The sequence below is a fragment of the Abramis brama genome, assembly GCF_963993115.1.
Source record: "Abramis brama genome assembly, chromosome: 8".
Classification (NCBI taxonomy): Eukaryota; Metazoa; Chordata; class Actinopteri; order Cypriniformes; family Leuciscidae; genus Abramis; species Abramis brama.
This window is the reverse complement of record NC_139970.1, coordinates 14,389,971-14,532,570: the sequence shown is the minus strand read 5'-3', so window position 1 is coordinate 14,532,570 and position 142,600 is coordinate 14,389,971. Positions and strand designations below refer to the sequence as shown.

General features: G+C 40.2%; 2 protein-coding genes across 2 annotated transcripts; one reads left to right on the top strand and one right to left on the bottom strand.

Moving 5' to 3' along the window:
• Nucleotides 1–25,488: 25,488 nt before the first annotated feature.
• On the top strand, nucleotides 25,489–33,374 carry cytip (cytohesin 1 interacting protein). Its single transcript, XM_084122773.1, has 8 exons — nucleotides 25,489–25,738; nucleotides 26,040–26,089; nucleotides 26,172–26,226; nucleotides 26,422–26,524; nucleotides 28,488–28,581; nucleotides 30,645–30,711; nucleotides 30,968–31,034; nucleotides 31,591–33,374. Exons 1-8 carry the CDS (start codon nucleotides 25,562–25,564, stop codon nucleotides 32,007–32,009), a joined length of 1,032 nt encoding a protein of 343 aa, XP_083978899.1. The 5' UTR covers nucleotides 25,489–25,561; the 3' UTR covers nucleotides 32,010–33,374.
• A 21,391-nt stretch (nucleotides 33,375–54,765) lies between these two features.
• Nucleotides 54,766–84,004, bottom strand: galnt5 (polypeptide N-acetylgalactosaminyltransferase 5). The gene is made up of 10 exons (XM_084122939.1): nucleotides 82,151–84,004; nucleotides 81,864–82,030; nucleotides 81,189–81,308; nucleotides 80,833–80,968; nucleotides 80,228–80,347; nucleotides 71,118–71,235; nucleotides 70,455–70,784; nucleotides 70,218–70,298; nucleotides 69,962–70,105; nucleotides 54,766–55,288 (listed from the first exon to the last, which is right to left on the bottom strand). Exons 1-10 carry the CDS (start codon nucleotides 83,227–83,229, stop codon nucleotides 55,151–55,153), a joined length of 2,433 nt encoding a protein of 810 aa, XP_083979065.1. The 5' UTR covers nucleotides 83,230–84,004; the 3' UTR covers nucleotides 54,766–55,150.
• Between the last annotated feature and the right edge of the window lie 58,596 nt (nucleotides 84,005–142,600).

Below are 142,600 nucleotides of genomic sequence, written 5' to 3'. Positions count from 1 at the left end.
CGTTTTCGACCGCTTTCATCTCTAGACAGTTTATGTGTAGACGCTTTTCTGCATCTGTCCACAGGCCCATGGAAGGTCTCCCTTCGTACAGGGCGCCCCAACCCGTGTTGGAGACGTCTGTCGAGACTACTTTGATTTGTGAGGCGGTGCCTATGTTCACACCGGTCTGGTATCATCCACGGTTTCAGAGCTGCAACGCATTTCTGATTCGCCGTGAGACGAAGCGAACCTGTCTTCCACGTTTTTGCTGGTATGCGCCGTTTCAACCATAGCTGAAAAGGGCGCATGTGTAACAGACCCAGCCGCAGCACCATTGAGGCTGAGGCCATGAAGACCCATCATCCTCTGAAACATTCTGAGGGGAAGATTCTTCCCTACAGTGAATGTTGTTGCGAAGCGTTGGATTTCCGCCGTGCGTTCTCGCGCCCTCATAAGCCTGGAGTCCAGCTCTATCCCCAGAAAGTATATTCTCTGGCTGGGAGATAGAATGCTCTTGGCCCAGTTGACTCTGAGATCCAGATGGGCCAGCAGTAATGTCCTGTGTAATACCAGTTCTTCCTCCGACTGGGCTAAAATTAGTCATTCGTCCAGATAATTCAGGACTCTCACGCCCCGTCGTCTGAGGGGCGCGAGCGCCGCGTCCATGCACTTCGTAAATGTACGAGGTGCTAAAGACAGGCCGAAGGGAAGGACGGTGTACTGATAAGCCCGGCCCTCGAAGGCGAATCTCAAGAATGGCCTGTGGCGGGCTGCTATTTGGATCTGAAAATAAGCGTCCTTCAGATCCACTGATATAAACCAGTCCCCCGGTCGAATTCGAGCGAGGATTTGTCTGGTTGTGATCATTTTGAACGAGTGTATCATCAGCACTTTGTTCAAACGTCTGAGATCTAATATAGGACGCCGTCTTTCTTTGGTACTAAGAAGTAATGGTTGTAAAACCCAGACTCGCTCTCGGCTAAGGGGACGTGTCATCATGTTCATTTTGAATGGGGTTGACAGTACTTTGTGCGGTAGCTCTGTGGCTAGCACCCCGGTCATAAGAACGGGAAGATGCTGCTTTACAGACACAACTGTGTGGGCTCGCGGCGCGGGGCGCAGAGAGTTTTTCACAAAGTGTGTGTGCTGAGGGGCATACACGTGATCTGCACTTGAAACACTGCCAGCTCGTGAACCCGTGCTGGGTTCATACGCTGAGGCGATATGTGTGTGCGTAGCGCAGATACAGTCGTTTTCACGGGCAAGGGGTGAGCGCTGTACAGCGGACACATTTCCTACGCTTAAAACATGAACGGCGTGAGCCGGTTTGACTGTGCAGGACTCTGAGATGGAGTTTTTCACCCTACCCTACCTTTTTGAACCGGAACACGCTTGACCTTTCAACGTGATTGCGTAATGCATGGCGCATCGCAGTGCTAGTGCAAGACAAGCATTTGTGGTTAAAAAGTATATATATAAAATTATTATTATAATTTTTTTTTTAAATGGCCAATCGTTACGGTAGATAAGACCCTTATGCCTCAGCTGGGATCGTGTAGAGCCCTTTTAAGCTACACTGAAACTGAAATTTGGACCTTCAAAACCGCTGGACTCCACTGAAGTCCACTATATGGAGAAAAATCCTGGATTTTTTCCCTTAAAAACCTTAATTTCTTTTCGACTGAAAACAGAAAGACATGAACATTTTGGATGACATGGGGGTGAGTAAATTATCAGGAATCACAATAGGATGCGGATTTGGTGTTACACTGTTAAGTCTTGTGTAATCAATGGTTAATCTCCATGAGTTATCCGATTTCTTGACAGACCAGACAGGACTATTGGTGGTAGATGAAGTTTGTCTGATGATCCCTTCAGCTTTCAAGTCTGCCACTATCTCTTCTAAGGCTTGTCTTACTTCAGGTCGGATGGGGTATTGTTTATGAGGGGCATGTATCGGTCCCCCAATAACAACAGGGTCAATGTTGGCTTTGCCACAATCCAATTTGTGTTTAGCCCAAACATCTGGATATAAACTGCACAGAAGACCCCACACACCGACTTTTCCCCAGTCTCTGATGATTGATTTTGCTGCACCAACAGAACTTATATTACATGTGCGATCTTCGTATGGTAAAGATTAATGTGGAGTCTGGTGTTTCGATTAGTTACGTTTAGTTCCTAATTAGAAACACAATCTAAATGTAATCATCATTCGAAATTTGAATCAGAATAAGCGCGGAATAAAGTAAAAGTGAAACTAAAATCTAAAAAGTAAGTGAACTTCGCCGGAGCGCTGAAAAGATATACACGCATTATACCTTCGCCCACGCCGTTGGAATCCGTTGTTGGACCAGCAGGTGGTCCTTACAAAATCATCAAAAATTATGCATTTTTATCAAACTAAGTGTTGTAGGATAACCATCAGGAGAGCAGTGATGTGTGAACTGAATTTTGTGGCAGTACAGTGAAGTTATTGAATATTTTTCATAATATAAAATGTCCCTTCAGACTTGTCTCTCAGCCGCCTGCTCATAGAGACCAATTTATATTATAAAGCTCTTTTTGAAGAAAATTGGGTTGTCGCTGTCTATGTTACTATGATTGGAAATAGGTTTCATAAAACATTTTAACAATGTTTAGCTCACAAGTCATTGATCCAAGATTTTCGAATCTGTGAATATATTGCCAACTTTACTGAACTCCTTGAACTAAGCACTGAAAGCATTTTTTTTAAATATTCCAAGTCCAAGTTCAAACTCTATGAACCGTTCCATTGTTAACATACGGAGCTGTCTGAAACACTGCCAGCGGGACATTAAACATGAAGTGTTTGTCCGAGCTCACAACAAGTTTTGCGAGAGAATGCAAATATCTTTGAAAGAGAATGCAAAAGTCTTGCGAGGGAATGCAAATATCTTTTCTAGAGAACGCAAAGTTTCATGGGGGAATGCAAAAGATTTGATTTCTTTTTCTCCCATCTCAAATTTCTTCCACCACCATGTGTCCTCCTTATTATAAAGTGTTACCTTGTAAAGTTTTACTGGTATTTACAAGTGTACAGAGATAAATTATTTATAAATCACTTGCAAACTATATAGTTCTTCATTGTTCATAGTTAATATATTAATATATTATATACAAACAGTGAGTTCTTCATTTATATCACTGTAATTAACAAACTATTGTTTAATTAGCCCATATATAAAGAGTTAGATAATGCTTTGTTAACAACTTATTAACCGTAACTTGTTCTCACTTTAGATTAGGTCATGGAAAATCGGAAAATGTCATTAATTAAGTGCTTTAAATCAACCTTTATTGGACATTAATTACATTAGTATTAAGAGTTCCTTAAAATGTTTACAAATGCATTAAGCCTATCTCCAAAGCTAAACATAACCACTTAAAAAATAACATAATGCTGTCAATATGAAATACATACAATTACTCATTTTGTTAAAAATACATCAGTTATGATTTAGGGGTAGGTTTAAGGGATAGAATTAACAGTTTTTACAGTATAAAAATCATTATTTCTATGGAAAGTCCCTATAAAACATGATAACCAAGTGTGTGTGTCTGTGTGTGTGCTTGTGTATGTGCTGTGTATGTATAAACATTTTAATACTAATGTAATTAATGTCCAATAAAGACCGTATTAAAGCACATAATTTATTATGTTTTTCCGATTTCACGTGACCTAATCTAAAGTGAGAACTATTTATGGTAAATAAGTTGTTAACAAAGCGTTATCTAGGCCTCTTACAGATTAGCTAATTAAACAATATCACATGTTAATTACAGAGACAATGAATGAAGAATGAAGAACTCACTATTTGTAAATAGTCAATTATTGTATTAACTATAGCTTATAAACTATTAATTAACTATAAACTAATAGTTTGCAGTTATATTTATAAGTGCTATGTTACTGTATAGGGTACTTATTATTGTCATGGAACGGAAGAGTACAGACAAGGTAAAATCCAAATAAAGTTTATTAAAGTATTGGAAGGGAAGCAAACAGGTAACTAACTGGAGAGAAGATATTTGATGTGAAACTGGCTGTGAAATGACAGTTCTTATTTCTTGCAGGCAGATTGAAGAAGTGTCTGCCACCCCTCTAGATACGCCCCTGCTGTAATGCGTTCAAGACGTGCCTGTATCTACTTTACCTGTGCGTTTTCTGAAAAGTAATTTAACCTTTGAACAGGGTTTTTAACTTGCGCCAGGACATGTGCCCCCCCCCCCCCCCACACCTTGTTTTGAGGTAAAAGGCAAAAGGACATCAATAGACTCTATGCACGGTCGCTTCCAAATTTATGGTGCATTTCCACAGCATGGTACGGCTCACTTTTGGGGGGGTTTTCCACTGTGTACAGTACTTAGTACCTGGCGCTTTTTTTTAGTACCACCCTGTCAATCAAATTTTGGGGTTGGCAAAACATTTTCTGATAAGGATCAGGTGACAGGAGAGATCAGTGTGAGGGCGAGTCAGAGAAGCCACATGAGAATAGGCAGGCAAAACTAGAAAACTGAGGGATGAATACATACATATTTTAAAATTAAGCTTCTATTATATATATATATATATATATATATATATTTATAGAAATGCAGGCATGACGAGTCTATTCAGTAGAAAAGTTCATTCATTTATTATTTTGTCATTGTTTAATTATGTTTAGAGATTGTGTTAAAGGACTCCAACCCTGTCATTCTGTCCCAGTGTAGCTGTTCCTTTGTTGCTGGCACAGCACTGTGTAACCTCATTTTTTTGGAGGTGAAAAAACAAAACAAAAAAACTTTCTTTTGATAGTACTTTTCATTTTGAGGAGTACCCTGTATAAAGGTGTTATCAACAAGCTGCCTGACCTTTCAGTCCTACAAGTGGCAGAGGTGTATAAGGATTTTGCCAGTGCTACATCCACTTTAGTCACCACGATGGGGCTCCAGTGGGGGATTCATTGGTGGATTCTGCCTTAGTTCCTTCATACTAACAACCAGCATTCTAGTCATTCTTAATAGTTCACAAGGAGGTAAGCAACAGTGTATATCTGGCTAAAGTGATGGCTGTAGACATTTGTATTAGGAGTGATGTTAAGAGCCTCAATTGGGGGCTATTTTTATCCTTTAAATATGGATATTTTTCTTACTCGAATGCATCGCTTCACTTCAGAACGCCTTTATTACCCCCCGGTGAAGCACTTTAATCATGAATAGATGCACTTTGATGGACTTCCAAAGACATACAGCCATTCACTGGCATTATAACGCTTGGAAGAGCCAGGACATTTTTTAATTTAACTCCGATTGTATTCGTCTGAAAGAAGAATGTCCTATACACATAGGATGACTTCAGGGTGAGTAAATCATGGGCTAATTTTCATTTTTGGGTGAACTATCCCTTTAAAGTCGACGTCGACTAGTCGCTGATGATGTCATTAATGAACAAATAAATTACCCTGAACCTCGAGCTGAGACTCAAACGCGGGTCAGCTTGTGCACAGCTATGGCATATGACACAGCACTGCCCACAAGGCTATTTGCTCCTACATAACAGCTTATTTTTTTTGTCTTTGGTATCCAGATGGTATAATCAAACCGTTGGTATAATATCTTGTGGAGCGCACTTGTTTGCATTTATTTGTCATTTTAACTGTTGGAAGTGGAGTTTCAGCGGCCAATGATACTGATAAAATTTATATTTAAAAACTTTTGTAGCTGACTACGCCACCAAGAGTTGTACCGAAAACAGGTTCTTTATCAAGGGAAGGAACAGTGGAAAAACACCCAGTAATCACTGTATAAAGTCCAAATAGAGTCCAAAATCCAAAAACCCGAGCTCAGGGGGCAGTCCAAGTTCAACTCAGCCTCTACTAGGCATCTGAATTGCTGCTGACGTCCATTTACTTTCAGTCCCAAATAGAGGCCACTATCAGCACGATACTGGAACACAGAGCACACCTGTCAACCCTCCCGTTTTTCCCGGGATTCTCCCGTATTTTACCTTGCTATCCCGCTATCATCCTGTTTAAATATTTTCCTGTATTTATCCCGTATTTTTAATCTTTCTATAAAAAATTAGAAATAAGTAAATAAATCCCACTGTGTGCAAACCAGTTAAGTGAAAATCCCACCCTGCAGCTATTTTCATTGGTATCAATTTTATTTAAATTTCAATCAGTACTGTGATTCACATGACCAGTAAAATCTTTAGAATCAGCTAAAGATTCTTAGCCCAATCTCCTTTAAAAATGTCAGCCGATTTAAAGTCACATTTGAATAAAATGCAAAGCAGGCTCGTTTTCTTCTGTTACAGGGCAATGAACTGGATTTAATAGGCACACCGCTAGATGAAAGTCAAACATACTCACAGCGTGACCGGATGGCAGAAGAACCATGTCAGTTTTCACTCGTTTCCTCAGCACTCACAGTAGTCTCTCACAGCCGGTCATCAACCTGTCTCACACGCCGCCACTCCAACAGTGCTTTGCGAATCATCGACTCTGTGTTTACTCGTCTACAGTGCGCTGCACTCACTCATAGCCAAGCCGTCTCACCACAAGTGAAACACTCACTTCCCGATCATAGACAGTATAAGAAATGGACACAGCGACCCCATAGACTTCAACAGAGTAAAGTGAAGTCAATTAGAAGCACTCTCTTCCCGATGGCTGAGCGTACTGCGCAGCCTCAAACTGAGCTTGACGACGTAGATGTGACGTGAGCAACCTGTCTGACAGTTGTAAGTCTTCTAGTAGCTGTGCCAAGAGAAATCTGAATCATTCCCTTCCGAATCGTGCAGAGACGGTAGGAGTTGTCCATGAGCTAGGAGCAGGAGCAACTTTATCAAGTTTGTATTTATTTATATAGCACATTTAAAAACAGCAAACAGGGCCGACCAAAGTACTGAACAATACACAGGATACAGAACAAGGACATAACCACACATTCATGACAAAAACTCACAATGAATTAAAAGCTTAAAAAAAAGTAGGTTTTAAAAACAGTTCGAGATTGAGCCGCTCTGATGTAAACCGGAAGGCTGTTCCACAGCCTAGGGCCAGCAATCGCAAAGGCTCTGTCTCCTCTATTCTTCAACCGTGATCTGGGGACAGACAAAAGTTTCTGATCACCAGACCTCAGGTTTCGTGTGGGATTGTGTGGACAGAGAAGCTCGGGCAAATAGCTTGGTGCCAGATTATTTGCGGATTTAAAAACAAAGAGAAGAATTTTAAACTCAATTCTAAAATGCACAGGTAGCCATTGCAGTGATTTTAAGATAGGTGAAACATGATCAAATTTATATTTTCTTTTGAGGAACTTTGCAGCAGCATTCTGTACTAATTGAAGACGAGCAATAGAGTGTTTGGGTATGCCATAGTAAAGAGAGTTGCAATAATCCAACCGCGATGTAAAGAGCGCATGGACAGCAATCTCTAATCTCTTTATGACTCTCTATGGGCTTCTCCCTTGACTTTATCGGACTTTATGCCTCCACATCCCCCCACTTGCCTGCGAGCTTCTCCTCCTGTCTATACATATATATATATATATATATATATATATATATATATACATATATATATATATATATGTGCAACACATAATTTGCCCCTTACAACAGGAGCATAAGTGGACTTCAAAGATTTCTTATCATGTTGCGCCCTTTAGGCCATGATCAGTGACTAGTCAATGTCAAGCTTAAAGCGTCATGGCAGAGCATTAAAGTCAACTAGTCGTTTGTTATTTAGGGTGTTTTCACACTGGCAGATTAGTTCGAAACAGGACATAGTTCGCATGAAAAATTGGTAATGAGAAAGCTGTCGTGCGGACCAGGGACTGCACCAAAGCCGAGACTACCTGTAGGAGATGGTCTGAATTTGGTTGCAGTGGAATTGAGGCTCAGTTTGCGTGAATGTGAAAGCAACTCGAACTCGTATGCTCACTTGTTCAGGAAGTAAAGTAACCTGCACATGCATTTTACAGATGATTCCGTCATTAGTTCAACAAAACACATGTAAGGGATGAAAGTAGTGATGATTTACCTTAGATACAATCGCCATAGTGAGTGCAATCAGAATGGCTCGCAATCAGCTGTCTCTAAAGAAAGTGTCCATTTGTCGTTCTTGTTCTTATTATTTTTTTCAACCCCACAAGAAGAAAACCCCTGCCTTAGAATGTTCATATTTTAATCAGAATCAAGCATTCAACAGCCCCATAATATTATGCGGCTGTTGTACAGTATAGTGCACCTGTTGTAAAGTGCTGCCCCCCCAAAAAATTATATACATTTGGAATGGCATGAGGATGAAATTAACTCAACGCCCAACCCCCCACACACACATACACATTTGTTGAAATATAACAAACAAGGAATGTTGTGATAAGACCAGAGAGCCACAGTGTTACACTTTGTAGGAAACTTTTCCTTCGTCAAAGCAGAGACCAGGAGACGTTGGGATTGCGTTCAAACAGAAGTTATTCTTTTATTGAGAACTCTCTGTGCGTAGCTGCAGGTCGTCCAACAGTCTAATCTAAGGAACGTTGCCTTGCAATTTTATATACATTTAGGGGGAGGGATTTACATTGAGGTTGAACAAAGCATGTAAATGAGGTATACAGGTTGAGGAACCTGCTCTAGACTCCAGAGTGTTACCAGTCCCAATCCAATCAGCACAACTATTCAAACGCATATATGCTAATCCAATCAGCCTAACTATTCAACGACTGGGGCTGGGGCTCGGGCTCCAAGAGCCATTAAAGACAAAAGGTGAGAGTCTGAATCATTTAACTTAGAATAGAAAAAACAGGCCTGGCAGGAATCTCTTGCTGGAAACTCAATGATCATCATTTATACCTCAAATGCTAAAATCAGTCTCAATTTACTATTGTAGTGGAACCTAAATTAAACATTTAATAAATTTGTAATACAACAACTTTTTATAAAAAAAAAAAACCCATGAGTGAGTTTTATTTTACTCTTTATATAAAGCTGTGTTAAGAGGAAATATTTTAACATAAAAAAATAAAAAAATACACATCACTTTTATCTGTGAATTTCCCTCTCATTTTGAATGTGTGCTCTGACCGAATGTTACCTTTTGCCGTTAACCCTAAAACATCCTGACTGATGACTAAACTATGTAGTTCTGCCTCAATAAACTGCAGATATGACAGTTTCAGTCTAACTGTTAAACAGTTGTGTGTGTATTTTTGTATGAATGTGTTGTTTGTCTGTGTTTAGACCCTTGGCTTCGTTTAGTGTGCATTGGAAAATACGTTATATATTTGTGGTTTGGTCTAACATTTCCCTGAATCAACAAGCCTTTTCAGATAATGCATGAATGGTGTCACATATCTGAAGATCAGATGAAGGTTCTTGAGATGAGAGTGCAAGATGAAATTTCCACATTACTGAAATCAGTTTAGAGTGACTACCCAACTCAATTCTTCAAAAAATGAGAGATTTAGATTACAATTCTGTGTAACTATCGCAGGAATCAAAGATATGCATGACAGTGGTTCATTTGGTAATCAATTGACAGCTTCCAGTTAATCTAATGCTTATACTGGATTGCCACAATGCTAGTGGTTTGTGGGTGTTTGCTAGGGTGTTTTTGGATGAATGCTATGCTATAGCAGATTAAGACTTTTGAAAAATATTGATTCCTATTATTTTCCCCCAGTTGGTACAAGCTTTAGTTACAGCATTGTTAAGTGGCTATGGCATTGCTAGGTGGTTGCTAGGGATTTCTGTATAGTTACTAGTTGCTTACTGGGCAAAATCAAAAGGGCCTACATCCAAGTAGTATGTCCGCACTGTATGATATTTTAGTCCCTACATATTTGGTCCCAAATCATCAACAGCAGACTGTTTGTACATTCCACAGAGCTTTCGGACCTCAGGAGTCGAGCCTTGGCTCATGTGATGACGCCCAGATCAGTCTGATTTGTAACATTTTTTACTCCTCATATCTCATATGATGTTTGGAGATGCGAGAGGCTCTCTTTATCTGCTCCATTGTGTATTGAATTACCTTGACAACTGGATGTTTCTAGCACAGTCTGAGGATATGGTGTGTCAACATCGAGATGTTGTCTGCTAAAGTGAAGGCTTGAGAATCAATTTTATTTTGTTCTTTTATTTATAAAACACATTTAAAAACAGTCTGAGGAATGACCAAAATGCTGTACAAGTCAGATAAACACAACAGAAAACTAAGTAACACATTATAAATAAGACCATCAACATCATTTAAAAGCTAAAGAAAACAAATGGGTTTTCAAGAGAGATTTAAAAAGTGATAGGGAGGGAGCAGCCCTAAGTTGTGCTGGCAGGCTGTTCCACAACCTAGGTCCCACCACCGAAAAGGCTCTATCTCCTCTACGTTTCAGCCTTGTACAAGGAACCATGAGTACATTTTGGTTACCCAATCGTAAGACTCTGGAAGGGCTATAAGTATGCAGCAGTTCAGATAGGTAGCTTGGTGCAAGGTTGTGTAGGCATTTGTACACAAATAGGAGAGTTTTAAAATCAATCCTAATATGAACCGGAAGCCAATGAAGAGTTCATAAAATAGAAGTGGCAAGATCATACTTACGACCATTCTTAAGAAATTTGGCTGCAGCATTTTGAACCAATTGTAGCCGAGTAACCTGGGACTTTGAGATGCCACAGTACAAAGAATTGCAATAGTAAGAATTGCAATTCAAGACTGAACCTTTTAACCCTACAGATTCTAATCTAGACAGGAGTGACAGACAGTATCAAAAGCAGCAGTCAGATCCAAGAGCACTAAAATCACAGGGTCGCCTGCGTCGGTAGCAACTAAGATATCATTTAACACACTCAGCAGACTCAGTGCTATGACAATATTTAAAACCTGACTGAAAAGTTTCAGAAATATGGTTTGTATTTAGAAAAGACTGCAGTTGACACAACACAACTTTTTCTAATACCTTAGAAATAAAAGGAACAACAGAGATATGTCGGTAGTTATTTAAAACAGACATGTCTAGGGAAGGCTTCCTGAGCAAAGGAGTAACAGAGGCCAATTTCAGGGATACTGGAACACAGCCAGTTAATAGAGATTTGTTCAGTAGAGGTAGCAGAGGAGGGCCTACAGACTCAATTACCAATTTGAAATTCTGAGGATGTATTACATCATAAAAACAGAAAGAAGGTTTGAGAGAGACAATCATTTCAGTTAAAGATAATAAAGAAATAGGATCTAAGGCCTCCCAAGAGGCTGACGAATAGATATCAGCAGAAGGGTCATTATAAGTGGTTATCACTTGGGGCCTAAGATTAGAGATTTTATCAATACAAAAGCTCAAGAAGCTTTCACATAGTGCAATTGAAGGATTTGGTATACTGTTAACAGATGGATTTAAGACAGCATTAATAACTGAAAACGAGGCCTTAGGCTTATGTTGGTTACTTAAAATTAGTACTTAGTAAAATTAGCCTTTGCGGACTTTGCAGCAGTCTGGTAAGCCTGAAGACAAGACTTAAGCAGCTAAAGTGAAGTTTGAAGTCAGTCCTTTTTCTATTTTCGCTCTGCTTTCCTGCAAGCTTGTCTTAGTGAGAGGATATCTGCAGTTAGCCACCGGTCAGTTCTAGGTTTTGGTTTAAAAACTTTCAAAGGAGCAATCACATTTAGGATATTCAACCAAGCATTATTTAGAAGCTCAAAATGTTGGTCGACATTCAGTTCAGAAAGCGACGAGTCCAGTGACAGCTGTGAGCTCAGTTCATTAAAAAGCAAATAAAGATCCAATTGGAACTGAGAAGAATAAGCCCGAGAAAGCCTATCAGCATCGACAGAAAAAGAAAGTATATTTGGAAGTGACAATGAGAATAAAACTGACTTATGGTCAGAGATAATTGTATCAGACATTTCAAGATCAGAACTTAAAAACCCATGTGTAAGCACTAGGTCCAGATGTGACCATGTATATGAGTAGACTCATTTATCCATTGCACTAAGTTAAAAGACTCAATGAGACTTAGAAACTCCTTCGAAAGGGAGTTAGATGGACAGCAGACATGGATATTAAAATCCCCAACTAATCATAATTTGTAGTGATGTACCCCATTAGTTCAGTAAATTCAGTAATAAAATCTTTAACCATGTGTGGAGGGCGATACAACACAGCTAACAAAATGGGGCCATTCCACTCAAGTTTTAGTTACTGGACTTCAAAGCTAGTGAAAGCCATTCCAGAAACCATCTGACAGCGAGTGAATAAAGTCTGTTTTAAGACTGTCACCAGACTGCCTCTTCAACCATTTTGCCGGGGAGAATTAAAGAACGAGCAGTCAAAATGTATTGTGCTGTTGTCAAGACAACAGATGGTGTTTCTCTGGATTGAACTGAATTCAATCACAATGCAGGTTCTACTGACACTACAGTAATTCCCTCCCCTCCATTTTCAATCACAGGAGGATGAGAGTCTGCACAGGCTCTGTTATTTGAGACTGTTGAAGATTTACAGCCATGGCCAAAAGTATTGGCAGTGGCATATATATATTTTTTTTTTTGCAAAGTTTGCAGCTTCAGTTGTAATGGTGTTAATTCACATTGTTTCTAGATTATTGTGCAGAGTGATTAGTAATTGAAAATAATAGAAAAAAAGCTGCAATGGCCATTTTTTTGGCCCTGGCACAAAATAACGAGCTAACAGTGTCGACAAATTCACAGTTCCCTTTCGTCCTGGGAACTCCAACGTGTCGTCGGGGGAGTTCCCTGACGAATTGGGATCATGCTAGGGAGACCAATTGCCTACGAGTGAATTAAAACGAGCCAATGAAATTGGCATGCAGGATTTGCATTCCGCAGCCCGCCTACCAGCGCGGGTATAAAAAGCAACGCATGCATAGTGCTTTTTGCTTCGGAGCCGACCGATTGTGTCCTCTCTGAGTGAATGAGCTTTAAGATTGTATCTATCTTACGAGTCTGCTGTTTCGGGAAGGGATCTCTCTGTGTTGGCGTGACGGCGTTTCAGCGACCGCGCGATTTCCTGTCTGCCGGCTGCATCTACACACTGTTAATTCAAAAGCTGTTTTCACAGCTGGTAAACGGTTGAGTGCGCACAGCGGGCTTGCAGTTTCCCCGCTGTGTTGCCGCGTTGGGTCCCTGTGTGCTTCAGCACAATGAAGAGAGTACTTTCTTCCTGAAAGAGCAACACGAGTGAAGATCGCGTCCTTTTCAGGATGACGTTTCACTCGTGTGTTTCTGGATGCGATCGTTTCCTGTCCTCATTTGACGGCCACGTTCATTGTTTCACATGCCTAATCAGTGTGTGAGACTACGTTCGTGGGTGGTTCATGTTCTCTCAGGAGTGCATGACCACGTCGGCACGTTGTTCGTCTCCCCTTTTTAAAGGCTCGAGCCGCTCAGCGTGCGTCATTCGGCACTCAAGATGCGCGGTCAAGATCAAGACTCGCATGCCTCTATGAGGTGAGTCCCTTTGCTTATTTCCCGATATAGTTTCTCTTCTGGTGCACCAGAGGAGGGCTACTTTGGCGAATAACATTGGTGATCTGAGGGTTACAGTGAGCACGAACCACTCACTCCTCTAGCGCATCACAAACATGCTGAGACTGTGTTCGTGGGTGGTTTGTGCTCTCTACATGACCACATCGGCACGTTGTTCGTCTTGCCTGAGGGCTTGAACGCTCAGCGTGCCGTGTGTCATCGAGGCGATGGCCACGTTCACTGTCTTGCATGCCTGGTTGACGGCCATGATCGCTGTTTCACATGCCTAATCAGTGTGTTGAGACTGCGTTCGTGGGTGGTTCATGTTCCTCATGAGAGAACATGAACCACCCACGAACGCAGTCTCAACATGACCACGTCGGCACGTTGTTCGTCTCCCCTTTCTCGTAAAGGCTTGAGCCGCTCAGCGTGCCGTGTGCCGTCGAGGCTTTGAATGGGATTTTGGTCCTTCTCATGAGGGACCAAGCATTTCATTCGGGGCCCCAGGGGAGGACAGATGTCGATCGCTACATCGGAGAGAGGGTTGTTATACTCTGAAAATGATGCTGAGTTCCTACTGTAATGGTGTGTTCTCATGCTGAAGATTCAGACTTGACAGCCACACTTCCTGGGTCTAAAGTGCCTGGATGCGTGTGAAAAATTTTGGCAGTGTGGAAGCATTTTGGTGCCAATATGGCAAGCCAAACATGCCTAAATCTGCAGAAGTTTTTCCTCTCTCACTACCCCTGCACATTCAGTGCATGTGGGTAGTTCTGATTCGGGGTGGAGCTGTGCTTAGTGACTGACCGTGATTAGTCACAGTGCTGGCCCTCGGTCAGACGATGTCCACACTGGTGGTCCAGAAGCGCCTCAAAACCAGCCCGCTCGGAGTTCGTTTCCCCCCCGCAAAGGGTAAGGGAAACGACCCTGAGAGGAGCGACCCGGAGTATGTGATGTCTGCTCTTCGGGAGTGTGTGTCATCACCACTCCTTCCCCCGGGGGAGGGCCGGGTGGAGAATTTCATTTCTGTTCCGCCGCTGGTCATCCAGTCAGCGGTACCCAAAATTTGAGCAGTCCACTTCCTCCGAGTCACTCACGGGCCCCAGTGCTCAGATGACAGTGAGGGCTTCAGCCTTGTCACTCTCATCTCTCGCTGGGTGAGGAGGTGGAAACCAGGACTCGATGCCCCCCCCGGGCCTCGCTCCTCGTTTCCCCTCACAGTCTGGCAGACCAGTAAGACCAGTCTCCTCCGTCCGAGAGGGTCAGAATGGCAGTGCGCGCCGCCCACGAACAGCGCCACTCCCGTTCCCCTCTCTCCAGCTCGCGGATAGCAGTGACGCAGCCTCGGCTGCGTCGCTCCTGTCTGCAGCTGGGCCCGGAGGCGCAGAGACCAGGTCACGAGGAGTCAGGGCCTCGTTCCTCATCTCTCCCCCTCCCCTCGCCACCGGGCAGCCCGCAGCAGAATGCCCACGGGCCTTCTCTGCCGTCTGCCCAAAGGTGGAAGCAGGTTGGTGTCAAGTTAAAACGCCCAGACCCCGCTCTCGGTCGCTACAATGCCACCAGAGCCGGGTCCCTGTCTTCCACCTCGCTGCCCCTCCGCGGGTACGCCGGTGGTTCGGGTGGGTTTGTTGAGACGGTATCTGGAAGCCTGGCTAGCGCTTCCGGGTCCGTCCCGATGGCTCATCCGCACCATTTGGTTCGGCTATGCAATTCAGTTTGCACGCCGGCCTCCCAAGTTCAGGGGCGTCCACTTCACCCGTGTGCGGTCAGTGGGTGCCCCTGTCTTGCGGAAAGAGATCGATGTCCTGCTGGCGAAGGACGCGATCGAGCCGGTCCCTCCTGCCGAGATGAGGTCCGGGTTTTACAGCTCATACTTCATTGTACCCAAGAAAGGCGATGGGTTACGGCCAATCCTGGACCTGCGAGTTTTGAATCGGGCCCTGCACAAACTCCCGTTCAAAATGCTCACGCAGAAGCGCATTTTCGAATGCATCCGTCCCCAGGATTGGGTTGCAGCGATCGACCTGAAGGACGCGTACTTTCATGTCTCGATTCTTCCTCGACACAGACCGTTTCTACGGTTTGCGTTCGAGGGTCGAGCGTATCAGTACAAAGTCCTACTTCGGGCTGGCCCTGTCGCCCCGTGTCTTCACGAAAGTCGCGGAGGCGGCCTTTGTTCCCATGAGAGAACAAGGCGTTCACATTCTCAACTATCTCGACGACTGGCTCATTCTAGCTCACTCGCGAGATGTGTTGTGCGATCACAGGGACATGGTGCTTCGGCACCGCAGCCGGTTGGGGCTTCAGGTCAACTGGGATAAGAGCAAACTCTGCCCCGTGCAGAGGATCTCTTATCTCGGTTTTGAACTGGACTCGGTCGCCTGGACTGCGCGCCTCACGGAGGAACGCGTCCAGTCAGTGCTCACCTGCCTCAGGTTCCTTTGAGGCAGGACAGCGGTTCCACTGAAACAATTTCAGAGGCTCCTGGGGCATATGGCAGCCGCAGCCGCAGTAACGCTGCTCGGCCTGTTACATATGAGACCGCTTCAGCGCTGGCTTCACGATCGAGTCCCGAGGTGGGTGTGGCAGAGCGGTACGCTCCGGGTCAAGGTTACCCCGCGCTGTCGCCAAACCTTCTTCCCATGGTCGGACCCTGTGTTTCTACGGGCCGGAGTGCCCTTAGTCCAGGTTTCCAGGCATGCTGTGGTTTTCACGGATGCCTCTGCCATGGGTTGGGGGGCCACGTACAACGGGCATGCAGTCTCGGGTCTGTGGACGGGGCACCAGCTGCATTGGCACATCAACTGCCTAGAGTTGCAAGCAGTACGTCTAGCTTTGTGTCGCCTCAAGGGGTTTCTCAGACACAAGCATGTACTGGTCCGTACGGACAGCACTGCGACCGTTGCGTACATCAACCATCAAGGTGGTCTACGCTCCCGTCGTATGTCGCGACTCGCCTCCCACCTCCTCCTATGGAGTCAGAAGCATCTGAGGTCGCTTCGTGCCGTTCATGTTCCAGGGGAGCTCAACCGTGTGACAGACGAGCTCTCACGGTTGCCTCCCCTGCCAGGAGAATGGCGACTCCATCCCCAGTCGGTCCAGCTGATTGGAGTGTCTTCGGAGTCGCACAGGTAGACCTGTTTGCTTCTCCGGACACGACCCATTGCCAGTGGTTTTACTCCCTGACCGAGGGGACCCTCGGCACGGATGCCCTGGCTCACAGCTGGCCCCGGGACCTGCGCAAGTATGCGTTTCCCCCAGTGAGCTTTCTTGCACAGACTCTGTGCAAGGTCAGGGAGGACGAGGAGCAGGTCCTGTTAGTGGCACCCTATTGGCCCACCAGGACTTCACGGAAGTCCTCATGCTCCTCGCGACAGCCCCTCCTTGGCCGATTCCTCTGAGGAAGGACCTCCTTTCTCAGAGACGGGGCACTCTGGCACCCGCGTCCAGACCTCTGGAAACTCCATGTCTGGTCCCTGGACGGGACGCGGAGGTTCTAGATGGCCTGCCACAGGCAGTGGTAGACACCATCACTTCCGCTAGAGCCCCCTCTACGAGGCGCCTCTATGCGTTGAAGTGGAACCTGTTCGTCGAATGGTGTTCCTCCCGTCAGGAGGACCCCCGAACTTGCCCGATCAGAGTCGTGCTTCCTTCCTGCAAGATGGGTTGAAGCGAAGGCTGTCTCCCTCCTCCCTCAAAGTGTATGTCGCTGCAATAGCAGCGCATCACGATGCAGTAGAAGGTAAGTCTTGGGGAAGCACGACCTGATCATCAGATTCCTTAAGGGTGCTAGGAGGTTAAATCCACCTCGTGTTTTGCACTCTGTACCCTCTTGGGACCTAGCTCTGGTTCTTAGAGCTCTTTTAAGTCCTCCCTTTGAGCCCTTGTCAACAGTTGAGTTGAATATCCTGTCCATTAAGACAGCGCTCCTGTTGGCATTGGCTTCTTTCAAGAGGGTCGGGGATCTGCAGGCTTTTTCGGTCGACGAATCGTGCCTAGAGTTCGGGCCGGCCTTTCTCATGTTGTATTGAGACCCCGGCTCGGATATGTGCCCAAGGTTCCTACCACTCCCTTCGTGGACCAGGTAGTGAACCTGCAAGCGCTGCCCCAGGAGGAGGCAGACCCAGCCCTAGCTTTTCTCTGTCCCGTCCGCGCCTTGCGGGTTTATATTGACAGAACGCAAAGCTTCAGGACCTCAGATCAGCTCTTTGTCTGTTACGGAGGCCAGCAGAAGGGGAAGGCTGTCTCCAAGCAGAGGTTAGCTCACTGGTTAGTGGATGCTATCACCCGAGCGTATGAGTCTCTGGGTGAGCCTTGTCCTCCCAGGTTGCGTGCTCACTCTACTAGAGGTGTTGCCGCTTCCTGGGCTTTGGCTCAAGGCGCCTCGCTGACAGACATCTGTAGAGCTGCGGGCTGGGCGACACCAAACACGTTCGCTAGATTCTATAGCCTACGTGTGGAACCTGTTTCCTCCCGAGTACTCGCTACGGCCAGTGGTGCGAGGGAATAGGTTGTGTCGGCTTGCTACGCCACTCCGCGCCTCGGCCGGATATGTGCGTCTTTTGCTCCGTATGGCGCCCTACGTCGGTGAGCCTCGTGAGTTCCTCCATCACCCCTCCGGTGCCAGGCGTGGCGGACCGCCTGGCGCCAGGTCTGCTACCTCTAGTAGGAGTTGCTAGTAGACTGGGTGTTTTTTCCAGTGGTCTCTTCGGTGACCCATGATGCCACGTGCAGTTCAGCCGTGTCTGACAGACTCGTTCTGTCGTCCCTGTTGAGTACGCTCCCACTTCCCTCGGATTGGGACTACCTCAGGGACTGCCATATGTTTCACTACCCCAAATGGTTAGTACATATGTGTATTCCAGGCCTTCCTCTGGAGGCTGGGCTTCCGCAGTGTCCCAATTTCATTGGCTCGTTTTAATTCACTCGTAGGCAATTGGTCTCCCTAGCGTGATCCCAATTCGTCAGGGAACTCCCCCGACGACACGTCTCCGTTCCCTGTACTCAGGGAACGAGGGTTACATACGTAACCGTGACGTTTTCCTGCAAAATTGACTACTTTTAGGTTGTTGCTGTGGTTTTTTTTTTTTTTTTGGGGGGTTGATTTCCACCCCCATACGTACGATTTCGGTGCTCCAACACCCTCAAAACACCCCCAGAGGAACAGATTCAGTAGAGAATTCGGCCGCATGACGGAGAAAATCACATTGGGCTATTTTTGACTGGCCATTGGGCTACTTTTGACTGGCCATTGGGCTTTTGTTGCACAGCTTTTGGCCACCCTGCAAGCTAACATAATTTCACTAATCATACAATAAGCACATGGGAAAGTGTGAATAAGCATTAGTCCAGAGAAATCACTCTATCATTCTGGTTGGATTAAAAGGGCAGACTGATTGCTATAACAGGAGGAAGAATTACTTCCAATCATTGTGTTTGGCTACCTCCAAAGAAAGATGTGCAGCCATCATCGCTTTGCATCAAAATGGCCTCACATGCAAGGAAATTTCATCAAAGAATATTGCACCTGAAAAAAAAAAAAAAAAAACACATTTACTGGATCATAAAGTACTTCAAGAAGAGAGGTTCAGCTGCAGTGGAGGAGACTTCAGGACATCCCAGAGAGACCAGCAAGTGCCAGGACAGTCTCTTTCTGAGGAGTAAGCTATGGAATTGTGTCACCACTAGTGCAGTTCTGGCCTAGGGCTGGACGATATGGCCAAACTTTATATCACAATTTATTTCTTCGGTCGAAAAGATATAATTCCGATATCGATATGAACAATATAAAAGCCTCAGAAAAACTACCAAGAACGCCCACAACGGATGTCTGTACCAATAAACTTCTGAAAAATTAATTTGCCAAGTCTATGAAACCTCCTCCTATGAAACTATATAATATTTAATAAAATAAAAAAGGTACAAATAAATGAATGTTTACCTTTTATTTGTATTTAGCCTTCATTCAAAGAAGAAATGTGAAATCACTGTCAAATAAACAAGACTCTCAACTTCTTAATATTAATATCTTTAACTTTAAACTATAACATAGGCTGATTATATTATTCTCATAGATTGAAACAAAAGTGCTTCTACCAGGATAAAGAATATGAAAAGTGCTCAGCATTGCTGCAGAAAACAGAAAAAAATAGTGATCATTGATCAGGAAAAAAAACACGTTGCTGGGGCAAAGACATTGTTGAGTGTGTCACCGGGTGACGAATAGAAACTTCAGAGTTCCCCTGGGGAAACATTTCCGGTGTGACATCAGGCCGGTTCCGGCGGCCTGTCAGGGCCTCCCATATTGATGAGTAACAGCTGCAGGGGATAATCAAGCAGCTATTTGAGCGTGTGTTGGGAACGAGTAAAGAGGAAAAGCGGCAGTTTGAAAAGACGGGTGTGCAGGCAAGCAGGGCGGTTCTGATCAAAGTCGAGGTTACGAGAAGACGAGAGGCAGAGGCGGCGGGACAACAGCAGAAGTAAAGACGGTTGGTGTGGCGAGGAAGACGAGTGTGTTCTGAATTACAGATGGTTGGTTGAACTTGGTGTCCCCCTTTAAAAGTATCATCATAGTGGATCTACCGGCCCCCGACGAGCTGAAGTGAAGGTACACTTTTCACTGTTAAGCGGTGTGTCATTGCAGTATCTGACGATTGAAGTGAGCACGTGTGAAGATTTAAAGTGGTTTGATACATGCACGAGTGTTTGAAAGTTTGATGTTACCAGCACTTGGAAAGCTTAGTCGGAGATCGTCTAGTCCGGTGGGGTACCAAGAATTAATGTGAACATAGAGAACCTGTTATCTGCCGCTGCATTCTGCCATCGCTGTCCTGTGGTAAGAAGACTCAGTTGTTAACTGCTGGATTCTGTACTCACCATTGTTGTTCTGTGAACATAGAGAACTTGTTATCTGCCGCTGCATTCTGCCATCGCTGCCTGTGGTAAGAAGACTCAGTTGTTAACAGAGGGATCCTGTTACCCATTGCGGCACTCCGACTGCCGCTGGCCTGTGAAAGGAAGGTGACACTCAGTTATCTGATGCTGTCCTGTGAAAAGAGAAAGCCCACTGTCTGCTGCTACCCACCTATAGTTCCTCGTGCCCTGTCCACCACCTACTGTTGCCTACTGTAATTCATCTGACGGTCATTGCCTTCTGCCACTGCATACTGTTCACTGCTCACCATCTGAAGGTCCTGGTCCTCGGTCCAATCCCCGCTGTCCTGCGAAAGGAAGGTGACACTCAGTTATTTGATGCTGTCCTGTGAAAAGAGAAAGCCCACTGTCTGCTGCTATCCACCTGTGGTCCCTTGTGCCCTGCCCACTACCTACTGCTGGCTACTGCAATTTATCTGACGGTCATTGCCTTCTGCCTACTACATATTGTTCATTACTCACCACAAGAAGGTCCTGGTCCTTCGTCCAGTCCCCATTGTCCTGTGAAAGAGAGGTGGCACTCAGTTATCTGATGCTGTCCTGTGAGAAGAGAAACCCCACCGTCTGCCGATCCTTACCTGTAGCCTCTTGTGTCCTGCTTACTACTTACGTTGGTTTGCTGTCTGCCATCTGAAGGTCCTGGCCCTTGGACCAATCCGTCCAAAAACAGTCATCTGTGGATGAGAATACGAAACAAGGACTGGTGGGATGTTGTCCTGCTCCACTTCACTGACGCTGAGTGAAAGGAGAATTTTAGAATGAAGGGACACTTCATTTATACCACACTTTATTCAACAGGAAGAACAGCTTGTTCTACGCGTCATGCGTCATTACGCTATCTACATCATTGCACATGAGCAGTCCTTTCAGTTTCGGTTTTCAATCCGATCAAGTGTTTACATGTTCTCTCGATCGGATTAGAAAAGGAATAAACCACCCCTTTCAATCCGATCGAAATTTCATTTGGAATGAGCTCAATCGGAGCGATTAAGGTCTTGTCACGGATTCAACAACACCATCACTCCAGCCATCAGCACCAGATTACCACACTCTGCCCACTTGTTCTCAATCGCCCGAGTTCTGATCATCTGATCCTGCACGCCCTCATCAACACACCATATATAAACCGTCATTCCCTTCACCTCATTGTCTGGTCTCGTCTACGACAAGCTCTACAGACCCTACTTGTCATGGGACGCTAGAAAATAGTCAAGGATTCAGATGCGAGTGAATAGGTATTTATTACAGTCAAAAAGAGAAGACAAGAGGCTCAAATTGACAGGCAGAATTCACAGGAATCACTCAGTGTAGAAATAGCAGATAATTCTCATGTGAGCTCAGTGTAGAAATAGCAGATGATCCTCAGGCAAACTCAGACTGGAGTGGCAGATAATCCTCGGGCAAACTCGGGCAGACTTGGTAACGCAGGGACTCAGTAGGCGGAATGCAGATCCACGTGGAAGAGATGATCCTCGGTGAAGCCTCGTAGAACCAACACGGAAACAGGACTGGAACAGGAGAACAAAAACACAGATCCAGGAGAACCTCCACAACCATCTGACAAAGACAAGACGAGTGATCAAACAATAAATAGGACATCCTCATTCAGAACAGCTGGCGCTGATCGGCTCATCAGTGGAAAACGAGCCATCTGATGAGCCACGCCCATTCACTCAACACGCACACACATAGCGACGGAGAGTCAATGAATCCATGAACCGTGACACTACTTGTATACTCACCTGAGAGACTTACCTGAACTACCCAATCCGCCTTCAGTCTTCTGTCTGTCATCATCTGTTCCGTGTATCCTGTTGTGTTCTCCTGTTCGTCCACTCTTCCATCACCATCACAAGCCTTCACCTGCACAAAGAAACACCGTATCAGCAGACAGCTAAGTTTACGTCAGATCACAATTGGCTGTTGACTCACCTGTGTCGCCTGACTCGCCTCCCCGCTTTACCTCTTCATCACTCCTGCAATAAAGCTTTATATTTAACACTTACCTCATCTGTCCTCCTCTGTTTATGACATAAGACCAGACCAACAACATGCAGGAAGCCGCAGGCACGAGCGGGGATCTGTTTGCCGAACTAGTCCAGGCAGTTCAACAGTCACTTCTTCCGTCAACACCCACTCCTTTGGCTGCTGCCTCTGCCGGTCAAACCAGGCCCATGGCCAAACCAGCGACATACACAGATGAGGCGGGGGATTGCAGTGGGTTCATCTTATGCTGCGTTCACACCAAACGCGAATATGCGTCTGGCGCGAGTGATTTCAATGTTAAGTCAATGGTAAGACGCGTTTACGCGCGTCTGGAGGTCTTGCGGCGCGAATGAGGCGTTTAGCGCGGCGCGGTAGACGCGAATTCGCCTCATTCGCGCGAACTAGAGGCGAATTGAGCGTCTGGCGCGTTTCGCGCGTTAAGCGCGAATTGTGCTTTTTGTGCATCACGCGTTTGACGTGAATTCGCGTCTGCCGCCCGAGTTGAAAAATCTGAACTTCTGCGTCAATTCGCGCCGCGTTAACCAATCAGGAGCCTGCCTGCTTGCTGCTGTCACGTGGTGAACTGACAGTTTAATGTTATTTTATGTTTGGCCTCAATAAATTATTTTGTAATATGACTAAAATGCACAACAAAGCAAATCTTTCACATAAAAACTCGATTTCAATATGAGAGATAGCCTACTCATTTGTATTGAATGCTATTTATTCCATATCTATTCTAGATTAGCCTATATGAAACTTTATTAATCTAATGTAAAGACACCAAACACAATTAAGTGTATAAAAACTTTTCAAAAAAAATAACAGGACAGGTTTCACTTTTGGAGGCTGCCTCCATTTATTATCAAAACAAAAATAAATGACAGATTAGGTGCGGGAGAGGGTGAACCTCGCGCCGGGCTTTACAGCGCGGGCTCGTCAGGCAGCGACCACTCGAGGCCGAGGCCTTATACGGCCTACGCTGTCCTCGTCAGCGTCCTCACCGTTAGGTCCACCAAACCTACCTCCTGGAGCAAATTGTGAAACTCCTGAAACCCTCCGGAGGTTTTGGTGGACCCGAGTACAGCGACGATGTCCCCTACGCAGCTGTTTCTGCTCTTCAGATCATATAAGAGCGGTGACTCTCTCGATTAATGCTATTGCTAATGCTCGATAAACATCTAAAAAAGATGGCCGCCAACAGCTTAGAAACTTTCGCCCCCTGACTTCGCCTTTGACGCGCGTAAATTTCGCTTCAAACTTTTGATTTTACGCGCGTCAATTTCACTCTTGACGCGCGAATGCACACAAAGTGGTCACGCGTATAACTAGACGCGGCAGGCGCGAATTTTGACGCAGATTCGCGTTTGGTGTGAACGCAGCATTACAGTGCTCGCTCTACTTCGAGATGCAGCCGCATCTATTCACCTGTAGCAAATTAGCTCAAAATGAATATTAATAATTAATCATAACTTGTAATAATTAATTATGAATATGTTGATCAATCAATATAATTAATTTAATGTAGTAAGATTAATACTACAATCAATCGCCCCGTTCGTCCCGTGAACACTCAGTGTTAATTGTTTATTAATTCTAAGAAATGTTAATTTCCGGGGGAGGGAAATGTCTTTCTTACTGTACAGTACTACTAAGAGCCTGTAGACAAAATCTAAATTGTGAAATAAACTTTGTTGCAAGCAGCGAATCAGAACCAAATATGTATCATGCACAAGTTTTATTAACTAAATCACAAATATAACTAATCTATACACACAAAAATGGTAAAATGGTAAGTGACAGTATGAAACCAGAAGCAGGAAATGGAACTATGGAAAAGATCCATCTAACTATGAAAAGAACCATCAGCTTGTTATTTTCAGAGCACCTCATTAAATGTATACTTACATGGGCTTTGCAGTGAAAGCATTACGTGAAGTTCCTGAAGAAGGATTTTGATGGTTCCATGAGTCTCAATCGATTTCTTCTGTGTTGAATGAAGAAATGGTGATGAACTTGCATGGTTTGTTTGACTCTGTTCCCATGGCTGGAGTGCAGATTGTGGCCTGCCAGCCCTGGGCCAGAGAGGCCAGTGTTTGGTGTTTTTAGCCCCCAACGGCACCTTCCAGGCAGCGAGGGGATGGGTAGGTTTAAGGTTGAGGTTAGGGTTAGCTGCCTGGAAGGAGCCATTGGGGGCTAAAAACACCATCGAGCAGAGAGGCCATGAGAGTAACCAGGAGAAGGGAGGAAGTCGGAAGAGTTGATGGTTGCATTAAATGAAGAAATTGTGCCAAACTCCTAATGTTGTCCTTGATTATGTTGTGGTTGAGAAAGTCCTCTCTCTCCTGAATGAGCACATGGCTGGTTGTGGGTCAAGGCCTGCTGCCCTGTGGCTATAGGGAGCGGGACAGCAACACAAACGTACCAAGAAGGCCAAGAGAGGTGAGGGCTTGTGTAGAGGCCATTTAAAGCCAGAGAAAGGTCCCACCTCTCAGGGTTGGCTCGACCAATAAGAAAGGTGGAATTTCTAAGAGGGAAATCCCTCTGTTGGGAGGATTTATGACGCTGTCTCAAGTGTGGTTAGACATAGGCCTTGCCATTTGTGTCCATTTATACTCAGATAGATATAACAAACACACACACACTGCATTCTATAAGAAGGCAATGTACACTAAAGTGTGAGTCATTAAATGAGGATTAATTAGATAGGAGACACGATATAGGTGGGCTTACATTAACTAGTAGTTCTCTCATAAAGCATGCATAAAATAAATATAAATGCAAGAGACAGCATACAAGACATAAAATTATCATACACAATGTCCTGGGATGTATGTTCACATAACAGATTTTTCTGTTTCTGATTTGTCAAGACTGTGGCTGTTCATGCATGTTTCTTCTCAGACGACTACAAAATACTCTAGCTAAAAAAAGGAAACAGGGAAGATGCACCATTTCTGTCCACAGCACACTAGATAAAGATGAAAAAAGTGAAAGAATAGATGAGAGAAAAAAAAGGAACTGTAAAAGATGGTCAACACACCCCCACACACAGATTCTCGATGCCTTTAGTTCCTGATACTCACGTGACATGGTTATATCCGCTGCCTATACTACAGATAGGTCACACTGAAGCCTGCAGTTGTGTGCTGTGGTTCTATGAATAAAGAAGCATGATGACATCCAATAAGAACTTTAAAGCACCTTTAAAACAGCTGAGCAGTCTGGACAGCTACATAATCGACAGCTCTCAAAAGAAGAAAAGCACACTTTGGCGACGACGCTCTTTCAACAGTGCCAAAAGTTTGAACACTGAAGAAATCAAAGGCGGGACATTATCGCGCAGTCAGGTGGGACAATCAAAATGCAGTGATGGGATCTTGATATCTGTTGTATGGCAACATGAATGCAGAGAGTTGATAATTATATAACTTAACTGGTCTAACATAATAAACTAACCCATTTTGTCAAAATATCCTGAATGAATATTATTTATTTATTTATCAGTTATCAGCTGTAATGGATCAACTATTCAAGATCAAATTAGATTTATTTAACATGCATTCCTGCAAAATAACAATTTCTACAAGATTCTTGCAGTTTTACATAATTTAATCACATTAAATGAATCTGAGAATTATTATTTTGCAGCTGCGCAGAACACACTCAAGATCTCTGGTGGATTATACTGATCCTCAGAGGTAAGACTGATTTACTGATTCATTATGAATGTCTGAGTCTCTCATGCAAATATTTGGTTCACATGTCTCCTGTTTTGCACAGAACAGTGATTATATTGGAGAAACAAGACAATGAAGCCTTTGGATTTGAAGTCCAGGTATGTTTTATACTCATAAGCAATGTGTATAAAATTTGTATTTTTAGTATTTTTATGACTCCAAAGTTGTAAACGCTACTTCCTTTGATATTTTTAGTGTGACCTAATTTATCAGATACACTTTTTAGAACAGGCATAAATGTTTTAATGATATTTTCAGTAACGGTCCTTTGGGATGTGTGTCTCTTTGTGCAGACATATGGTCTAAAGGTGAAGAACAGCAGTATGGTGGAGATGTGCACATTTGTGTGCAGTGTGCAGGATGGCAGTGCAGCCGAAACTGCAGGTTTGACTGCTGGTGAGCAGGTTTTCCGTTTCCTCTTGTCAAAGTGTTACTCACTCCACCCATTTGACCTGACCTTGTTTACATGTTATTTTCTCACCAGCCTAAACCACATCTACATTTAACACAGCTGATGCGTTGCTCTTTTCTGTCTTCATGGACTGTTATTTAATGCTTTCTCAAGCATGAAGCTTCTTTTTCTTTTTTTTCTTTTTTTTGATGGAAAGCACTAAAATCAGCCTGTCAATTTCAATTCAATGGATTACACTTTTTAATGTTACCCGAAGTCCACTTATAATGTTAATAAGATATTTACATAAAAAACTATCAGCATTTAGAAATTTCCTACATTGTTTTTGACCCTCTGATTTAAACAGTCCATTTAAGACTTAAGTGTGAATGGTCATTGTTGTGATTGGGTGAAGTCTTTCCATATGAAATAAATATTACACATATAGAAACGTTTTGTTTTTGATGATTACAGATGATTAACTAATCATGAAAAGGGTTGATAACAGCATTAAATGTACTACTCCCATTGCACAAAAGGCTGCAGCGCTGGGCAATGTTGCAATTTGAGTGCATTATATTTGGAAAACTAGGCATCTCAATTTATTTAGTCCATTAGGTTTTAGTGTTTAAGTAGCTCCATATCACAAGTGGGAAAATCAAAGAAGCAGACGTTGACCTGTGTCTGCATTTTGTACAAAATAATTAAACCAAAGTAGGCTAAAGTAACAGTAGTGCAAATGGATATACTTGGATAACAAGTATTATACCATGGTCTGTCTGAATACTCGATTCTGATTGGCTGCAAGGTGTGCAATAACCGTGTAATGCACAAGTCATTCCAAGTCAGTCTAAACACATAAAATGCGCTGTTTTCATTGAAGCACACACACGCATACGTCACTCACACACAGAGCGGAGATTGCGCTGCACACACACAGAAACATTCAGGAGCACAGAAACCTCTTATCAACGCTGCCTGCGACTTTTAATAATAAAATAGCTTCGCTACTCAATCACTACATTATATTTCTCAGCAACGAGGGGGTTCCATCGCTATTTTGAAGTAATTAAACTAACAACTTCGTTGTTAATAGAGAGAGAGTGAGAGAAATACTGAACAGACACAGGTACACATTTCTCATCTCTCTCTCTCTCTCTCTCTCTCTCTCTCGACGATGATGATGATGATGATGACGACGATGATTATTTCAAATAAATGCTATAATTCATTCAAATAAATGTAATATTACGCACTACTTTATCTCTTTGTCTGATTCAAATCGGGCAGAATGCTGGATGGAAGAATAAGTACACTGACGAAAATAACCGTAAATTTTACCCTTCCGGTCAAATATTGCGCTGTAAACATCATAAAAAACAGCTTTAAGTTGTCAATGCTGACAAATGACCATGGTATAAGCCGGATAATTCATGGCTAACTGTGCATTAAACGATTTTAATGCACATTGCAGAGGCAACCACTTTCATTTAATGCACAGCTAGCCGTAGATTATCCCTTACATATATAACAAATACATCTCAATAGTGCTGAAACAAAACCAAACAAACTAAAAATAACAGTGCAGAGTAAAATTAAAAAAGTAAATTTAACTAAAATAATATATAGAGAAGTAACATTAGTTAAAGGTGAAATTAACTAATATTGAATTCTAACCGTGTCACTAGTAGCCTACCTGCAAAAAAAAAAAAAAAAAAAAAAAAAAAACTCGTTCTGTCTGACAAACAAACAAACAAACAAAAAACAAAACAAACACAGAAAACAAACAAACGTCAATTTACCGAAAGACATGACAGAAGCTGGTCAGGCTAAAACAACAACACTAAAACACCACTCATTTCACCTCTAAATATGCAATTAAGAAGGTTAAATTAAACATGAAAAATTGCCAGCTCTGTGTAATGAGTGTTAGTCTCATTTTCTTTTAAATCTCTCTCTCTTTGATAGGTGACATCATATTGTCAGTAAATGGAGTCAGTATTGAGGGTTCTACCCACCAGCATATTATTGAGCTGATTAGAGACTCCACTAACATGCTGAAGTAAGTATACGTATTAAACTATATTTTTGTGCTATATGGTCATGAATGATAACCTATCCATAAATAATGCAGTTGAGAAGTGTTGAGAAAATGTGTGCTACTGAGTGATAAGACTCATGGATGATAAAATGTATGGACAATTTTAGTTTTCATTTAGTTAACATTAAATTACAATTTATGCACTATACTATATACATTTTTATACTAAAATTTTAAGAGAGATAACATTATGTGAATAAAGATTTGTTAGCGGTTCTGCAGCATGAACCTGATCTAAACAGCATATTGCTCTGTGTGCATGCCAAATAAAATCAATCATAATTATGGTCAAGTCAAGTCACATTTATTCATTTACTGCTTTTTACAATACAGATTGTTTCAAAGCAGCTTTACAGGAAAATAATGCAACAAAGTTTGTTTCTGCTGTACAGCAGATCTAGAAGAAAATAACGTCATAGTCCAGCTTTAGTAAGTTCAGTGATGGATCATTTTTATTGTAGAAAAGTTATCAATTTAGGGCTAAAGTGGAGAGAACAAATATGCGGGTCTTTAGGAAGTTTTATTTGTCCACAGGCATTTTCCCATTCTTTTCTCCTCTAATCGCTAGGAAAGCAGTGAAGACTTACATCGCTTCTCTTGTTGCCCTTCGCCTGAAAATTACAACCAAAAGCCACACAATGTGGCATCGTATCAGTATTTCAGGTAGCACCAGTAGCTCACCGAGTACAACCATTTGACGTCATTGACGCAGAATGCACTGTGCACTTAAAACAATGGCACCCCCCATTGTCCTAAATATGTATAAAACGATGTTTTTTTTTTTTAAATAACCAAAATCTTTCATGGATTTTCTACTACATTTTTCAGTAAGAGACATAATTTACGTTATATTAAGCCATACAAGTCTTAATACCCGGGGTTCACTTTAAGAACTTACAAACAGCTGGTGGATCCATATCCTGATCCATAGACCAGGGGCCAGCTGCATAAACTTAGCCATTATGTTAAGACAGTGACTTAAGATCTAGTATGACCCACTAGCAGTTAGTCAAGGGATGGTTAGTCTTACTTTTCGGTATCAAATTAGGCCAATGTAAGAACAGTTTTAAAGAAAAAATTAAATGACTAACTTGTAAGACTAGTCTAAGCGGTTTATGGTTGCACCAGCTGTGTAAGTTACAACGTAGCCTAGTTTTGACATAAATGGGTACCTAGTTACAACTTACGCACTACTACATATTTTTGCGTAACACCATTAAACTTAGTTGAAGCGTAACTACATATAAATTAAATATTTACCTCTGATCAGGAGTAATGGTTGGAAAAAAATAGCAGAATGACTGAACTGCATCAATAAGCTTTTGTTTTACCCAACAGACTTCAATTCTTTAGACAAATATGATAATGCTGACATTTATACTCGCTTATATTTTAAGAGTAGCCTGGAAATCCAGACTCAAATCTGGCATCGAGTTATGAAAATCGCCCAACTCGAGGGGTGGCATCAAGCATGCATTTGAAAATCTCACTGCACGCAACTGGATAACACTACGACCAATCACTGTCGTGATTGCGCTGTCACTAGTGCTGTCGTCATCTGTTTAGCTCGCCTCTGAGGCGATCATTGAGGGTAAACGGCGATTATGCCTCTACGCATTACTTTAAGGAGATGACTTACTACGTTCTGCCTTACAAACAAATGGTGCAACCGAATAAAGTACAGAGTTAGTTACAAACTAGCTAGTAGTTACTAAGCCTCTAGTGTGGACTTAACGTTCCAATGTAAGTAAGAACTTACGAATGACTGGTACAACCCTATCCAGAAAATCACTGAGACTTGACAAGGACTCTTTTAACTTGGGCTAATGTCTAACCACCTAGCAACCACCCAGAACTTTATATGAATAAGGACTTGTTAGCGGAACACCCTAGCAACCAACAATCGAAACAAAATGTGTATATTACATAATCATCAACAAAAAAAAAAAGATGCTCTAATTTAATGATTAATGATGATTAATTTGAATTTCTCCTCTTCTGTATGTGTGTGTGTGTGTGTGAAGGTTGGAGACAGTCAGCGGGAGTGTTGTGAAGAGAATTGAATTAGAGAAAAAGATGCGCTACCTTAAGGTGTGTATTTATGCATGTTAGTGTGTGTGTTTTTGTGTGTTTACAACATGTACACTGAAACCTTACTCAGAAAGATACACTGCATAACTGAGAAATATCAGGCAGCCTGAATTGTATATAACGTAATGTATTTGTTACCATGAATGCTGAGGCATCTAAATGAATGCTGATCGACATACTGTACATACACATTTACCACAATGACTCATAGACGTTGATCTCGTTTCTGTGTTTTACATGTTTTCCCTCGGCACAGCAAACTCTTCGTGAGAAATGGGTGGAACTGCAATCTCTCACACTTCAGGAAAAGCGTCTTACTCGAGGTGAGAAAAAAAAAAAAAAAAAAAACTAAACTACTCAGTTTAGTTTCATCTCTAACTGTTCCAGGGGCATATATCTTACTGAGAGAGTTCCGATTTGAAGAATTCCAAATCTATTTGAAGAGTTCAGCTTTAAATGAATTTATAGGAAGTTCTAAAAAACATTTTCATTCAAGATCATTTTGTTCCTCTGGACAAAAACAAAGATGCTGCTTCCATCCTTAAGTTTGCACCCCAGCATAATAAATATTTACATATATCCGAAAAGACAAAATAATCACTGAATTTATAAATATTGCAGAAATAAAGGTTTAAAATTGTATGTCCCCTTTGTTCTTATTATGGTGTCATTTCCTCGATGATAATTGATGTGTGCTTTGTTATAGTTGTGCATAAGTCCCTGCTTCATCTGAAGTTGTGAAGCTGTTAGCAAAAGCTGTTTTAAAGTTTTTAGGAAACCCTTATTGTGTCCCTTGTCTGATACTCTGTTACTCAACAGGCAAATGTTTTTTCAGATTAAAGGCCATTAGGATTAATGTTATCTCTTTCTGTGTTCCAGGTAATCTGAATGAAAGTGCTCAGCATCTGTCTTTTGACTCTATGATGTCTCTTTCATCTCCAATGGGCCACTCTGGGCAGCGTTTTTCCAGTGACAGCAGTTGCCGCAGCATAATGACAGATGATAGTGAGGATGGTGCCTTCATGTCACCAGTATTTGATGATCCGAGTCCATTAAGCCCCACTGAGCCAAATGGCGGCTTCTTCCAGCTGGAGGGAGGGGTGTTGCGACCCCTGACAAGAACACGCAGCATTAGCCTGACCAGCAGTAACAGTTCACTCTCCCCAAGCTGGGAAAATTCATCTTCATCCATGTTTGGGACCCTGCCAAGGAGAGGCAGAAGAGGTAGCGTCCGCAAGCACCTTCTGAAGTTCATCCCTGGTCTGAATCACTCCGTAGAGGAAGAGGAGGGCAGCTGAAACCTCATTCATACCTCAATTGACTGTTGATCTGATGAATTCTTTGTATGGACCTTGGGTAGTGGAAGGTTCATTCCATTTTGAACTCTTCTGTTCTCAAGATGTTCTAGAATTCATGTCTCATGTTTTTTATGACTTTCCTGCTTTAAGTGTCGATAAAAACAGGAGTCGAGTCTCACATGAGCATTACGGACTGCATAATGGCAATCTCTGTGTCATTTTCTGTCAATTATGACAATGCTTTATCAAGCACTATGACTTCCCAAAGATTCAGCATTGAAATAAACAACTGGCATTAACTAAACCTTAGGAAATTGTATGATGAAAAGCAACTGCATTGAGCACAATCTTTAGAATTATGCATATTGTTTCCACTGCTCTAATTCAGTGATTTACACTTCATTCCTGCTAGCTTATGAATGTGTCCTATTTCCCACTTTATCAAGATCTCAAAGTCTGCTGTAGCATGCAATTGATGTGTGGTTGCTCAGTGGTTAGAGCAAGTAAGTTCTTAATGTTAAGTTAAGCTTGCTGCGCTCCACTTGCTGTGTAATGCAAGTTACACTTTTAGTATTTCTGCAAGGGCTGCAATAGTGGGTATAGCACCTTCTTTTAAAGTCAGCTTTCTCATTCAGATTTTGGTGAAGCAATAAGCTGAAAAGAACATAAACTACTTGAATAATAACACATCTGGTTTACAGGTGACTATATGCTGAGAGTCATAAAATGCTCTGAACCCATTGATTTAAACGTGTGGAATCAACGTGTACCAGATGTGGGCCGGATCTGGGCCGACACTATGTTGCTGTCTGGGGTAGGGTGTGTGGCAACTGCAGACATTTAAAGGAATTGTTACCACCAGTGAAAAATAAATAAGCGAATGCTACGTGTGTTCAGGGCGTGTGTGAGAATATGTTTGTGCCTGCTAAATGACAAATAACCATTACAAATCATTATGCCGGCAAGCTTACTGTGATCTTTCCTAGTAGGAAAACTTGTTGGCCCTGGAACAACAATCCAATCAATCCATTCAATCTCATTTCTCTCTGTATTTATGGTTAGTTAAACTTTAAGGTTAAAATTGTTCTACAGTGTGTTTGTTTCAGGAACAACAAAATATGTTTTGCTTGTCAAAATCTGTCACCAAACATAGAGCCAGTCATATTACACAGAGATGAACTGAATAATGGACAACTAAAATTATTTTGCTCAATCTCAAACACTTTACTGTATAAAACATCTATGAAAATGTATAGAATATATAGCTCTTCATTTCTACTCTTTAAAAAGTAATTTAATCCTGATTGTAGATTAGTTGATGAGCAGATGAGAACTTTGAATCATTAAAGCATGAAAAGGACTGTAGTGAGTGTGTGAAATGAAAGTTAAGTGCTGACTTGGAAAGACTGAGATGATATGAGTGAAAGAGCTCAAAACCACAGAGGTATAGCAAAATTCATAACAGGATGTGGTCTGTTAGAGGTGCTACTTTACCACATTTTTTTCTTGCTTTTTTGAGTGATCTCTGTAACGGACAGTTTTACTTAAACTAAATATACATTCAACAGCTCATAAATGTGAAAAAAAGTGTTTGCCGTTCCATTCTTTTCTTCTTCCTTTTTTTAAAATGAGCATAGTGAGTATATTCTCAAAAAAAAAAAAAAAAAAGGTCTTGCAGTTGCTGCTAGTCACCTGCATACAATACAGGAAGTAGGCTATATGTGCTTGACACAAAAAGACTCTGCTCTAAACATGATTTTCTCTTCTCTTTTTTGTTTCCTTTTTCCATTTTGTATGGATTTGAACAGTTTGTTATCTCAATATAGTTTATTTGGCAGTAAACAAGTGCAATTAACACATTTGCATGTTTACGGTTATCTCATGTTAATGAAAAAGAGAAAATTCCAAGGCAATTCCATGTCTTTGACAATTTGGGCTTAAATCTTATTATTATTATTATCATTATTATTATTATTTCAATATTTAGACTTTTTATCTTTAACCACTTGAGTGCCTTTTTTCTGTTTTTCATTTATGAGTTAGCTCTCATGTTTCTAGTGAATACCAGTGACCATACATAAGTAATACTTAAATAGTCATGTTTTAAAGTATTTATTTACAGCAACACACATACATGTACATTTCTACAATCTGAGGATAGGCTTTAATATTTTGTAAAAAAAAAAAAAAAAAAAAAAAGTACATTCACACTGGTTTTTAGAAACCCAATTGAATAATAATAATAATATGTTCAACTATAAAAATTAAGACAACTTTATTACTGTAATTTACAAATTACAACTGCACTGTAAAAAAAACCAAAAAAAAAACATATTTGATCATATTAATAATACATTTATCAAATTAATTTAACCGATCAAGAGTTGCTTGGGTGTGCACCGAACACTTTACAACATGCTCCTGGAGGGCCACTGCATTCCAAGGCAGAACTGGCACGTCCAAATCCAATATTAGCTTCATTATCTATCTCTTTAGATACCTTCATCTTTTGATGTTTCATCTTTCTCAATTTTTTAAGGCAGCATATACACTCACCTAAAGGATTATTAGGAACACCTGTTCAATTTCTCATTAATGCAATTATCTAATCAACCAATCACATGGCAGTTGCTTCAATGCATTTAGGGGTGTGGTCCTGGTCAAGACAATCTCCTGAACTCCAAACTGAATGTCAGAATGGGAAAGAAAGGTGATTTAAGCAATTTTGAGCGTGGCATGGTTGTTGGTGCCAGACGGGCCGGTCTGAGTATTTCACAATCTGCTCAGTTACTGGGATTTTCACGCACAACCATTTCTAGGGTTTACAAAGAATGGTGTGAAAAGGGAAAAACATCCAGAATGCGGCAGTCCTGTGGGCAAAAATGCCTTGTTGATGCTAGAGGTCAGAGGAGAATGGGCTGACTGATTCAAGCTGATAGAAGAGCAACTTTGACTGAAATAACCACTCGTTACAACCTAGGTATGCAGCAAAGCATTTGTGAAGCCACAACACTTACAACCTTGAGGCGGATGGGCTACAACAGCAGAAGACCCCACCGGGTACCACTCATCTCCACTACAAATAGGAAAAAGAGGCTACAATTTGCACGAGCTCACCAAAACTGGACAGTTGAAGACTGGAAAAATGTTGCCTGGTCTGATGAGTCTCGATTTCTGTTGAGACATTCAGATGGTAGAGTCAGAATTTGGCGTAAACAGAATGAGAACATGGATCCATCATGCCTTGTTACCACTGTGCAGGCTGGTGGTGGTGGTGTAATGGTGTGGGGGATGTTTTCTTGGCACACTTTAGGCCCCTTAGTGCCAATTGGGCATCGTTTAAATGCCACGGCCTACCTGAGCATTGTTTCTGACCATGTCATCCCTTTATGACCACCATGTACCCATCCTCTGATGGCTACTTCCAGCAGGATAATGCACCATGTCACAAAGCTCGAATCATTTCAAATTGGTTTCTTGAACATGACAATGAGTTCACTGTACTAAAATGGCCCCCACAGTCACCAGATCTCAACCCAATAGAGCATCTTTGGGATGTGGTGGAACGGGAGCTTCGTGCCCTGGATGTGCATCCCACGAATCTCCATCAACTGCAAGATGCTATCCTATCAATATGGGCCAACATTTCTAAAGAATGCTTTCAGCACCTTGTTGAATCAATGCCACGCAGAATTAAGGCAGTTCTGAAGGCGAAAGGGGGTCAAACACAGTATTAGTATGGTGTTCCTAATAATCCTTTAGGTGAGTGTATGTATCCTTCGCTGTCTTTGATATCCCACAATCCTGTGCTTTCCATTCTGTGACAGTTGAGCTAAAAAAATATAATGGTGTCGGAAAGTTGCTTGTTGGTGGTCAGTTTGTTTGTAAATGTTTTTGTCCAACATTTTCCACTTTTGATGTAATTTCTAGAGAGAAATTACTATTTTGGTGATTAAATATTCATCTAGTTATCACCAAAGCTCACGTTTCCTTGTTTTAGATCATTAACCCTCTTGGGTCTGATGTGTTTTCTGGGCCCTGGAGGTGTTCTGACATGCTCAGACATTTAAAGTTTTGCTTATTTTCTGTTACTTGTAACATTTTCATGGCTAAAGTCTAATTACACTGTATTCAGCAAAAAACTCTGTTACAATAATATGTGAGCAGCTTGTGTTTAAAAGTTTGTAGTTTTGAGAAAATTACGTTTATGCGTGGTTTGTGAAAAGGCAAAAAATGTAAGTCTGAAATAAGGCCCTAAAACCCATACTGACTATATGTTCACAAGAAAATTTTTACTTTATAGAAATGCAGGTGGCCTATAATGATAAATCAATAAAAAGAAACACTTCAGTATACTACACTAGAGAAACATATATGGATTATCATATGTTACTTCAAATGTTATCATTCGTTATGACATTGTGATACAAGATTGGAGTAAAAACATGTAGCCTAATGTTTGGCTTTCAAATGCATAGCGCTGCGCGAGTGACCCAAACTTACAATGCTTTACATTATTGTTACGTAAGGAATAATTGACGACAGGCCATTGAATTATTAGAAAAATAATGCACACCCGAGGTGGTAATGCGGTCACGACGCGAAGCGGAGGTTTGAGCCACTGATAGCAGACTAATGCAGTTATTAGTGCAGTTATTAGATAGACAGATAGAGAGACAGAGAGAGGTTGCAATAATGAGACAGAAAACCATGTGCGTCAATATTATTTAATTTATTTATTAATTCATTCGTTTTAATTCATTCGTTAATTTTATTTTTCTATTATTGACAGTAGGCTGTAACGAAAACCTGTGCAGCAGGACTATCTATTTTCTATTGATTATAGATAGGACTATATACTTTATTTATTCAAATTAAACTGCACATTTCCATTGATTGTGAAGTTAGACATCAAAAATGGCAGATCAATCGCATGGGGCTGCATGTTAGCAGAGGTTTTTTTTCCTGGTGATCCTTGGCTTGATTTTCGTTTGTACTTTTGTTTCCTGAGAGGATCAAGCGCCATTTCTTTCTTTCTGTAGCTGAAGGTGCCCAGTAGCTTCTCAGGCTTGTTTCACAGTTGTGCCCTGTGACAGACATGATCTGCCTGCTCTCCAGCTCTGCCTCTGACAGCATTTGAACTGAAGTGCTTCTTAATGAATGGTTGGTGTATCTTTTGGATAACCCGACTGCCCAGCTGATGCGCGGAAGCATGTAGTTCCCACCCATCGGTTCGTGGGAATACCAGCAATCTCTCCTGTCAAGCTTCACCTGTGATGAAAATAGAAGGATGTGGATGAAAATAGAAGGATGTGGCATCAGGTGGGCATTTGGCGATGTACTTTCTGAAACTTTTATCCGGGCAAAGGGGGTCCCCTGGATTGGTAAACATGAATCCTTGGTAGCAGTTCGGTGGGATTTTTGTGTTTTTTTTGTTTCTGACAAGCAAAGACAAGCAAATATATTCATCATCATTTTCATCTTTTTTAATGACGAATGAATGCTTTCTTAATTCTCGATTTCCTTCACGCCCCCTCCTTGCCAGGTTCAGCTGAATGTCAAACCAGAACTTGCGAACCAGCCCGGCGAATGCGCTCTATTTCAGTGGTCAAAATGGGAGGATGATGAGAACTGGAGTCTTTCCCAGCCTTGCGAAACTTTTTGAGGACAGCCTTGAATACATCGTTGGATGATTTGAATTCTGACTGCCCAATGATGTTGTATTTGGATATATAGCAGTTCAGTCCAGCTCGTAGGGAGAGAAAACTTGACACTGAATACTCTGCGCCTGATGCGTTTCGGACAGTGGCATAGAAAGCCCGCAGCTGGGTATTTAAAGCGTCTGCCCCATCTCTCTCTACTTTGTCCACAGACATATTTTTGGCCTTAAGCCAGTCGTTAAACACACTGACAGCCCAAGCTGTTGTTTTTTTGGTGTTTTCTTCATGTTTTTCGCCCTCAAGTCTGTCTAGCTGTTCTTCGCTGATTGATTTATGTCTTTTGTTGTTGCCTGCTGCTTTTGATGTCCTCTTCCATTTATTTGTTTTTTTCATCTGGGTTATCCAATACTGCCGTCGCCCAGTTGTTAAAAATTTCATGTTCACCATAAATACAAAAATTTACTTCCGGAAAATCAAAATGGTCTGTCATTTTTTTTCTTTTTATGAATTGTATCCTATTTTCCGTTATTACAGTTAACTACGCAAAGTGATATGGAACTGTAATGCGGTCAAGACCTGCCTGGAACTACTTTAACTGTGCATTTCCCTGAAAATAATTGCACACCTTAGAACGTTCGTCAACCAATCAGATACAAGCATTCAACGGCCCTGTAGTATAATATATTATAAACATCTACGTCTGAACAGATATTTACATTTACATTTATGCAATTGGCAGATGCTTTTATCCAAAGCGACTTACATTGCATTTTAAGTACACATTTACATTCTTATCAGTTCTTGCTTTCCCTGGGAAGTGAACCCATGACCTTGGCATTGCAAGTGCCAACACTCTACTGTTTGAGCTACAGGAAAGCTTTAGGCAACAAGATATCCATGAACACAGAATTTAACAGTAAACACGGGTCTAGACATTACAATATTCATCATGTTAGTGTAAACACTCATACTAGCCTACTTTTATATCGTGCTGTGTTTTATATTATCAAGTTTAAAACATCCTTGTGTCCTACATGTATATTTATTTTGCATTGAAAGGTTGCCTACCTGTCTATAGTTCATATTTCAACATGTTTCCGTCAATTTCATACATTTTAGTCTGACACCAGTTCAACTAGTACATTGTGAAGTTCATGCAACAATAACACACTAACAATTATAAATGATAATGCATGTCTTACCTTAAAAATCTTATCTTGAAATCGCATTCTTCTTCTGAGGTAAATCCAGTGTAAATTCACAGCATTGTCTTCCAAACTCGATGAAAAGCAGAGGAATGATGAAGTTTGATTCTTTGTTTTCAGGTAATGAGGGCGTTTACAGGTTTGCATTCCTTCATGTGGACTATTTGCATGTAAATCTCTTGTGACAAGTGTGTGTGGTCACATTAGAGCTAACGAGGACGCACTTGAGAAACTGTACATCTCGTTGCTTTCATACGGATTACTTAGAGAATATTTGTTTTTGATATGATTTACATAATTAAAAAATAGACACTTTAAGCTTTCTAAAACCATTGGTTGTCAAGTATTTGCTGAGTTACAGTTCATGTTCTGTTGTGTTTCAGAATGAACTTAACACTGAGAGAGACGGCAGAACGCGCATCATGTTTATTTTCTTTATTTTACGAAAAGCAGAACATTTTGTTTTTATTTTGAGAGTGCACAAATAAAAGTAGACATTTATCAGTTTTGAATGATGTATAAAACTTGCCTATATGATGAAAATAGACAGAGTTATTTGAGTGTCTTTTGCATGAGTGTTATGCTACTTCAGAAGCCTGTGCGAAATCAGTTCTGATTTCGGGATCCCGTCTGAGAGCCCAATCACCTTCATGTGGTAACAGAACGAGCCAATGCACGTTGGCTAGTGAGATTTGCATCACAAACCACTCCCCCGCTTCCGGGTATATAAGCGGCTTGTGGCTTAATATTCACATTAAGCTTTCGCTTCTTTGTTTTGAGGTAATGTAGGGCTAAAAGTAAAAGTGTGCACACCTTTTTATAATTGGGTATTTAACTGTGTTCAGAATTAACTAATCATCAAGTACATGTGAAGTACACATCTGTCTACAGTCTACACCTGAGGTGACTCTCATTAACTCCAAATAATTATCAGCAGGGGCCAGTTCTTTGTACATGGATTACTCAGTTATCTGGATTTTACCATTACGATTTCACATGATCCAGGATTTTTAGGTTCTTCAAAGCTCATCCAGGAGTTGCTGTCATAGCAACAGGTCAGCAAGCTGAAACCTACTCGGGAGCAAGCTTATTTCAGGATTCAATTCTTTTTAAGCAGAGGCACTGCTTAAAGCAGAGTTTAAGCAAAGTGCCACAAACCAGGCGCTGTTTTGTGTGGATGGGTGGCCGGAGTGCGTTAAGGGTTCTCCTGTTAGAACGGTGTTGTGTTAGCACACTAAGTTAATAACTAATGATCTTCGTAACGGAAGTGAATCAATCAATCAATCAATCAATCAAAACTAACTTTAGCTGGACAATAACTTTATTCTAGAGCTGTTGTAAAGCCTAAACAATCTGTTACGGTAATTTCCTATTATCACTGTAAAGCTGCTTTGAAACAATCCATATTATTAAAAGTGCTATATAAATGAAGGTGACTTGACTTGACAGAGGAGATACTTGAAGTCTGTCCCAGCCAATGCACCTTCTTACAAGAGTACTCTATTGAACCAGGGACAATAATAATTTTAAATAATATTAGTAATAATTAAAAACTAATTTGAAAACAGTATTATAATGTTGTATCATAATATAGGCACAGCCAGTTTTACTCATTGAGAGATTTATTTGTGAGGGAATAATTACCCAATAAATTTATTGGAGTCTTATACACATAATACATATATATTGCCATATATTGACTCAATCGTGTGTTTGTTGTCTTCATCAGTTTCATCAGATGTTTCATCAGTCATAATGTCTGTGCATGTTATTTCAGCTATCTGGATGACTTTGTCCATATAAGGGATTTCATTGAAGGTTGAAAGATTTCCTTTAAATGCGATTGGTAAAATGGTCTCAGAATTTACAGTGATAACAATGATCTAAAAAGTAAGTGAACTTCACCGGAGAGCTGCAAAGACATGCATGCATTATACCTTCGCCCACACCATTAGATTCCTCTGTTGGGCTGACGGATGGTCCTTTGTAAGTGTGACAGAGCGGTACAGGTTTAAAACACAAGGCCAAGTCCTTTTACTTGTAGGAAATTCTACGCCACCTTAGGAATTTCACTCAGGGAAATATTAATAACACTTAAAGGGGCGGTTGATTATGATTTAACTTTTTAAAACTTTAGTTAGTGTGTAATGTTGCTGTTTGAGCATAAACAACATCTGCAAAGTTATGACTCTCAAAGTTCAAAGCAAAGGGAGATATTTTCTTATAAAGAAATCGCTTTTTAAGGACTACAACAAACAGCTGGTAAGAACTACACGGCATTCCTCGCAGGTTAGTGACATCACTAACCCAGTGGGGATTTCTTTAAGACTGCAAGGGAAGCTCGGCTTCCCCTATAATGTCCAAAAAATTATTGTGTTAACATTTTATTAACTAAAAATGCGTAAGAACACGTTCATCTCAAAGACGAGTTCGTTCAGAATCATCTGCATATAGCAGGTCGGCTGACTCGATTCCCATACATTCCCGTATAGCGTCACAGTGCATTTCCCTGTTGAAGCCCAGCGTCCATTGACTTCAATGGGGCTGCTTCGAACAGTTTTTTTCAGTGCTTCGAAACTAGACGGTCATTGGATAAATGCTGCGATTATGTCCCGCCCACGGACGCTTAGCGTCTCTGGGGGTGAATGAGAAGTGGGCTGGCCTGGACGCTGGGCTTCTGCGTGATGATTGGAGGGTCTGTCGAAAGGCGTCTCCTTTTGATTGACAGCGATTTCATACAATAAAAAGTCGCTGATGTTGAAGCTGTTCGAGCTCAGTCCCATCGCGGATTTTTCAAAGACAAACTGCTGCAACCTATTTCTTGGTATTTGCTTGTCGAAATTGCTAGCCAATTTTCATAATACATTTCACACAATTATACATTTATATCTTTATTATATTATAACTTATTATATTTTTTATATTATTATTAGTAATAATTAAAAAAAATAATTATTAAAATAATTAAAAAAATATTAGTAGTAGGCCTAGTAGTATTATTATACTTTATTATATTATTATTTATACCTTTATTATATTATTACATTTATACAATTATATTTAACTCTGCTGGCCATTGAGAGGACACTGGTCAAGTTAATGGAAAAGATGCCTAGTTAGGCACTAAAGTCATACATCGGCGCTTTAAAGTGCATTTCCCAATCAGACAATACAAAAATACATTACTTAAGATCCTTATAAACACATATATAAACTTACGACATTGCCTTGTCAGAGCTTTAGAGAGAATGGCGACAGATCGCTGACCGTGTAATGCTGGATTCCGCCTGCTTTGTTTACCATGAAACCGAAACCGGAAGTTAGCGCGGCAGAAGCGGAAATGAAATTGTCCGCTAATATTTTTAAATAAAACTTACAAATAAACATGAAATACTATAAGAAACTTTTAGAAATGCTTTTTTAAACATTTTAACCCATTTAACTTATTTATTAAATTATAGACTGCCATAAGGCAGCACATTCCCCGCCTGACCTCAGGGAGGTCACTATCAACAACAAAAACTTAGAGGGAATCAGTCCTTTGGCAAAAGAAGAATGACTTCAGTAACTGGTCGCAAAAAAGTCTTTCTAGTGCCTTGGTCATTTACTGTGACCTCAACCTTCCTTACTCGATTGTCCTTCCCAGGGAAAGTTGCCGTGACTCTACTCATGAGCCAGCTGTTCCGTGGAACCTGCTTGTCCTTGAGCAAAACAAGGTCACCAACTTGCAGGTTTCGACAAGGTACAGTCCATTTCTGTCTCTGCTGCAATAAAGGCAGATACTCTCGCCTCCAGCGTGTCCAGAACTGGTTAGCAAGAACCTGAACTTGTCTCCATTGTTTGGTGTAAAGGTCCTTGTCCAAGAAATCTCCAGCAGGAGGTATAAGGCACGATTTCTGGGTTAGCAGCATAGAGGGAGAGAGAATGAAAGGATTGTCTGGATCGGACGAAACTGGAAGGAGTGGCCTGGCGTTTATGATGGCAGACACTTCAGCCATAAGTGTGCACAATACATCGTGAGTGAGTTGCACCTTACTTTGAAGCAGTATTGAATCCAGTATTCTCCGTGCAATGCCGATCATGCGCTCCCAGGCGCCTCCCATGTGGGACGCATGAGGCGGGTTGAATTCCCAACTGCAACCCTGATCATTCAGGTACAGTTGCAGAGCCTTGTCCATTCCTAACTCCTTGGAAGCCCCAATGAAATTAGTGCCACGATCCGATATAAGTTTTTTGGCAGGGCCTCTCAGGGCAAATAAACGTCTCAGGGCATTTACACAACTGCTGGTGTCTAAGGACTCAATCACCTCAATGTGCACGGCTCTAGAGCTCATGCAGGTAAACAGGATAGCCCAACGCTTACTTTGTGCATGTCCACCTCTGGTACGTCTGGTGGTTACTGACCAAGGCCCGAAAACATCAAGGCCGACGTAGCTAAAGGAAGGACATGTTTTCAACCGTTCCGGGGGAAGATCTGCCATGAGTTGCTCTTCCTGCTTTCCCCGCAGTTTGCGACAGATAACACACTTGTGGATAACTGAATTAACTAGTCTCTTTCCACCGATTATCCACAGACCTCCAGCCCTTATCGCACCTTCTGTAAGGTGACGACCCTGGTGCTTGACCTGTTCATGGTAGTGGCAAGTGAGCAGGATAGAGACATGACTGTCTTTTGGGAGAATTATCGGGTATTTTTCAGAGTTCTCGAGCTCTGAGTGTTTGAGTCGACCTCCAACTGAAATGATGCCGTTGTCCAGGACTGGGCTGAGCTTTTCCAAAGGGCTTTGCTTGGCGATGGATTTGCCAACGTTGAGGGCAGACAGCTCCTTTGCGAAGGTGGCCTGTTGCACTTGTTGGAGGATGACACGTTTTGCTTGATCCATTTCATCTGGTGTACGAGGAAGCTGACATATGTGCCACCCTTTACATCCATGGTTTGAATTGGAGCCGTTGAAAGATTTTGCCATGTGAATGAGGAAGGCGACTGCACGGACCAAAGACTTGAAGGTGGAGAAGCGCTCAAAGCGCTTACAGGAGACTACTTGAAGGTGAGTAGCACAAGTGCTCACTTGTGGCCTGATTTCACAGTCTTTGTCAGTCTCAACTAACTCAAACTGGTCGTTTTCATTTTTTGCCTCTGGGGGTGAACGACGGATGAAGGAGGGTCCCGTGAACCAAGTTGTTTTTGCTAGTTGAGATGCTGTGAGTGAGCGTGATGCGTGATCCGCTGGGTTCTCCTCGGTGCGCACATAGTGCCACTGCTCCGGCTTTGAAGACTGGCGAATACGCTTCACTCTGTTGTGAACATATGTGTAGAATCTTTTAGATTCGTTGCAGATGTAGCCCAAGACCACCTTGCTGTCTGTGTGAAAGTGAACTGCGTCAAACTCTATGTCCAGCTCATTCTTGACAAGATCAGCTATCTCTACAGCCAAGACAGCGGCGCACAGTTCCAGTCTTGGTATTGTGGGCTCTGACTGAGGAGTTAGTTTTGATTTACCCATGACAAACCCTACTTCAACTTTGTCATTTGTATACAGAGCTCTCAAGTAGACTACTGCACCTATTGCTTTTGTCGATGCGTCTGAAAAGACATAGAGTTCTTTGCGCTTTGCCTGACTGAGAGAGGTAGATGTGTACGTTCTCGGGACATGGAGTTCCCTTAAGTCCTGCAGCGAATCCCTCCAAGCTTCCCATTTGCTCTGCTTATCTTCTGGAAGTGGTGTGTCCCAATCAGAGTTTTCTGAGGTGAGTTCTCTGAGTAAAGCTCTTCCTTGAATGGTGACTGGTGCTAATAAGCCTAGTGGATCGAAAACACTATTAACAGATGACAAGACACCTCGACGAGTAAATGGCTTGTTTGTTGTGGCCACTAAAAACGTGAATGTGTCTGTCATGGTTTCCCAAATTAGGCCTAGACTGCGCTGTGATAGTGTTTCCTCACCACTCAGATCCAGATCTTTCAAAACTGCTGCGCAATCTTCAGGAGAGAAGGCTTGCATGACTGATGGTGAGTTAGAAGCAAACTTATGCAAGCGCAGATTGGACTCAGCAAGTGAAGCTTGCGTTCTTTGGAGCAAGTCGATCGCTTCGGCTGCAGAAGGCACAGAAATCAGTCCATCATCGACGTAGAAGTGTCTCTCCACAAACTTGACTGTGTCAGCTCCATAGTCTTTCGCTCCAGCTTCAATGGCCTTGCGCAATCCGTAAACAGCCACAGCGGGAGATGGAGAGTTCCCAAACACATGGACCTTCATCCTATAGTCAATGACCTCCTTTTTAACATCATTGTCCATGTGCCACAGAAAGCGAAGATAGTTCCGGTGATCCTCACGCACCATGAAACAGTAAAACATTTGCTGTATGTCGGCCATGACAGCAATGCTTTCTTTACGGAAGCGGAGGAGTACTCCTATGAGACTATTGTTTAAGTCGGGGCCAGTGAGGAGTACACTATTGAGTGAGACACCGTCCTCTTGGGCACTGGAATCAAAAACTACCCTGATCTTGTTGGGTTTTTGAGGGTGGTAGACCCCAAACGTGGGGAGATACCAGCATTCTTCTCCTTGCTTAAGAGCGGGCGCTATCTCAGCGTGACCGTTGGAGAAAATCCCTCCCATAAACTCCACGTATTGCTGCTGCATGTGGGGTTTCTTTTGCATGCTCCGTTTGAGAGACAAAAAACATCTGACTGCTAGCTCTCTATTGTTAGGCATTTTCCGGCGAGGCTCTTTGAAAGGAAGTGGGGCGACCCAGCTATTGTCATCGTCTCTGTACATGCTTTCGCCCATGATCTCTAAAAAGAGTGTGTCATCTATGGAGGGAGCTGGCTCATTGTCGTTTTTGCTGCGGTTGAAAACTGACTCCCAGACTTTGCTCTGGAGCCTTAGAGTGCCTGTTAATGCATGGCGTTTCCCTAAGCTGACGGAAGTTATCACACTGTCCAAAAACTGTGGGGCGGCCATTTTCAAGAATAATTGTCTTGAATGAGTTGACTGTGGGCTTGTGGACCTTACCTACACACACCTCCCCGACTACGACCCACCCTAAATCTAGGCGCTGGGCGAAGGGCGCATGATGAGGGCCATTAACTTGTTCCCTTACTTTGTGTGCACGTAGAACATCTCACCCAAGCAGTAGAAGTATTTCTGCCTTATGGTCTAGCTCTGGAATGTACTTTGCTATGGACCGAAGGTGTGGCTGGTGCCGTGCAGCGTTTGGTGTAGGGATCTCGCTTCTTTCATTAGGAATGTCCTGACATTCAATGAGAGGAGGGAGTGGGATTACCACAGACCCATCTAAAGATTCAATGTGAAAGCCTTCAGCCCTTTTCCCCCATGTTTCAACGAGGCCTGAACATGTTCTTAGATCATAACTGACTAGCTTATCTTTGATCTTGAACAGATCAAAGAACTCTGGCCTGGCTAAGGAACGATTCCTTTGATCATCAAGTATGACGTAAGCCTTAACCGCACTGTCCTTGTGACCCTCTGGATACACCTTTGTGAGACATATTTTTGAACAAGAACGACCCCACTGACCTGGACCGCACACTTTGGTGCATGTTGTGGTTACTGCGATGCTATCTGAGATATCTTTTCCCTCCCCGCCATCCTCTTGTGCGGGAGCAGGAGCCTTGAAGGTTTGAGGTGGAGGGCCAGGATGCATTACTGTTTCGTGGCTCGTACTTTCACATTCGGAGCACTTTACTGTGGATTTGCAGTCCTTAGCGAGATGAGTGTCCGAGGCACAGCACTTGAAACAGATTCCTTTCTCTTTGAGGAAGGCCTTTCTTTCATCAAGCAGTTTGTACCTGAATGTCCTGCATTTATTGAGTGGGTGGGGCTTATTGTGCAGCGGGCAGTTGCTTTTAAAGTCCTTGTTGGGGGGTGTAATATTAGTTTTATTTACGGAGATGGGTTTGGCGGAGCTAAAGTTTCTCAGGTTGGGTCTTTCTAATTTTAATTGTGTTTGGCTGTTCTGTTGGTTAAAACTTGGATCGTTGCATCTCTTAGCTTCTTTGCATATGAACTTGCAAAAGTAACTGAAAGGTGGAAAGCAGTCATGATGATCCTCCTTATATTGTGAACCTAGTGACATCCACTTCTCCTGAATTCCATATGGGAGTTTATCCACAATTGGCCTGATTCCGCGTGACGTGTCAAGATAGAGAAGACCGGGCAGATACCCATCCTCTTTTGCTCCTTGAATCTCCTGTAACAGATCCCCAAGTTCCCTCAGTTTCACATTATCCTTTGCTGTCATTTTAGGAAAACTGTCCAATCTCTGGAAGAGCGATTTTTCGATGATTTCAGGAGCCGCATAACACTCTTGGAGTCTGTCCCATGCTTTCTGTAAAGCTACTGCAGGGTTATTGACATACACAGAGCGAATGCGTTTAATTTGACTGCTTGACTCCTTTCCTAACCATTTTGTCATCAAATCGAGCTCTTGTGTTGGCGTGAGGTGAACGTCTGCTGTAGCCCCGGTAAATGAGGAGAGCCACGCTCTAAAGTTCTCTGGTTTGTCATCATATTGGTATAGACCTGAAGTGATGAGGTCACGGCGTGCCATATATTGTGCAAGTGGCTCTGCTTGGTGTGACGTGCTACCAGGTGAGTTGTAAAGAGGCACGAAAGGGCTGGAGAATGGGTTGAGTGCGTTCTTTGTTTGATTACTTTTTGGTTTATTCTGACCTTTAGGAGAGGAAGATGTGGTTTGGATAGTCACAGATGTGTGTTGGTTGTGGCGCCTGGGCCTAGTGTTAACAGGTGAAGGCTCTGCGTCTGAAACGTCATTTTCAGAAGGATTCCATGTGATGAATGTGCCCTCTATTTCAACACTTCGGTTGCAGGTGACTGGAGCGGGGTCATTATGTTTATTCACATTCATTTGAGATTTCACATATTCACATGTTCTTTCTTTTTTAACTCTATCTGATTCTGATCTTCGGCTCTCATGCCCATCTCGTATTGCCTCTGCTTCTTCTAGCACCTCTGCCTCAGCTACTGCGGCATCTGCTTCTCTTTGTAATTCTAGCACCTGTAGCTCTGTGTCGATTTTCACTTTTTCCACTTTTAACTGTGCTTCCTTGCTTGCATATGAGGCTCTTACCCTAGCGGCTTCTGCTTTGGCTCGAGCACGAGCGGCACTGCTTGCAGATGAGGATGAAAGACTTGAAGCATTTGTAGCAGATCTGTTGCTAGCTGCCATTTTGACCACGATGAAGCTCTTAATGCTGCCTTTTCACTGTTATGTTGCCAAATGAACACGTAGATAAACCACTGAAGAAGACCAGGACCACAAGGGACGTTTTTACATTTTAATTTCTTCTCCAGATGGTGAAAACTGAAAGCATACACAACATGCTCTTAGAAAAACTGAGCTCTATACAGACGAAACTAAAGTCATACATCGGCGCTTTAAAGTGCATTTCCCAATCAGACAATACAAAAATACATTACTTAAGATCCTTATAAACACATATATAAACTTACGGCATTGCCTTGTCAGAGCTTTAGAGAGAATGGCGACAGATCGCTGACCGTGTAATGCTGGATTCCGCCTGCTTTGTTTACCATGTAACCGAAACCGGAAGTTAGCGCGGCAGAAGCGGAAATGAAATTGTCCGCTAATATTTTTAAATAAAACTTACAAATAAACATGAAATACTATAAGAAACTTTTAGAAATGCTTTTTTAAACATTTTAACCCATTTAACTTATTTATTAAATTATAGACTGCCATAAGGCAGCACACTTCCCCTCTTTGAAAGACCAGCAGCCACCACTGCACTAACCCCAATATTTACATAAACCCCCGCCCCCGGAACACGATTTATAGATTATCATGACAGAATATGCTAATCAATGACTAGAAGATAACTACACATAAGCTACATAAATTCATTAACTAACCATTAAAAAAATGTTGTCTACATGTCTAAATTCTACACCGCTCTACAGTAATTTGAAAGTGATTGCAGTACCAGTTTTGGCCACAATCTTACATACGGTTCCTTTAACTCACAGGCTACATGAAATCAGGTGGAAATATGACACAATCACAGTATAATGACATTATCTCTTGGGCCACATTAAATGAGGTGGTGGGCCAGTTCTGGCCCGCGGGCCTTGTGTTTGACAGAGGATCCTGCTTAAAGGAGTAGTTCACTTTAAAATGAAAATCACCCCCATGATTTACTCACCCCCAAGACATCCTAGGTGTCAAGTCAAGTCATCTTGCCTTGTTTTGGCTTTATAGCAGCTCTAGGATAAAGTTACTGTCCAGCTAAAGTTAGTTTTGATTGATTCACTTCCGTCGCAACGATCATTAGTTATTAACTTAACACGGCACCGTTTTAATGGAAAACTCTTAAGTTCTCTCTGCTCAAACACGAACCTGTGAGAATGCTGATGGCGTGCACATGCGTATTACGAGTTCAGTCTATAGGTATGCGTGTTTGAATATATGTGCGCAGGCGTGTAGTGTGCAGGCGTGTAGTCCTTCCCTACAAACCAACCCTCAACAAACTAGAAGTTTTATGGCTTCCGCGTAGCCACGGGAACCTGAATTATCCCGACAACGCTTTATCTGTAGAGAGGTAAAGGGAAGGGAAGGAGGCCTTCAGAGGGGAGAGACTAGTTGACACTTCAGGACTGCGTTGTCATCGCGTCCAGGCGCAGGTCCTTCATCAGATCTGGATACGGCCTGGATCCGGTGGACTGTGGTAAACCTCGGGATAAACAGAGAGACTAATATTAGCGTAGACTAGAGTTCTCAACGGGCCTGAAAATTACAACCCGACCCGACCCGGCCCGTGGCTTTTAAAGCCTGGACCCGATGTAACCCGACACATCAACATGAATTGTCTGCCCGAACCCGGCACACGGCCTGACGCCACGTCGGATTTTTTTTTTCTCATACACGTATTATCATGACCAGCAGACAGGAATTCAAATCAACCTTTAATGTTCACGCCTTTTAACAATACAAACAACTGAAACAATAAACTTTAAATATATAAATAGGCTGTAGTAATGACGGCGGCAAGTTTACTTTTCACCAACTCCATCTTCTTCTCTCCAGGCTAAAGGCGTGCACGCAGCGGAGTCAGGTCTGCCCCCGCCCCTCTCCATGATGCACGTTGCACGCAGCAGCCAGACTTTCTTTACGGTGAACAGCAGCGATGATTAATAAATGTTTTTTTTTTTTTTTTTTTTCACAGAGCGGAAAAGATTAAGCCCGAGGTCCGACCCGACCCGAGTCATTTGATTATATTTTCGGCCCGAACCCGCGGGTCCCGTCGGGTTTGTCGGGCCGACCCGACCCGTTGAGAACTCTAGCGTAGACGCCATTCTTCTTATGATGTAACGAGTACATCAGGATTTATGGGAAGTGTTCCCGGTTCCGGCTGACCTAATCTATGTAGCCTAACATTGAATTATAGAAGTCTATAATGTGTTATGTGTATGCTAGGTCAAAGAGATGTGTTATTAGTCTTGCTATGAACTGACAGAGTGTGTCTGCTTCCCGGACAATGTTAGGAAAACTGTTCCAAAGTTTTGGTGCTAAATAGGAAAAGGATCAACCGCCAGCAGTCGATTTCGATATTCTAGATATCATCAACTGGCCGGAATTTTGAGATTGCAATAGACTTGAAGGACTATAATGTGTTAAAAGCTCGCTCAAGTACTGCGGAGCTAAACCATTTAGTGCTTTGTAAGTAATTAGCAATATTTTTAAATTTTAATAGGGAGCCAATGCAGTGTTTACAGAATTTGGCTAATATGGTCATACTTCCTGGTTCTGGTAAGATGGAAAAATGCGGTTTTACAGATACTAGACATGTGACTTTCAAATGAAAGATTGGTATTAAAGAGCACACCCAGGTTCCTAACCGACAATGAAGACTTGACAGAGCAGCCATCAAGTGTTAGACAGCATTGTAGGTTATTACGTGAGGAAGTTTTTTGTCCAATAATTAGAACCTCTGTTTTTTTCAGAAGTAAGTAGTAGGAAATTACTAGTCATCCAATATTTTATATATTAACATGCCTAAGACTTTTGCACAGTACTGTACATGTTGTCGATTTAGATGATTTAACGAGTTTCGAAAATTCTTCCTCTCCTATAGCAATGAATGAATCAAATTTTTCCTTAGGGAGACTACAGTGCACTCCCTGATACTGTAGTAGACGGTTGCATAGTTATAATTTTCTCCCTGATATTATCAATCTTATAAGTGAAGAAGTTCATAAAGTCATTACTGCTGTGCTTGGAAACTTCTGGGCTTGAAGCTTTATTTTTCGTTAGTTTAGCCACTGTTTCAAATAAATACCTAGGGTTTTGTTTATTTTCTTCTAATAGGGAAGACGATTTCTGCCTCTCGAAATACCCCTAGTTTTGTTTTCTTCCAGTTGCGCTCCATTTTTCTGGCTGCTCTCTTAAGGGCCTGAGTGTGCTCGTTGTACCACGGCGTTGGACTATTATCTTTAATCTTCTTTAAGCACAAAGGAGCAACTGTGTCTAAAGTGCTGGAAAAGAGAGTTAAAAGTTTCTGTCACAATATCAAGTTCTTCTAAGCTATCTGGGATGCTGAGATGATGAAACTGATCAGGAAGATTATTAATAAAGCAGTCTTTAGTGGCAGAAGTGATAGGTCTAACATATTTGTAACACGGAGTCGGCTTTGCAGCCTTGGCTAAATTAAGTTTACATGAGACTAGATAATGATCTGAGATGTCATCGCTCTGCTGCAGAATTTCAACGGCATCAACATTGATTACGTGTGATAATATTAGATCTAGAGTATGATTACGACAATGAGTAGGTCCTGACACATGTTGTTTAAGTCCAATAGAGTTAAGAATGTCTTTAAATGCCAATCCCAACGCATCTTTTTCGTTATCTACATGTATATTAAAATCACCAACAATTAAGACTTTATCTGCAGCCAGTACTAACTCTGATAAAAATTCTTTGATAAAGTCTGTATGGTGTCCTGGTGGCCTGTATACAGTAGCCAGCACAAATCTCAAACGTGATTTATCATTTACACTATATATTGTTACATTAAGCACCAACACTTCAAAAGAATTATATTTCAAACTAGACTTCTTAGTAATTTTGAAAATATTACTATAAATCACAGCAACACCTCCCCCTTTGCCTTTCAGACGAGGTTCATGTTTATAACCGTAATCTTGCGGGTGGACTTATTTAAAGTAATGTAATCGTTTGGTTTTAGCCAGGTTTCTGTCAAACACAGCACATCTAGGTTATAGTCTGTAATCATATCAATAACAATAAGTGCTTTTGGAGTAAGGGATCGAATATTCAGCAACCCAAGTTTTATTATTTGCTCATTTGTATTATATCTGTTTTTTATTTGTTGAACATCAATACAATTTTTACCTTGTGATGGGTTTGGAAGTTTTTTGTATTTCCTAATTCGGGGGAACAGACACAGACTCTATATGATGATATCTAGGCGAAAGAGGCTCTATGTGATGGGATTTATCTGACCTTGGTGACGTGAGACAGCTGGCAGACGGTCGGTTTAGCCAGTCTGTCTGCTTCCTGACCTGAGCCCCAATTCATGTTTGAGCTCTAAGACTATGTGCCATATTACTAGAGAGAAAAGCAGCACCATCCCAGGAGGGATGAATACCATCTCTTTTCAACAGGTCAGGTCTGCCCCAAAAACTTTTCTAATTGTCTATGAATTCTATATTATTTTGCGGACACCACTTAGACAGCCAGCCATTGAGTGAGGACAATCTACTAAGTATCTCATCACTCCTGCGAACAGGAAGGGGGCCAGAGCAAATTACAGTGCCTGACATCGTACTTGCGAGTTCACACACCTCTTTAACGTTAATTTTGGTGATCTCCGACTGGCGGAGTCGAACATCATTAGTGTCGACGTGAATAATAATCTTAGAGAATTTACGATTAGCATTATGCCAGCACTTTTAAATTTGCTTTGATGTCAGGCGCTCTGGCTCCCGGCAAACATGTGACTATGGTGGCTGGTGTCTCCATTTTCACGTTTCGTGTAATAGAATCGCCAATAACTAGGGCATATTCAACAGGATTCACAGTGGGTGTTTAACTGAGTGGGGAGAATCTATTTGTTATGGTAATCGGAATGGAAGAGCGGTGTTTTGTCCCGCGACTACAGCGCCTCACCGTCACCCAATTGCCCTGCTGCACTGGCTCTACATCAGCCGGAACCAAACCATGTACAGAGTTCACTAAGCTAGTTGCATCCAAAGCAGTATCTAAAGCCCTTGCACTCTTACAATTAACCTCGATTAAAGTTTGGATGCGTGTCTCTAGTTCTGAAATCTTCTCCGCCAGCCATACTATCTCCCTGTATTTATCACATGTAAATCCTGTGCTGGCAGAAAAGGCTATGCTATACATGTTACATGAAGTGCAAGTGACAATAAGAGGAGAAGATGACATGACTCACCGTATTTGTTGACTGATCCTACTCACCTAAGGTTTGATGAACTCGTAAAAGACGCGAGCGCGCAAGAGAAAAATAAATAAAGAGCGCACGGATGGCCTTCTGAAGCTAAGTGATGTGTGTGTGTGTAAGAAAAATATTCATATTTATAACTTTATAAAGTAAAATAACTAGCTTCCGGCCAAACGAACATACGAATTTGACCTAAGTCTAAAGCGCAACTTATGCGAGTTCCGTTACTTCCTACGTCATAAGTTGCACTTTAGGTGTAAGTAGACTGCGTATAGCCGTTTGTATGAAATATGAATATTTTTCTTACACAAACTCATCGCTTTGCTTCAGAAGGCCTTTATTAACCCCCCGGAGCCGTGTGGAGTTTGTTTATGATGGATGGATGCACTTTTTTGAGCTTCAAACTGATGGTTGCAATCCACTGCCATTATAAAGCCTGGAAGCGTCAGGGTGTTTATTAATATAACTCCGATTGTATTTGTCTGAAAGAAGAAAGTCATATACACCTAGGATGGCTTGAGGGTGAGCAAATCATGGGCTAATTTTCATTTTAAAGTGAACTACTTATTTAATGCAAAAATTGTTGGTTCATGTCTCCATTTGTAGAATGTTTTGTGTTGGTCTGGGCACTTAAGTAAAAGGTTGCAAAAGGCTCATGGTGATGCTGTAGCCAGATGACCAGTATGGAGTGCATTCCATACAGTCAGTAATATGTAGCTTTCTGATGTCAGGTATCTTCTACACTTAACTTTAGGTTTGAGCATTTAATGTTTTGTATCGAGTATCTTTGAATCAATTATGCAACTGGCATGATACACGTTTACCTGACTAATAAGAAAGTGTTACATTTTATTCTTATCTACTCTGAAATAATTAGACTAATTAATATTGGTCTATCTTTGCAAATGGCTAAAGGGACTAAAAAGTACTTTTAGCAATAAAGCAAACATGGATGGCCATCTAAATAATAATGTCAGTAATATTGTACTTCTAACTAATGACCAAGACTGGCAAGTTATCTACGATTGGATACTCAAAAATGTAAAGATAAATTATTATATAAATGACCAATTATCAATCGGCATTCCAACCTAAATTCAAGGTCATGATAAAATGGAGTCAAACAGTGATTTAATTGGAACTAAATAACTTTAACTGCAATAACTTATGCACAGTAGTGCAAAGAAAATACAGAATGCGCAGAAAACCTTCAGCCACACCATTGGATTAAGTCGTTGGGCCAGTGGCCCTTAGAGGTATGCAACACTCACTTTTCACAATCCAATCTACATTTTTGTTCTTGTTCAAAAAGCAGTTTCACTTGGAAATACACAATACGATAATAAAGTCAGTCATTTCATACCCACTTCAACAAGATGCGAAAAATTAAATTTTTGATAGTGTTCAGAGACAATTTGAACTTTATTGTAAAAAATCCTCACACGGGTTTTAAAAAATGTGTTTTGTTGTGCAAAAACCCTGTGTGTAATTTGCTATCAATATCCAAACGTATTTCTCACAAAAACCCTAAAATATGAATAATCTGAATTGGCAAAAAGAGACACCTGGATAAATCCCCAAACAATTATGAGTAAAAATGTAAAAAAAAAAATCAAACAACAAATGCACATCTGCATTACACATATGGACCTTACACAAAACCTTTTCCTTAAACCACACATATTTAAAGACAAAAAATAAAATAAAATAATAATAAAAATAAAGAAATATCAATAGACAGAGGAGAAAGTTGTGATGGAGAATATGTGAGTGATATTCTGGAGCATCTCACTGAGCGTAGTAGTGTGTGAACTGCCATTTTTGAAAAGTATTGATGGGATCACAGTTCTTAAGGTAGATGCCAGCTTTAACTCCAGCTTCCAGACAGATGGGTTGGGAATGACTCTCTATCATCACATGCTCCGTCTAAACAGATATAGAAGGTAGACTTTGGTCAAAACATTATTACACACTTGAACTAATCACACTTAAATCTTGAGCTAGGTACCCAAGAGTACATACAACTAGGGATGCACTGATCTGATACTCAGTATCTGTATCGGTCCGATACAGACCTTTTTTGCCAGATCGGGAAACAGACAAGACTGATCCAGTCAAGCTCAAACAAAAGGACAAAAAAGCACCACAAAAGGTTTAGTGTATTATATTCCAGGTGTTCTGAAGCCATTAAATTGCTTTATTTGAGGAACAGATAAATTGAAGTTCACAGAAACGGTCTCATTCGCAGCAGCTGTCAAATGTCATTCTCCATTCAGCATCTTCAAACAGTGTCACATACATTTACTACAGTCAGCACAGTAAATCTCTCTCCAATGTTCTCATTATTATGCATAATCTGAACATAAAGGTCAGGGCTTTTGTTTAAAATGAGTTTATTGGTGATTCTGAATGGTGTGGTGCTCACTATCAGATGAAAGGACTGAATAAAACTCGTCATTCACACAGTAATTGGAATATAAAAACAGTAAACAGTTGGACAGATACTCTCAGTGTTGCACACACACAATATTACATATACCTGGGACTCCATGTGCTTTAAGCATATCATCATATTCATAAGTGCTTTAGTGCCAATCTGTATTGGAGCCTTTCATAATATGATAGTTTTGCTCAATAAAAGATATATATATATATATGATATGATAAAATGATTGTTGAATTTAAGAATTTATTAATGCTGCATCTCAATTTGACTACTTATATTACACCCTAAAATTCTGTACTGATTTTGTGAAGAAAAAGTACATACTTTTGAGTTTGTAGCAGATTAGTAGGCAAGCTTTGGGACATACTACTTCATCATAATTGCATCTTTAGCGGACCACTCTGTCGCTCAGTTACATAGATCCCGTCACCGTTTAAACTACCCTGTCAATCAGCGTCTCACAGTTAAAATCCTTCACATTCAATTTAATGTCCTACTGTATCGGACAGAAATGTATTAGCATGTTGATCTTTAATGCGGAGAGAACTCTCCTTATGTGTTTTTGCATAATGATGCATTTAAAAGTTAATTACCAAACTTATCTTTATAAAAGTTCACAATTAATTTTTATGTAACTTATTTCCTGTACTAACAAGAGCACTGCTTTTGCACTTTTGGCTGAACTGTTTACTTGTTTATTTCCTATTGTAAAAACTTCCTAAACTTTTATAATGGCTATTGTTCATTTAAATATTATTTGTTCAACAAATAATATTTTATTTTATATAAATTATATGCCGTATTTGATATTGAGAAATGGTCTGTTAGTGATTTTGTTACAAAGTTACAATATTATGCCATTAGATGGCGGCAAAGACAGTCTTAATGATTGAGTCAGTCAAACTGTATTAATGATACAGTTTTTTAAGAGTTTGAGCACTACTGGGGCACAGGCCCCCCCAAAATTCTCCAAAAGTACTAAATTTACTAGAGGGGTCTGAGGGTCATGTTTTTAACAAACATTAATGTAAGTATGTGCTGCAGATAATTTAGTTTGATTTTACAGTTTAGGGCTTTGCTTAAATCGCCTGTAAACATTATTTTAGGTATCAGAAGTGGATATACGGTTTGGTTGATGACAGTTAAAATTACCTTTGGAACTCTGTTTTACCATGGTAATTTTTAACCCCTTATCTGTAACCCCCTTTTTGAGAATACGTGAAACGTGAAAATGCACTTTCCAAACTTAAATGGTTGTTATTCAACAATGCTTTGGAATATAGACCTAAGTTTGGTCTTGTAAGTTAGTTAGTTAAGTTAGAAGACCATCAGCAGACTATTGAGAACTTGCAAAAATGAAAGAATGAAAAAGTTTTGGAAGTTTAAATTTCCTGTAAATCAAATGTACTGTGCAAAATATTTTTTTATTTTATATAAAATATATATTTTTACAAAATAATTTTTACTCTAAATTTACTATAAAATCAAAGCCATATGTCTATATCATCAAACTTGAAGTTGATTTAAAAAAAAAAAAAAGTTCCTATGAGATTTTTAGGCGCTGTACCAAAATTATCCACCGGGTGTCACCCGCATTCCATTGACATTTTTTTGATGGGTTCTTCTGTAACAAATTGATCAATTTCTATCCACATTTCACAAACAGACACCAAACACGGAAACTTGAGACTCAGACCTTTCCAGCAATATGTTTTGTCAAGATTAGAAAAGGTTTGGATTATAAAGTAGCTCCAATTATTTTTGTAATAGTGGGTATGCATCAGCTGGACTGAGTGGCAGAAGAGCTGCTGCATGACTGGATTTAACAGGGGAAACTGCGAATACGCCAGTAAAACAAACGATTATCAGTTTAAACTAAAGGTTGGATTCGATACAGTGTTCCTTAACAACTTAACAAAGATCCAGTGACCCATGGATATTGACATGCAACCAGGAATCATGTTTCCTGACATTTATATGTGCCTGATTTTGACGTCGGGGAAATACATAAAGGAAATTTTCCTGTGAACGCTTTATATAAATAAAATATTGGTAGGTCTAAATCCCGGTGATCACTTATATTAGCCCTAAAACTTGTATAGTTTTTGTTAGTGTTTATTTAAAAACAAACAATTATGCAGAATATACGATGGTAAATATTTAATTGAGGAATTGTCAATACAATATATAACAATACAATATATAGAGTGTATTGACACAATATGATAACTGTAAATCCACGTTTCACTGCCTGGAGTTCAGTTGTTTCTATGAATTGCAACGATTTATTTGCTTCTCTGTTCTGTAGCTTTCAGGCAGTCTGTAAAAATATACCTCAGATTTCTTGTCAAATCTATTTGTACAGTCAATCTCAAAGCTCTTTCCCGTTTTAGATGTGTTTTGTGTGTTTTTCGCGGCATTCACGCTGAAAACAAATGCTTAGTCTTTTTGCCACTCAGAGTGATTAGGTGGCGTCACGCTCATACCCACTGTATGAAACCTGACACTGCCTGATATGGATGAGAAGGTTAAAAAAAAAAAAAAAAAAAAAAAAAAAAACCTTTCTTTTATTTTAAGGGTAATGTTTTCATTAGACTTAACATGTTGATGCAGCTTCAGAGCATGCTCCTATCATTCATTATCACTCCTAATGGCTTTTAATATATCAAATAAGAGTATAAAGGTTTTGTAATCATTATCAAATGACTTATTGATTATACTTGCTCAGGTGGTTGCTGGGTTCCCATCTCTATCATCTTGCATCGTTATATCTATTGTTCACGAGAACGCATAGCATGCATTTCTAGTAGGGTTGTCAAAAGTACCGGTACTTCGGTACCAAGTCGGCACTGACATTTTTTAAATGTGACGATACCACGTACCGCATACCGGGTATATTCGGTACCCACTAGTCGCTTCCGTGTTTATCTAAGCGCGGGGCTCCAGACTAACTTTTTTACTAGGAGCACTGTAGCCGATGTATACCATGATATATACTAGTTTCTGTGAATATAAAACCGCAAAAAGACTATTTAAAGGTCCCATATTGTCAAAAATGAAATTAGCTCTGTAGTGAGCTTTCACACTTATGTCCACTCACAGACATAATTTCCCTCGATTCGAGACGTAAAATAACGTCCTTGTTGTTTATACCCTTGTTTCAGTTCCTTTTAATATAAAAGTCTTTGTATGGAAGTAAAATAATGACAAATGTTTTTGAAACAAAAAAGCTTGTTGAATTGCACTACTTGAAAAAATATGCATTGCATTAACCCTGCTTGCATTTTAAAGGTCCCGTTCTTCGTGATCCCATGTTTCAAACTTTAGTTAGTGTGTAATGTTGCTGTTAGAGCATAAATAATATCTGTAAAATTATAAAGCTCAAAGTTCAATGCCAAGCGAGATATTTTATTTAACAGAAGTCGCCTACATCGAACGGCCCGTTTGGACTACATCCCTCTACTTCCTTCTTTAATGACGTCACTAGAACCGTTTTTTGACTAACCTCCGCCCACAGGAATGCTCCCTTCAACTCTACCGAAATTCATGTATGTACTTGCGCACTTCTTATAACTTACTGTGTTTACTCAGCTCTTACGGTGATTTTCTGAAGTAAAACTGACGCTTCATCTTTTGTGTGATGTACAATAAACTTTATTAAACTCATCAGTATATGTTTGATCATCATTCAGACAGCAGACTTGTAGGCTATTAATAAATAATGGATACATACAAGCAGATGACAAATACGTTATAATAACCGTAATTAAACTACTAAACTATACCTGTTTCATCTCTATACAGCACTCTGACTCTGTAGGCATTATTGTCCGACTCGAAATGAACACCGTTGCTGAGAGTTTCTGATATTATCATCATTCCATGAGATGAAATTGTCCTGAGAGACTGAGCGCGAGCTCATGAAGCTCCGCCCCCTGGGTCGTCCAGCAGCAGCTTATTTGCATTTAAAGGGCACACACTAAAACAGCGCGTTTTTCTGTGCCCCAAAAAATGACAATTTAAACATGCTGTAAAAAATGATCTGTTGGGTATTTTGAGCTGAAACTTCACATACACACTCTGGGGACATCAGAGACTTATTTTACATCTTGTGAAAAGGGGCATAATACGGGACCTTTAATACATTGCATTGTATTTTTAGGGCTTGCATTTTTATGGGCTGAAATTCAACATGGTTGTATATTTAAGCTGTGAATATTTCAATTTAAAACATTTCACACACGTATTCATTATTAAAAATTATATAGCTGCTTACATGTGCAAAACTAACTGTGAAGACTTAAATGTAAACACAGCTTTTGTGTCTTTATCAGCTTTTCTATATATAAACTGGTCCTGATAATCATCACAAATACTTACCACTTGCTCCATTTCTGTAAATCCATTTTCATGAATGAATGACTCTCTCACCCATTGCTTTAGTCATCAACAGCCACTTGCAACTCCTGCTGGTAATGTCGACTAACAGCTATGGAGATTATCAACCGGCAATCTACTGATATTGTTGTTGAATTTGAACCACTGAATTTGTGGAAGCAAATTTGTAAAGCGAAATAAAATGGACCATAAATTGCCTGTCGAATATTATAGTAGGGCTACACAATATATCGAAATTATCGAAATATCGCAAATGTATATAGCTTGCAATAACTGGGGTCATGAACTAAAGACAAAGAAAAAAATCACTCACTGCTTTTGGCTGAATAACTTTTGTAGCTTTAATAAGAATCAGTAGCCTATATATGTAATTCATACAGTGAAAACTAAGCAATGTTTATTTGAAGAGTTTGGTTCCAAAACGCGATAAACGCCGATTTTGAAAAAAACAAGTTACCGCCAAAACAAGCTCCCCATTTACTCTATTCAAAGTTTGATAATCAGTTTTTAACAAAACGCGATATCCGCCGTGTTTCGCTGCCCTGTTTCTTCCCTTTTTTCCCAAACAGAGACAAACGCCAGTCCTGTTTTTCCGCAAAGCCCGACAGTTCCATTCGACCAATCACCGCGCACCATTCCATGACGCAAACTGTCATGGCGGCACCCTGTCAGTAGACGCCGGTAAACACTCGCCTCAGACTTTTAAGTTTTTATATACTAAAATGAATAACTTTGATGGTATTGAGGAGCCAGTGGTCGTGTCGTCTGTGGGAAAGAAGCCGTCAAAAGACAACCACGATAGGGAAGTCAGAAAGAAAGTCAGAAACTCAGGCGGTGGTAAAATACCGGCGATTGCTTGTTCTCACAGTGAATCAAAAAACTTTTGTCATGCCGACAAACTGACAGCTGACGATCTTGTTAAAAACTTCGACACTCTCTACTGTCATACCACGAAGGCCGAACAAGACCAAGCAATTTTACGCCTGATAACAGTAAAACGGGTACAGCGAAGACGTCCCAAGGTGGCAATTGAAGATGCACAGAAGGAGAGGGAGGTCACGAACGAGTACTACTTGCTCTCCAAGGATCATCCCACGAAGGTTCCTGTCTGCAAGGCAACTTTCTGTGCAGCGCTGGGTGAGTTTATTTGTTTTATTTCATGACACTAGATCACTGCCTTAATAGTCAGTGATAGGCAAGCTACTTGATATGTGTAGTGAGCTAAGCTACCAGCTACTCTACAATAAATGCAGCTTAACTACACAGAAGCTACCACCCATAAAAGTGTAGCAAGCTAAGTTACAAACTGTCAAAAGTAGCTTGATAGGCTACATCATAGCTGTCAACCCTCCCGTTTTTTTTCCGGGTTTCTCACATATTTTTTTTTTTCCTGCTGTCTTCCCGTTTTAATATTTTCCCGTAAAATATCCCGTATTTTGAATGAATGAATGAATAAATGAAAAGTTTTATTTCGAACATGTAAAAGAGACTTAAAAAAAAAAAAAACTACAAAACTACAAAAAAAAAACCAGACAAAAAAACAATCATAGATTTTTTTTTTTAAATAATCTAATAACATTAGCTCTACCATCGGACCTGTCAGTATCTAGCTACTGTTGTCCTGTTGCTACCCCCTTGCCCTTCCAGCAAATCTAGATGTTTTCAAAGCATCGTTTTGCTTGCTTGAAGGCAACCTTAGAGTGAGATTATTTAAGATGACGGCGTGGTTTGAACTGCCCCTCCTTGAACTGCCACCTTACCGTGGTGGAGGGGTTTGAGTACCCGAATGACCCTAGGAGCTATGTTGTCTGGGGCTATATGCCCCTGGTAGGGTCTCCCAAGGCAAACAGGTCCTAAGCGACGGGTCAGACTAAGAGCGGTTCAAAACCCCTTATGATGAAGAAAAAACAGAGGACCGTGACGTCGCCCGGTATGGCGCAGCCGGGGCCCCACCCTGGAGCCAGGCCCGGGGTTGGGGCTCGTATGCGAGCGCCTGGTGGTCGGGCCTCCCCCCATGGGGTCCGGCCGGGCTCAGCCCGAAGGAGCGACGTGGGGCCACCCTCCCGTGGACCCACCACCTGCAGGAGGGACCGTAAGGGGCCGGTGCTAAGTGGATCGGGCGGCAGTCGAAGGCGGGGGCCTAGACAACCCGATCCCTGGATGCGGAATCTAGCTCTAGGGACATGGAACGTCACCTCTCTGGCGGGGAAGGAGCCTGAGATTGTGCGTGAGGTTGAGAGATTCCAACTAGAGATAGTTGGGATCACCTCTACGCACGGCTTGGGCTCTGGAACCACACTCCTCGAGAGAGGATGGACTCTTCACCACTCTGGAGTTGCCCATGGTGTGAGGCGGCGGGCTGGTGTGGGTTTGCTTATAGCCCCCCAGCTCAGCCGCCATGTGTTGGAGTTCACCCCGGTGAACGAGAGGGTCGCTTCCCTGCGCCTTCGGGTCGGGGATAGGTCTCTCACTGTCGTTTGTGCCTACGGGCCGAACGGCAGTGCAGAGTACCCGGCCTTCTTGGAGTCTCTGGGAGGGGTGCTGGAAAGTGCTCCGACTGGGGACTCCGTCGTTCTACTGGGGGACTTCAACGCCCACGTGGGCAGCGACAGTGACACCTGGAGGGGCGTGATTGGGAGGAACGGCCCCCCTGATCTGAACCCGAGTGGTGTTCTGTTATTGGACTTCTGTGCTTGTTACAGTTTGTCCATAACAAACACCATGTTCAAGCATAAGGGTGTCCATCAGTGCACATGGCACCAGGACACCCTAGGCCGGAGGTCGATGATCGACTTTGTGGTCGTCTCATCCGACCTCCGGCCGTATGTCTTGGACACTCGGGTGAAGAGAGGGGCGGAGCTGTCAACTGATCACCACCTGGTGGTGAGTTGGATCCGATGGCGGGGGAGGAAGCTGGACAGACTCGGCAGACCCAAACGTACTGTGAGGGTCTGTTGGGAACGTTTGGCCGAATCTCCTGCCAGAGAGATCTTCAACTCCCACCTCCGGCAGAGCTTCGACCAGATCCCGAGGGAGTCTGGAGATATTGAGTCCGAGTGGACCATGTTCTCCACCTCCATTGTCAACGCGGCCACTCGGAGCTGTGGCCGTAAGGTCTCCGGTGCCTGTCGAGGCGGCAATCCCCGAACCCGGTGGTGGACACCGGAAGTAAGGGATGCCGTCAAGCTGAAGAAGGAGTCCTATCGGGCCTGGCTGGCTTGTGGGACTCCTGAGGCAGCTGATGGGTACCGACGGGCCAAGCGGACTGCAGCCCGGGTGGTTGTGGAGGCAAAAACTCGGGCCTGGGAGGAGTTCGGTGAGGCCATGGAGAAGGACTATCGGCTGGCCTCGAAGAGATTCTGGCAAACCGTCCGGCGCCTCAGGAAGGGGAAGCAGTGCCCTACCAATGCTGTTTACAGTGGAGGAGGGCAGCTGTTGACCTCGACTGGGGATATCACCGGACGGTGGAAGGAATACTTCGAGGATCTCCTCAATCCCGCAGTCACGTCTTCCATTGAGGAAGCAGAGGCTGAGGGCTCGGAGGCGGACCCGTCCATCACCCAAGCTGAAGTCACCGAGGTAGTCAAGAAACTCCTCGGTGGCAAGGCACCGGGGGTGGATGAGATCCGCCCTGAGTACCTCAAGTCTCTGGATGTTGTGGGGCTGTCTTGGCTGACACGCCTCTGCAGCATCGCGTGGCGGTCGGGGACAGTGCCTTTGGATTGGCAGACCGGGGTGGTGGTCCCTCTTTTCAAGAAGGGGGACCGGAGGGTGTGCTCCAACTATAGGGGGATCACACTTCTCAGCCTCCCTGGGAAAGTCTATGCCAGGGTACTGGAGAGGAGAATCCGGCCGATAGTAGAACCTCAGATTCAGGAGGAACAGTGTGGTTTTCGTCCCGGTCGTGGAACACTGGACCAGCTCTATACCCTCTACAGGGTGCTGGAGGGTTCATGGGAGTTTGCCCAACCAATCCACATGTGTTTTGTGGATTTGGAGAAGGCATTCGACTGTGTCCCTCGTGGCATCTTGTGGAGGGTGCTCTGGGAGTATGGGGTCCGGGGCCCTTTGCTAAGGGCTATCCGGTCCCTGTACGACCGGAGTAGGAGCTTGGTTCGTATTGCCAGCAGTAAGTCAGACTTGTTCCCGGTGCGTGTTGGACTCCGGCAGGGCTGCCCTTTGTCGCCGGTTCTGTTCATGATTTTTATGGACAGAATTTCTAGGCGCAGCCAGGGGCCGGAGGGGGTCAGGTTTGGGGACCACACAATTTCATCTCTGCTCTTTGCGGATGATGTGGTCGTGTTGGCCTCATCAAACCAGGACCTCCAGCATGCACTGGGACGGTTTGCAGCCGAGTGTGAAGCGGCTGGGATGAGAATCAGCACCTCCAAATCCGAGGCCATGGTCCTCAGTCGGAAAAGGGTGGCTTGCCCGCTTCAGGTTGGTGGAGAGTTCCTGCCTCAAGTGGAGGAGTTCAAGTATCTCGGGGTCTTGTTCACGAGTGAGGGAAGGATGGAACGGGAGATTGACAGACGGATCGGTGCAGCTTCTGCAGTAATGCGGTCGCTGTACCGGTCTGTCGTGGTGAAGAAGGAGCTGAGCCGCAAGGCGAAGCTCTCGATTTACCGGTCAATCTACGTTCCTACTCTCACCTATGGTCATGAGCTTTGGGTCATGACCGAAAGGACAAGATCCCGGATACAAGCGGCCGAAATGAGCTTTCTCCGCAGGGTGGCTGGGCGCTCCCTTAGAGATAGGGTGAGAAGCTCGGTCACTCGGGAGGAGCTCAGAGTAGAGCCGCTGCTCCTCCACATTGAGAGGGGTCAGTTGAGGTGGCTCGGGCATCTTTTCCGGATGCCTCCTGGACGCCTTCCTGGGAAGGTGTTCCGGGCATGTCCCACCGGGAGGAGACCCCGGGGAAGACCTAGGACACGCTGGAGAGACTATGTCTCCCGGCTGGCCTGGGAACGCCTCGGTGTCCCCCCGGAAGAGCTGGAGGAAGTGTCGAGGGAGAGGGAAGTCTGGGCATCCCTGCTTAGACTGCTGCCCCCGCGACCCGGCCCCGGATAAGCGGTAGAAGATGGATGGATGGATGGATGGATGGGCGTGGTTTTGCGAGAGCAGTGGTGCTACGAGTAGAGAAAGAATTCCCCGTTTGTATATTCACTCCAAGTTGGCCTACCATAACTTCCCAACTCTGCACTGTAGCCCATAAGCTGCATGACAGGCTATTTATATTTTTCTTTAAAATAACCAAATGCATTTGTTCAACTTTATGAAGAAGAATTACACACTAGGCTACTTTTTGGCACACATTTTGTTTGCACAGGAGAGAGAATGACAACAGCGCACATAGGCATCAATTACAGAACTTTAGCCTTGTTAGGGCTGTATGAAGTTGACCAATAGGCTGTTGTTAACCCTCTGAGGTCGACAAACGCGCCGACGCGTTTTGCCGGATTTTCTCCACATTGTAGCACTATAAACTTAAATTACTCCATCATTTATGGTCATACAGAAAAAAGAAATATAAAAAAAGAATCTGTGATATTTCTCCTTTTGTATGTGTCCACTTACAATCAAATCAAAACATTGTGCTTTTGTAAAATAAAGAAAATAAACAGGGTGTGCTTTCTGCCTCTCCGTCGCGGTGAACTTTTTTTTCTTGAGCACGTCTATAAACTGAAACAAAACTCAGCGAATACTTGTCACACATTTATGAGCCATATACCTTTATAAACATTTAAGTGTGTACTTTTAAATGATCGGATTCAAAACGAAAACAAATATTCTCTGTTTAAGTAATTTGTATAAAACCAACAAGATGTCCAGCTTCTCAAACGCTTGCTCATTACAGTTAATTTGGCCACGCCTACTCGCGCAAAAGATATTCACATGCAAATCTCCACATGGAACGCGAACGCGCTCGTTACCTCAACAACAAAACACTTCACTTCACTTTTCGTCGAGTTTGAAAGACGTGCCTGAGCTTGCATTGGATTTAGGCTACCTCAGAAGAAGAAGAACGCGATTTGAAGACAAGAAAGATAAGGTAAGAAATTCTTACATAGCCTAGTTTGTTATTGTTGCATAAATGTCATGTTGCAGTTGAACTGTTGCTAGATATATGGGGAATATTATAATATTTAGACCCGTGTTTACTGTGTTTGTGGATATCTGCTCAAACATAGATATGTTTATGGTAACCATAATGTTTAATATTTGAGAGTGATCGCGTTTGAATGTATCATATTTTACAAGCGATCGCGTTTGAATGTATCATATTTTGCAAGCGATCGCGTTTGAATGTATCATATTTTGGATGAAAGCAAAACGCACCAAACGGCTTCATGTTTTTATTATTATCTCATTTCATATCATCATAACGGATGGAAACATTTGAAGTAACATGATAATCAATATATTTTTCTCTAGCTTAGTTGTTACTGAAATCTTTTGGAAGATTTATAGGCTGCTATAGGTTATTTATTGTTATTATTATTTTATCCGCACTGCGCATATACCTTATGCCTACAAGGCACAACAAACCTGGTGTTCATTATATTATATATCGTTGGAAACGTGTGTGTGTGTGTGTGTATTCTGTGAATTTTAAAAAGGAATTTTAAAAAGCAATTTTAACCAGAAAAATCTAATATTTATTTCCAAAATCGTGCAGGCCTTTCTCTTGATATCAGTATGTTCACTTTTTTTTTTTCAGGTCCCAGATGCCACTGAGGACTTCAACATTCACATGAGTCTCAGTACGTGAACATGGTAAAGTGAAAATCTTGGAAATGAAAGGTATGTACAATGTTTTTAGGAATGGCACAAAGGTCTGTCTTTGAAGTGCTTTTTTGGCATTTGTTGTGTATCTTTGGATTATGTTGTGTTGTAAATAAATCCAAACAATTTAAAAGCCATTCTTTTTAAAATCTCCTCATTTACAGTATTGTGCAAGGTTGCTCAGAATGATAGGGGCCTGATAGCTCCTAATAGGGCCGTTAGGGGAGGTTCTTTGTCTTTCTCAGGTGAGAAAAGCTTACATATTAATGAGCTCTCGCATAAGGCTTTTTCACACAAAACACGTCGTAAAATTTTTAAATCAATATATTGTATTATCTGAATGAGCAGTCAGGGTGATTTTCACATAGTTTTGCAGCAAATATTCTAGGCTACGTCATACAATTTTCAAAAGTCTTGTGAAGAAATAATCAGTATGGGTTTCATGGCCTTATTTCAGTGAGAATTTTTTTTTGTATTTTCAAAAACCACGCATAAATGTCATTATCTCAAAACTACAAACTTTTACATACATGCTGCTGATATATTATTGTAGCAGAGTTTGTGCTGAATACAGTGTAATTAGACTTTAGCCATGAAAATGTCACAAGTAACAGAAATAACCAGAAATGTCAGAGCATGTCAGAACACCTCCAGGGCCCAGAAAACAGCTCAGACCTCAGAGGGTTAATATAGGCTGTTGTTAGGCGTAAATAAAGTACTTTGTTGGATACATTATTGGCTGACCAATGCACAAGCTTGCAATTGCGAAACGGACTAATACTGCAGCCCTTCCAACGTTGGGGGACGAATGTTGACTTTTTCCCGTATTTTGGGTGAGAAACCCGGGAAATCTCCCTTATTTTCAGTGCTCAATGTTGACAGCTATGCACTGTTAATAGTTTTGTTCCTGAATAAATAAATAAATAAATAAATAAATAAATAGATAGATAGATGAATAAATAGATAGATAAATAACATGCTAAAAGTGAGATAGCCTAGTTATGTTGCACAATCTCACACAGAAGTATCGTTTATTTAAAGTTATATTTTGCACAGAAATATTGTTATGTTTTTTAATGACACAGAAATATTGTTTTTATGAACATGTTTTTATGAAGCATTGTGATGGATGTATTTTTTAGAAATCTGTTGTCCAAGTTTGGGACTTGTATGTATAGATAACTTACTATTTAATACTATTTAACTTAATAATTGTACAGTTTCGTACATTGTTTTGAAAATTGAATGAATGTAGTGTACAGAATAACAAGATGAATGCAACAGAAACAAAATTTTGCTCTAATGTTATGTACGAGTTCAGGATGAACTTGAAATTTTGCTATTAACAGCATTAATATCAGACTGCAATGAATGCAATCTGAAAAAGGCAGCGAGATGAATGTACTTTTAAAAATTGGTTTAATGGTTTAATATAAGTGATGTTGTTCAAGTTTGGGGTTTGTCATATGTATAGACAACCTTTCCTTGTTATTTATTGTTATGTCTTTGCTCAATTTCATACAGAAAGTGAGTTTTTGTTGATGAAATGGATTTGTAGCATTTTGGGGAAAAACGTGTTATGGATATATTGCATTTTGGAGGAAAAAAAATGTCTTTGTTTAATAAATGTTTAAAATCAAAATATGGATTTGATTTTTTTATGTTATTACAAACTCATAATGATATATTACAGTTTGAAACAGAAAATAACAGTTTTCACACAAACAGTCTTTTGGGAAAGAAAATGCCTTTTTTCTCAATTTAACAATTTTGGATTTATAGCGTTTTGGAACCAAACTCTTCATTTTTACATTTGATTATTCAGTTTCTGTTGTTAAATAAACCTAATGTAGGATAACATGAAACCCTAAACCCTGTGGTTTACACTGATGTTAAAATAACAATTCTTATGCTACAGTAAAACAATGCTGTTCACTTTCAGAAGTTGTAGGGATGTTTTCTTGTCATAAAAAGAATGTGAAACATGTATATTTAAGGTTATATAATTTTAAATATATTTTAAAGATAATTTAAGTTTATTTTACACACTTTAAGCATTATCGTATTGCATATCGCATTATTTAATGAGTTATCGCATTTTTCTTCAATATCGTGCTGCCCTATATTATAGGTTGCATTTTTAAACAGAATGTACATTTTGGAAGTGAAATCTGAAAGGTGAATATGGATTATTGAATTTTTATAATGAAAACGTGTGTGAAATGTTTTGAATTGAAATATTCACAGCTTAAATATACAACCATGTTGAATTTCAGCTCATAAAAATGCAAGCCCTAAAAATACAATGCATTAAAATGCAAGCAGGATTAATGCAATGCATATTTTTTCAAGTAGTGCAATTCAACAAGCTTTTTTGTTTCAAAAACATTTGTCATTATTTTACTTCCATACAAAGACTTTTATATTGAAAGGAACTGAAACAAGGATGTAAACAAGGACGTTATTTTACATCTCGAATCGAGGGAAATTATGTCTGTGAGTGGACATAAGTGTGAAAGCTCACTACAGAGCTACTAGAGGTCAAACTTAAATCAAAGAAAGTGCTGGAGCGACGTTCTCACTGCTGAGCCTCAACTTAAGAGAACCGTGTCGATATCACCACAGTGATATTTCTCATGCTGAGAGATAAGCAGCTGTATTTTTATAAGGAAATATCACAGCTCCTAATCTATTTAATTTGAGCTCCATGAGATGATGCATATTACACATAGGATTAGAAATATTTTGTTGCTGTTCATGGTCAGTGACAATTTTTTCCAGCGGAAGGAAAGCATTTAGTGATTTTACTTCATGAAAGTAGCATTAATACATATTTTTGGCTTTAATATTTGTATTGTGTGGTTTTATAAAAGCAGTAAGGTACTCGAAGCTACTGCTGTATGGTGAATAAGTCAAGGCTGAAGGGTATTGATGCTATACCTAGAGATTACATTTTGCCCAGGACTTACCAAAACTTTACCAGACTTGTGCATCCAGCGGAGATGTGGCTTAGTGTTGTCACATGGTTCCATGATAATCTGTGTTTCCTGAGGAGCCAAGCAGGAAGTGTTCTGTCGAAGCATCCTTAACCAGGTGTAGCTAAATTGTTGACTCTGTGAGGTATGAGAAAGCAGAACAGTAAAAGATTGTGAAACAGTGAACAGATGAAACATTATACAGCAGAATAGAATATCCATGTGAATAATACATCTGAATTGGATTTACCTTATTTGTGAGCTCACATTTATCATATGAAAATATGCCATTTTGAAATACCAAACATTTTCTGGCTCCAACATTAAAAATCTGAAAAAACAGACGTAAATTTCTAAACAGAAAACAATAGAGCTAAAAAACAATGCAAGAAGAATGTCTCTAAGATTAGTTACAGAAGAATTAGGCAAATCAAATAATATATCTCCTACAATAAATGTCCTCTAAATTTATATATTTTCTACCTACCGCTCCGTCAGCTTTGACCAGAGGGGCGTCCAGGTCTGGGTACACATTCTCCAAGTACCATTTAAAGCTTTTACACTTGAGTTTTTCTCTCAGCTGAATCTGTTCTGTCAGATTTCCTATATCAGTCACACTTTTGTCCAGTAGGTGGTGGTAGCCATGACCATAAAAGAGCTCTTTATATTCATCCAGCCACACCTCTACAACCCTGGCCAAGTTTCTCTCGACTGTCTTCACACGGTCTTTAGGGAACTTGTAAGGATTATCGCCACGGAAGATGTGTCCGACACGTGAGCAGGGGATGATTTCAATCTCGCCACCACACATCCAGATCTACAGCACAAGTAACACATTACCTGCTACCACTGAACAATCTATACAATTATTTAAGTAAGCTCAATAAAAGTTTAAAAGGACTCATATATATAAAAAAAAAGTTTTAGACCAAACATAGTCATATTTCTGTTTTTCATTAAAAGTCCATGCTGATATGTCTACAAGATTGTGCTCAATAATTTAACTCAATAATTAAAAAAAAAGGAGGGAGAGAAAGAGGCCAAAAATGCAATACAATGAACTATATTATCAAAAGAAAAAAAAAAGAAAAGAAAAAAGACTTTAAATCTTTGGTCTCTGGTCACAGCTAATGCACCTTTGCTAATTTACCTTGAAAGAGATTTCCATGTTTTCACCACCCCAGACATCCAGGCCTGGGTCGTATGCCCCCAGCTCATAGAAATAGCTCTTATCTATAGAGAAAAGACCCCCTGCCATAACAGGACACCTGTGCAAGAATAAAAACACAATTAGAACCCCAATTAGAACTGAAAATACACACACATAAACGTCTTGTAAACCCCGTTCCCTGAAGGAAGGAACAGAGACATTTACGTCAGAACTGAACTGACGAACTGGGAACTCGCCTTAGAGCCCAACAAACTTCGAGTGTAAACTAAACGAGCCAGTGCACATTGGCGTGCAAGATTTGCATCGTGAACTCTGCCCCGCAGAGCGGGTATATAAGAAAGCGCATGTGCAATGCACATTCAGGTTTGCGCTGAGGAGCAAAGCCGGTGACCCGGTCGTTCAGCGGTGGTGCAGCAATGGTGCAGCAATTGTGGTGACAGGACGTAACGTATATAGTAACCATAGTAACCTAGACGTTCCCCATAAAGTCAGTCACGTTTGACATCAACTTCCTACGTCGACTGAACTTCGCTCCACGTGTGCCACCTTATCCCCCACACCTACTGGGGCGGAAGCAGGGTTGCCAGGTGCCAGCAAGGTTTTCCAGCCCAAAACCTCGTCAAAAACCGCGAGAATGCACAAAAAACCGCCCAATTTTTTTTTGTGGCTTGTTTTTCGTTTAAACACATTGAAATCACTAACAAGCTTTAAAATTACCCATTTTTCGACTTAGCCTATCCGATTTTAGAAACAATATTCAATCAAATGAATGCAAAAGTAGGCTGTACCTCAGTCAGACTATTCTATTATGTTTCGGAAAATAATGCGATCAACTTAGGCTATCAATGAGTCTGTTTATTGTCAATAAAAGTCGCTTGGAAGCATTCAGTAACATAAAAACATTGAGTGGATATATGGACATAAAAAATAACCCACTTTAACATTTCAATTATTTCAAATGGCAACATGAAACATGCATATAAGGGCTGGGAGAAAAAAATCGATTCACCTAGGTATCACATTTTTTTTTAAACGATTTTAAAATTGATTTTTTTTTATTACAGAATATTACAGATATTAATTCAAATTAAATTGCTTTATTTTTGCCCTTGCTTATAGATGAGGTTGACAGAAGTTATCCACTTTCGTTTCAAAAACGTTTCAGGATGAAATGTGTCATTATAGAGCTGCACGATTCATCTTTAAAAGACTGATCTCGATTCAAACACCCACGCAATCTTATTCCATTTCGTCTGTCTATTAAACCTTTGACAAAATCATATGGCAACATTCAAATCTGTGTTGGCGCTGCCGTTGACCCAGAGAGAGTTGTCATGAAACCGCAATGTCAGTCAGCTAGCTAAGTAAGTTTGAAAACCCTGCGATCTAGTGTGTTGTTGTTTGAGGGGCGGGTGCGTGCATCACTGAAGGTAGTGGGAAGGAGTGTCTGTTGTGAGGTTAGGGGGCACGTAGTGTGGGTGGGTGGGGGTGTGTGTGTGTGTGTGTGTGTGTGTGTGTGTGTGTGTGTGTGTGTGTGTGAGAGAGTGAGTGAGTGAGTGAGTGAGTGAGTGAGTGAGACTGCTGCCTGCTGAACATGGGTCGCAGGAAGAAGGATCTGAAGTGCCGGTGTTTCGGCAATAAAAACCCGCCGAACTGATCCGAAACCAGCCCAATTTTTATCCACCCACCCAAACCCATTTTTGCCCGTAAAATAGATAGCAAAACCGCCCAATCTGGCAACCCTGGGCGGAAGATGGAACAGGGCTTTACGCAGAGAGGGTCAATCACTGCTGTTCCTTCTAACCCATTCATTGAGATTATTGGATAACACTGGGAAAGCATGTCTTTTCCAAGCAGAAAGAAGACCATATACGGAGACCACATCCTACCCGTAGGGAGGTGTCATGTGGGAATTACACATATGAAATTGACCATTAGGGCAGTGCTACATATGGACAATCTCTGTGGTATATTCAGCTTAGTTAGAGAGAAGTCAACACCGAACAGAGAGGGTAGAGTGGACTCTGCTCTGCGTCTGACTGCTGCAGGGTGCTGGATGAACTCCCAACAATACTCCGGCAATAGCAGCAACATACACTTTCAGGATGGAGGGAGACAGCCTTCGCTCCAACCCTTCCTGCAGGAAGTAAAGCACCGCCCTGATCGGGCATCTCTGGGGATTTTCTCAGTGAGAAGAGCACAACTCGACAAACAGGTTCCACTTCAAGGCGTGCCTTGTAGAGGGTGCTCTCGCCAAACTGATGGTGTGTACCACCGCCTGGGGTCGATCACCTAAGTCCTCCGTGTTCCGTGCACAAACCACATGTGGAGGTTCCAGAGGTCTGGACGCGGGTGCCATAGGGTGCCCCGGTCTCTGAGGTATTACCTCAGAGGAATGCGGCAGGGAGGGGCTGTTGCAAGGAGCATTAGTTCTGGGAACCAGGTTCAGTTGGGCTAGTAGGGTACAACTAGCAAGACCTGTTCCTCGTCCTCCTTGACTTTGTACAATGTCTGTGCAAGTAGGCTCACTGGGGGAGGGAGTAACAACCGGCAATGGGACGTGTCGGAGAGGCAAACAGGTGTACCTGTGCAGCTCCGAAGCATCTCAAGATCAGCTGGAACACCTGGGGATGGAGTCTCTCAACTCTCTCGGAAGCGTAGGCTGTCATGAGAGCTCATCAGTTGCACGATTGAGCATGCCCGGAATATGAGTGGCACAAAGCGACCTCAGATGCTTCTGACTCCAGAGGAGGAGATGGTGGGTGAGTTGCAACATGCAACGGGAGGGTAGACCAGTGGCTTTCAAACTTTTTTCTTTTTTAATTGATCGACCTACATAGGCTATAGGCTACAACCATTTACATGGAATCAAGTCAAGCAAAGCATAAAACCAGGAACACCCCAAGCCTAAGGAGTAAAATACAACAAGTATAACTGTTTTGGGCTTTGACTAAACATGTTTTTGTATGTGAAGCCCTGCAAGACCCATTTGTAAATAATATATGGATACGACATTTATGTCACATTCTCGCTCGTAACTTCATGACACATGCTCCAATAGTCAATGGTGATTGTAAACCATTATTTACAGCAGATTCTAACGATAATTTTTTTTCCAAAATCAACATAATCCATTGCGTCGATCACAAGATATTTTGAAGATATTCAAGTTACGACACAAAACACCGGCGCACATGTAGCTAAGTAAAATCAAATGTAGCTTTCACGTGGCGTTTCCGCTTATAACTTCATTATAAGCAGAAACGCCACAATGGTGGTGGTTTGATCACCACATTTGAGTGATCATTGAAAAAAAAGTGTTTATGTTTATGTAAATATTCTGTTTATGTTCAGTATATTCAAATGACCTCAAGGCTAGATTATTGTAATGCTCTTATGGGTGGTTGCCCTGAATGCATAATAAACTAGCTTTGTACCAGCTGTAGTTTGAGTTCTGTAGGATTACAAATTTAAGAATATGTTTAAGATCTGCTGATCCTACATCCTTACATAACATCACATGAAAAACTAAGGTGAACTACACTGTATTGGGCATTCAAGGTGAACATGATGGCATCCATTTACTGATTAGATTCAATATAGTTTCCATTGAAGGGGTTTTGTTAGTCTTTGATCTTCCTACTAAGAGTTGAACTATGTGTGAATGTTTACATAGTCTTAGTTCTCGTGACCATGTGTTGTTTATTTTGGGGAATACCATTATCTCCAGTTGGGGGTAATTGCCTCTATTGTCTTTTGCCTCTATTGTCTTTAGATGATTAGATTTAGTGGTCATCCCTAAGGTTGTGTGTAAGGTCAGCACCTTCAAGGACTGCCCACTGAATGCCTATAAGATACCATGCAAAGTTCCCTTAGTTAGACTTGACGACTGCAGCTACGACAGCTCGTGTTCTCAATAAAGAATCCTGCTGAAGAAAGAACTCAAGACTGAATCTTTTCACCTGACATTGCTCCAGACTGAATCTTTTCAGCTCAACCACGATTTGGTGAGTGTCACTCAAATCCAAAGAACTGCTACAGACCAGTACATGTGGTTTTCCTCTGCGCCGCCAAAGAAGTGTTAACAAACAGCTGCAGGGTTTGGTTAACAGGCTAGTTATCCTCTACTATGCTAGAGAAGAAGGTTCATCCTTTGTAAAGTCAGGGAAGGTTCAAATTGCTTCTCCTCTGCTCACCAGGGAAGGTTGAATACATTATGATGTGTATTAACTAGGTTATCCTCTGCTCTGTCAGGGAAGGTTAACAAGAGTTGCTCTGTGTTAACAAATTTACAAGTTTATCCTCTGTTTTGTCAGGGAGGTGTTGAAAGTATCCTGTTGTGAGAGACAATACAAAATGTTGAGAAAGAATGCTAGACTGATTCCAACAACTGATTGTTGGGAAAGCACATGGACTCCATAGTGACTGAGTCAGTCAAATTGGATTTGACCAAGAAATTTGGTATTGATCCAGAAAAAGTATGGTCAATTGAAGAATGCAAAAAAAGTTCTTGGTGCATGTATCAGAAAGAAAAACATAAAAGGCATTATCTGCTGCCACAGAGAATTTAGCTTATCCATTGCACAAGAACAAGCTCTGTGTATTGCTAAGTTAAATGAACAGAACAAACAATTGCACACTCAAGTGTCCTGTTTCACAGACAAGGTTGGCCATAACAAAGCCTCAACCAAATGTGACTCAGAAGACCAACAGTCAGATGAAAGCTATCCTGATTTACAGTCTTTCTATAGAATAGAGGACAATGTCAGTGCTGGATTGATGAATAAAGATGTAAATGCAGTTGAAGTGTGTGGAGCAAGACAAAAGGCTCAGAGTAGGGAAAAAGGGGTGGATACAGTTCCATCTGCAACCCCCATACTGCAGTTACAAGCAGTCAATACAACTTTAGGTCCTGAAGCCATAGAGAGACTTGCTGAGAGTTTGCCATCAGTGCATATAAATTTCTCTGAGTTTAGGAGAGAGTTGTCAAGAAAGATGCGGCTCTATGATATGTCTCTAGCTGAAGTCACCCAGCTAATATCACAGATCTTGACTGAGTCAGAATTCAAAGATTTTGAAAGTGCTGTAAACAATTCTGAGTTTCAAAATGCCAGAAAAGATGAATTGAGAGAGGGAGTTCTGAGAGTGTTAAAGAACATTGTTGGACCAAAAGTGGACTGGTCAAAGATCACTAGTTGTGTACAGAAGAAGGGTGAAAATGTGTGTGAGTACACTGAAAGATTTTGTCAGTCAGCAGCAGCATATAGTGGGATAGCTGACACTTCAGAGAAGATGCTAGATGATAATGGTCCATTAGTTCGCACATGGTTTGATGGTCTTTTGTCAGAACATAGAAAGGCATTACCTTTCTTAGACTTCACATGGTCCAATAGAACCCTGCAACACAACTTAGCTACTTGGGAAAGAGACTCTGATGTCAAGGCAAGAGTAAAAATTGCAGCAGCATCCTTTAGCATAAACACAGAGAAGAAACAAAAACGTAAATGTCTTAAGAGGGAGGGCAGATGTCATTTCTGTGATAAACCTGGGCAGTGGATGAAAGAGGAAAAACAAAAAGAATGCAAGAGAAATTAACAATGTTACTCAGCTTCTACTCAGTCTCCTCGTCATTAAACTCGTGGGGCAGCTTGCTGAGGTGTTAATCATTTGGGCTGTGAGTGCTTAATTTCTCCAGTAGACTATTTACAGCAAAGATGAAAGATTCTTTGTAAATAAACAAAGAGAAGTTGACTACCACTTCCACCCATTAGGGAAATACTGGTTAAGTACACTCACAGCCTTAAATGTTATACCACAGAATATTCCAGTCAGACACCCATCCTCTATTATGATGTCTATTATGACTGATGTTTCACTGGAGAATGGAAATGTGGCAATTCATAATTGCATTATTTTAGGAATTTTCGTAAATTGATATAAATTGCATACTGCATAAGGTTATTGAAGGCAACAATCAGGCAGGATATGCTGTTGCTTCCTACAATAAGTTTCTTATTCACAAGCTTCAAAACAAAAGGAACTAATTTCTCACACACTGTACAGTGTGCACACCACCTACAGGGACAGAATAGGACATACAGACCAGTGAGGAGCCCATGGAAGAACCGAAGTGCAACAGGCCTCAGGGGCCAACCCTGTGGTGAAGATTTCCTCATAGGTTTCCCCCTCTCAGTAGTTTATCCCCACCTCACTGGTCCATAGGTGTCGAATCAATTAAGACTAGGTTAAAAAAAAAAACAACCCACTATACGATCACAATGTTTACTGTAATATGGTTATATGTAAAAACTATATGGTCACCAGAAGTTTACTTTGATAAGAGTTAGACGTAAAACCACTATACGATCAACAGATTTATGGAAGAATGAAGTCCATGCATGAATACTGCTGGTCTGCCGTTTCTTTGTTTCCTTGTGTTACAGGTATGTGTATGCCATGATGTCTTCACAAGCGGCAACCTGGTGTAAAGCATCACCTCAGATTTCCATGAACAAGCCTCGTGAGGGACAACTAGTCATCTGAGTTTCTGGTTTCAGGTTTTCTGTGTAATCATGTAGTTTATACGACATTTTACCACCCTGCGTCGCATATGTCAACAGTTATGGTTTTGAGAAGAACTATGACACTTATGTAAATCAAGGACACAACACAGAATAAGTTATATGTGCCTGTAACTTTTTCAAGTTACATGACTGGAAGATGGGCTTATGCTAACAAACACAAGCTACAGAATGGACTTATGAAGGTTTAAATTTGTATATTATGTGAGTTATTAGAACTCTCAAAGAAGGGACTGTAGGATTACAAATTTAGACATTAAATTGAACATTTAATTTAAATTCAACAATAATATTGATCTGCCTGCATTGACACTACCATCACTGAACTTACATAAGGTGGACTGTGACGTTTTTTTCTTCTGGAAACAAACTTTTTTGCATTATTTTCCTGTTATCTCTGTAATGCTGCTTTGAAACAATCTGTATTGTAAAAAGCGCTATATAAATAAATGTGACCCCCCAAAAAATCCATATCGGTCGGGTGCTCTTAATCCTAGTGCTCTAGGCTCTATATCTTCATTTAATTGGACAGGAACTCATTTAGTCATGTCTGGCAACATTTGATTTTTTACAAACTGATTATATTAAACTCTCAAACTATATTAAAATAAAATGTGTGTGTATATATATATATATATATATATATATATATATATATATATATATATATATTTTATATATATATATATATATATATATATAGATATAGATATAGATATATACAAATATAGATATATATATATATATAGATATAGATATATATAAATATATATATATATATATATATATATATATATATATATATATATATATATATATATATATATATATAATATATATATAGATATATAGATATATGTATATATATATTTTATCTATGAGACCTTAAAGGCTTTCTTATCCTATGGCTCTCTCTGGGGGACAACATTAGTATTACGCCTTAATTCCCATTGACATACACTATCAGTCATAAGTTTTTGATCGGTAAGATTTTGATGTTTTTAAAAGAAGTCTCTTCTGCTCACCAAGGCTGCATTTATTTGATAAAATAAATAAATAAATAAATAATAATAATATTGTGAAATATTGTTTCAATTTAAAACAGCTATTTTCTATGTGAATATATAGTAAAGTGTAATTTATTCCTGTGATCAAAGCCGAATTATCAGCATAATTTCTCCAGAATTCAGTGTCACATGATCCTTCAGAAATCATTATAATGTGATGATTTGATGCTCAAGAAACATTTCTCATTATTATCAGTGTTGAAAACAGTTATTTACATTTTTATTTCAGGATTCTTTGATGAATAGAAAGTTCAAAAGAACAGCATTTATCTGAAATAGAAAGCTTTTGTAACATTAAACACTACCGTTCAAAAGTTTGGGGTCAGTAAGAATTTTTATTAATTAAATTTATCAAAAGTTACAGAAAAGACATTTATAATGTTACAAAAGATTATATTCCAAATAAATGCTGTTCTTTTGAACTTTCTATTCATCAAAGAATCCTGAAAAAAAAATGTACACAACTGTTTTCAACATTGATAACAATAATGAATGTTTTTTGAGCATCAAATCAGCATATTAGAATGATTTCTGAAAGATCATATGACACTGAAGACTGGAGTTATGATGCTGAAAATTCAGCTTTGATCACAGGAATAAATTACATTTTAAAACATATTAAAATAGAAAACATATTTTAAAATGTCATAATATTTAGCAATTTTACAGTTTCACTGGCCCCTGCAATCCTGGCTCTGATGAGGCCTTGTCTCTCTTTCAGACGGATGATTTGTACTTTAGGGAACTGAGACATATAAACATCCAGCTTCTCCTTCAGGTAGTCTAGAACACAAACAAATCCCTCATAGAGAAACAAAACCACAGAAAGGTGAAGACTAACATACCTTCAATTGCTTCTTTAATTAGAGGTATACTTTTCTGACTTCTATGACAATTTGAAAGCAAAATTGCTTAATTGTAAAGAACAGATTATAACATATATAAGTCTATAAGTCAGAGGCTTTTACTAACTTTTTCTTCAATGATTAAATCCATGCTTATATTTTTATTCCTGGACTTTTGATGTTTTGTCATAGATTAAGCATTGTTAAGTTAAACTTTTCAAGATTTCAAGTAGTCAAAAGAGTTCCTTATTGAAGAAGTAAACAGTTACTGTATAGATGACTGTGAAACATAAGCCTGTTTTGTATCATGTTTACCCTCGTATTTAGTGCTGTTTTTGTATTTTTAATCAAATAAATGCAGCTTTGGTGAGCAGAAGATACTTATTTTAAAAGCATTAAAAAACTTTTGACTGGTAGTGTATGACTGATAGATTAGAAACTGCTGTTAGCCCCATCGTGCATTGTAAATTCATAAAAAATTTGTTGTTTACTCAGAATGTCCTGTTGTCCATGTATCCCAAGATTTGTGAAGTTTAGATTTGAAGTTTAGATTTGTCGTAGTTCAGATTTGACTAATTCCATTACACTGACATTACCTGATGGGGTCTGAATCCTTGACCTGGTTCTTTCTAATATATTCTTCAGGTAGAGCACTCCAGCCAAACACCAGTGGCCATCTGAAAATGCCTCTTTGGAAGTTATCAACAAGCATGTAACTGAAACAAAACAAACAAACAAACAAATACATTTTAGTGCATGAATTTTAACTGCTCTCCTTTCAGAAGTCAGTCAGAAGCAAAGCATGCTGGGAACTAGAAATCTGTTGTAACTCATTCCGTGAATGTATGTGTGTGTGTATATATATGTGTGTGTGTGTGTGTGTGTGTGAACATGCATTCACATTTATATGGGAACATGTATGTACAGTATATGTACACAATAAAGGATACAACTTTGTGAATATTACATGTAATGCTATTTTTGTCTTCATTTATAAATATTTTATATTCATTAATATATAGTCATACATGGTCAATGCATATATTGCAGTGTATTGAAAAATATAAGCACTAGTTTCCCATATATGGAAATGTATTATGTAATATATCGCATTATATTTTGCAGTATATTCCCATAATTTTTTTTTCCGTAAGGGGAGCTCAACAGTTATTTAATTGCAAGACTGAATATACTTCATTACCTCATGTCCTTATCGCTGATGACCTCAATAACAGGACAGACCACTTTTTTGCGGTCCAGGTAAACTCTTTCTAACAGTGGTTCCAGCCACCCCACGTTACACTCAATATGAGAGTCTAGGAATGTCAACACTTCACCTGCAGATGAAACAACATCTGTTGAAAAATCATTACAGCCAAACACTAAAACAACATTCATTGTTTATAGCAGAGATACCAGCTGTCTATGCTATGTATCCCAATTTCCAAACCAATTAAATTAAGCACAAATCCAAGGACAGTCCCTATGCATATTGCTACTGTATGGATTGAAGCCTTCTCAGTAAAATGAATTAAACTGAGTGCGAGTGTACAGTACCTGTAGCAGCACTGGCCCCTGCAATCCTGGCTCTGATGAGGCCTTGTCTCTCTTTCAGACGGATGATTTGTACTTTAGGGAACTGAGACATATAAACATCCAGCTTCTCCTTCAGGTAGTCTAGAACACAAACAAATCCCTCATAGAGAAACAAAACCACAGAAAGGTGAAGACTAACATACCTTCAATTGCTTCTTTAATTAGAGGTATACTTTTCTGACTTCTATGACAATTTGAAAGCAAAATTGCTTAATTGTAAAGAACAGATTATAACATATATAAGTCTATAAGTCAGAGGCTTTTACTAACTTTTTCTTCAATGATTAAATCCATGCTTATATTTTTATTCCTGGACTTTTGATGTTTTGTCATAGATTAAGCATTGTTAAGTTAAACTTTTCAAGATTTCAAGTAGTCAAAAGAGTTCCTTATTGAAGAAGTAAACAGTTACTGTATAGATGACTGTGAAACATAAGCCTGTTTTGTATCATGTTTACCCTCGTATTTAGTGCTGATGACTTGTGAGTCTGAATCACCCAAAATGGACTTTAATACTATGTGTGAGGTCTAAAGCTTTGAACTATTAGACATAAACCCTGTCATTGACCTCACCTCAAATGATTCAAATAATTTCTTTAAAATGCACGTAAATCAACACAGAATTGTCCCTCAGACCTTTGGTGCTGCAGTCGTCCACCAGAATGATCTCCTTCAGCAGGTGTGGAGGAGACCTGTTGAGCACACTGTGCACTGAGCGTAGCAGAGTTGACCACACCTCATCCACAAAGCAGAAGATCACGCTGGTGTTGGGCAAGTCATCATGAACAAGATTTTCTGAACATCTGAACAATACAGGATATGGAGGTGTTACACATATATCAGTGCTACATCTGCTTGCCATTATGCAAAATTTGCCATGACCTCCCAGAATACAACAAAATTATTCTATGGTTCAAACTCACGTTTGGGGTCTGGTGTCTGGAATGGCTCTATCTATTGGTATCTGTTCACTCAGGAATACATTAAAATATCCTTCACTCCAGCGTCTTCGACTCTCCAGTTCTTTATCTCTGGGAACACTTGCAGGCTGTCCAAACTGTCCCACGGCCTGCGGATCTCTGGGTAAGTCTGTCACATCTAGGGCCTTAACCTTATGAAGCTCTCCTGACCTCCTCACTCGCACACTAGGATAGTGTGCTATTTCCACTGGTTTTTTAGTAATGTCTGGTTTAGTTTTGTTGAAAATATTGGCATGTTTCTCTCTATTTTCAATAATATTTTTCGGTTTATCAGTCTTTGTTGGTTTGAGAAAATCATTACTCAAGTTATTTTGTAAACCTGAATCTACATGTACTTTCTTATGTGACATCACTAGTGTGTCATTCGTATTATTTACTTTCTCCAAAGTGTTTTCTTTGAACGCAGGAGAATACATTTTCTCCTGGACAGCAGGCAGTACTTTAGTAGGTAGATGTGCTTTAATATCTAGATTTGCTTCTGTCTGTCCAACAGCAGCATTTATTTTGTTCATCTTTGCAGATATACTGTTCACTTTGCCGTTAATTTCAGTTTTTGTCTCATTTGTTTTTGGAGGGATGCTAATAATTGTTCCTTCCACAGGTGATTTCACAGTTAGCTTCACTTTGTTTTGATTAATTACCTCCTTTTGTTCCACAAAAGACTTGTCAGCCATTAACATTGAATTCAAATGTTTATCGTTGTTTAGCAGAGCTTGGGGTTCTGTCCTAAACTTTGGCCACTTTCTGTAAACCTCATCAACTTTCTTTTCAAACCTTTTTTTGTTTTTAAAAAACTCCCTCTTTTCTACGTTTACTTTTTGCAGAGGATGTTTAAAGATATCCTCTACATTGCCTTTAATCCTTCCCTGTTTTAGTACAATCTCTCTCTCTTTGAGATCCCGATTCACATCACTGAAGGATATCCTCAGTGCTGCGATATCAAAGAGGAGCCAGATTACAGATGCGATAAACACAAACGCTAGGACCCTCCCACTGCCTCTGAAATACTTCCTTAACCGCATTTTTTTTATGTTCACACTCCGTGCAGTACTGACTGACTCCACATTCTTAAACTGATATATAATATGCCTAACTGAAATATTAACAAGTCGCAACTGAATTAGAAACAGAGAGATTATTTATGTTCTTTGTGGGCCAAAATGGAACAAAAGGAATGAGTTCAATTGGAACCAACGTTTTAACAACATAGCAGAGAAGCGCAAAAGTTAGCAGAATTCAAATGAAACAACTTTGTCACTATAGTTACAGTAGTTATTCAAACTATCGCGATAATAAAAACGGGATTTGATTGTGGTTTACCTGGGCATACAGACGATGTTTATTCCACTTGTGACTGGTGGTGTAAATAGACAATTTAAGAGTACCAAAACATGATGTTGTAAATGTTGTTATTGCCAAACACCAAGTGTGAGAACGTAGCCATAGAGAGGTACTTCACTAAACATCCCGAACTCAAAAACGACTGCGTGGCAACATTTCTGCAGTATGACCTAAAACTCTGTTGTCCTGGCAAACTTCCGCAGTTTTGCATTCAAAGACATATTAGATCCACAATTAATCCATTTTAGATATTTCGTTTCAAAGAACGCTGAAATAGTCGCGTGAAACTTCCAATTGAGATCGTCGCCGCAAAGTTTGTCATCACACACACGTGCTGCTCCGGTCTTCTCAAATTAATATTTTCTGACTCGTTTCGATATTCTAAAGGTTCGTTTCGACAATTATCTGGTGCCACTTCTAAGCGCGCACACACGTTCCACTGGGTTAAGGACATCCTCCTTTAAGCCCGTAGTTCCTGCACATCAGACCTGCCCTGTTTTACACGTAGGCTAAACACATTTTATGTGACGACGTGTCAATATACAGCGATATTTTGGACGCACTGACAAATGAAATCCTGTTCAGGGTGTGGTTCGAGTTAGACATATATTTGTAACTGTATGTTAGTCAATATACTCGTTTAAAACATACAAAAATTAGATCACTACAATTGGTTTTTGGATTACCATGGCAATATGATTGAAGTAACTTACTTGGTAATAGTTCGTGCACACCTACTTGTTCCATATAACTATTTTACACATAGCCTATTAGAATAATAATACGGGAATGTAAAATGACCAACAATGTTATAGCCAATCTTATAGGCCTATTTTAATTTATTTGACTAGATTTGTGTCTGGATATTTTCTCAACCAACTTAATGAGGTAGCCTACATAACAATGCTTTTTAACATTAAGTAGGCTATCTGCTGCAACTCATCCATTTAGTAAAATGAATAAAAAAAAATATATTTTTAGTATATTTTTTTAGTATAGTTTTCTAAAGAAATTTATCCATGATTCATTCACTATTGCCTGTTTATATTTGTGTACAAAACTAATTTCAAGCATTAGTTTTTAAATAAAAATATAAATTCAGTCAAGTGTGTCACAAACATTTGACTCAGTTTAAATACCATATAACTTGCCCAGTCACATATGTTTTTTGAAGAGTAGGTGGTGGATTAGCATTAACATGGTTATAACTTGTATCTGTGTATGCTCATAGTCTGAAAGATTGTGAAAGATTTAAAAGCTGCTATTTAGATCAAGTCTGGTCTAACCTGTTTTGTTGCAAGAGAAAACCTGAAAGTCTAGTCTATGTTTGTTTCTCTAGAATAAACTAATGGTTTTGAAATAAACAGCACAGTATTATTACACTCACAACTGTAACCTTACTTTATTATTACACTCACAACCTTTAAGGAGAAACATAAAATGCTTAAGTGTGGGTGAACTGCTGAAGAAATGTTTTTTTGGTAACACTTTACAATAAGGTTAATTAGATAACATTAGTTAATGTATCAACTAACATGAACTAACAATGAGCAATACATTTGTTACTAAATTAGTTAATCTTTGTTAATGTTAGTTAATAAAAATACAGCTGTTCAATGTTTGTTCATATTAGTTCACAGTACATAAACAATGTTAACAAATGCAACCTTTGAGTTTAATAATATATTAGTAAATGTTGAAATTAATATTAACTAAGATTAATAAATGCTGTAGAAGTATTGCTCAAGTTCATGTTAACTAGGTAGTTAACTAATGTTAACTAATGAACCTTATTGTAAATTGTTACTATTTTTTTTATTTATGTGAGACTGGATAATATATAAATAAAAAGTAGATAATATTAAATTAAATGAATATTAAAAGATTAATAAAGTCAAGCTGCCAATAAACAAAAACAGGAACATATAGCAAACGGTCTAAAAACTAATAAATTCTATGGATGTAAAATAATGCCAAATGTTTTTGAAACAAAAAAGCCTGTTGAACTGCACTACTTAAAAAAAAAAAAAAAAAAAAAAAGGCATTGCATTAACCATGCTTGCATTTTAATGCATTGTATTTTTAGGGCTTGCATTTTTATGGGCTGAAATTCAACATGGTTGAATATTTAAGCTGTGGATATTTCAATTCAAAACATTTCAAACACATTTTCATTATTAAAAATTCAATAATCCATATTCACCTTTTATATTTCACTTCCAAAATAGTCAAACTGTTTAAAAATACAACCTATAATATTCAACAGGCAATTTTATGTCCATTTTATTTTGCTTTGCAAATTCGCTTCCACAAATTCAGTGGTTCAAAAATTGACAGTAAATTCAACATTGACATCCAGGAACTGCTAGCCTGGCTCCGCCCTCCTACGTACTTCCGCTCAATTTCATTTTACTTCAGTACCACGTCTGGGACTGCTGTATATTCTTAGGTTTCCAGAAACCAATTTTTTGTAGGACCAATCAGCGAACAGAGGGAGTGGCTGAGAACGATGACGTTGATGTAGTGCGTCAGTTTGAGTTGGAGTAATGGCAGCGGAGAAAGATGTGAGAAAAGCTATTCGGTCCGTTGTTGCAAAACTGCCGAATATACAGAAGTTAAAGCCGGAGCAAGAACAATGTTTGCTAAGTTTTGTTGGTGGCCATGATGTTGTGGCCCTCCTCCCCACGGGGTTCGGGAAAAGTTTGATTTTCCAGCTCACTCCGCTAGCACTAGAAGTGCCAGAATTCCATAACTACTAGAACTGCCGCAAGCGGTAATTTTGATAGCTAGATTCAAAACTCTATATCTTTAATGATAAATCCCCAATTGAGAGATTAATGCATTTATTGTATTAGGATGTCTTTTAAAAACAAAACAACACCAAACTGTACATTTAAACAAGTTTAATTATAATTTATAAATAAATAATATTCGTAGATGCCCTGAACAAAATAGTAGCCTATGTTTTCATGTTTCCACTGTTTGATCGCGCCCGCCGACACACACACACACACACACACACACACACACACACACACACACACACACACACACACACACACACACACACACACACACACACACACACACACACCATATTCCAGCATTGCAGCCTGTTCATTATAGCCATAATAAAATATAATAAAATAGTCAACCTAACATATAAAAATTCCACTGCTCTGTTTCTCAGTACTAGTAGGCTACAATTCGTACCATTTTATGCGTGTGAAGAGGATGATAGTTTAGCATCCAAATACATCGCAAATGTTGAAACATTTTGATTCTAATTAGAGAGTTACGTGAGCCTAACGCCGCTTACTTTCATTTTCACTTATAAAGCATTTCATTTTGGCTTTAGTTATTTTTTCATTCTTGTTCTGAATATCATTACATTTAAATGATTTGTTGTTGAATATGTTTAGTGTATTTTTTACCACATTTTATTGTTGCGTATATTGGTATAATAATACCGCGAAATTCAGTGCGGTCAATATGACCGTTTATGGCCGAAATAGGTAAATATGTTCATTTGTTTTTTTTTGCCTTATGTGTAATTTATATGAAAAACATTTTAAATGAAAATACAGACACTTTTAGGAAAAGTCAGGTACCAGCAGGATTGTATTTATTTTTTCAACAAAGTTATTGCAGATATAAAATTCAAAACGGTCAAAATGACTGCCATGGCAGTTCTAGTGGTGAATGAGTTAGCTAAGGCGAACGATAGGGATGCAAAGACGATAGTTGTTGTCGTCTCCCCTCTTGTTGCACTAATGGAGGACCAAGTGAAGGAGGCAGAAAAGTTGTTTCCGTATCGCGCAGTAGCCTGGTGATCACTGTACAGCATTTGCGGCAGATCCGAAACGACCGCAGCGGCGTATTGTTAATGATTAGACCCAGCTTCGACAGTTGACTGAATACATCACTGTCCTTAGTGTCAAATATACATTTAGAATTTGTAAATGTTTCCGGCCGGTTTCGGCGCATGACATACGTCACAACCACACGTTAGCGATTGGCTATGGCAGATCCTGAGTGACTCTGGGCAGATCCAATAGTTTTGAACTTTAACAGAGAACCCGCCTACAAGGAAGTATACGTATCTCAATGGAGAGAGGCCAGACTCTCTGTACAAATGAAATGTACGAGAGTCTGGTAGAACCAGGCTAGGAACTGCAGGAAAAGCAGTAGATTGCCGAGCATACTCTCCATCTGCTGTTAGTCTACCTCACCAGCAGGGGGTGCAAGCGCGTGTTGTTGACGAAGACCAGAGCAACAGTTAGAGCATGCCTACGTGTATAAGTATGCCTACGTGTACTGCATTAGATTAAACTGGGAAGAGTCATAGCACTTGTATATTGTTGTCCTCCGTTAGTTTAACTGTAAGTCGCTTTGGATAAAAGCGTCTGCTAAATGACTAAATGTAGCCTAAATGTAAATTGGCTTGACATTGGACATTCGCACATTTAGGGACCGTCTCTAAAGTTGCATACAACATTGGCATACACGTTTCTAATCTAACTTCAATAGCAAACTTCAATTTATTTGAATAAATATCAAAAATCTAAAGGGTGCGTATTATGCCTGACACCTACATGAACACTTCACAGTTGGTTTTGTGACTGTAAGTCATTCTATTCAAATGCTACTGAAGTTAGAAACGTGTATACCAATGTCGTATGTAACTTTAGAGACGGTCCTTAAATGTGCGACTGTCCAACGTCAAGCCAACTTTATGCCAGTATATCAATGGGAAACGCTCAGCATTAAACTTTGCGCGTTAAGTTCATATTCTGAGTCCATCCGAGCCTGCGAGTTTGGCTTTTATTATCACTGATATTAGTACATTAAGCTACGTTAAGCGTTTTATGTCCAGTAGGGGAATCCTGAAGTATTGAGGGAAACCCTATAGCCTACTGTATGCAACACATCGCCACAATATAAAGTTAAGGCAACAAAACAACCAAGAGAAATATATGTCAACCTCAAATGTAACATTGGATCTGTACATCCGCATTGGGGGAATAACATTATAATCTCGTTCACGGTAGAGAAAGATGCATGTAGGCTACAGAGGAAAAGTAACCGTGAAGACACTGAATTTAACATAAAACAGTCGTCATAATAATCACAAATACACTTGCATTGCTGTAAATTAGTTTTATGAATGAATGGCTTTGCTCTAACTATTGCACTGCCTTTGTTAACAACACGTGCTTGCACCCCCTGCTGGTGAGGTAGACTAACAGCAGATGGAGAGTATGCTCGGTAATCTATTGCTTTTCCTGCAGTTCCTGGATGTCAACGTAGAATTTTCTGTCGAATTTGAACCACTGAATTTGTGGAAGCGAAAGTGAAATAAAATGGACCAAAAATTGCCTGAATATTGTAGTTTTTTTTTTTTTTTTAACAGTTTGACTATTTTGGAAGAGAAATATGAAAGGGGAATATGGATTATTGAATTGTTAATAATGAAAATGTGTTTGAAATGTTTTGAATTGAAATATTCACAGCTTAAATATTCAACCATGCTGAATTTCAGCCCATAAAAAAATGCAAGCCCTAAAAATACAATGCATTAAAATGCAAGCATGGTTAATGCAATGCATATTTTTTTTTCAAGTAGTGCAATTCAACAGGCTTTTTTGTTTCAAAAACATTTGCCATTATTTTTACTTCCATAAAATTCCAAATTTCATGCTATTTTTACAGTTAAACTTTACTTTTTAAAAAAAGATGATAGAAATTGTATATGAATTAGAATTAAATAACCTTGGTGAGAATTGTAAATTAGTTTAGATGTTACCTGTTTATTCCAAATGAGTATAATAGTAGAATATGTAATTACTGTGGTTGAAAATGTTATCTTGAAAAGAACCCTGTAAAATGCAGACAACCCCCTTAATTAAGATATTTACAGACCCCGAAAAAGTGACTCTGGCATGTCTTGAGTTGAGCGGAACAATCGTGCATTATGTCTTTATAACATGCTAATTAGGGATTTGGAATTAAAATTACAACAGTTGGTCTTTCATTTGCATAGAGGTCATGTTTAGCTAATGTGTCTCTTGTTAAAACCGACAGCCAGCATGACTATGGTTAAATCTGACCCAGTGACATTTCCTGTTTCAAATTATGCACAATGTGTGAATTAAATTAATTAGAGAATTCATTAAGAAATATGGCTCATGGAAACGACCGTAATATTTAGTTATGTGAGGTCATTTTCTTTCATTGTTGGAGCTAATTTGTTTCATAACATTTCCTGCTGTACTATCTGCCCATGTTAACTATGATGTATGTAATTTGTTAGGGCTTTAATTAATTTTGATTACATTTTATACTAAATGTTCAGCTTGTTTGGAGAGATGGCTACCATTGAGAAAACCTTTCAAACATTTAATTTGAAATCAATTGCTTCCCTTTTCACTCCCTTTAACTAGTATGGCACTGTGTGGGAAATCTGTATGCTATTTCCTGCAGCTGTGATTAGCTGTAAATAGGCGTAATGAGTGATCATCTCCACCTCTGCTACCGCAGCAGTCAAATAAATGAATTGGACTGTTGTAATGGTTGTTGTTAGTTGTCTACCCATCCTCACACCGCAGCACTCTTTTTAATTAGTCCTGGATTGCAATGTTTGGGCCTGAGATGGTGCATCTATTATGTCCAGCGCTATAGCCTTTAAACAGGACCTCGCCTCGAATATGTAAATATCTCTTTTGCAGGCAGAGACAAACCCTGCCCATCAGTTTCTGCCAATCAGCTTGAGTGACAGAGGAAGAAAGTAAAAAAAAAAAAAAGTCTAGTTATGTTGTATAAGATGACATTCAATGTTATAAATGAACTTCCTCTATTAGGGCACAATATTTTCCCACCTGAAATTGATTTTTTATTTTGATAACATATGAAAACAGCATGGCATAAATTGATTTACAAATGTTTAATTAAATCATTGTGTTATAAATTCTCAAAACAATTATTAAAATCTATTTACCTATATATTGCACATTACAGGTATACTCAACAGAGATAAGTAAAGCACAATTGAATACAATAAATGGTATTGTAAACACACATCAAAACATTTTAAATAAATTTTCTTTACGTTCATTTTACGTGTCTTTTGTCATGGCAGATTTTGATGTAATCACTGTTTTATCCATCAAAGGCACTTTGATGCACATTATAAAACACACTTATCCATGAGACAGTAAATCAGGACTAAAGATATAATAAAAATACCTTCTAATGCAATATAAAATGTTAGATAATAGGTTAGAAACATAATTTATCATGAGCCCTGGGTAATTTCTGATTACATTAGTGAAGTTAAGTTGATTGGGACACATTCCCATTCATCTCAATGGCAAAAAGTGTCAGATAAAGGTGTGTTTAAATTAGAGAGGGAACTCTGCAGGGAAGTGGGGAGATTCATTCCTTTATCAGCTGTTGAACACTCTGTCACTAGATGGCAGCTTAGTTCATTTAATAACAGGTAAATATAAACGTACCCAGTCTACCCGAAATTTGGTGCTAAGAAATTATCACATTAAGGTGTGTCGCTAGACCCCTTTTACATGGGCACAAGCCTAGTGAAATATTACTTTTGAATATAACTTATATTAGTACCTATAAATATTTATAATATAAATGTCTGACAATGGAGCAGTACACCTACCTGAAAATGTAGGCCTACATGTCATGTTTTTGCTGTTTAGAACACAAAAGCAGTTTTTAGGACAGCAGCCACTGGGCAGAAGTGAGGGCTGAGCCTATACAGTCTTAATAGAGTCACACCCAATAATAACCAACTGCATTATCAAAAAGTTTTTCTACATAGCGCTTTATACAATAAAGATTGTTTCAAAGCAGCATTTTGGCTGTTGTTCAGCTTAAGTAAGTTCAGTGTTGATTCAGTTCTGTTGTAAAGATAATCAATTATTAAATTAGTTCATTTCAAGCAGTTCTGCAAAAAAACAACAACAAAAAAAACATATTATGGCAGCATCCACCTCAGTTCAGTTCTCATACAGAGTGTCAGTACAGTCAGATCAATAATATTGTTGAATATAAAGTATCTCCAACTAAGCAAGCCAGAGGCAACAATGACAGGGAACCCAAACTCCATCAGGTGACAGAATGGAGAAAAAAAAACTTGGGAGAAACCAGGCTCAGTCGAGGAGCCAGCCTCTGGCCAATGAACGAACACAGTGTGATTATGATACAGGCTGCATCAAAAGTCAGAATTCATATCGGAATCGGTAGCATTCAAATATTCATCCAACCACAGAGTCATACGTCACAGCAGTCTGAGGACAGCAGTCTCAGGCCTTGTCCACACTAATACATTTTTATTTGAATATGCATCTTTTTCTCTCCGGTTTGGCCTTCCGTCCACACTGAGACAGCATTTTTATTAATGAAAATAGAGCTTTTTGAAAACGATAAATTTGAAAACGCCGTTTTCACAAAGGGCACATATTATGCAAAATTCACTTTTACATGGTGTTTGAACATAAATTTCAGATTCTGGGCAATGTGACGTACTTTTGCACAAGCTCCGCCCATGACCGTTTACGGACACTGCCGTATTAGCATAGACCCGCCCTGAGTGAGCTGTACACAGTCCACCATTTTTTTCGATGCCAGAGCAGAAGCGATTGAGGTGTTTTGTTGTTGGATGTAAGAATGAACATAGCAGTCATCATATACTCCTGACATCTGAGACGCTGAAAACGCATTGGATTACTTTTGTTTTTGAAGGGAATGCGCCCCCAATCTACCTAAATGCATTTGTTTGCGCAAATCATTTTACACCAGAATGCTTTGTGAACGAGGGACAGTAGAAAGCAGGCTTTGCTAAAAAGTTGTTAGTCGAGGATGGATCTGTTCCAACTGTTGTGTTCGTGATTCAGCTTGCAGTCTCCGGATCGATACTGGTCACCCCTTACGAAAAAGAAGTTTATTCAAGTGTTCTATTAGTATACTTCTTTTAAACTAAAAATAAGAAAGTATACTTTCAGTCTACATTTGATATACTTCTCAAAAATATACTTTATATACTTCTCAGAAATATACTTAAAATTACACTTAAGTGTACTTGACTTATACTGAGAGAAAAGTCCAAGTATATTTGGCCTGTAGTTGTACTCAATCTTTTGATCGAGATATACTAAGTATATACGAGTATAATTAAGTATTCAAAGTATACTAGGCTTGTAGTTGTGTTAACTCTTTTGATCGAGTAGCCTATTAAATATACTTTTTTTACATAGTTTTTTCATACACAGTCTTATGAAACTTACATTGTTTGAAAATATTGATTAGAATATTTATATAAAACAGATATGTTTCTAATATTGCGTATCTGAATTTTTGTGTAGGCTAGTCCACTGGTAGTGTATAGGAATTGACTCTAATTCTACTTTTCCCCACCATTGACTGAATTTTCCAGCTATCCATGTTTTCACTGTTATACGATAGGGGGCGCTATAAGACACATCTTCTAGTACAGAATCTCCGGATCAAAAGTAACACAGGAGAAGAAGAAGCTGAAACAAGTGATAGAAGATTGCTCACTCAAATGTAAAATAACGTGATCATCATACATTAAACAGCGAGTAAATCAAAACTGCTTAATATTACCAAATGATATGAAGCGTAACCCATGAAGAGAAAACGAGTGTGAAGCTTTGGGGGTGCTGGACTCGATCTACTCCATCTGTGTTTTGATTATCGTTCTGAATCTGATCAAGGCGAAGTCTTTGACAAAAATGTGATTTTCTCAACTTTTTTGTTTAAAATGTTGCCTTTCTTTATGAAACTTACCGACATTCAAGTGTTGGTAAAAAAAAGGATGCATGAAGCTAATAAAATGTTTTTCAAATTAAAGTACAGTTAAAGGTATTTTTCAAGTATAAAAAAATAATATCTACATTTGAACATAGTATACTGCAAGTGCAAAAATAATATATAAATAGTAAACTATAAGTATAATATTATGTTCACTTAAAGAAAAGTATACTTGCAGTATAAACTACTAAACTAGTAGTTTACTGAGAGCACACTTCAGTGTGTACTTTCATAAACTAAAAAAATTACTATTTGTATTAAAATAGTAAACTAAGTAGTTTACTACTCTTACACTTATAATACACTTAAATGCATACTTTTATATACTAAAAGTGGGCCAATTTAGTCCCAAGCAGTATTGAAATAGTACACTTACAAGTTTACTACAAGTACACATTGATATTAGTATACTTACTACATAAAGTATACTTAAAAATATACTTGAACATTACTTAAGTATACTTCATAAAATGAACTTGAAGTATACTTCTTTTTCATAAGGGACAGCAGTAATGAAAGGACTGCACACACTTTATTACAGTTCATCAGAGTTGTTTTAGGGATATAAAGTTTACCAGTTTATTAAGCAACCCCTGAAAAGGTCTGTATATATTTGTTTACTGTTAGTTGTAACAAGTGTTTTGTGTAATTCGCTGTGTATGTTGATGCTAATGCAAGGGAGAGAGAGAGAGTTTATGAATAAGACTTTATTGCGCACTTGTACTGTTTTACTCAGCTCTTACATTGATTTTCTGGACAAAAAACAAATGCTTCAACTTTTGTGTGAAATACAATAAACTTCATAAAACTCATCAGTAATTTTTTTGCTCTCATTCGGATGTTTTCCGCTACAACAAGCTTGTACTAATAGTGGATAAAAGCAAGATCACAAATAAGTTATAACCATAATTAAAGCTGCAAGCAGCGATGAAAGGGCCCTCGCACCCGTGCCATCAACACTCGGTGGCTTTAGGAAGACAGAGCATGGTTGGGAAATGTACATTTAAGGAGGTATATATAGAAAGAGTATGTCAAAGTCAGTTACAAAATGTTTTGTATAATGGTGATAATAGCATGCTTCATGACTCAGCTAAGTGTTGCTAGCATGTTTAGTCTGTTTCTAGCATGCTTAGTACACAATAATTATGTGGTTAGTACTGCATTACTGTGTTAACCATGTCAGTTTCTGTTGCCAGTAGGTTGCGTTATGACTATAACTGAATATGAGCATGGATGTGTGTTCAGGACAGAGCTCTTGTCAAACGTGTGAAGTTTGGTGCAAATTGGACATTGCCTTCTTGAGTAACAACAAAGTCATGTTTCATTGAATTAGTATTCTTTAGCACGTAGCTAAGCATTGTTAGCATGTTTTAACATGTTTCTAGCATGTTTAGAACTCAATGGCATTTTTAACATGTTGCTAGAACGGCATCAACGTGTTAAACATGTCACTTCCTGTTGCCAGTAGGTGGCGCTATTACTATAACTGAACATTCTCATGTAGATGTGTTCAGGCCATGACTCTTATCAAAAGTGTGAAGTTTGGGGCAGATTGGACATTCCATGCCTGAGTTACAGCAAATTCCTATTTAATTGCAATAATAGCATGCGTTAGCACTTAGCTAAGAGTTTGCTAGCATGTTTTAGCATGTTTCTAGTATGTTGTTAGCATGTTTAACACTTGCTGGCACTTTTTTATATGTTATTAGGAGTCCATAACAGTGTTAAACATGTCACTTCCTGTTGCCAGCAGGTGGCGCTATGACTGTAACTGAATATAAGCATGGTCATGTGTTCAGGACAGAACGCTTATCAAAAGTGTGAAGTTTGGGGCAGATTGGACATTCCATGCCTGAGTTACAGCAAATTCATATTTAATTGCAGTAATATCATTCTTTAGCACTTAGCTAAGTGTTTGCTAGTATGTTTCAGCATGTCTCTAGTATGTTGGTAGGATGTTTAGCACCTACTGGCATTTTTTTATATGTTATTAGGAGTCAAGAACAGTGTTAAATGTCACTTCCTGTTGCCAGCAGGTGGCGCTATAACTATAACTAAATATGAGCATGGACATGTGTTCAAGAGATAACTCTTATCAAACGTGTGAAGTTTGGGGTAGATTGTACATTGCCTTCTTGAGTAACAACAAAGTCCTGTTTCATTGAATTAGCATGCTTTAGCATTTAGCTAAGTATTGCTAGCATGTTTTAACATGTTTCTAGCATGTTTAGAACTCAATGGCATTTTTAACATGTTGCTAGAACGGCATCAACGTGTTAAACATGTCACCTCCTGGTGCCAGTAGGTGGCGCTATTACTATAACTGAATTTGAGCATAGACATGTGTTCAGGCCATGATTCTTATCAAACGTGTGAAGTTTGGGGCAGATTGGACATTCCATGCCTGAGTTACAGCAAATTCCTCTTTAATTGCAGTAATAGCATGCTTTAACACTTAGCTAAGTGTTTGCTAGCATGTTTCTAGTATGTTGCTAACCTGTTTAGCACTTGCTGGCTCTTTTTTATATGTTATTAGGAGACCACAACACTGTTAAACATGTCACTTCCTGCTGACAGCAGGTGGCGCTATTACTATAACTGAACATTCTCATGTAGATGTGTTCAGGCCATGACTCTTATCAAAAGTGTGAAGTTTGGGGCAGATTGGACATTCCATGCCTGAGTTACAGCAAATTCCTATTTAATTGCAGCAATAGCATGCTTTAGCACTTAGCTAAGTGTTTGCTAGCATGTTTTAGCATGTTTCTAGTATGTTGTTAGCATGTTTAGCACTTGCTGGCACTTTTTTTATATGTTTTTATATGTCCACAACAGTGTTTAACATGTCACTTCCTGTTGCCAGCAGGTGGCACTATGACTGTAACTGAATATGAGCATGGTCATGTGTTCAGGACAGAACGTTTATTAAAAGTGTGAAGTTTGGCGCAGATTGGACATTGCCTTCTTGAGTAACAACAACATCCTGTTTCATTGAATTAGCATGCTTTAGCACTTAGCTAAGTATTGCTAGCATGTTTTAACATGTTTCTAGCATGCTTAGAAGTCAATGGCATTTTTAACATGTTGCTAGAATGGCATCAACGTGTTAAACATGACACTTCCTGTTACCAGTAGGTGGCGCTATTACTATAACTGAATATTCTCATGTAGATGTGTTCAGGACAGAACGCTTATCAAAAGTGTGAAGTTTGGGGCAGATTGGACATTCCATGCCTGAGTTACAGCAAATTCCTATTTAATTGCAATAATAGCATGCTTTAGCACTTAGCTAAGAGTTTGCTAGCATGTTTTAGCATGCTTCTAGTATGTTGTTAGCATGTTTAGCACTTGCTGGCACTTTTTTATATGTTATTAGGAGTCCATAACAATGTTAAACATGTCACTTCCTGTTGCCAGCAGGTGGCGCTATGACTATAACTGAATATAAGCATGGTCATGTGTTCAGGACAGAACTCTTATCAAACGTGTGAAGTTTGGGGCAGATTAGACATTCCATGCCTGAGTTACAGCAAATTCCTATTTAATTGCAATAATAGCATGCTTTAGCACTTAGCTAAGAGTTTGCTAGCATGTTTTAGCATGCTTCTAGTATGTTGTTAGCATGTTTAGCACTTGCTGGCACTTTTTTATATGTTATTAGGAGTCCATAACAGTGTTAAACATGTCACTTCCTGTTGCCAGCAGGTGGCGCTATGACTATAACTGAATATAAGCATGGTCATGTGTTCAGGACAGAACTCTTATCAAACGTGTGAAGTTTGGGGCAGATTGGACATTCCATGCCTGAGTTACAGCAACTTCCTGTTTCATGGCGAAACATCGAAATTTGTCAGGCCGCCGAGGACCCGCCCTTCGACGAAAACTCAAGATCTTCGCAATTTAACGTCGCAAAGGCCTTAAGATTACACTCACCAAATTTGAAGATGATCAGATTAAAACTGTAGGAGGAGTTCGTTAAAGTACGAGGCCTGAAAATGGCAAAAACTGCACAAAAATCTGAGAGGAAGTTCAAAATGGCTGACTTCCTGTTGTGTTTAGGGCTATGCTCCAAGAGACTTTTTTGTAGGTATTAGGTCATTACATGTATGTACCGAATTTCGTGCACGTACGTGGAACGTTGCGGGAGGCGCACTCCGTTGAACTTTTATAGGTGGCGCTATCGAGCCATTTTGCCCCGTCCAATTCTGAAACCTTTATCAGATGTAAATTTTCGCCAGTTCTGACGCGTGTGCAAAGTTTTGTGAGTTTTCGAGCATGTTTAGGCCCTCAAAAATGCAATTAAATGCGGAGAATAATAATAATAATAATATATATATATATATATATATATATATATGTATATGTATGTGTGTGTGTGTGTATGTATGTATATATATATATAAATATAGCTGCGAGCAGCGATTACGGGCCCAAGCCGGTAGTTACCTAAAGGCACCGGGTTGGCGGTACCGCCGGCTTTGGCCCTCCATCGCTGCTCGCAGCTATATTTATATATATATATACATACATACACACACACACACACACACATACATATACATATATATATATATATATATATATATTACCGTTCAAAAGTTTGGGGTCAGTAAGATTTTTAATGTTTTTAGGAGAAGTCTCTTCTGCTCACCAAGGCTGCATTTATTTGATTAAAAATACAAACAAAAACTGTAATATTGTGAAATATTATTCCAATTTAAAACAGCTGTTTTCAATTTTAAAATATTTTACATAGTAATTAATTTCTGTGATCAAAGTTGAGTTTTCAGCATCATTACTCCAGTCTTCAGTGTCACATGATCCTTCAGAAATCATTCTAATATGATGATTGATGCTCAATAAATATTCATTATTATTTTCAATGTTGAAAACAGTTGTGTACAGATTTATTTTTTCAAAATGCTTTGATGAATGTAAAGTTCAAAAGAACAGCATTTATTTCAAATATAATTTTTTTAACATTATAAATGTCTTTACTGTAACTGTTGATCAGTTTAACTCATCCTTCATAAATAAAAGTATTGATTTATTTTATTTCTTTCCCCCAAAAATAAAATTTAAATTATTACTAACCCCAAACTTTTGAGCGGTAGTTATGTTACAAAAGCTTTAGATTTCAGATAAATGCTGTTCTTTTGAACTTTCTATTCATCAAAGACTGTACACAACTGTTTTCGACATTTAAAATAATAATGAATGTTTCTTGAGCATCAATCATCATATTAGAATAATTTCTGAAGGATCATGTGACAGTGACTCCGCTTTGATCACAGGAATAAATAACAGTTTAAAATATATTAAAATAGAAAGCAGCTGTTTTAAATTGGAATAATATTTTACAATATTAAAGCTGCAAGCAGCGATGAAAGGGCCCTCGCACCCGTGCCATCGTCACTCGGTGGCTTTAGGAAGACAGAGCATGGTTGGGCAATGTGCATTTAAGGAGGTATAGTAGTTGCTAGCATGTTTAGTATGTTTCTAGCATGCTTAGTACACAATAGTTATGTGGTTAGTTCTGCATTACTGTGTTAACCATGTCAGTTTTTGTTGCCAGTAGGTGGGGCTATGTCTATATCTGAATATCGCTATGTAGATGTGTTCAGTGCAGGACTTTTATTAAACGTGTGAAGTTTGGGGCAGATTGGACATTGTATGCTTGAGTTACAGCAAATTCCTATTTAATTGCAGTAATAGCATGCTTTAGCACTTAGCTAAGTGTTTGCTAGCATGTTTTAGCATGTTTGTAGTATGTTGTTAGCATGTTTAGCACTTGCTGGCACTTTTTTATATGTTATCAGGAGTTCACAACAGGGTTAAACATGCCACTTCCTGTTGCCAGCAGGTGGCGCTATGACTGTAACTGAATATGTGCATGGTCATGAGTTCAGGACAAAACGCTTATCAAAAGTGTGAAGTTTGGCGCAGATTGGACATTGCCTTCTTGAGTAACAACAACATCCTGTTTCATTGAATTAGCATGCTTTAGCACTTAGCTAAGTATTGCTAGCATGTTTTAACATGTTTCTAGCATGTTTATAAGACAATGGCATTTTTAACATGTTGCTAGAACGGCATCAACGTGTTAAACATGACACTTCCTGTTACCAGTAGGTGGCACTATTACTATAACTGAATATTCTCATGTAGATGTGTTCAGGCCATGACTCTTATCAAACGTGTGAAGTTTCGGGCAGATTGGACATTCCGTGCCTGAGTTACAGCCAATTCCTATTTAATTGCAGTAATAGCGAGCTTTAGCACTTAGCTAAGTGTTTGCTAGCATGTTTTAGCATGTTTCTAGTATGTTGTTAGCATGTTTAGCACTTGCTGGCACTTTATTATATGTTATCAGGAGTTCACAACAGTGTTAAACATGCCACTTCCTGTTGCCAGCAGGTGGCGCTATGACTGTAACTGAATATGAGCATGGTCATGTGTTTAGGACAGAACGCTTATCAAAAATGTGAAGTTTGGCGCAGATTGGACATTGCCTTCTTGAGTAACAACAACATCCTGTTTCATTGAATTAGCATGCTTTAGCACTTAGCTAAGTATTGCTAGCATGTTTTAACATGTTTCTAGCATGTTTAGAAGTCAATGGCATTTTTAACATGTTGCTAGAACGGCATTAACGTGTTAAACACTAGGTGGCGCTATTACTATAACTGAATATTATCATGTAGATGTGTTCAGGCCTTGACTCTTATCAAATGTGTGAAGTTTGGGGCAGATTGGACATTCCGTGCCTGAGTTACAGCAAATTCCTATTTAATTGCAGTAATAGCATGCTTTAGCACTTAGTTAAGTGTTTGCTAGCATGTTTTAGCTTCTAGTATGTTGTTAGCATGTTTAGCACTTGCTGGCACTTTTTTATATGTTATCAGGAGTCCACAACAGTGTTTAACATGTCACTTCCTGTTGCCAGCAGGTGGCGCTATAAATGTAACTGAATATGAGCATGGTCATGTGTTCAGGACAGAACGCTTATCAAAAGTGTGAAGTTTGGCGCAGATTGGACATTGCCTTCTTGAGTAACAACAACATCCTGTTTCATTGAATTAGCATGCTTTAGCACTTAGCTAAGTATTGCTAGCATGTTTTAACATGTTTCTAGCATTTTTAGAACTCAATGGCATTTTTAACATGTTGCTAGAACAGCATCAACGTGTTAAACATGTCACTTCCTGTTGCCAGTAGGTGGCGCTATTACAATAACTGAATTTGAGCATGGACATGTGTTCAGGCCATGATTCTTATCAAACGTGTGAAGTTTGGGGCAGATTGGACATTCCATGCCTGAGTTACAGCAAATTCCTATTCAATTGCAGTAATAGCATGCTTTAACACTTAGCTAAGTGTTTGCTAGCATGTTTTAGCATGTTTCTAGTATGTTGTTAGCATGTTTAGCACTTGCTGGCACTTTTTTATATGTTATTAGGAGTCCACAACAGTGTTAAACATGTCACTTCCTGTTGCCAGCAGGTGGCGCTATGACTATAAATGAATATGAGCATGGTCATGTGTTCAGGACAGAATGCTTATCAAACGTGTGAAGTTTGGGGCAGATTGGACATTCCATGCCTGAGTTACAGCAACTTCCTGTTTCATGGCGAAACATCGAAATTTGTCAGGCCGCCGAGGACCCGCCCTTTGACGAAAACTCAAGATCTTCGCAATTTAACGTCGCAAAGGCCTTAAGATTATACTCACCAAATTTGAAGATGATCAGATTAAAACTGTAGGAGGAGTTTGTTAAAGTACGAGGCCTGAAAATGGCAAAAACTGCACAAAAATCTGAGAGGAAGTTCAAAATGGCTGACTTCCTGTTGTGTTTAGGGCTATGCTCCAAGAGACTTTTTTGTAGGTATTAGGTCATTACATGTATGTACCGAATTTCGTGCACGTACGTGGAACGTTGCGGGAGGCGCACTCCGTTGAACTTTTATAGGTGGCGCTATCGAGCCATTTTGCCCCGTCCAATTCTGAAACCTGTATCAGATGTAAATTTTCGCCAGTTCTGACGCGTGTGCAAAGTTTTGTGAGTTTTCGAGCATGTTTAGGCCCTCAAAAATGCAATTAAATGCGGAGAAGAATAATAATAATTAAAGCTGCAAGCAGCGATGAAAGGGCCCTCGCACCCGTGCCATCAACACTCGGTGGCTTTAGGAAGGCAGAGCATGGTTGGGAAATGTACATTTAAGGAGGTATATATAGTAAGAGTATGTCAAAGTCAGTTACAAAATGTTTTGTATAATGGTGATAATAGCATGCTTCATGACTCAGCTAAGTGTTGCTAGCATGTTCAGTCTGTTTCTAGCATGCTTAGTACACAATAATTATGTGGTTAGTACTGCATTACGGTGTTAACCATGTCAGTTTCTGTTGCCAGTAGGTGGCGTTATGACTATAACTGAATATGAGCATGGATGTGTGTTCAGGACAGAACTCTTATCAAACATGTGAAGTTTGGTGCAAATTGGACATTGCCTTCTTGAGTAACAACAAAGTCATGTTTCATTGAATTAGCATTCTTTAGAACTTAGCTAAGCATTGTTAGCATGTTTTAACATGTTGCTAGAACGGCATCAACGTGTTAAACATGTCACTTCCTGTTGCCAGTTGGTGGCGCTATTACTATAACTGAACATTCTCATGTAGATGTGTTCAGGCCATGACTCTTATCAAAAGTGTGAAGTTTGGGGCAGATTGGACATTCCATGCCTGAGTTACAGAAAATTCCTATTTAATTGCAATAATAGCATGCTTTAGCACTTGGCTAAGAGTTTGCTAGCATGTTTTAGCATGTTTCTAGTATGTTGTTAGTAGGGGTGTAACGATACATCGATATGGATCGATGCATCGATATAACGTCTAACGATACGATGCATCGATTCCACACTTAAAATATCGATATACACCTTTATTTTGGCACTCTCCACATTCTCACGTAACATCCTTCCGCCAAAGCGCACATTTTCGTTTACTCACCAACCGCCTGCCGGTGTGTAACGTTAACCTCCTCATCTGAAAAAGACGCCTGACAAGACTGACTAAACCCTAAACAAGTTTTTTTCACAAAAGCCGGTATTGTCCGCTGTCAAGGCATCGCAAGTTGTTGGTGAACACAACACGATAAATCCGTTTTAGCGACTCAGCGCGCAGATCAGATGTCATTTTGAAAAGACGCGCTAAGAAGAGTTTCGTCAAAGCTGACTAAAAGTGATCGAGGATGCATAATTTCAATGAACTCGTGATATCTTCTTCAGGGCGTAAAAGGAAAATAAAAGCTGAAACATTTTCACGGAACCTTACTAAAGCAGCTCGTTTAGTGGTGAGGGAAAAGCTCTCTGTATTGCGTGTACGTTATCACAACAACAAAGTTGGTCTATGTCTATGTCAGCTGAGGAGATTAACGTTATGAAGATTAACCGAGTGTTGTATTATTTATCATAGCAATTACTTGGTTTTGTTTGACTCAGAAAGATGAAATGTGAATGTATCTGCTCTGCTAAAAAATAAATAAATAAACATATTAAAGCAATTAACTTTAATTTTGTAATTTACCTGTATTTTTTAAGTTATTATTATTATTATTATTATTAATCAAAACAACCAAGCTGCAGTTTGATTGATATTACTTGGAATGCACAATAATAATAAAAAACATGATTTATGAAAATGAACAAGAACGGAGTACTTGCAAATGACCACTTCTGTTATAAATGTCCCAATTGGGAGAGGGTGTGCAATTTTCAAAGAGTTTAATTAAACATTCATGTTATATATTTTGGTTGCATTTGTGAGTTAATAAAAATGTAACTAGTTGTGTGAACATAATATCTAAATATCGATTAATCGATCGATATAGCCCTGAATCGAATCGAATCGAATCGTATCGTGGAATTTTTTGAAGTATCGGAAAATATCGTATCGCTGGCTAAGAGAATCGATATCGTATCGTATCGTGATTAACTGTCCGATTTACACCCCTAGTTGTTAGCATGTTTAACACTTGCTGGCACTTTTTTATATGTTATTAGGAGTCCACAACAGTGTTAAACATGTCACTTCCTGTTGCCAGCAGGTGGCGCTATGACTGTAACTGAATATAAGCATGGTCATGTGTTCAGGACAGAACGCTTATCAAAAGTGTGAAGTTTGGGGCAGATTGGACATTCCATGCCTGAGTTACAGCAAATTCATATTTAATTGCAGTAATATCATTCTTTAGCACTTAGCTAAGTGTTTGCTATTATGTTTTAGCATGTCTCTAGTATGTTGGTAGGATGTTTAGCACCTACTGGCATTTTTTTATATGTTATTAGGAGTCAAGAACAGTGTTAAACGTCACTTCCTGTTGCCAGCAGGTGGCGCTATGACTATAACTAAATATGAGCATGGACATGTGTTCAAGAGATAACTCTTATCAAACGTGTGACGTTTGGGGTAGATTGTACATTGCCTTCTTGAGTAACAACAAAGTCCTGTTTCATTGAATTAGCATGCTTTAGCACTTAGCTAAGTATTGCTAGCATGTTTTAATATGTTTCTAGCATGTTTAGAACTCAATGGCATTTTTAACATGTTGCTAGAACGGCATCAACGTGTTAAACATGTCACTTCCTGTTGCCAGTAGGTGGCGCTATTACTATAACTGAATTTGAGCATAGGCATGCGTTCAGGCCATGATTCTTATCAAACATGTGAAGTTTGGGGCAGATTGGACGTTCCATGCCTGAGTTACAGCAAATTCCTATTTAATTGCAGTAATAGCATGCTTTATCACTTAGCTAAGTGTTTGCTAGCATGTTTCTAGTATGTTGCTAACCTGTTTAGCACTTGCTGGCTCTTTTATATATGTTATTAGGAGACCACAACAGTGTTAAACATGTCACTTCCTGTTGACAGCAGGTGGCGCTATTACTATAACTGAATATTCTCATGTAGATGTGTTCAGGCCATGACTCTTATCAAACGTGTGAAGTTTGGGGCAGATTGGACATTCCATGCCTGTGTTACAGCAAATTCCTATTTAATTGCAGCAATAGCATGCTTTAGCACTTAGCTAAGTGTTTGCTAGCATGTTTTAGCATGTTTCTAGTATGTTGTTAGCATGTTTAGCACTTGCTGGCACTTTTTTTATATGTTTTTATATGTCCACAACAGTGTTTAACATGTCACTTCCTGTTGCCAGCAGGTGGCACTATGACTGTAACTGAATATGAGCATGGTCATGTGTTCAGGACAGAACGTTTATTAAAAGTGTGAAGTTTGGCGCATATTGGACATTGCCTTCTTGAGTAACAACAACATCCTGTTTCATTGAATTAGCATGCTTTACCACTTAGCTAAGTATTGCTAGCATGTTTTAACATCAGCTAGCATGTTTTAACATGTTTCTAGCATGTTTAGACCTCAATGGCATTTTTAACATGTTGCTAGAATGGCATCAACGTGTTAAACATGACACTTCCTGTTGCCAGTAGGTGGCGCTATTACTATAACTGAATATTCTCATGTAGATGTGTTCAGGACAGAACGCTTATAAAAAGTGTGAAGTTTGGGGCAGATTGGACATTCCATGCCTGAGTTACAGCAAATTCCTATTTAATTGCAATAATAGCATGCTTTAGCACTTAGCTAAGAGTTTGCTAGCATGTTTTAGCATGCTTCTAGTATGTTGTTAGCATGTTTAGCACTTGCTGGCACTTTTTTATATGTTATTAGGAGTCCATAACAGTGTTAAACATGTCACTTCCTGTTGCCAGCAGGTGGCGCTATGACTATAACTGAATATGAGCATGGCCATGTGTTCAGGACAGAACTCTCATCAAACGTGTGAAGTTTGGGGCAGATTGGACATTCCATGCCTGAGTTACAGCAACTTCCTGTTTCATGGCGAAACATCGAAATTTGTAAGGCCGCCGAGGACCCGCCCTTCGACGAAAACTCAAGATCTTCGCAATTTAACGTCGCAAAGGCCTTAAGATTACACTCACCAAATTTGAAGATGATCAGATTAAAACTGTAGGAGGAGTTCGTTAAAGTACGAGGCCTGAAAATGGCAAAAACTGCACAAAAATCTGAGAGGAAGTTCAAAATGGCTGACTTCCTGTTGTGTTTAGGGCTATGCTCCAAGAGACTTTTTTGTAGGTATTAGGTCATTACACGTATGTACCGAATTTCGTGCACGTACGTTGAACGTTGCGGGAGGCGCACTCCGTTGAACTTTTATAGGTGGCGCTATCGAGCCATTTTGCCCCGTCCAATTCTGAAACCTATATCAGATGTAAATTTTCGCCAGTTCTGACGCGTGTGCAAAGTTTCGTGAGTTTTCGCGCATGTTTAGGCCCTCAAAAATGCAATTCAATGCGGAGAATAATAATAATAATAATAAATATAGCTGCGAGCAGCGATTACGGGCCCAAGCCGGTGGCACCGCAACCCCGGTGCCTTTAGTTACCTAAAGGCACCGGGGTGGCGGTACCGCCGGCTTGGGCCCTCCATCGCTGCTCGCAGCTATATTTATATATATATATATATATTATTGTTCAAAAGTTTGGGGTCAGTAAGATTTTTAATGTTTTTAGGAGAAGTCTCTTCTGCTCACCAAGGCTGCATTTATTGATTAAAAATACAAACAAAAACAGTAATATTGTGAAATATTATTCCAATTTAAAACAGCTGTTTTCAATTTTTAAATATTTTACATAGTAATTCATTTCTGTGATCAAAGTTGAGTTTTCAGCATCATTACTCCAGTCTTCAGTGTCACATGATCCTTCAGAAATCATACTAATATGATGATTGATGCTCAATAAATATTCATTATTATTTTCAATGTTGAAAACAGTTGTGTACAGATTTTTTTTTTCAAAATGCTTTGATGAATGTTAAGTTCAAAAGAACAGCATATATTTCAAATATATATATTTTTAACATTATAAATGTCTTTACTGTAACTGTTGATCAGTTTAACTCATCCTTCATAAATAAAAGTACTGATTTATTTTATTTATTTCCCCCAAAAATAAAATTGTAATTATTACTAACCCAAAACTTTTGAGCGGTAGTGTTTAACGTTACAAAAGCTTTAGATTTCAGATAAATGCTGTTCTTTTGAACTTTCTATTCATCAAAGACTGTACACAACTGTTTTCGACATTTAAAATAATAATGAATGTTTCTTGAGTATCAATCATCATATTAGAATAATTTCTGAAGGATCATGTGACAGTGACGACTGGAGTAATGATGCTGAAAACTCAGCTTTGATCACAGGAATAAATAACAGTTTAAAATATATTAAAATAGAAAGCAGCCGTTTTAAATTGGAATAATATTTTACAATATTACTGTTTTTGTTTGTATTTTTAATCAAATAAATGCAGCCTTGGTGAGCAGAAGAAACTTCTCTGTTATGTGCGCGCCACAGACTGCACGCACGTCCGCTTAGAGTTCCGCCTTTTGCCTTCCGTCAATATTACGTTATTAGAAAAATATTTTTTTAGAGAATCGATTTTTTGACATTTGTGAATCGATTCAGAATCGTCCACGTCCGCATCGCGATGCATCTAAGAATACATTTTTTCTCCCACCCCTAGATTTCATACAACAGGTTAATAAACAGTTACAATTAAGTCACTTACATTTTAGATTCAATGTTGACTGTTTTTGTTCTGTTTCAGCAGCGAAAATAGTTAAACAAAGATCAAGGCAGAACCATCACGTGTTTTCTCATAACTGAACGATTCAGCATTTTTAACGAATCGGTTGACTCAAAGATTGAATGATCAATCCATAAACATCTGTCTTAATCATGATCGACTCATTCGAACGAATCGTTTGAACGAATGAATCAATGACTCGCTTATTAAGATGGATGCCTGGCGACACCTAATGGCGGTTTAGTGTTGTTTAAAAGCATCATTCTTTCCCACATGTGTGTGATTTGTGTGTGCAACATTATCATTATTTTTCTTTCACTATTATATTAGCGATTTAAAAGCACCCACTCGTGTCACACGTCGATTAACCGGTGGGAAAATATCCTCAGACACATACCTAATAAATGTATATTTAAATACAATATTGGCCTACCTGGTAAAAAGTTTTATATACTATTTTGATGTCCTTTTGGACACAAGAGGGCAGTATAGCCCTATGTTTGCTTTTTTGTTGAACCAAATAGCACTAAATAGCCTGTTTTAACTTTTTCATTCTTCTTGAATTGCAAAAACAGAATAAAATGGGTTTAGTTGTGATATTTGTATTCTTTTATATAGAAATAAATGGTATATAATTACATTTTTAGAAGATTTTTAGTGTTTCCTTTTTGGACATTACTTTAATCCCTCGCCATAGCAAAACCATTTGAGATATTTATTATCCATTCACAATTTAGCATATTTAATGTAGTTTCATCATGTTGAAAAAGTTTGGTACGAATAAAATAAATAGTTTAAGAGGAGTGGCTAAAAATTCAGAGGCTGATTTTGCAAAAAAATTCACATTCAGACCAAAATATCTGACTTCCTGATGGCCAGAGCTATTGAATGTAAATTAGAAAGTTGTCCGGCTTGATGAGAACAATATACAAACTGTTTTTTCTTTACTGTAGTTAAAACTAACCCCCCCACTTTTGTCAAAAGCATGTTGAAAGTGACACACTTCCTGCTGCCAGTTGGTGGCGCTATAACTTTGACTCACAATAGCTACATCCATCTGATCGGCCTCTTACCACGAACACACTGCTGAAGTTTCATCAAGATCAGTTAATGTATGCAGAAGTTATTCCACTTCCGTGTTTCTCTTTTCTCGCCATAAATTCGATTCCTCGCCACAGCCAAACCGTTCGAGATATCAAAAATCCGTCCGCAATTTAGCATCCTCAGAGTCTTGACTACATGCACACCGAGTTTGAAGGGGACACGGTGAATTTTCTAGGAGGAGTATTTCACATTCCACAGCAAGCGTTTTCCAAACAACCCATAATAGCCGACTTCCTGTTGGGCTGGCGTAAAACTTGACCAGGGTAAAGTTGTTCGGCCCGATGAGATCTATATGTGTACCGAGTTTCATATTAATTCATGCGAGCGTGTTTGATATATGGATCAAGTTTTAGAACCCCGTTCAAGGGGGCGCTGTTGAGCCCCCCAGCCACGCCCGGGTACCAGCTTCAGCCCGGCCCTGATGGCCGTGGGTTCTGACCTGTGTGCAAAGTTTCAAGAGTTTTTGAGCACGTTAAGGACCCCAAAAGCCCCTGAAACCTTGATTAACAATATAAAAGCAATAGTCAAATCCCCCCCTCCCCTCACACACACACAGACACAGAGAGAGGGAGAGAAAATTCTTCAGAAAATCCACATTCAAACCAAAATATCTCTCTTCCTGTTGGTCGGAGATGGTTCATGTAAATTAGAAAGTTGTCCGTCTTGATGAGAACAATACACATACCAAGTTTTGTGATTCTAGGAAAAACTAAGCCCCCATTTTTGACTAAAGGTGGCGCTACTGAGCCATTCCACCACGCCCGTTTCTGAAACTTTGCACATGTCTACGGGCTAATAAATGTGATGTGTCTGTTGAGTTTCATGCAATTTCAAGTATGTTAAGAGTCTCAAAAGCATCAAAAAATAATATTAAAGTTTGATGCGTTGCCACGGCAACAGTATCTAAGATATCAATAATCCTTTCACAGGTTTACATCTGCCGTGTGTCTACATTGTACGCATAAAGTTTGAAGCAAATCGGGTAAAAATAAGACACTGATTTCAAAGCATTTTGAAAGTGATGTACTTCCTGCTGCCTGTTGGTGGCGCTATAACTTTGACTCACAATAGTCACATCCATGTGATCGGCCTCTTACAACGAACACACTGCTGAAGTTTCATCAAGATCAGTTAATGTATGCAGAAGTTATAACACACTTCCTGTTTCATGTTTTCGCCATAAATTTGTTTCCTCGCCACGGCCAAACCGTTCGAGATATCAAAAATCCGTCCGCAATTTAGCATCCTCAATGTCTTGACTTCATGCACACCGAGTTTGGAGGCGAATCGATGAATTCCCTAGGAGGAGTACATTAAATTCCACAGCATGCGTTTCCAAACAACGCTAAATAGCCAACTTCCTGTTTGGCTGGCGTAAAACTTAGAGCACGAAAGTTGTTCGGCCCAATGAGATCTATATGTGTACCGAGTTTCATATTATTACATGCAAGCGTGTTTGATTTATGGACACGTGTTTGGATCCCGTTCCAGGGGGCGCTGTCGAGCCCCCCTGCCACGCCCGGGTACCAGCTTCAGTCCGGCCCTGATGGCCGCGGGTTCTGACGTGTGTGCAAAATTTCAAGAGTTTTCGAGCATGTTAAGGGCCCCAAAAGTGCCCGAAAGGTTGACAAAATAATAATAATAATAATAATAATAATAATAAATATATATAATGTATATATCTTTTGTTATATATATACTGTATATATATATATATATATATATATATATATATATATATATATATATATATATATATATATATATATATATAAATATAGCTGCGAGCAGCGATTACGGGCCCAAGCCGGTGGCACCGCAACCCCGATGCCTTTAGTTACCTAAAGGCACCGGGGTGGCGGTGCCGCCGGCTTGGGCCCTCCATCGCTGCTCGCAGCTATATTTATATATATATATATATATATATATATAACAAAAGATATATACATTATATATATATATCAGACAAGTAATATTCTCTGTCTTGTCACTTCACAAAAAAATGGTACAAATTGTACTACTGACTATTTAAACAGAGCAGTGTAATTTTGATAAGTTAGGTTGACTATTTTATAATTATATTTTATTAGGGCTATAATGAACAGGCTGCGATGTCAAGATTGCAATGCTGGTGTGTGTGTGTGTGTGTGTGTGTGTGTGTGTGTGTGTGTGTCGTGGGCGTGATTGAACAGTGGAGACATAAAAATATACTTTATGGTGCTAACTTTAAAATTGAAATAAAATGCTCACGGCTGCACGGGAATTCATTCCTACTTCCATAGGAATTCATTGAAAAAGCTCGCTCTGCTCCCAACCATAATCAATGTCAGTGCGGACGAACATATTTTACTTTCGTTTTTAAGTTAGCGATTCAAAAGCCCCCAGCGGTGTCACACGTCAATTAACCGGTGGTAAAATTATATTCTCACTGTCACATACATAGTATAGGCCGCCTACCTGAAAGAGAGTTTAGCTTGCCCGACCATAGTAGCCTGATTAGAACGTCAATGACAAAAAAATAACTTGGGAATCACTAAAACGAGAGATTATTCTAATTATATTACATTCATTTTAAGTTGCAATCAACAGTTGATAATAAATGTATTACTGATCAATGGTAACAAGATTGCGCTGCTGAGGCTCGTGCAGCTTCTCCAGGAGAAACGTAAACAACTGAGCGCAGCACACAAAAAAGAAACCCAGTTAACAACATACTGACTATAAAAATTACAAATATGGAGTTTTATATATATTTTATAACATATGATAAGAGCAACCTCACTTGACGAGTAGGCTGTGTTTCCTGAATACAATCACGATTGAAACTGCGACATTGATTTCATCAACAGGTTAATAAACAGTTACAATTAAGTCACTTACATTTAAGATGCAATATTGACTGTTTTTGTTCTGTTTCAGCAGCAAAAATAGTTAAACCAAGATCACAGCAGAACCATCGCGCATCTCACAGCAACTTGTTTTCTCATTTCTGAATGATTCAGCATTTTGAACGAATCGGTTGACTCAAAGATTCAATGACCAATCCATAAACATCTGTCTCAATCATGAATGACTCAGTCATTCGAACGAATCGTTTGAACGAATTAATTAATGACTCGCTCATTAAGACGATCGCCTGGCGACACCTAATGGCGGTTTAGTGTTATGTTTAAAAGTATCATTCTTTCCAACGTGTGTGCACCATTATCAATGTCTGTGCGGACGTCTTTACTTTCACTTTTATATTAGCGATTTAAAAGCACCCGCTCGTGTCACACATCGATTAACCAATGGGAAAATATCCTCACAGTCATATACCTAATAAATTTATATTTAAATACAATAGGCCTACCTAGTAAAACGCTTTATATACTATTTGGATATCCTTTTGGACACAAGAGGGCAGTATAGCCCTATGTTTGCTTTTTTGTTGAACCAAATAGCACTAAATAGCCTGTTCATAACTTTTTCATTCTTCTTGAATTGCAAAAACAGAATAAAATGGGTTTAGTTCTAATATTTGTATAATTTTATATAAAAATAAATGGTGTATAATTACATTTTTAGAAGTTATGAGATGTTTCCTGCTTCCTTTTTGACATTAATTTAATCCCTCGCCATAGCAAAACCGTTTGAGATATTCAATATCCGTTCACAATTTAGCATCTTTAATGTATTTTCATCATGTTGAAAAAGTTTGGTGGGAATAAAATAAATATTTTAAGAGGAGTGGCTAAAAATTCAGAGGCTGATTTTGCAAAAAAATCCACATTCAGACCAAAATATCTGACTTCCTCATGGCCGGAGCTAATGAATGTAAATTAGAAAGTTGTCCGGCTTGATGAGAACAATATACAAACTATTTTTTTTTACTGTAGTTAAAACTAACCCCCCCACTTTTGTCAAAAGCATGTTGAAAGTGACACACTTCCTGCTGCCAGTTGGTGGCGCTATAACTTTGACTCACAATAGTTACATCCATCTGATCGGCCTCTTACCACGAACACACTGGTGAAGTTTCATCAAGATCAGTTAATGTATGCAGAAGTTATACCACTTCGTGTTTCTCTTTTCTCGCCATAAATTCGTTTCCTCGCCACGGCCAAACCATTCGAGATATCAAAAATCCGTCCGCAATTTAGCATCCTCAATGTCTTGACTTCATGCACACCGAGTTTGGTGGGGATTGGATGAATTCTCTAGGAGGAGTACTTCGCATTCCACAGCAAGCGTTTTCCAAACAACCCATAATAGCCGACTTCCTGTTGGGCTGGCGTAAAACTTGACCGGGGGAAAGTTGTTCGGCCCGATGAGATCTATATGTGTACCGAGTTTCATATTAATTCATGCAAGCGTGTTTGATCTATGGACCAAGTTTTGGGACCCCGTTCAAGGGGGCGCTGTTGAGCCCCCCTGCCACGCCCGGGTACCAGCTTCAGCCCGTCGCAGATGGCAGGGGGTTCTGACTTGTGTGCAAAGTTTCAAGAGTTTTTGAGCACGTTAAGGACCCCAAAAGCCCCTGAAACCTTGATTAACAATATAAAAGCAATAGTCAAATCCCCCCCTCCCCTCACACACACAGAGACACAGAGAGAGGGAGAGAAAATTCTTCAGAAAATCCACATTCAAACCAAAATATCTCTCTTCCTGTTGGTTGGAGATAGTTAATGTAAATTAGAAAGTTGTCCGTCTTGATGAGATCAATACACATACCAAGTTTTGTTGCTGTTGATAAAACTAACCCCCCCACTTATGACTAAAGGTGGCGCTACTGAGCCCCTCACCACGCCCGTTTCTGAAACTTTGCACATGTCTACGGGCTAATAAATGTGATGTGTCTGTCGAGTTTCATGCAATTTCAAGTATGTTAAGAGTCTCAAAAGCATAAAAAAAGAATATTAAAGTTTGATGCGTTGCCACGGCAACAGTATCTAAGATATCAATAATCATTTCACAGGTTTACATCTGCCGTGTGTCTACATTCTACACATAAAGTTTGAAGCAAATCTGGTAAAAATAAGACAGTGATTTCAAAGCATTTTAATAGTGATGTACTTCCTGCTGCCTGTTGGTGGCGCTATAACTTTGACTCACAATAGTCACATCTGTGCGATCGGCCTCTTACAACGAACACACTGCTGAAGTTTCATCAAGATCAGTTAATGTATGCAGAAGTTATAACACACTTCCTGTTTAATTTTTTCGCCATAAATTCGTTTCCTCGCCACGGCCAAACCGTTCGAGATATCAAAAATCCGTCCGCAATTTAGCATCCTCAATGTCTTGACTTCATGCTGACCGAGTTTGGAGGAGATTGGATGAATTCTCTAGGAGGAGTACATTAAATTCCACAGCATGCGTTTCCAAACAACCCTAAATAGCCGACTTCCTGTTGGGCTGGCGTAAAACTTAGAGCACGAAAGTTGTTCGGCCCGATGAGATCTATATGTGTACCGAGTTTCATATTATTACATGCAAGCGTGTTTGATTTATGGACACGTGTTCGGATCCCGTTCCAGGGGGCGCTGTCGAGCCCCCCTGCCACGCCCGGGTACCAGCTTCAGCCCAGCCCTGATGGCCGCGGGTTCTGACCTGTGTGCAAAGTTTCAAGAGTTTTCGAGCATGTTAAGGGCCCCAAAAGTGCCCGAAAGGTTGACAAAATAATAATAATAATAATAATAATAATAATAATAATCCTACCGAAAACAATAGGGCCTTCGCCCTTTCAGGGCTTGGGCCCTAATAATAATAATAATCCTACCGAAAACAATAGGGCCTTCGCCCTTTCAGGGCTTGGGCCCTAATAATAATAATAATAATAATCCTACCGAAAACAATAGGGCCTTCGCCCTTTCAGGGCTTGGGCCCTAATAAATAATCCTACCGAAAACAATAGGGCCTTCGCCCTTTCAGGGCTTGGGCCCTAATAATAATAATAATAAATATAGCTGCGAGCAGCGATTACCGGCCCAAGCCGGTGGCACCGCAACCCCGGTGCCTTTAGTTACCTAAAGGCACCGGGGTGGCGGTACCGCCGGCTTTGGCCCTCCATCGCTGCTCGCAGCTATATTATATATATATATATATATATATATATATATATATATATATATATATACATACACACACATACATATATATATATATATATATATATATATATATATATATATATATATATATATATATATTATTGTTCAAAAGTTTGGGGTCAGTAAGATTTTTAATGTTTTTAGGAGAAGTCTCTTCTGCTCACCAAGGCTGCATTTATTGATTAAAAATACAAACAAAAACAGTAATATTGTGAAATATTATTCCAATTTAAAACAGCTGTTTTCAATTTTTAAATATTTTACATAGTAATTCATTTCTGTGATCAAAGTTGAGTTTTCAGCATCATTACTCCACTCTTCAGTGTCACATGATCCTTCAGAAATCATACTAATATGATGATTGATGCTCAATAAATATTCATTATTATTTTCAATGTTGAAAACAGTTGTGTACAGATTTTTTTTTTTTTCAAAATGCTTTGATGAATGTAAAGTTCAAAAGAACAGCATATATTTCAAATATATATATTTTTAACATTATAAATGTCTTTACTGTAACTGTTGATCAGTTTAACTCATCCTTCATAAATAAAAGTACTGATTTATTTTATTTATTTCCCCAAAAAATAAAATTTTAATTATTACTAACCCAAAACTTTTGAGCGGTAGTGTTTAACGTTACAAAAGCTTTAGATTTCAGATAAATGCTGTTCTTTTGAACTTTCTATTCATCAAAGACTGTACACAACTGTTTTCGACATTTAAAATAATAATGAATGTTTCTTGAGTATCAATCATCATATTAGAATAATTTCTGAAGGATCATGTGACAGTGACGACTGGAGTAATGATGCTGAAAACTCAGCTTTGATCACAGGAATAAATAACAGTTTAAAATATATTAAAATAGAAAGCAGCTGTTTTAAATTGGAATAATATTTTACAATATTACTGTTTTTGTTTGTATTTTTAATCAAATAAATGCAGCCTTGGTGAGCAGAAGAAACTTCTCTGGTATGTGCGCGCCACAGACTGCACGCACGTCCGCTTAGAGTTCCGCCTTTTGCCTTCCGTCAATATTACGTTATTAGAAAAATATTTTTTTAGAGAATCGATTTTTTGACATTTGTGAATCGATTCAGAATCGTCCACGTCCGCATCGCGATGCATCTAAGAATACATTTTTTCTCCCACCCCTAGATTTCATACAACAGGTTAATAAACAGTTACAATTAAGTCACTTACATTTTAGATGCAATGTTGACTGTTTTTGTTCTGTTTCAGCAGCGAAAATAGTTAAACAAAGATCACGGCAGAACCATCACGCATCACGTGTTTTCTCATAACTGAACGATTCAGCATTTTTAACGAATCGGTTGACTCAAAGATTGAATGATCAATCCATAAACATCTGTCTTAATCATGATCGACTCATTCGAACGAATCGTTTGAACGAATGAATCAATGACTCGCTTATTAAGATGGATGCCTGGCGACACCTAATGGCGGTTTAGTGTTGTTTAAAAGCATCATTCTTTCCCACATGTGTGTGATTTGTGTGTGCAACATTATCATTATTTTTCTTACACTATTATATTAGCGATTTAAAAGCACCCACTCGTGTCACACGTCGATTAACCGGTGGGAAAATATCCTCAGACACATACCTAATACATGTATATTTAAATACAATATTGGCCTACCTGGTAAAAAGTTTTATATACTATTTTGATGTCCTTTTGGACACAAGAGGGCAGTAAAGCCCTATGTTTGCTTTTTTGTTGAACCAAATAGCACTAAATAGCCTGTTTTAACTTTTTCATTCTTCTTGAATTGCAAAAACAGAATAAAATGGGTTTAGTTGTGATATTTGTATACTTTTATATAGAAATAAATGGTATATAATTACATTTTTAGAAGATTTTTAGTGTTTCCTTTTTGGACATTATTTAATCCCTCGCCATAGCAAAACCGTTTGAGATATTTATTATCCATTCACAATTTAGCATATTTAATGTAGTTTCATCATGTTGAAAAAGTTTGGTACGAATAAAATAAATAGTTTAAGAGGAGTGGCTAAAAATTCAGAGGCTGATTTTGCAAAAAAATCCACATTCAGACCAAAATATCTGACTTCCTGATGGCCAGAGCTATTGAATGTAAATTAGAAAGTTGTCCGGCTTGATGAGAACAATATACAAACTATTTTTTCTTTACTGTAGTTAAAACTAACCCCCCCACTTTTGTCAAAAGCATGTTGAAAGTGACACACTTCCTGCTGCCAGTTGGTGGCGCTATAACTTATATTCTGCTCACCAAGGCTGCATTTATTTGATTAAAAATACAAACAAAAACAGTAATATTGTAAAATATTATTCCAATTTAAAACGGCTGCTTTCTATTTTAATATATTTTAAACTGTTATTTATTCCTGTGATCAAAGCTGAGTTTTCAGCATCATTACTCCAGTCGTCACTGTCACATGATCCTTCAGAAATTATTCTAATATGATGATTGATACTCAAGAAACATTCATTATTATTTTAAATGTCGAAAACAGTTGTGTACAGTCTTTGATGAATAGAAAGTTCAAAAGAACAGCATTTATCTGAAATCTAAAGCTTTTGTAACGTTAAACACTACCGCTCAAAAGTTTTGGGTTAGTAATAATTACAATTTTATTTTTGGGGGAAATAAATAAAATAAATCAGTACTTTTATTTATGAAGGATGAGTTAAACTGATCAACAGTTACAGTAAAGACATTTATAATGTTAAAAATATATATATTTGAAATATATGCTGTTCTTTTGAACTTAACATTCATCAAAGCATTTTGAAAAAAAAAATCTGTACACAACTGTTTTCAACATTGAAAATAATAATGAATATTTATTGAGCATCAATCATCATATTAGTATGATTTCTGAAGGATCATGTGACACTGAAGACTGGAGTAATGATGCTGAAAACTCAACTTTGATCACAGAAATTAATTTCGGTCACTATTAACAATACACATACCAAGTTTTGTTGCTGTTGATAAAACTAACACCCCCACTTATGACTAAAGGTGGCGCTACTGAGCCCCTCACCACGCCCGTTTCTGAAACTTTGCACATGTCTACTGGATAATAAATGTGATGTGTCTGTCGAGTTTCATGCAATTTCAAGTATGTTAAGAGTCTCAAAAGCATAAAAAAAGAATATTAAAGTTTGATGCGTTGCCACGGCAACAGTATCTAAGATATCAATAATCCTTTCACAGGTTTACATCTGCCGTGTGTCTACATTGTACACATAAAGTTTGAAGCAAATCTGGTAAAAATAAGACAGTGATTTCAAAGCATTTTAATAGTGATGTACTTCCTGCTGCCTGTTGGTGGCGCTATAACTTTGACTCACAATAGTCACATCTGTGCGATCGGCCTCTTACAACGAACACACTGCTGAAGTTTCATCAAGATCAGTTAATGTATGCAGAAGTTATAACACACTTCCTGTTTCATTTTTTCGCCATAAATTCGTTTCCTCGCCACGGCCAAACCGTTCGAGATATCAAAAATCCGTCCGCAATTTAGCATCCTCAATGTCTTGACTTCATGCACACCGAGTTTGGAGGCGAATCGATGAATTCCCTAGGAGGAGTACATTAAATTCCACAGCATGCGTTTCCAAACAACCCTAAATAGCCGACTTCCTGTTGGGCTGGCGTAAAACTTAGAGCACGAAAGTTGTTCGGCCCGATGAGTTCTATATGTGTACCGAGTTTCATATTATTACATGCAAGCGTGTCTGATTTATGGACAAGTGTTCGGATCCCGTTCCAGGGGGCGCTGTCGAGCCCCCCTGCCACGCCCGGGTACCAGCTTCAGTCCGGCCCTGATGGCCGCGGGTTCTGACCTGTGTGCAAAATTTCAAGAGTTTTCGAGCATGTTAAGGGCCCCAAAAGTGGCCGAAAGGTTGACAAAATAATAATAATAATAATAATAATAATAAATATAGCTGCGAGCAGCGATTACGGGCCCAAGCCGGTGGCACCGCCACCCCGGTGCCTTTAGTTACCTAAAGGCACCGGGGTGGCGGTGCCCCCGGCTTTGGCCCTTCATCGCTGCTCGCAGCTATATATATATATATATATATATATATATATATATATATATATATATATATATATATATAAAATATATCTTTAATGTATTTTTATCATGTTGAAAAAGTTTGGTGTGAATAAAATAAACCACTTAGGAGGAGTAGCTAAAAACTCAAGAGTCTGACATATCCAAAAAATCCACATTCAAACCAAAATATCTGACTTCCTGTTGCTCGGAGCTAATGACTGTAAATTAGAAAGTTGTCCGGCTCGATGAGACCAATATGCATACAGATTTTTGTAACTGTGGGTAAAGGTAACCCCCCCACTTTTGTCAAAAGCATTTTGAAAGTGACACACTTCCTGCTACCAGTTGGTGGCGCTATAACTTTGACTCACAATAGTTACATCCATCTGACCGGCCTCTTACCACGAACACACTGCTGAAGTTTCATCAAGATCAGTTAATGTATGCAGAAGTTATAACACTTCGTGTTTCTCTTTTCTCGCCATAAATTTGTGTCCTCGCCATGGCCAAACCGTTTGAGATATCAAAAATCCATCCGCAATTTAGAATCCTCAATGTCTTGACTTCATGCTGACCGAGTTTGGAGGCGAGTGGATGAATTCTGTAGGAGGAGTACATCAAATTCCACAGCATGCGTTTTTCAAACAACCTATAATAGCCGACTTCCTGTTGGGCGGAGCTAATAACTTAGAGTGCGGAAGTTGTTCAGCCCCATGAGATCTATATGTGTACCGAGTTTCATATTAATTCATGCAAGAGTTTTTGATATATGGACCAAGTTTTCAGACCGTGTTCAAGGGGGCGCTGTTACGCCTCCTGCCACGCCCGGGTACCAGCTTCAGCCCGGCCCTGATGACCGTGGGCTCTGACCTGTGTGCAAAGTTTCAAGAGTTTTTGAGCATGTTAAGAGCCCCAAAAGCCCCTGAAACCTTGAAAAACAAAGATTAAATGGAATAGACAAATCCCCCCCACCCCCTCCACACACACACACACACACACACACACACACACACACACACACAGAGACAGAGAGAGAGAGAGAAAATTCTCCAGAAAATCCACATTCAAACCAAAATATCTGACTTTCTGATGGTCTGAGCTAATGACTGTGAATTAGAAAGTTGTCCGGCTCGATGAGAACAATATACATACCGATTTTTGTGATTCTAGGAAAAACTAAGCCCCCATTTTTGACTAAAGGTGGCGCTACTGAGCCCCTCACCATGCCCATTTCTGAAACTTTGCACATGTCTACTGGCTAATAAATGTGATGTGTCTGTCGAGTTTCATGCATTTTCAAGCATGTGAAGAGTCTCAAAAGCATCCGAAAAGAATATTAAAGTTTGATGCATTGCCACGGCAACAGTATCTAAGATATCAATAATCCTTTCACAGGTCTACATCTGCCATGTGTCTACATTATACACATAAAGTTTGAAGCAAATCGGATAAAAATAAGAGGGTGATTTCAAAGCATTTTGAAAGTGACACACTTCCTGCTGCCAGTTGGTGGCGCTATAACTTTGACTCACAATAGTCACATCCATGTGATCGGCCTCTTAAAACAAACACACTGCTGAAGTTTCATCAAGATCAGTTAATGTATGCAGAAGTTATAACACACTTCCTGTTTCCATTATTCGCCATAAATTCGTTTCCTCGCCACGGCCAAACCGTTCGAGATATCAAAAATCCCCTGGCAATTTTTCATCCTCAATGCCTTGACTTCATGCACACCGAGTTTGGTGGCGATCGGGTGAATTCCCTAGGAGAAGTGTTTCAAATACCAGACCATGCGTTTCCAAACAACCCTTAATAGCTGACTTCCTGTTGGGCTGGCGTAAAAAGTAAAAGTACGAAAGTTGTTCGGCCCGATAAGATCTATATATGTACCGAGTTTCATATTATTATTACATGCAAGCGTGTCTGATTTATGGACCAAGTTTTCGGACCCCGTTCAAGGGGGCGCTGTTGAGCCCCCCTGCCATGCCCGGGTACCAGCTTCAGCCCGTCCCTGATGGCAGGGGGTTCTGACTTGTGTGCAAAGTTTCAAGAGTTTTTGAGCACGTTAAGGACCCCAAAAGCCCCTGAAACCTTGATTAACAATATAAAAGCAATAGTCAAATCCCCCCCTCCCCTCACACACACAGAGACACAGAGAGAGGGAGAGAAAATTCTTCAGAAAATCCACATTCAAACCAAAATATCTCTCTTCCTGTTGGTTGGAGATAGTTAATGTAAATTAGAAAGTTGTCCGTCTTGATGAGATCAATACACATACCAAGTTTTGTTGCTGTTGATAAAACTAACCCCCCCACTTATGACTAAAGGTGGCGCTACTGAGCCCCTCACCACGCCCGTTTCTGAAACTTTGCACATGTCTACGGGCTAATAAATGTGATGTGTCTGTCGAGTTTCATCCAATTTCAAGTATGTTAAGAGTCTCAAAAGCATCAAAAAAGAATATTAAAGTTTGAAGCGTTGCCATGGCAACAGTATTAAAGATATAAAAAATCCTTTCACAGGTCTACATCTGCCGTGTGTCTACATTATACACATAAAGTTTGAAGCAAATCGGGTAAAAATAAGAGAGTGATTTCAAAGCATTTTGAAAGTGACACACTTCCTGCTGCCAGTTGGTGGCACTATAACTTTGACTCACAATAGTCACATCCATGTGATCGGCCTCTTACAACAAACACACTGCTGAAGTTTCATCAAGATCAGTTAATGTATGCAGAAGTTATAACACACTTCCTGTTTCCATTATTCGCCATAAATTCATTTCCTCGCCATGGCCAAACCGTTCGAGATATCAAAAATCCGTCCGCAATTTAGCATCCTCAATGTCTTGACTTCATGCTGACCGAGTTTGGAGGAGATTGGATGAATTCTCTAGGAGGAGTACATCAAATTCCACAGCATGCGTTTCCAAACAACCCATAATAGCTGACTTCCTGTTGGGCTGGCATAAAACTTAGAGCACGAAAGTTGTTCGGCCCGATGAGATCTATATGTGTACCGAGTTTCATATTATTACATGCAAGTGTGTTTGATTTATGGACAAGTGTTCGGATCCCGTTCCAGGGGGCGCTGTCGAGCCCCCCTGCCACGCCCGGGTACCAGCTTCAGCCCAACCCTGATGGCCGCGGGTTCTGACCTGTGTGCAAAGTTTCAAGAGTTTTCGAGCACGTTAAGGGCCCCAAAAGTGCCCGAGAAGTAGAAAAAAAATAATAATAATAAAAATAATCCTAACGAAAACAATAGGGCCTTCGCCCTTTCAGGGCTTGGGCCCTAATAATAATAATCCTACCGAAAACAATAGGGCCTTCGCCCTTTCAGGGCTTGGGCCCTAATAAACAGAGCAATTCCAAGAGGGTCCTCACACCATCGGTGCTCGGGCCCTAATAATAAACAGAGCAATTCCAAGAGGGTCCTCACACCATCGGTGCTCGGGCCCTAATAATAATAATAAACAGAGCAATTCCAAGAGGGTCCTCACACCATCGGTGCTCGGGCCCTAATTACTGTTTTTGTTTGTACTTGTAATCAAATAAATGCAGCCTTGGTGAGCAGAAGAAACTTTTCTGTTATGTGCGCGCCACAGACTGCACGCACGTCCGCTTAGAGTTCCGCCTTTTGCGTTCCGTCAATATTACGTTATTAGAAAAATATTTTTTTAGAGAATCGGATTTTTTGACATTTGTGAATTGATTCAGAATCGTCCACGTCCGCATCGCGATGCATCTAAGAATCAATTTTTTCTCCCACCCCTAGATTTCATACAACAGGTTAATAAACAGTTACAATTAAGTCACTTACATTTTAGATGCAGTATTGACTGTTTTTGTTCTGTTTCAGCAGCGAAAATAGTTAAAGATCACAGCAGAACCATCACGCATCACATGTTTTCTCATAACTGAACGATTCAGCATTTTTAAGGAATCAGTTGACTCAAAGTTTGAATGATCAATCCATAAACATCTGTCTTAATCATGATCGACTCATTCGAACTAATCGTTTGAACGAATGAATCAATGACTCGCTTATTAAGATGGATGCCTGGCGACACCTAATGGCGGTTTAATGTTGTTTAAAAGCATCATTCTTTCCAACGTGTGTGTGATTTGTGTGTGCAACATTATCAATGTCAGTGTGGAAGTCTGTATTTTTCTTTCACTTTTATATTAGCAATTTAAAAGCACCCGCTTGTGTCACACGTCGAATAACCGTTGGGAAAATATCCTCAGACACATACCTAATTAATGTATCTTTAAATAGAATATTGGCCTACCTGGTAAAAAGTTTTATATACTATTTTGATGTGCTTTTGGACACAAGAGGGCAGTATAGCCCTATGTATGACTTGTTTTGTTTTTTTACTTTACTGTTTTTAATTTTAGAATAAAATTAGAATAAAATTATTTTTAAAAACAGGATAAAATGGGTTTAGTTGTGATATTTGTATACTTTTATATAGAAATAAATGGTATATAATTACATTTTTAGAAGATTTTAGGCTTTTAGTGTTTCCTTTTTGGACATTATTTTAATCCCTCGCCATAGCAAAACCGTTTGAGATATTTATTATCCGTTCACAATTTAGCATATTTAATGTATTTTCATACAATAAATAGTGTAAGAGGAGTGACTAAAAATTCAGAGGTTGATTTTGCAAAAAAAATCCACATTCAGACCAAAATATCTGACTTCCTGATGGCCGGAGCTAATGAATGTAAATTAGAAAGTTGTCCGGCTTGATGAGAACAATATACAAACTATTTTTTTTTTACTGTACTTAAAACTAACCCCCCCACTTTTGTCAAAAGCATGTTGAAAGTGACATACTTCCTGCTGCCAGTTGGTGGCGCTATAACTTTGACTCACAATAGTTACATCCATCTGATCGGCCTCTTACCACGAACACACTGCTGAAGTTTCATCAAGATCAGTTAATGTATGCAGAAGTTATTCCACTTCGTGTTTCTCTTTACTCGCCATAAATTCGATCCCTCGCCACGGCCAAACCATTCGAGATATCAAAAATCCGTCCGCAATTTAGCATCCTCAAAGTCTTGACTACATGCACACCGAGTTTGGAGGGGACACGGTGAATTTTCTAGGAGGAGTATTTCACATTCCACAGCAAGCGTTTTCCAAACAACCCATAATAGCCGACTTCCTGTTGGGCTGGCGTAAAACTTGACCGGGGGAAAGTTGTTCGGCACGATGAGATATGTGTACCGAGTTTCATATTAATTCATGCAAGCGTGTTTGATATATGGACCAAGTTTTAGAACTCCGTTCAAGGGGGCGCTGTTGAGCCCCCCAGCCACGCCCGGGTACCAGCTTCTGCCCGTCCCTGATGGCAGGGGGTTCTGACTTGTGTGCAAAGTTTCAAGAGTTTTTGAGCACATTAAGGACCCCAAAAGCCCCTGAAACCTTGATTAACAATATAAAAGCAATAGTCAAATCCCCCCTCCCCTCACACACACAGAGACACAGAGAGAGGGAGAGAAAATTCTTCAGAAAATCCACATTCAAACCAAAATATCTCTCTTCCTGTTGGTCGGAGATAGTTAATGTCAATTAGAAAGTTGTCCGTCTTGATGAGAACAATACACATACCAAGTTTTGTTGCTGTTGATAAAACTAACCCCCCCACTTATGACTAAAGGTGGCGCTACTGAGCCCCTCACCACGCCCGTTTCTGAAACTTTGCACATGTCTACGGGCTAATAAATGTGATGTGTCTGTCGAGTTTCATCCAATTTCAAGTATGTTAAGAGTCTCAAAAGCATCAAAAAAGAATATTAAAGTTTGAAGCGTTGCCATGGCAACAGTATTAAAGACATCAAAAATCCTTTCACAGGTCTACATCTGCCGTGTGTTTACATTATACACATAAAGTTTGAAGCAAATCGGGTAAAAATAAGAGGGTGATTTCAAAGCATTTTGAAAGGGACACACTTCCTGCTGCCAGTTGGTGGCGCTATAACTTTGACTCACAATAGTCACATCCATGTGATCAGCCTCTTACAACGAACACACTGCTGAAGTTTTATCAAGATCAGTCAATGTATGCAGAAGTTATAATACACTTCCTGTGTCCCATTATTCGCCATAAATTCATTTCCTCGCCACGGCAAAACCGTTCGAGATATCAAAAATCCCCTGGCAATTTTTCATCCTCAATGTCTTGACTTCATGCACACCGAGTTTGGTGCCGACCGGGTGAATTCCCTAGGAGAAGTGTTTCAAATTCCTAAGCATGCGTTTCCAAACAACCCTAAATAGTCGACTTCCTGTTGGGCTGGCGTAAAAAGTAAAAGTACGAAAGTTGTTTGGCCCGATGAGATCTATATGTGTATTGAGTTTCATATTATTACATGCAAGCGTGTCTGATTTATGGACCAAGTTTTCGGACCCCGTTCAAGGGGGCGCTGTTGAGCCCCCCTGCCACGCCTGGGTACCAGCTTCAGCCCGGCCCTGATGGCCGCAGGTTCTGACCTGTGTGCAAAATTTCAAGAGTTTTCGAGCATGTTAAAGGCCCCAAAAGTGCCCGAAAGGTTGACAGAAAAATAAGAATAAATATAGCTGCGAGCAGCGATTACGGGCCCAAGCCGGTGGCACTGCAACCCCGGTGCCTTTAGTTACCTAAAGGCACCGGGGTGGCGGTACCCCCGGCTTTGGCCCTTCATCGCTGCTCGCAGCTATATTTATATATATATATATATATATATATATATATATATATATATATATATATATATATATATATAAATATCTTTAATGTATTTTTATCATGTTGAAAAAGTTTGGTGTGAATAAAATAAACCACTTAGGAGGAGTAGCTATAAACTCAAGAGTCTGACATATCCAAAAAATCCACATTCAAACCAAAATATCTGACTTCCTGTTGCTCGGAGCTAATGACTGTAAATTAGAAAGTTGTCCGGCTCGATGAGACCAATATGCATACTGATTTTTGTAACTGTGGGTAAAGGTAACCCCCCCACTTTTGTCAAAAGCATTTTGAAAGTGACACACTTCCTGCTACCAGTTGGTGGCGCTATAACTTTGACTCACAATAGTTACATCCATCTGACCGGCCTCTTACCACGAACACACTGCTGAAGTTTCATCAAGATCAGTTAATGTATGCAGAAGTTATAACACTTCGTGTTTCTCTTTTCTCGCCATAAATTCGTGTCCTCGCCATGGCCAAACCGTTTGAGATATTAAAAATCCATCCGCAATTTAGAATCCTCAATGTCTTGACTTCATGCTGACCGAGTTTGGAGGCGAGTGGATGAATTCTGTAGGAGGAGTACATCAAATTCCACAGCATGCGTTTTTCAAACAACCCATAATAGCCGACTTCCTGTTGGGCGGAGCTAATAACTTAGAGTGCGGAAGTTGTTCAGCCCCATGAGATCTATATGTGTACCGAGTTTCATATTAATTCATGCAAGAGTTTTTGATATATGGACCAAGTTTTCAGACCGTGTTCAAGGGGGCGCTGTTAAGCCCCCCTGCCACGCCCGGGTACCAGCTTCAGCCCGGCCCTGATGACCGTGGGCTCTGACCTGTGTGCAAAGTTTCAAGAGTTTTTGAGCATGTTAAGGGCCCCAAAAGCCCCTGAAACCTTGAAAAACAAAGATTAAATGGAATAGACAAATCCCCCCCACCCCCTCCACACACACACAGAGACAGAGAGGGAGAGAGAAAATTCTCCAGAAAATCCACATTCAAACCAAAATATCTGACTTTCTGATGGTCTGAGCTAATGACTGTGAATTAGAAAGTTGTCCGGCTTGATGAGAACAATATACATACCGATTTTTGTGATTCTAGGAAAAACTAAGCCCCCATTTTTGACTAAAGGTGGCGCTACTGAGCCCCTCACCACGCCCATTTCTGAAACTTTGCACATGTCTACTGGCTAATAAATGTGATGTGTCTGTCGAGTTTCATGCATTTTCAAGCATGTGAAGAGTCTCAAAAGCATCCGAAAAGAATATTAAAGTTTGATGCGTTGCCACGGCAACAGTATCTAAGATATCAATAATCCTTTCACACGTCTACATCTGCCGTGTGTCTACATTATACACATAAAGTTTGAAGCAAATCGGATAAAAATAAGAGGGTGATTTCAAAGCATTTTGAAAGTGACACACTTCCTGCTGCCAGTTGGTGGCGCTATAACTTTGACTCACAATAGTCACATCCATGTGATCGGCCTCTTACAACGAACACACTGCTGAAGTTTCATCAAGATCAGTTAATGTATGCAGAAGTTATAACACACTTCCTGTTTCCATTATTCGCCATAAATTCGTTTCCTCGCCACGGCCACACCGTTCGAGATATCAAAAATCCCCTGGCAATTTTTCATCCTCAATGCCCTGACTTCATGCACACCGAGTTTGGTGGCGATCGGGTGAATTCCCTAGGAGAAGTGTTTCAAATACCAGACCATGCGTTTCCAAACAACCCTTAATAGCTGACTTCCTGTTGGGCTGGCGTAAAAAGTAAAAGTACGAAAGTTGTTGGGCCCGATGAGATCTATATATGTACAGAGTTTCATGTTATTACATGCAAGCGTGTCTGATTTATGGACCAAGTTTTCGGACCCCGTTCAAGGGGGCGCTGTTGAGCCCCCCTGCCACGCCCGGGTACCAGCTTCAGCCCGGCCCTGATGGCCGCGGGTTCTGACCTGTGTGCAAAGTTTCAAGAGTTTTCGAGCACGTTAAGGGTCTCAAAAGTGCCCGAAAGGTTGACAGAAAAATAAGAATAATAATAATAAATATAGCTGCGAGCAGCGATTATGGGCCCAAGCCGGTGGCACCGCAACCCCGGTGCCTTTAGTTACCTAAAGGCACCGGGGTGGCGGTACCGCCGGCTTGGGCCCTCCATCGCTGCTCGCAGCTATATTTATATATATATATATATATATATATATATATACATACATACATACACACACATACATATATATGTATATATATATATATATATATATATATATATATATATATATATATATATATATATATATATATATATATATATATATTATTGTTCAAAAGTTTGGGGTCAGTAAGATTTTTAATGTTTTTAGGAGAAGTCTCTTCTGCTCACCAAGGCTGCATTTATTGATTAAAAATACAAACAAAAACAGTAATATTGTGAAATATTATTCCAATTTAAAACAGCTGTTTTCAATTTTTAAATATTTTACATAGTAATTCATTTCTGTGATCAAAGTTGAGTTTTCAGCATCATTACTCCAGTCTTCAGTGTCACATGATCCTTCAGAAATCATACTAATATGATGATTGATGCTCAATAAATATTCATTATTATTTTCAATGTTGAAAACAGTTGTGTACAGATTTTTTTTTTCAAAATGCTTTGATGAATGTTAAGTTCAAAAGAACAGCATATATTTCAAATATATATATTTTTAACATTATAAATGTCTTTACTGTAACTGTTGATCAGTTTAACTCATCCTTCATAAATAAAAGTACTGATTTATTTTATTTATTTCCCCCAAAAATAAAATTGTAATTATTACTAACCCAAAACTTTTGAGCGGTAGTGTTTAACGTTACAAAAGCTTTAGATTTCAGATAAATGCTGTTCTTTTGAACTTTCTATTCATCAAAGACTGTACACAACTGTTTTCGACATTTAAAATAATAATGAATGTTTCTTGAGTATCAATCATCATATTAGAATAATTTCTGAAGGATCATGTGACAGTGACGACTGGAGTAATGATGCTGAAAACTCAGCTTTGATCACAGGAATAAATAACAGTTTAAAATATATTAAAATAGAAAGCAGCCGTTTTAAATTGGAATAATATTTTACAATATTACTGTTTTTGTTTGTATTTTTAATCAAATAAATGCAGCCTTGGTGAGCAGAAGAAACTTCTCTGTTATGTGCGCGCCACAGACTGCACGCACGTCCGCTTAGAGTTCCGCCTTTTGCCTTCCGTCAATATTACGTTATTAGAAAAATATTTTTTTAGAGAATCGATTTTTTGACATTTGTGAATCGATTCAGAATCGTCCACGTCCGCATCGCGATGCATCTAAGAATACATTTTTTCTCCCACCCCTAGATTTCATACAACAGGTTAATAAACAGTTACAATTAAGTCACTTACATTTTAGATTCAATGTTGACTGTTTTTGTTCTGTTTCAGCAGCGAAAATAGTTAAACAAAGATCACGGCAGAACCATCACGTGTTTTCTCATAACTGAACGATTCAGCATTTTTAACGAATCGGTTGACTCAAAGATTGAATGATCAATCCATAAACATCTGTCTTAATCATGATCGACTCATTCGAACGAATCGTTTGAACGAATGAATCAATGACTCGCTTATTAAGATGGATGCCTGGCGACACCTAATGGCGGTTTAGTGTTGTTTAAAAGCATCATTCTTTCCCACATGTGTGTGATTTGTGTGTGCAACATTATCATTATTTTTCTTTCACTATTATATTAGCGATTTAAAAGCACCCACTCGTGTCACACGTCGATTAACCGGTGGGAAAATATCCTCAGACACATACCTAATAAATGTATATTTAAATACAATATTGGCCTACCTGGTAAAAAGTTTTATATACTATTTTGATGTCCTTTTGGACACAAGAGGGCAGTATAGCCCTATGTTTGCTTTTTTGTTGAACCAAATAGCACTAAATAGCCTGTTTTAACTTTTTCATTCTTCTTGAATTGCAAAAACAGAATAAAATGGGTTTAGTTGTGATATTTGTATTCTTTTATATAGAAATAAATGGTATATAATTACATTTTTAGAAGATTTTTAGTGTTTCCTTTTTGGACATTACTTTAATCCCTCGCCATAGCAAAACCATTTGAGATATTTATTATCCATTCACAATTTAGCATATTTAATGTAGTTTCATCATGTTGAAAAAGTTTGGTACGAATAAAATAAATAGTTTAAGAGGAGTGGCTAAAAATTCAGAGGCTGATTTTGCAAAAAAATTCACATTCAGACCAAAATATCTGACTTCCTGATGGCCAGAGCTATTGAATGTAAATTAGAAAGTTGTCCGGCTTGATGAGAACAATATACAAACTGTTTTTTCTTTACTGTAGTTAAAACTAACCCCCCCACTTTTGTCAAAAGCATGTTGAAAGTGACACACTTCCTGCTGCCAGTTGGTGGCGCTATAACTTTGACTCACAATAGCTACATCCATCTGATCGGCCTCTTACCACGAACACACTGCTGAAGTTTCATCAAGATCAGTTAATGTATGCAGAAGTTATTCCACTTCCGTGTTTCTCTTTTCTCGCCATAAATTCGATTCCTCGCCACAGCCAAACCGTTCGAGATATCAAAAATCCGTCCGCAATTTAGCATCCTCAAAGTCTTGACTACATGCACACCGAGTTTGAAGGGGACACGGTGAATTTTCTAGGAGGAGTATTTCACATTCCACAGCAAGCGTTTTCCAAACAACCCATAATAGCCGACTTCCTGTTGGGCTGGCGTAAAACTTGACCGGGGTAAAGTTGTTCGGCCCGATGAGATCTATATGTGTACCGAGTTTCATATTAATTCATGCGAGCGTGTTTGATATATGGATCAAGTTTTAGAACCCCGTTCAAGGGGGCGCTGTTGAGCCCCCCAGCCACGCCCGGGTACCAGCTTCAGCCCGGCCCTGATGGCCGTGGGTTCTGACCTGTGTGCAAAGTTTCAAGAGTTTTTGAGCACGTTAAGGACCCCAAAAGCCCCTGAAACCTTGATTAACAATATAAAAGCAATAGTCAAATCCCCCCCTCCCCTCACACACACACAGACACAGAGAGAGGGAGAGAAAATTCTTCAGAAAATCCACATTCAAACCAAAATATCTCTCTTCCTGTTGGTCGGAGATGGTTCATGTAAATTAGAAAGTTGTCCGTCTTGATGAGAACAATACACATACCAAGTTTTGTGATTCTAGGAAAAACTAAGCCCCCATTGTTGACTAAAGGTGGCGCTACTGAGCCATTCCACCACGCCCGTTTCTGAAACTTTGCACATGTCTACGGGCTAATAAATGTGATGTGTCTGTTGAGTTTCATGCAATTTCAAGTATGTTAAGAGTCTCAAAAGCATCAAAAAATAATATTAAAGTTTGATGCGTTGCCACGGCAACAGTATCTAAGATATCAATAATCCTTTCACAGGTTTACATCTGCCGTGTGTCTACATTGTACGCATAAAGTTTGAAGCAAATCGGGTAAAAATAAGACACTGATTTCAAAGCATTTTGAAAGTGATGTACTTCCTGCTGCCTGTTGGTGGCACTATAACTTTGACTCACAATAGTCACATCCATGTGATCGGCCTCTTACAACGAACACACTGCTGAAGTTTCATCAAGATCAGTTAATGTATGCAGAAGTTATAACACACTTCCTGTTTCATTTTTTCGCCATAAATTTGTTTCCTCGCCACGGCCAAACCGTTCGAGATATCAAAAATCCGTCCGCAATTTAGCATCCTCAATGTCTTGACTTCATGCACACCGAGTTTGGAGGCGAATCGATGAATTCCCTAGGAGGAGTACATTAAATTCCACAGCATGCGTTTCCAAACAACGCTAAATAGCCAACTTCCTGTTTGGCTGGCGTAAAACTTAGAGCACGAAAGTTGTTCGGCCCAATGAGATCTATATGTGTACCGAGTTTCATATTATTACATGCAAGCGTGTTTGATTTATGGACACGTGTTTGGATCCCGTTCCAGGGGGCGCTGTCGAGCCCCCCTGCCACGCCCGGGTACCAGCTTCAGTCCGGCCCTGATGGCCGCGGGTTCTGACGTGTGTGCAAAATTTCAAGAGTTTTCGAGCATGTTAAGGGCCCCAAAAGTGCCCGAAAGGTTGACAAAATAATAATAATAATAATAATAATAATAATAATAATAATAATAATCCTACCGAAAACAATAGGGCCTTCGCCCTTTCAGGGCTTGGGCCCTAATAATAATAATAATAATAAATATAATTACATTTTTAGAAGATTTTTAGTGTTTCCTTTTTGGACATTATTTAATCCCTCGCCATAGCAAAACCGTTTGAGATATTTATTATCCATTCACAATTTAGCATATTTAATGTAGTTTCATCATGTTGAAAAAGTTTGGTACGAATAAAATAAATAGTTTAAGAGGAGTGGCTAAAAATTCAGAGGCTGATTTTGCAAAAAAATCCACATTCAGACCAAAATATCTGACTTCCTGATGGCCAGAGCTATTGAATGTAAATTAGAAAGTTGTCCGGCTTGATGAGAACAATATACAAACTATTTTTTCTTTACTGTAGTTAAAACTAACCCCCCCACTTTTGTCAAAAGCATGTTGAAAGTGACACACTTCCTGCTGCCAGTTGGTGGCGCTATAACTTTGACTCACAATAGCTACATCCATCTGATCGGCCTCTTACCACGAACCCACTGCTGAAGTTTCATCAAGATCAGTTAATGTATGCAGAAGTTATTCCACTTCCGTGTTTCTCTTTTCTCGCCATAAATTCGATTCCTCGCCACAGCCAAACCGTTCGAGATATCAAAAATCCGTCCGCAATTTAGCATCCTCAATGTCTTGACTACATCCACACCGAGTTTGAAGGGGGCACGGTGAATTTTCTAGGAGGAGTATTTCACATTCCACAGCAAGCGTTTTCCAAACAACCCATAATAGCCGACTTCCTGTTGGGCTGGCGTAAAACTTGACCGGGGTAAAGTTGTTCGGCCCGATGAGATCTATATGTGTACCGAGTTTCATATTAATTCATGCGAGCGTGTTTGATATATGGATCAAGTTTTAGAACCCCGTTCAAGGGGGCGCTGTTGAGCCCCCCAGCCACGCCCGGGTCCCAGCTTCAGCCCGGCCCTGATGGCCGTGGGTTCTGACCTGTGTGCAAAGTTTCAAGAGTTTTTGAGCACGTTAAGGACCCCAAAAGCCCCTGAAACCTTGATTAACAATATAAAAGCAATAGTCAAATCCCCCCCTCCCCTCACACACACACAGACACAGAGAGGGAGAGAAAATTCTTCAGAAAATCCACATTCAAACCAAAATATCTCTCTTCCTGTTGGTCAGAGATGGTTCATGTAAATTAGAAAGTTGTCCGTCTTGATGAGAACAATACACATACCAAGTTTTGTTGCTGTTGATAAAACTAACACCCCCACTTATGACTAAAGGTGGCGCTACTGAGCCCCTCACCACGCCCGTTTCTGAAACTTTGCACATGTCTACTGGATAATAAATGTGATGTGTCTGTCGAGTTTCATGCAATTTCAAGTATGTTAAGAGTCTCAAAAGCATAAAAAAAGAATATTAAAGTTTGATGCGTTGCCACGGCAACAGTATCTAAGATATCAATAATCCTTTCACAGGTTTACATCTGCCGTGTGTCTACATTGTACACATAAAGTTTGAAGCAAATCTGGTAAAAATAAGACAGTGATTTCAAAGCATTTTAATAGTGATGTACTTCCTGCTGCCTGTTGGTGGCGCTATAACTTTGACTCACAATAGTCACATCTGTGCGATCGGCCTCTTACAACGAACACACTGCTGAAGTTTCATCAAGATCAGTTAATGTATGCAGAAGTTATAACACACTTCCTGTTTCATTTTTTCGCCATAAATTCGTTTCCTCGCCACGGCCAAACCGTTCGAGATATCAAAAATCCGTCCGCAATTTAGCATCCTCAATTTCTTGACTTCATGCACACCGAGTTTGGAGGCGAATCGATGAATTCCCTAGGAGGAGTACATTAAATTCCACAGCATGCGTTTCCAAACAACCCTAAATAGCCGACTTCCTGTTGGGCTGGCGTAAAACTTAGAGCACGAAAGTTGTTCGGCCCGATGAGTTCTATATGTGTACCGAGTTTCATATTATTACATGCAAGCGTGTCTGATTTATGGACAAGTGTTCGGATCCCGTTCCAGGGGGCGCTGTCGAGCCCCCCTGCCACGCCCGGGTACCAGCTTCAGTCCGGCCCTGATGGCCGCGGGTTCTGACCTGTGTGCAAAATTTCAAGAGTTTTCGAGCATGTTAAGGGCCCCAAAAGTGGCCGAAAGGTTGACAAAATAATAATAATAATAATAATAATAATAATAATAATAATAATAATAATAATCCTACCGAAAACAATAGGGCCTTCGCCCTTTCAGGGCTTGGGCCCTAATAATAATAATAATAATAATAATCCTACCGAAAACAATAGGGCCTTCGCCCTTTCAGGGCTTGGGCCCTAAAATATATATATATATATATATATATATATATATATATATATATACACAGTATATATAAAAGACAGAAAATATTACTTGACTTACCTTATTCTGATTTTATGATACACTCAAAATATTCCACAACAAATCCTTTAAATTTAATGTAAAAATAAAAACGAAGGTCAGCAGTGTTGGGCTCATGTAATCCTCTCATTAGAATCAAAATATTTCAACATTTGCGATGTATTTGGATGCTAAACTATTCTTTATTATAGGATTTGTACTTTACTCATGTTCCTTAGGAGGAGTAGGTAAAAACTCAGAGCCTGAAAAACGCCTCGGTTACGACTGTAACCTCGGTTCCCTGAAGAGGGAACGAGCGTTGCGTCGAGTTTGACGCTATGGGAACGCTTTGCGTGATGACGTCTTGAAGCACATGTAAAATCAGTCCAATGGTGTGGCGGAACGTCAGAGGCGGGTGACGTCACGTACCAGGAAGCTATAAAAGCCGGCCCGAAACAGAAAACGAAAGCTTCGTAAAGTCTGAAGTCGTGTTGACAGGCATGAAGGAGATATGGCAAGGTGACGCAACGCTCGTTCCCTCTTCAGGGAACCGAGGTTACAGTCGTAACCGAGGCGTTCCCTTTCAAGGGAACTCGCGTTGCGTCGAGTTTGACGCTATGGGAACGTCTATACCAACGCCTCCATAGCTACAAATGTCTGTCCTGTGTGAAATCTGGTGAGCAGCACTAGGAAGACAAAACATGAGACCCTGGAGCAGAGTCTAGATCCAGAGAGTAGAACCTGACGAAAGTGTGCGGTGAGGACCAGCCTGCCGCATCACAAACGTCCTGTAACGAAACTCCTGATATAAGGGCCTTAGAGGCCGCCATACTCCTCGTAGAGTGCGACCGGACAGCCAAAGGAGAAGGCTGTCCAGCCGCCTCATAAGCAAGTGAGATAGTCTCAACCACCCACTGCTCATCCTTTGCTTAGACACTGGACCTCCCTTGTTAGGGGAGCAAATGTCACTTTTACGCCACAGGGCAGCTCTGTGGACATACGCGTCTAACGCCCGAACAGGGCAAAGCAAATTATTAGCCTCCTGGTCCGATTTCGAAAGGGAGGAGGACCTCCAAGTGCCACGAGGGAAACGAGATACCAAAGGGGTCTTTCCCCACAGACATTCCACCCAAAGGAATGTGGTAAGCACCTAAGGCCGCCACATAAACCTTTAAGGTGGACGGGGTCAGACCTGCAGTGAACCGGTCCTGCAGGAACTCCAGAACTGTACCAATTGGGCAGTTGACTGGATCCAACCGACGGTCACTACACAAAGAGGTGAATACTCTCCAGTTCAGGGCATAAAGTTTCCTCGTGGAGGGAGCTCTGGACTGTAGAATGGTCTCAACAACCTCAGTTGAGAGACCTGACTCTATGAGCTGGGCCCCCTCAGAGGCCAAGCCCACAGGTTCCACAGTTCTGGGCGGGGGTGAAATATCGAGCCCTCCGCCTGGGACAGAAGGTCCCTCCTGACGGGTAGCTCCAGAGGAGGCCCGTCGAGGAGCGACACAAGATCGGGAAACCATACTCTGCCCGGCCAGCGCGGGGCTATAAGAAGCAGGCAAACCCGGTCCCTGCGAACTCTCTCCAGAACTCCCGGGAGCAGAGCAACTGGGGGAAAAGCGTACAGACGTAGCCTCGGCCACGTCTGCACCCTAGCATCCAGTCCAAAGGAGCTGGATGCGTGAGGGAGAACCAAAGTGGACAGTGAGACGTCTCTCGAGACGCAAACAGACCCACTTATAATTTCCATATCAGCTCCACCACCTCGGGGGTGGAGCCACCATTCCCCGGGCCTCGGCCCCTGTCTCGACAGAGTGTCTGCTCCTATATTCTGGACCCCGGGGATGTAGGCTGCCTTGAGTGACAGCAACTTCCCCTGGGACCACAAGAGGATATGGCGTGTCAGCGCAAACCCCCTTGATATAGGCGACTACCGACGTGTTGTCCGTATGTACTACACATGGTGTCCCCTGAGACCTGTGATAAAGCTCCTCAGAGCCCGGAAGACAGCTAACATCTCTAGGCTATAGAATGCCAGGAACGATGATGGTCTTCCCACAGACCTTGAGATGAACGACCCTCAGGATCGCTCCCCAACCCGTGAGGGAAGCATCCGTCGTTAGCAGTTTGCGACGACAAGGAGCTCCCAGCACTGGGCCCTGGGACAGGAACCAAGGTTTCTTCCACATAACCAAGGCACGTAGGCATCACCGCGTGACCTTGATTGTGCGAAATGGGTTGCCCCTCGGGGAAAAACCCTCTGGTCCTGAGCCACCACTGCAGGGGCCTCATGTGCAGCAGTCCAAAAGGTATCCCGTTGGAAGCTGCTGCCATGAGACCCAACAGTCTCTGGAACTGTTTGACAGTGAGTAGCTGGCCTAGCTTTACACTTCTCACAGCTGCCAGGATCGAAGTGTGGCGAAGACAGGCGCGCCTGCATCGACACTGAATCCCAAACCACGCCTAAAAAAGTGGTCCTCTAAAATAGAGAAGCACACTTTTCTTGGCGTTCAGCCGTAACCCCAACTCTTTCATATGGGCGAGAACAACATCTCGATGTTGAACCGCCATCTAATGCGACTGAGCTAAAATCAACCAATCGTCGATGTAGTTCGTGATGCGAATACCCCGGAGGCGCAGAGGCGCCAGAGCTGCATCCACGCATTTGGTGAAAGTGCGGGGTGATAAAGCCAGGCCGAATGGAAGAACTCGATATTGGTATGCTTTGCCCCCGAAAGCAAACCTCAGGAACTTCCAATGACACGGACGGATGGAAATATGCGTCCTTGAGGTCTATCGTGACAAACCAGTCCTCGGACTAATCTGTGGCACGATTGTCTCAATGTTAACATTTTGAACTTGAGCTGCATGACAACTCGAAGACCTAAAATGGGACGCAATCCCCCGTCCTACTTTGGAACTATGAAGTACCGGCTGTAAAACCCGGTTTCCCTGTTGGAGGGAGGTACATATTCTATGGCCCCTTTCTCTAACAGAGTGTTTACTTCCTGTTCCATAACCAGAACCTGCTCGGGGCCCACCATTGTGGGCAGGACCCCCATAAACCGCGGTGGGCGTTACTAGAATTGTATCTAATACCCTTTTTCCACGGTCTGCAGGACCCAACGAGAAACATTTGACAGTAGCTTCCACGCTGTCAAAGATTCTACTAGAGGTACCAGTCTCTCGAGACTGGTTTCTGGATTTTGTTGCTGTTGAGTAGTCGGTTCGTCGCCCTGTAACGGCGCACCGGCAGGGAACGACCAAACAGACTGCTCTAGCACCCTCCTCAGAGGGGGCGGGCATCCCGAGGCCACTACGTTTCCGGGTGGACCTTGAGATATGTGCTCGCCGGAGACCGCTGCGCCCTGTAACACCGGAGGCGGCAGGGTTAGCAGAACGGTCCCCTGAGGGCACCGAAGAGAGACGGCACCGTATTTTTCTCCTGCTGTTGAGCAGTCGGTTCGTCGCCCTGTAACGGCGCACCGGCAGGGAACGACCAAACAGACTGCTCTAGCACCCTCCTCAGAGGGGGCGGGCATCCCGAGGCCACTACGTTTCCGGGTGGACCTTGAGATATGTGCTCGCCGGAGACCGCTGCGCCCTGTAACGCCGGAGGCGGCAGGGTTGGCAGAACGGTCCCCTGAGGGCACCGAAGAGAGACGGGCACCGTGAAAAGAGGTGTTAACCGCTCTGCTTCGGGGGGACTACCCTCATTTGTCCTGAGCCCTCAGACATCAGGACTTTTTCCCAGCAGCCTTCTTGGCGGTAATAACGGTCCGCAGATCCGTTTTACCCCTCGAAGACTGCTGGGTTTGAGAGCGCCCTCCGTGTCCCCGAGATTTTTGTGGGGGAGCACGGGAGGAAACGCTCTGTTTCTGAGTGGCGCGGTGCTCAGCGCTCTTTCTAGAGGAGTGAGGCTGCTCCCGCTCAGCAGCCTCATAGAAAGAACGGCGGGGGAGAAGTTTCTGGAGAGCAGCAGCTTGCTTAGCGGCTTCTTGTGATTTTGCTACCGCAACACTAACTGCATCACCAAACAGACCAACAGTGGAGACCGGAGCATCTAAGAGAACATGCTTTTCTTTATCCTTGATATCACTTAGATTGAGCCACAGATGCCTCTCAGTGGCCACCAGGGCTGCCATAGACCGCCCGATAGATTTAGCGGTCTCCTTGGTGGCCCTGAGAGACAAATCTGTGGCTCTGCGAAGTTCGGCCACAGTGTCAGGTCCAATTCCCCCGCCCTCCTCCAAATCCCCCAATAATTCAGCCTGATAGGCTTGTAAAATGGACATCGTATGCAGACACGCTGCAGCTTGACCAGCGGCTGCATACGATTTATGAACCAGGGAAGATGTTACTTTAACTGGCTTAGAGGGAAGTGTAGGAGCTTTCAGAGAAGATGCCGTTGCTGGAGAGAGATAGCCCGCAAGCGTCTCTTCCACCTTCGGCATCTCCCCATAACCATACTCTTTATATTTAGATATTGAGGAGTAGTGAGATGTTTGTGGTGTATAAACTCTGTGAGACACTGGTTTCGCCCACGATCTCGACACCTCGGTGTGGAGATCGGGGAAAAACGGCAGGCTCCTGCGCTGGGGCTGCGCACGAGATGGCAGGAAGCGTTCGTCGAGCTTACTTTTCGAACGAACGTCCTGCCTATCTTCTGGCCACTCAATAGACAGTCTGTCAACAGCTCTAGTAATGACATCGAGCAGTTCCTCAAACGCATGAGACTGAGGTGGCGAATCCTCAGACTCAGCTTCAATACTCACAACATCCAACTCCTCAGAGCTGGATAGTTGCAGTACTGGTGCCTCTATCGGGGGGGAAGAAACCGCCGCGCGTGCTTCCACACCCTGATGAGAGGCACTGGATCTGTCAGTAAGAGGCTGAGATAAGGCAGAGCCCGTCTCAACATCCACTGACAGATCCATTTGCGAACCCCAGGTCTGAGATCGCCGCCGAGCCTCAGCCGCGGCGGGACCCGAGCCCTGGGGAACGTGGTCGGGATTGAACCGAGCCAAGCGGGATCGGAGCGTCCGCAATGGAAGCGCACAGCAATGCACACAGTCACCACCCTCGAGTGCTGACTGGGCATGCTCCTCTCCCAAACAAACAACACAAAGAGTGTGTGTGTCACCTCCCGTTAAATAACGCGGGCAGGGATGGACACACACTCTAAACTGCTGCTCGCTCGCCATACTGAATATATATATATATGATATAGACAGACAACACCAAATATACAGACAGATTTCACACAGAGCGCAACTGAAGACTCAGAAAGCTTTCGTTTTCTGTTTCGGGCCGGCTTTTATAGCTTCCTGGTACGTGACGTCACCCGCCTCTGACGTTCCGCCACACCATTGGACTGATTTTACATGTGCTTCAAGACGTCATCACGCAAAGCGTTCCCATAGCGTCAAACTCGACGCAACGCGAGTTCCCTTGAAAGGGAACCAAAAAAATCCACATTCAGACCTAAATATCTGACTTCCTGTTGGTCGGAGCTAATGACTGTAAATTAGAAAGTTGTCCGGCTTGATGAGAACAATATAGGTACTGATTTTTGTAACTGTGGGTAAAAGTAACCCCCCCACTTTTGTCAAAAACATTTTGAAAGTGACACACTTCCTGCTGCCAGTTGGTGGCGCTATAACTTTGACTCACAATAGTTACATCCATCTGATCAGCCTCTTACCACGAACACACTGCTGAAGTTTCATCAAGATCAGTTAATGTGTGCAGAAGTTATACCACTTCGTGTTTCTCTTTTCTCGCCATAAATTCGTGTCCTCGCCACGGCCAAACCGTTCGAGATATCAAAAATCCGTCCGCAATTTAGCATCCTCAATGTCTTGACTTCATGCTGACCGAGTTTGGAGGTGATTGGATGAATTCTCTAGGAGGAGTACATCAAATTCCACAGCATGCGTTTTTCAAACAACCCATAATAGCCGACTTCCTGTTGGGCAGAGCTAATAACTTAGAGTGCGAAAGTTGTTAGACCCGATGAGATCTATATGTGTGCTGAGTTTCATATTAATTCATGCAAGCTAGTTTGATCTATGGACCAAGTTTTTGGAACCCATTCAAGGGGGCGCTGTTGAGCCCCCCTGCCACGCCCGGGTACCAGCTTCAGCCCGGCCCTGATGGCCGCAGGTTCTGACCTGTGTGCAAAGTTTCAAGAGTTTTCGAACACGTTAAGGGCCCCAAAAGCCCCTGAAACCTTGAAAAACAATTATAAAAGTAAATCTCTCCTAACAGACAAATCCCCCCACCCCACACACACACACAGAGACACAGATGCAGAGAGAGAGAGAGAGAGAATTCTCCAAAAAATCACATTCAAACCGAAATATCTCACTTCCTGTTGGTCACAGCTTATGACTATAAATTAGAAAGTTGTCCGGCTTGATGAGAACAATATACATAACAATTTTTGTGACTCTTCTTAAAACTAAGCCCCCATTTTTGACTAAAGGTGGCGCTACTGAGCCCCTCACCACGCCCGTTTCTGAAACTTTGCACATGTCTACTGGCTAATAAATGTGATGTGTCTGTCGAGTTTCATCCAATTTCAAGTATGTTAAGAGTCTCAAAAGCATCTGAAAAGAATATTAAAGTTTGATGCGTTGCCACGGCAACAGTATCTAAGATATCAATAAACCTTTCACAGGTCTACATCTGCCGTGTGTCTACATTATACACATAAAGTTTGAAGCAAATCGGGTAAAAATAAGAGAGTGATTTCAAAGCATTTTGAAAGTGACACACTTCCTGCTGCCAGTTGGTGGCGCTATAACTTTGACTCACAATATTCACATCCATGTGATCGGCCTCTTACAACGAACACACTGCGGAAGTTTCATCAAGATCAGTTAATGTATGCAGAAGTTATAACACACTTCCTGTTTATCTTTTCTCGCTATAAATTCGTTTCATCGCCACGGCCAAACCGTTCGAGATATCAAAAATCCGTCCGCAATTTAGCATCCTCAATGTCTTGACTTCATGCTGACCGAGTTTGGTGGGGATCGGATCAATTCCCTAGGAGGAGTACATTAAATTCCACAGCATGCGTTTTTCAAACAACCCATAATAGCTGACTTCCTGTTGGGCAGAGCTAATAACTTAGAGTGCGAAAGTTGTTCGGCCCGATGAGATCTATATGTGTACCGAGTTTCATACTAATACGTTCTTGTATGTGTCCAAGATTTAAGATTGTGTTCTAGGGGGCGCTGTCGAGCCCCCCTGCCACGCCCGGGTACCAGCTTTAGCCCGGCCCTAATGGCCGCGGGTTTTGACCTGTGTGCAAAGTTTCATGAGTTTTTGAGTCTGTTAAGGGTCCCAAAAGCCCCCGAACCCTTGAACAACAATAATAATAAATATAGCTGCGAGCAGCGATTACGGGCCCAAGCCGGTGGCACCGCAACCCCGGAGCCTTTAGTTACCTAAAGGCACCGGGGATGGCGGTGCCGCCGGCTTTGGCCCTCCATCGCTGCTCGCAGCTATATTTATATGTATTAGAGATATATTTATATGTATATGTATATTTATATATAAATATCTATATATCTATCTATCTATCTATCTATATATATATATATATATATATATATATATATATATATATACGTATATATATATATATAAGACAGAAAATATTACTTGTCTTACCTTATTCTGATTTTATGATACACTCAAAATATTCCACAACAAATCCTTTAAATTTAATGTAAAAATAAAAACGAAAGTAAGCAGTGTTGGTCTCACGTAACCCTCTCATTAGAATCAAAATGTTTCAATATTTGCAATGTATTTGGATGCTAAACTATTCTTTATTATAGGCTTTGTACTTCACTCGTGTTCCAATATCGATGGAAAAAATCATCCTCTTCACACGCGCAAAAATGTGCTTGGAAACATCACAGTGGAGCTCTGCTTTCTGTGAATGGTACAAATTGTACTACTGACTATTTAAACAGAGCAGTGTAATTCGTTTATGTTAGGTTGACTATTTTTATTATTATATTGTATTAGGGCTATAATGAACAGGCTGCGATGTCAAGATTGCAATTCTGGAATGTGTGTGTGTGTGTGTGTGACGCGGTTGCGGTTGAACAGTGGACACAAAAACATAAATAAAATGTTTTAGTTAATTCCTACATCCATAGGAATACATTGAAAATGCTCGCTCTACTCCGCACCATTATCAATGTCTGTGCGGACGTCTGTATTTTACTAGTATATAGTATACTATAGTTAGCGATTTAAAAGCACCCGCTCGTGTCACACGTCGATTAACCGATGGGAAAATATCCTCACAGTCATATACCTAATAAATTTATATTTAAATACAATAGGCCTACCTAGTAAAACATTTTATATACTATTTGGATATCCTTTTGGACACAAGAGGGCAGTATAGCCCTATGTTTGCTTTTTTGTTGAACCAAATAGCACTAAATAGCCTGTTTTTAACTTTTTCATACTTCTTGAATTGCAAAAACAGAATAAAATAGGTTTAGTTCTAATATTTGTATAATTTTATATAAAAATAAATGGTGTATAATTACATTTTTAGAAGTTATGAGATGTTTCCTGCTTCCTTTTTGACATTAATTTAATCCCTCGCCATAGCAAAACCGTTTGAGATATTCAATATCCGTTTACAATTTAGCATCATTAATATATTTTTATCATGTTGAAAAAGTTTGGTGGGAATAAAATAAACCTTTTAGGAGGAGTAACTAAAAACTCAGAGGCTGATTTAACAAAAAATCCATATTCAGACCAAAATATCTGACTTCCTGTTGTTTGCAGCTAATGCCTGTAAATTAGAAAGTTGTCCGGCATGATGAG

Bases quoted from the DNA above. Each gene is read 5' to 3' on its own strand.
- cytip (XM_084122773.1), top strand. From the start codon at position 25,562: ATGATGACATCCAATAAGAACTTTAAAGCACCTTTAAAACAGCTGAGC. The intron at 26,227-26,421 runs GTATGTTTTATA...CTCTTTGTGCAG, and splicing joins CCTTTGGATTTGAAGTCCAG to ACATATGGTCTAAAGGTGAA. The intron at 26,525-28,487 runs GTGAGCAGGTTT...TCTCTTTGATAG, and splicing joins AACTGCAGGTTTGACTGCTG to GTGACATCATATTGTCAGTA.
- galnt5 (XM_084122939.1), bottom strand. From the start codon at position 83,229: ATGCGGTTAAGGAAGTATTTCAGAGGCAGTGGGAGGGTCCTAGCGTTT. The intron at 82,031-82,150 runs GTGAGTTTGAAC...TGTATTGTTCAG, and splicing joins CCAGACACCAGACCCCAAAC to ATGTTCAGAAAATCTTGTTC. The intron at 70,106-70,217 runs GTAAATCCAATT...CATACCTCACAG, and splicing joins AATGTGAGCTCACAAATAAG to AGTCAACAATTTAGCTACAC.